Source organism: Labeo rohita, chromosome 21 (genome assembly GCF_022985175.1).
Source record: "Labeo rohita strain BAU-BD-2019 chromosome 21, IGBB_LRoh.1.0, whole genome shotgun sequence".
In the NCBI taxonomy this organism is placed as follows: Eukaryota; Metazoa; Chordata; class Actinopteri; order Cypriniformes; family Cyprinidae; genus Labeo; species Labeo rohita.
The window spans coordinates 17,978,559-18,122,737 of NC_066889.1; the positions used below are offsets into that span (position 1 = coordinate 17,978,559).

Below are 144,179 nucleotides of genomic sequence, written 5' to 3' on the forward strand. Positions count from 1 at the left end.
AGAACACACACGATTTTTTGTGTCTCTTCTGCAGACCAAGCCTGCATTTATTTCATGCAAAGTACAGCAAAGTACAGAAATATTTTTGCTATTTAAAATAAGAGTTTTCTATTTAAATATATTTTAAAATGTAATTTATTCCTGTGATTTCAAAGCTGATTTTTTAGCATCATTACTCCAGTCACATGGAGTACATGATGAGAACACATGGTGAGAAGAGAAAAAACATAAAAAATCTTACCGTTCAAAACTTTTGACTGGTAGTGTATATATATATATATAAAGTACAGTGCAAGATGTTTCTTACAACAATGACAAATTTATTGAATCATTTACTTGAGCTGCTCCAGCAAGTGTATTTACAAACAATGGCATTTGAAGATATAAAAACGTGTCATATCATAATGCAAGTCAGCGCTGTACCGTCAAGAGACGTCACAGCAAATGTCTAATATTCAGGCAACACAGCCAAGAAGCTAAGGGAAATGGTGGTTTAGATATCATGGTCTTCACAGCTGTATGAAGAAGCAGGTGTGGAAAGAATTAAGAAATGATGTCTAACACTGAAGAAATGTTCTCTGGGACAAAGACGACGAGAGAATACAGGAACACAACTGCCTTGTGGTGAAAAAAACCCAGGTTCAACCAAACGGGAGTTTCGCATATGGACAAAAACAGACACTGCAGAAATAAAGTCTCCTGAATTAAACCTACTAAAAATGTCCTTCTAGATTTGTTCCCATGACAATAAATGGACGACAGCTTTTATTTTCACAGTGCAAAAACATCATTGCAGACTTAAAAATGTTCCACAGGAAATGTAGATGGGTTTTTAAGCATATGATTTAGCAATTTAACATTCCTAGATGTCTTTATGAATATTGAACCGTTTAAATGTTACTCAAAATAACAAAAGTACACTACCAGTCAGAAGTTTTTGAACAGTAGGATTTTTAATCAGTCTTTTCTGCTCACCAAGCCTGCATTTATTTGATTTAAAAAGCAGAAAAAGCAGTAATATTGTGAAATATCTTTACAATTTAAAATAACTGCTTTGTATTGGAATATATTTTAAAATGTAATTTATTCGTGTGATTAAAGCTAGATTTTCAGCCTCATTACTTCAGTCTTCAGTGTCACACGATCCTTCAGAAATCATTCAATATGCCGATTTGCTGTTAAATATATATATATTTTTAATCATTATTATTATCAATATTTAAAACAGTTGAGTACTTTTTTTTCAGGATTCTGAACAGAAATATCCAAAGATCAGCATTTATCTGAAATAAAAAGCTTTTGTAACATTATACAATATACCATTCAAAAGCTTGGGGTCATTAAATTTTTTTTGAGCAGCAAATCAGAATCTTAAAATGATTTCTGAAGGATCATGTGACTGGAGTAATGATGTTAAAAATTCAGCTTAGAAATCACAGGAATAAATTACGTTTTAAAATATATTCACATAGAAAACAGTTATTTTAAATAGTAAAAATATTTCAAAATAGTACTGTTTTGCTGTACCTTGGATTAAATAAATGCAGGCTTGGTGAGCAGAAGAGACTTGTTTTAAAAACTTTAAAAATCTGTTCAAAAACTTTTGACTGGCAGTGTACGTTTAAAAAGGCTATTCTGTCTGCAGAAGAAATACTGTGATTTTCTGACTGGATTATTTCTTCTTTCTTTTGTACCAGTGGTTTCAAATCACTAGATGATATGATTTGCTAAACAACGTACGGATACATAGCATCCATAGGATCCATGTGCTCCTGTGTTACCATTTTAAAACAACCATAGTTCTACGCTATGTTTATGTTGCTAACCAAACTGTTGATAAGTAGATGTGAATGAAAAACACGAAAACCATTTGAGGAAGGGAAACCAGGGACCGGGGCAAATATTTACCCTGTTTTGTGTCTGTAAAGGCCATTACTATTGATCCCAGCAGGAGATCTCATCTTTCTCCATCTCTGGCCAAGTTCACCAGAGTAACGCTAGCCCGCGGCTAAACTGGACACCGCGCTCCTCCCGTGCTCCTGTCGATTTTTTAATTCCAGAAATAACCCACATGAGGCCTCGCAGTATGTGGTCTGCGTGCCAGGCACTTTGGACAACATCAAAGAGCCTATTAAATCACGTTAGGGTGTCAGCTGCCACCGGGGTGGAAGCAGCGCTCCGCTACTGTTTCAGCAGATCCCAGATGAGCGTTTAATGCGCGTTAAAAAGGTAAATAAATATAAACGGCACGGTTGAAATGCACTTCGACAAAAAGAAAGTCCATGTGAGAATTCATTGAGGAAAATAATTTCATTACTTCATGCTTAGAAAAAAGAAAGAATCCTTGAAAATGGTTTTCACATAATTAACAATTCAATTGGCAAGGTATGAGCTCATTTTGTTGACTGAATTAATGCTGTTCATTTCGATTACTCTAGGGTAAAAAGACAGGAAGCATTTACAAAATGAATGCAAACCATTTCCTCCCTCCTATCCATGATAACGGACCCCTTTAAAAGGTTAGTTTACCCAAAAATGAAAATTCTGTCATTAATTACTCACCCTCACGTCTTTCCAAACCTGTAAGACCTTCGCTCATTTTTGGAGCATAAATTAAGATACTTTTAATGGAATCCGAGAGCTTTCTGACCCTGCATAGACAGCAACGTAACTACCACGGTCAAGGTCCAGAAAGGTACTAAGAACATTGTTAAAATAATGTGACATCTGTGGTCCAAATGTAATTTTATGAATCTACGAGAACACTTTTTGTGTGCAAAAAAAACAAAAATAAAGCCTTTATTAGGGCTGCCCACTAATAGTCGAATTCAAGGGAAGTGCCGAAGTTAAGCAGTCCATTACAGAGAAGTCGTTAATGGCTGGTCTATGTGGTAATATAGTATCTTTACCCAGACTTTATTTAACAATTCTTGTCCTCTGCGTCACCCTAGCGGCATAATAAAGTTATTTTGGGGTATTTTTGTGCACAAAAAGTATTCTCGTAGCTTCGTAAAATTACAGTTGAACCATTGGGCAGGACATCCAAACTCTTACCTATCATTCATCGACCTCAAATATGGCTTTTCATCTGAAAGATGTATGTAGTAAAAACATGTTAACCAAGAAAAATGTGCGCTATTAAAGTACGTTCACTGCATGACAAATGAAGCCGCCAGTGCAGTCACCTGCACTTAAAATACTCCGTCATTTTTGCTCATACACATAAGAGTAATACGTCTTTCGAATCTGTAAGGACTACTTTATTTGTGTGCACAGAACAACAAAACGTTGCGCTTTTGTAAAATAATTAAAGTACAGTACGCGCTTTCTGACGCCTCGGTCTCTTGAGCGCAAAACGTCAAACCTCTGTGTATACTTAATACTTTTAAATGAACCAATTCAAATAGAAAACAAATATTGTCAGATTATGTAATCCATGTGAAACATGCAAGCGCATCTACTACTGTGGAGATGACTAGTCAGCGTCGCTGACTTCATCTCTTAAACCGGAAATAAAGAAAGCGCTAGTTAATGCAGTCTTCTTGCTGTTTTCCCTGACACATTCATAACTATTATATCTGCTGGAACGCTGTGGCAAGCTGTTTTTGCATGCGCTTAAGCGCTTATAATTAAGAAACGTGCGACTAATAGTCGACTAATGCTTAAAATGAACAACTGGTCGATCAGAAAAATCTTTACCCAGACTTTATTCAACAATTCTTGTCCTCTGTGTCACCCTAGCGGCATAATAAAGTTATTTTGGGGTATTTTTGTGCACAAAAAGTATTCTTGTAGCTTCGTAAAATTACAGTTGAACCATTGACGTCACGTGGAATATTTTGTGGAAGTTCTTGGTACCTTTGAGGACCTTGAACGTTGAAGAACCCTTGCTGTCTATGCAGGGTCAGGAAGATCTCGGATTTCATCAAAAATACCTTAATTTGTGTTCCAAAGACAATCTTACGGGTTTGGAATGACAACTATCCCTTTAAGGAGTGACGTGACCCCTGTTGGACATGATATGAAACATACTAACCAATTATCATAAGTTATTAGTCGAAATCAAGGTAAGTTGACTGCAGCTAGGCATTTTGTGTTCCTTTCTCCTGAATCCCGGCTGATGACTAGTACAACAAAGTGTCAAGAGCACTAAGACTGAACAATAAATAAGAAAAGGATGATTCACCAAACAAATTAGTATATTCACTCAAACGATCGATCAGTGAGGCTCCGTACTCCTAACAAAACATCGATTTTGGCAGCTACACTTGAGCGTTTCACTTCAAGGACACCACATCTGCGTTTCAGTCCCATGTACGCCTGTACACAATGTACAAAACGAGTGCTTATCTTTTTCTTGTATCTACGAAAACGCTTCAAAAATTGTCACCGTTCACCTGAGCACCTGAGTCCAGGTTGAGATATTAAAAAGCTCCCTGCTTTCCAAGGGACGCTATCAGGCAGCAATTTGCCTTGATATTTAGGAGAGTCAGCGGTTGAGTCCACAGTGACGACGTGGAGAGATCCCAAGACTTCTCTTTTCTGGACGGCGAAACTGAAAGCGGTCTTTGTGAAAAAGAGTCATTTTCTTCCTCTGCCCCCAATTACAAGTCCCTCTCCAACGTCACGTAGGGGCACCGAAAGGACACAGATCTATTTTTGTATTTAGTGGGTTTTTTTGTGTGTACAACAGAGGGAATTTTCTTTTGCTCGTTGAAAACCATCCAGTTATCACGCCAAAGGATGAGCATCTTCCTGGGCGTAGAGAAAATCTCAATGTTTCTTAAAAGTGCTCGATCACGAGTCCTCCTGTGTATTTCGGGTTTGTCACCGCACGTGTGCGGGATGCTATAAAGAGGAGAGGGTAGCCAAAAGAACCAGCGTTGAGGCCAGCAAAGGCCCAACAGTCTGAATGCGTCCGGCGCCGTTGACATCGCCCCGGGATGGTTCGGCAGATTCGTGACTTGTTCCGTCTAAACAGAGAAAGAAAGGAAGATTAAACATCTTGACTTTACTGATAGCTTTGAACACAGAAATGCTTTTGACGCACAATACGAACCATTATTATCTTCTATGGAGTTGATGCTTCCATCATTGTCCTTGACAACACGGTCGTGACTTTTATCACAGTTGTCTGTGGGAGAAACATAAAACAGGGTGTTGTCAGGGTCGTGACATAATTTTAGCTCGTGAACTTTTTCAGTGTTGATAAACGATGCAATTGTGAGTACGTTTTGTCAGAAGCCACGCCAGGATCTCTCCTGAGGGGCTTGTAAAACTTACTTGAAGGTCTGACGAAAACTTTCAGCCTCAAGCAGCTCCGTCTCCCATTTTCACTGACTGTGGAGGCTGTGGAAACATTTTAGATGGTCAGTATTAGGCTCAATCGATCCGTGCTGTACACTGTTTAATAAATCAAAGTCATTTTTTAGCTTTAGATATATACAGGGTTCAACAATAAGGATTTTACTGGCCTGGTCGAGCCAGTAGTGCAGATTTTAACGTGCGCTGCCAACATTTTCATCTAGATTTACATTTAGTCATTTAGCAAATGCTTTTATCCAAAGTGACTTACAAATAAGGTACAACAACAAGTAATTTATCATAAGTGACAACAATATTCATAGTGGACAATGCTTCAAGTCTGATGTAGAGTAGCCAACGATTTAGATTTGTATTTATTATAAGTGCCTTTGTTTAGGATTGGTTAATCTATTTTCCAAGGTGGTTTCTATATTAAATTCTATGTATATTATTTTTCTATAAATAAATAAATAAATATATATATATATATATATATACATTTTAAATAACATTACACATTATATATACACATTACATTTAAGAAGTTAAAAATATATATTATTATATTAAATCTATTAATAATATTAAAATGTATATACATTTAAAAAAAATCAGTGTTTAAATGTTTTACATTTTTATATTAAACATAAAACATACATTAAATATTCAATCAAATTATTATTATTATTATTATTATTATTATTATTAAGTATACATATATTTTTCACTTAAATGCAATTTTTCTTTTAAAAATTACATTTGTTTATTTTCTATGATGGGGCCAGTAGGGCTAAATTTATTTTTATTGTATATACATTACATTTAATTTTTTTAAATCAATGTTTAAATGTTTCACATTTTTATATTAAAAATAAAATATAAATAAAATATTTATATAATCAAATTATTTATTATTATTATTATTATTGTTAAATGTATTAATAGCTTTCACTTAATGGCAAGTTTTCTTAATTTTTTAAATTTATTTATTTATTTTCTATGGTGGTGGGGCCATATAATATTATAAATATATATAAATCTAATATATTAAAAATATTAACTATATTAAATGTTATATATATTTCAAAAGAATTAATGTTTAAATGTTTTACTTTTTATATCAAACAATAAAATATAAATAAAATATTTAAAAACATAAAATTATAAAATCAAATAAAACTTAATGGCAAGTTTTCTTTCAAAAAATTTAATTGAAAAAATTATAAAAAAAAAAAAAAATATATATATATATATATATATATATATATATATATATACACACACACACACACACACACATACATTTTAAACTATATATAATATAATAAATATATATGAATTTAATATATTAAATATATTAGTTATATTAAGTTATATATACATTTTAAAAAATCTATGTTTAAATGTTTTACATTTTCATATTAAACATAAAATAAAAATAAAATATTTATAAACTCAAATTATTATTATTATTGTTAAATGTATTTACATGTTTCACTTTATGGCATGTTTAAAAAAATGTAATACATTTTGTAATGTTATTCCAGCTAAGTTATGAATGCATGCACCACTTTTTTTACTTTTTTTCCCTAATTTAAATTTGATTGATACATCAAAAACCTCAATGTTAGGCAGCAACAGTTAGATAATGACCATCATATTTAGACAACCTTTCTAAAATGGTGACAACGCAACAGCTCGACTGCCTCAAGGCCATTTCAGGTTCAGTCTATCAGCACATCTTCACAAGCTACCTATTTTAGCCCATTGTGGCTTACTACATGCAAAGGCCTCATTTAAATGCCTCCACCAGCCTCAGAGGAATGCACAATCAGCATTCATTTTGCTTCTTACTGATAGACACGGGCGGTGCTACTTTGGCTATGCTGTTTCCCTTGTCATCTCAACCATGAGCCATGTTTCTCAATTTGTCCTCTCCATAAAGAAAAGCTTATTAGCACTATAAGAAGAACAGGTAGACAGCCTCGCTCTCCACTGTCCGTTCTTTATGCAGTACGTAATGCAATGTGGCGTAGTCAGGGAGCAATGCAAATGAGTGAGGGAGAAAGAAAGGCTTGGTATTTTACCTCCAGATCACACTGGACGTAAAGGTGACAAAGTAATGAGCAACGCAATGCACTTCAATAAATCTCCCCCTTCAAAGCAAGGAGTAATGAGCACGGACTGCACAAAATGCAATTTCCTTATAGCCAACACAATATGTTCTTGATAATTCAATTGGTGAGGCTCACTTTCACTGATACGGACATGTATTCCACTGTGGCTTTTCCCGACGGAAAGAAATAGGGGTTGGATGTCTTGTTTTTCTGGTTGGATGCTCGAAATTTGGATTATTTGACAATATACTTCAGCATAAATAAGCTAAGACTAATGCGAACAGCACACACGCTCCATTAGTGGCAGGATGATGAATTAGTTTTCTCTTGAAATTTGTTTACTGGCAGCAAATATTTATTGAACAGCCTTATCTTGACCACTGGACAGCAGATTTGTGCTAAACCTCTCCGAGCTCTTTTTCTAACCTCTGCTGGTTGTGACCTTTCCACAAGCCTCTTAGATGTTGATTGGTCACTACATACATCAACACCTGCTACTTAAAGCTGTACTGGCTGCTGGTAACATCAACAGCTGCAAATGACAGATCACAGGCCGAAAGAAACACCTGCCACTAAAAGCTCTGTAATCAGCTGTGATGATACAAATGACTTCTGTTGAGTCCATAGAGCATATCACCAATCCCTCTGAACTGCTGAACCTTACATTGAGTCCTCCCGGTTAAACCTCATGGGTTCACAGTCTTGGTTTTGTTGAGGAAATATATGGGTCAGTGAGTATATCAGTGGATATGATAAAGAAAAAAAGGATTTTGAAATGCATGTGCTCTTTTTATATTTCTGTTGGTATCTAATGGTGTCATTTTTGATAACATTTTTAGTTAAATGACTGTCACAAGTAGCAAGTAAAAAGTAGTAACTTATATCCCTACATCTTATCTTAATTTGTTTTTTTAAATATATATTTATATTTACTTTTAAAAAATATTTATCAAACTATAATATTATACATATTTATCAAAGTATACTTAAATCTAGTATTTTGTATTTTTATTGTATTATTTAGCAAGGTAAAATTAGTAAAACCTATTACTTTCATTGTTATAAATCATTATTATCATTATAAATGTTTTACATATTTTATTGTATTAGTAAAATAACAGATTACTTTTAAAATTGTAATAATTAAACAAACAAATATATGCACAAACATATATTACATATAATATAAACATATTATTCATGCACATTTAAAGTAGTTTTATTGTACTTTAACTATTAGATATACTTTCAAAATGATAACTAAATAAATATATAAATAAATAATTAAACACACACACACACACACACACATTACCTATATATAAGATAAATATATTACTTATTCACATTTAAAATAATTGTATTGCATTAGTAATATGTTAGATATACTTTTAAAATGATCAATAAATAAAGAAATAAATACATATAAATTACATAATACATATAAAACACACACACACATTACTTATATATAAGATAAATATATTATTCATGTGCATTTAAAGTAATGTAAAGAAATGTTTACTTTTTACTTGTAACATAACTTTTTTATATATTTTATTGTATTAGTAAAATATTAGATATTATGTTATTATACTTCTAAAATTGTGTGTGTATATATATAAGTGTATAATATATCATTATTATATATATTATATATTAGTAATATGTATGTATGTGTTTTTGTGTGTGTATATATGGGTATATATATAGAGAGAGAGAGAGTGAGAGAGATTATATATTTATTTATAAATGCATTAATATATACGTATATAACAATATTATATAATATCATTATATATAAGTATTATATATATTATATATAAATATATATATATATATATATTTATACACACACATATGTATGTATATACATTTTCGAGTTGTTGGGACTTATGACATTTTACAATTTGAACTACCTTTTCCTTGTTATAAAAAGTCAAAATATCTGATATTTCTTAAAAAACATGATATTGACAGCCATTATTAAGTCGTTGTATGCGTGAACTACATCGAAATATATCTTCTAATAAACTAAAAGATTCAAAAAAGTGTCTCGTCATTGACCCATATATCTGTTTAACACTTTAAACCACCATGAAGGTGTCAAGATGAAGCTATAACAGGATCAGCTGCCTGTAGAGGAAAGAAAAGGAAACAGGAGAAAGACATGTCGGAAGAAAAGAATTATAACTCTTTTCCCTATTAGCTGGCTGGCTCATCTCTGAGCTTGCAGACATTCCCATAATGCACCATGGCTCTTCTAGCCTTGACCCCCATGATTCCCTGCTGTGTGGGGTCTCCAGCTGCACTTAATCTGCTGTCTCTCTTCTCATCCCCACACCCTCATGACTGCGGGGAGAGCTTGGGTTAAATCAATGTGCTTATGTGCTGTCTACACTGACATACTAGGGGCTTGTGAACCCTTAATCATGTCCCCACAAGCATATTTCCTTTGATTTGGGTGAAATTGCTTTTGTCTCTTTCCTCAAGTCTGGTCTAGTTTGGAGCGGGATCCCAGTGTTGATTGGAAACACCACTTCACAAATCCGCTGTACATCACAACCTTATTGTCGGCTACTACCACAATAAATAACGGCTGAGCGTGAGCATGCAAACCGAGTGTTGTATAACGTAACATCAATATTGTCAGAGTCCAAAATTAACTTTTTGCCCAGAGACGTTAATAGGATGCCACCCCGGGGTAGGCATTTAGATATGTGGGGCAGGAAAGGGGACCGCGGATGAAAGATGTGCAGGAGTGAACACTGCGACTGATGACAACTACCCACCAAACTCACCACAAATTTTTTTTTTTAAAAACACACAATACTGCATTTCAGCTGCAACATCACACTTAAAGGGATAGTTCACCCAAAAATGAAAATTACTACCATCCGAGGTGTATATGACTTTATTCTTTCAGACAAATACAATTGGAGTTATATTAAAAAATGTCCTGGCTCTTCCAAGATTTATAATGGCAGTGAATGGCTGTTGAGATTTTGAAGCAAAATAAAGTGCATAAATCCATCATAAAAGTATTCCACATGGGTCCTGGGGGTTAATGAAGGCCTTCTGAAGTGAATCTTTGTGTTTGTGAAAAAATATCCATATTTAAAACTAACTTCCGCTAACAGTCGTACGCCAGAGAGAAGCAATGAACGCAGAAGCTCTGTGTAGAGAGCAAAAAAAACACTGGCCACGAATCAAAAGTACAAAAAGAGGATTTGTAAAGAAAAATGTTGGAGTATTTTAATATAAGCCGAGCTGTAAACAAAACTTGGTTCTCACAAGACTAGCAAATTCTCTCTCGTGAATGCACATAAGACAGCTAGTGAAAGCTAGAGACTATGGTTTATTAAGTTTTAAATATGGATGTTTTTCTTACATAAATGCTTCGTTTCACTTCAGAAGGCCTTTATTAACCTCCAGGAGCTGTGTGGAGTACTTTTATGATGGATGGATGCACTTTATTGGACTTCAAAATCTCAACACCCATTCACTGCCATTATAAAGCTTGGAAGAGCCAGGACATTTTTTAATATAACTCCAATTGTATTCGTCTGAAAGAAGAAAGTCATATACACCTAGAATAGCTTGAGGGTGAGTAAACCATGGGGTCATTTTCATTTTTTGGGTGAACTGTCCCTTTAAGAAATCTGACTATGTACAAAACTAAGCACAGATTATGTATGCCTCTTTTTATTACACAAAGAAAAATCACTTAAATTATGTCAAATCTCAACTATGTATTCTAAAGCTCTAGCAACACAATTTATATGCAAGTGTATAGTTTTATAAACTATATACTATTAAATAATACTGATAAAACAGAGAACAACTAAAAATAACAAAACAAAAATAAATTAAATATCAGCTTTTTTTGTTTTTGCAGCAGCATTATATACAGGATCAATTTCCAAAGTTCAAACTGCTACCTGTCATATAAATGTGTTACTCCAGCTTTCTTTTTCTTGACATTTAAAGGGACAGTTCACCCAAAAATGAAAATTATGTCTATTTACTCACCCTCAAGCTTGTTGGTAACCAAACAGTTGCTGGTCCCCATTGCCTTCCACAGTTTTTTTATTCTGTGTGGTTACAATATGCCTAAAAATATCATCTTTTATGATTCACAGAAGAAAGAAACTCCTGTTTGGAACAACTTGAGGGTGAGTAAATGATGAATACATTTTAATTCTGGAGTGGACTATCACTTTAAGAAAGAAATATTTCACATGTGTTTCCAATAAATGTGCTGCTTTCTTTTTCTTGACATTTAAAAGGACAATTCACCCAAAAATGAAAATTACAATATTATTTACTCACCCTCAAGTTTGCTGGTAACCAAACAGTTGCTGGCCCCCATTGACTTCCATAGTATTTTATTGTGTGTGGTTACAATATGCCTAAAATTATCATCTTTTATGATTCACTAAAGAAAGAAACTCATGTTTGGAACAACTTGAGGGTGAGTAAATGATGAATACATTTTAATTCTGGAGTGGACTATCACTTTAAGAAAGAAATATTTCACATGTGTTTCCAATAAATGTGCTGCTTTCTTTTTCTTGACATTTAAAGGGACAATTCACCCAAAAATGAAAATTATGTCATCATTTTTTTTTTTTTTTACTCCCAAGCTTGTTGGTAACCAAGCATTTACTGGTCCCCAGTGACTTCCATAGTATTTTATTCCAAATAATCTTAAAATGATAATTTTTTATGATTCACAGAAGTCATGTTTGGAACAACTTGAGGGTGATTAAATGATGAATAAATTCTGGAGTGGACTATCACTTTAAGAAAGCAATATTTCACATGTGTTTCCACATTAAGTTCTGCAGAAAAAAAGGTCAGTTACATAAGGTGAAAATCAAAACAAAAGCTTTCTTTAGTAAACGGTTTGTTCAAGGTCAGGCTGTTACTCTTACAGTTCGACTTCAACCAAGTATTAAGTTGCAGTTCCTTACAAAGTTACCCGTCATTGGCAAGCAACTCATTATTTACTCATCAAAGCCAATTTTTACTCGCAATTTGCGCTTGACGTGTGTTAATTTTGGATCTTAGGCACAGCACGAATGCTCAATGCCAGCAAGAAAAACACATCTCTAATTTCAAGGCTCTCGCCGAATTTCTTTTAACATAAACTGTGACAACATCAACGGCCTCGGCCGTATTAGGATGATTTCATGGGTGGCTTATGTGACAAACTCTCATTCTGTCAGTCATCAGAATTCCCTCGCTGTCAGCATGCGGCGTGTAACTGACCTCTCATTGGCAGACATTAAGACTAGACTACTACACCAGCTCTGCTTATTCAAAGACACTCTACACTGTCACGAGTCGGGCTGCTCATCCACGTCTCCTTTCCCACAAGGCCGACACTGGATCCTTGTGTAGTTCTCCACCCAAGCTGCAGACGGCCAGAGGCAATAAACCTCCCAGACACCACTACTCCAGCTATAGGTTGAGAGATCAGATGCGACGTAAGCGAGAAGTCTGATAAATGAGGGCAAGACGGATTGATGCGCTGTCTTTGAGATAAGACGCGCACTTATCTCTTTTCTTGCGCATTCTTGAGTGGGCTTTGTAATGCGGGGAATAATTTTGGCTCAGGTAGCGACTACACCACTTAGAAGTACAGAATTCTTATCAAAGCTACAAATCAGGTCTTGCTTTAAGCACAAAGCGGGAATGCTTCTGGTTTACCTTACAGCATTATGAAGATGGAGGGACTAGACTACAAATAGCAGTCGTGGGCTTTTGAAGCGGGCTCATATCAGACAGGCTGCGCTGCCGTCGGCCCCGCTCGCACAGGAGGGAGAGGCCGACTAAAAACCTTCCCTTGAAATTGGATTTCTATCCTCGGAGATTAAGATCAGACTTCCACATCGGCCATATTGGAAAAACATGCCGCCTTGAGCCGTTCAGGATTGTGAGTTCAACTGCAGTCATCAGAGCATGTTCACATTTGACCTGCGGGGCCGGGCCCTCTGATCCCCCCTGATCGCTTCCTGAGCGGGCCGGGCACGCTGACTGACAGCACAGAGACCGCGCTTGTCACCCCTCTGCTCTCCTGGAGCGACCCCTCACTCAGAATGATTAGCCGCCACACCAGCTAACAAAGACATTCTGTCTTACCAAATCATGACAGGCAGACATCAAACTAATGAAGAGAATGAATCAGGAAAACTTGCTTAAAATATTAAGTAGACTAAAAATTAATACATTTTTTTGCCTCTGGGTACATGATGTCTTTTAAAAGATCTATACAAATCTTCCATATATAGTATCAAATTGTGAAAAACAAAAAACAAAAAACATACAACTAAAAACAACAACTACTGTTTTTACAGCAAAATAATGATAAAACAAATTTTGTGAAATTATTTTCTACACAGTATCTCAAATTATAAAAAGTGAAAAAATAATAATTAAAAATGAAATAGCATATACTACTAAATGTATGAATTAAAACATTTACTAAAACATTTTTAGCCAATTTTATTTATACAATTATTTTATACAGTAACACAAAAAAATATAAATGGAAAATTTTAATTTTTAAATTACATTTTAAATGAAAAATTTGAACAGAATATGATGTATAGTCTAAACAAAATTAATTTCTTAAATGATTTTATACTTTATTCAGTACATCAAATCTAATTGCAAATATTAATGCAAAAATGTAAAAGTAAACAATCTAAATAAACTCACAATGTTCTTTTTAATTAGTTTTTGTCTACAGTATAATTTCATGATAATGGCAAAAATAATAGAAAATGAAATAGATAAATAAACCCTTTACTATATATATATATATATATATATATATATACTTTTACTTTTTCCACATATAAATGAAACATAGATTATAGATCAATTTTATTTATAAAATTATTTTATACAGTAACAGACAAAATATAATAATGGAAAAATAATAATAAAAAATTAAATAGTATATAATATTATTTTTAATCTAAACAAATTTTATTTATACAATTATTTTATACAGTAGTGTCATTGTGATTTTAAAATAGAAAATAAAATAAAAATAAATAATAAAATAAATCACAATGAAAATTTTTATCCATAAAGTGATTTTATAATATAAGCTGTTAAAAAATAGCAAAATTAATAACTTTAAATGAAATAGTATATAATACTAAATAATAAACAGAACCTTTTACTAAAACATACACAGCCAATTTTATTTATAAAATTATTTTATCCAGTAACACAAAAAATATAAAAATGGAAAAATAAAAAAAATTAAAAAATTAAATAGTGCATAATATTATACATAGTCTAAACAAATTTTATTTATAATATAATACAATAACAAAAAATATAAAAATTGAAAAATAATAATAAAAAATTAAATTGTATATATTATATATAATGTAAACATATTTATAAAATTATTTTATGTTATATAGTACATCAAATTTAATTGTAAATACTAATGCAAAAATGTAACAGTAAACAATATAAATGCATTAAAAATATATATTTTTAATAAAAATAATTCTATAATATAAGAATTATTTCTCTATATTAAAAGAAACATTTTAAAGAAACATAGACAGCTAATTTCATTTCTAAAATTATTTTAATACAGTAACAGGAAAAAATACAAAAATGAAAAAAAAAATATTAATAATTTTTCAGAAACACATAAAAATGAAAAAACAATAATTAAAAATCAGTATATAATATTATATATAGTCTAAACAAAATGATTTTATATTTTACACAGTACATCAAATTTAATTTTAATATAAATTGATTTAAAAAAATCTAAAATTATTTTATAGTATTAAGCTGTTAAAAAAATGAAATACTAAAGCATATAGAAAACTGATATTGCCATTTTTAATGGTATTATTATTTATAATTATTTAATTTAAATTAATTTATTCAAATAGCTCGGTATTAAAACACATTTAAATATTTCTAGCTAAATATTTCTGTTTCTAAAACGATCTGTGATATGATCACGGTTACTGAAAGCCACTGTCTGCTTGAGATAACAATCACTCTAAACAGCTATTCTTCAACTCCAGCCACCTGACGTGTTGTTTATTTTGTTCCCTTTACTTGTAATTCCGTACAAATGGAGAAACTTCCTCCTCCCTTGAGAGCGCCCGTAACAGTTGAATCATGACACTGAGTCACAGAGGAGTGAGACGTGTGCGCTCTGAATCCTTGTTTTCCAACATCGCATTAACTGTAAAACCCCTCATAGTATCTGACAGCTCCATCACTTTAGTCGAGATGTTTCCCATCCTATTATTCTTACTCAGAGGCCTTCGGGGAAAAAAGTCCATTTTACTATGTAGCAACGTCTCCGATAGACACCCACATTCATGCAAAACATCCATATCTCCTGCTGGGATCTAACCCCTAAAAGCTATGTACCGTGCATTCCTATCTGGCTTTTTTTTCTCAGTCTCCATGTACTTATCTCCCGTTTCTACCACTTCCCCCACCCATTCCTCGTTCTGCTATTCCTTCCTTTCACATCTCATAAAAACATGTCCATCGTTTTATGCGCCCATGAGATCTGTCAGATCATCAGGTCGGATTCCGCCAAATCAAACGCTCCACATCTCCTGCGTGCGCCTGCATAAATGAACCCGTCGCGGCCCTGAGCAGTCCGAGCAGTCGGACCACTCCTGTGCCTTATTTTGTCTTCCCACTCCCGCCCTGTAGGGATCTGACTCCAGTTGTAAAAACATGGGTTTAGATGCTTGTTTTTAAGAGCCCTCTCACGAGCAAACGAAAGCTGAGACTAGGAGTTTGTAACAAAGACTCTTTAGAGGAAGACCGAGATGTTTTTCCCTGAGCTTCATGTTTTCCTTGTAGCCTGTTTGCCAAGACTCCTGAAAAACAAAGTCATACTTGGCAACGACTTCCTTGCCTTAATGCTCGTAATCAGATACTCGTCTTAAAAGTATACCATTAAGAGTTGCGTTATCCTCCATGAGGACGCTAATACAACATCCTTTCCACCGAAAGCCAGTCTTGCAAATCTGTTTAACATGCACAACGTCTGGTTTTGGATACAGAAAGTATAAAACATCACTGAGATACAAATCACTTCTGCACACAAAAAAACGAAAGATGATACTCACAGATATAGTAATATTCTCTGCCTGGCCGAAATTCGAATCCCAGCGAGAACGGTGTGAAAAGCTGAAACTTCTCAGAGAACTTCAGAGGCCCGTTGGGCGAGAGAGGCCGGTTGCACTCCCAACGCTTGAAACCCTTCGCCGTGTGGTCGCAAGAGCTGTAGCCGTCGTAGTTGACCATGTAGAGGACGTAGCGCTCCGTTCTGTCCTCAGGGACCGTGTCCATGTAGTGGGGACAGTAGACGTCCAAATAATCGTTAATGCATACGTCGATGTGGTAGTCTCCTCGGTAGAACCTGCGAGGACAAGAAAGGCCGCAGTGAGTATATACGATATGAAATATTAGCCATTCAGTGACTCTCATTCGTATGTTTTACGAGCCATCGAGCCCCCACTTCACAGAAAGGCCACTTCTGGAGGAAGCCACTTATTTGAGAGCAATTACCACAAATGTGAAAGCACGTAAATCATCCAATCTAAGTCCGCTAGGGCTCGCTGAGGATCACGAGGAAAATTCATAATCCTGTCGTTGACGTGGATGCTTTAAATACGCCTGAAAGAATGAGTTTTCCATGGGCGAGAGATGACAGCTTGAAATATGGCACTCCGAGGAATGTTTCAGAAGAAAAAATGTGCATCTCTCGTGCCAAAACGGCCAACTATTCTAGATTTACGTCTTGTTTACTGTACATCGAGATGACCTCGAGAGGATCTAACCAAATATGAATGTCAACGGAATGTGCGTGACTTTATTTCGACAAGGAAACGTATACGCTCCCATAGGCTCCAGGGCTCTACAGTGAGACCATTCCTCGAGAACTACTGCGTGTGACTATGAAAAAATATTTAGGAGCACCAGCACTTTGCGCTGAAGGTTTCTATGTGTTTTTGCAACGTTGAGCGATATATCAGTGTAAATAAAAGATTCATTGTGCAGAGCTTTGGTGATTATAATGGAATTTTGTGAGATTGCAATGAACTAAGATGAGTGACCACTTTTAATGATTTTTAAGGGAGTTTGTAAATGAGATATTGATTTAATACAACAGTTAAATAAACAAGAAGTTAATATTAGGTGACTTACATTGTCTGACTATAACACTATTGCCTGATTTTGCTCTATTTCATCGTCAAAAATAGTCTGACACAAGTCACAACCTAGCAGCTGCACATCTCCATTCATGAACGTGCGTTTTTAAATGAATCTAGTGAGTCAATGGTTCAATTTGCCATTCATAAAGAGAGTCACTTGCTTTATTCCTGAATGAATCAGCCATTAGAACGAATCAAATGAATGATTCAATTGAATCAGTGACTTGCTGCCACCTACTGGTACCTTTTCAGTTATTTAAATCATTTAATATTTCTGTATATTAAAATTTTAGATTTAAAACATTAAACTCAACATGAATTTATGAATTTGATTGCACTCATGCCACCATTAGCCTGATTAAACTTATGAAAATACACCTACAAGCCACTTTTGTGTTCTTCTCTGCCACTCTATAGTACAAATTAATTTTGCTAATACTGATTTCATTTATTTGGTAACTTATTCTTATTGTACTTGTTCTTATTCTGTTGTTTTAATTAGAAATTTTAAAAAGCTTCATATATATATATATATATATATATATATATATATTCAATTTGACATAAAAGTTGACATACTTTTAATAAAGTTAGAAAAAGGTAAGAAGGTAAAAACAAAATTCCCCAGTAAATTACTCTAAGGAGTCAAATTGCACCTTGTAATGGGAAGGCTAATTTTTTTTTTTATCAGATTTTTTGATTACTGATTAGAAGATGCTCCTGAAATTTTGACTGTGCTGCTAAATTTTTTTAAGTGCTCCTAAAGAGAAAAGTACGCGTAGAGCCCTGGGCTCCATAAGAGTTTATTAGCAATGGATATGCTCAGGTCAGCCATGTTTACAGTCATGACTGCAGGCTGGTGACTCAGGATTGTGCAGGATTCAGTGGGAATTTTTTAGGGTGTTCGCTAGTGGACACCCAGGAGGAACCCTGGGGAGATCCAGATGAGCTTCCAGGCTAATGTGAGGTTAGCGTTGTGATCCTGCTGTGGACAGAAGCACAGCTGGGCACGCTGACACAAAGATTTCCACTCATTATGGACAATAAAAGACTATTGAGAGCAGATGGAGCTCGAGACCTATCAGATTATCATTATGTGGATTTCAAACGCACTGCTGGAATACTGAGTTTCCCTGTAGGTTTGGCCGGCTTGGCGGTGGTTTGCGAGCACGTGTATGTATGTGTGCGTATGGATGCTGCTCAAAATCTGCAAGCACTTTCGGGCTATTTTGAACAACTATTGTTTACTACTCTTGGGAGCGACATCATTTGAATGGAAAGCAAAATCTCAGCTGTGAAAAACATACTTCCTGAGCGATCACGCAGTCCAATGTTTCCAGCACAAAATCTGGCGTTTGACAGTGTGTAACATGTCTTTTTACTTTGTCATAGGGTACTGGCAAACACAAAGCTATTTCCTGATTAATTTTATTGGCTTCTTGTGTTTCCTGTCATCTTTTTAAGTGGAATGATTCAGTCTAGTGTTGACAGTTCTGCAGTTTTCCAGAGCATAGAATCATGGAAAACATTACAAAACAAGAAACACATATTTGAAGGTAATTGATTTAACTCTAGTGAATTAATTAGCTATAATAAACTAGCATTTATAAATACTGGTTGATTTTTATTTTACATATTCTAGCAAATATTCAGCATTTCAAATTATGCATGACCATTCGTTTTTGTGGTGTTGAGATATATTGTTTTTAACAAAAGTCTCTTAGAAAAATAACCATTTTACATTATTTTAAAAACGTCATTTATTCCTGTAATGGCAAATCTGAATTTTCAGCAGCCATTCCCTTGATCTTTTAATAATGTGTTTATTTGGTGCTCAAGACACTTATTTTTATCAGTGTTAAAAACAGTTGTGCTGCTTAATATTTCTGAAGAAACAGATTTTTTTCTGCATGATTTTTTGATGAACAGAAAGTTTGTTTGAAAAATAAATATGTTGTCATTTTTGATCAATTAAATGCATCCTTGCTGTATTCATTTCCCAAACTTTAAACTGTAGTGTCATTTTACATTATTTCAAGTATTACAAACAAATATGAATTGACTATAAACAATATAAACAGTATTTTTATGAATTAACATTATCTGCTATAACTTTTATTGGTAGTTGACGGCTCTATCAACGCAAAGGTCATGGGTTCATTTGAACTGATAAAAAAGCAAAACTTAATGCAATGTATACTACCAGTCAAAAGTTCATTTTTTAATACATTTTATTATTTTTATTATTTATTTATTTATTTTTTAAATCTCTTCTGCTCACCAAGCCTGCATTTATTTGATCCAAAATACAGCAAAAACAGTAATATTGACAGACAGATTTCTGTCTTCAGTGAAATACAAAAGATTTCAAAAGTTACAAAAGATTTCTATTTCAGATAAATGCTTTCTTCTGAAATAATAATATTTTTTTTTTATCAGCAAATCAGAATATTAGAATGATTTTTGAAGGATCATGTGACTGGAGTAATTATACTAAAAATCCAGTTATGAAATCACAGAAATAAATTACATTTTAAAATATATTCAAATAGAAAACAGTTATTTTAAATAGTACAAATATATCAAAATTGTACTGTTTTTGCTATACCTTCGATCAAATAAAACTTATTTAAAAAACATTTAAAATCTTACTGTTCAAAAACTTTTGACTGGTAGTGTAGGTTACTCTGTCTAAAAGCACCTGCCAAACACTAAAATACACTGTGAAATGTGGTTTGAGTCATTTCACCTGTCTGTCATGTGAAATATCTTTGCTAGAGGATACTAAATAACTATTTCCCCTGGGTCACAAAGTTTGAGGACCACACAACAACATATTAGCTCTCTGGACAACAACACCTAAAGGCAACAGAGTGCTTTTCTGTGTCTGTGTCAGAAAAAAATCAATGAGTGAGAGGATTGAGTCACATTGTGTCACTTTATAATATTCTTACGTGGCCTCTAAATCAAACGCCACCTCAGCAATTCATTTTCAGTGTGTATCAGATGAGCTCCAGTGGGTTATAAAGAGATTTGACCCCATTAAACCCAATAACAGACAAACAGCTCATCAATGTTGCGCTTTCTTTCATGCGCTTGAAGAGCGATGGGCCAGCTGGTCAATAAACCACACAATGCTGTGCCAATTCATCATTAGGATTAAAAAAGAAGCTCATTAGCTGTTTCTATCAAGCCTACTAACACAAACATGGCACATGGCTGCATCAGAACAAGTCCTACAACAAAAACCTCCCATAACGATAATCCTCCTATTGAGTCGATTCTTTCCATCGCTCTTTCTCTACGTGCTCAAACAGAGGGTTATGGGTGATGACCGGGGCAGACCTGAGTCTAAAGAAAGCCAGGACACCGGGAGGTAGCGGGCTCGTGGAGTTCATGATTAAACTCGGTTCATCCCAAGGTCAGACTCCTCAGACTTAACAATGGAATGAAAAATGAAGGAGGCTCTTCGCTCAAGAATTTCTAACGGAAGCCAATTAAATCAAAAGAACTCATGGCATTGGTTCTCCAGAACTGAAGAAATGGTAACAAGCTGACACAGACAAACCTCTGGATGAAACGGAATTACTGTTTAGAATGGGAGAACTCACCAACATTCCAAACATGTCTAACTTTGTTTTGGACCCCATTGACTTTCACTGTGTACAAAGACATTCTATCTTCTTTTGTGTTCAGAAGAAAGTCATACAGGTTGAGGGTGAGCAATTTGGGGGTGAGCTATCCTTCTAGGTCGCACCTCTTTACAACTTCCTGTAGAGGGCGCTCTTGAGGCAATGACTGACGTGACTCCCAGGGGTGTAGGTCAGCTAAGCCTCGAGCCCTCCAGGCCTTTCACAGTGGCACAGATGGAGGATCTCCTCCTCAGGTTACAACTCTCGGGCCAGCCGTGAAGCAGTTGTCCCATCATTCAGTGGGGAGGCAACGGTACATCTCCCAACGCCTCAGATATCACTCATTCACCCCTTCCAAAAGAATGTCTGCCCAGAAGCATTAACATCACAGACAAACAATGGCCTGCCAGGACTTCAAGCTGTGCTGGCTTGGCAAACGCCTCAAAAGACGGATGAAGGTGAAGGAGGGGAGGAAAAAAAATGCATATAAGAGCCGCTGCGAGTTTCCCATGGAAAACACTCCGTGTGAGATTTTCTTGAAGAGACAAGATATATGGCTTGCTACATTAAAAACATATTGGTGTTTGTGGGAGGCATGTCTATATTTCAAAAACACTGGCAAAGGATATTCAGCAATAGATTAGAGACGAAAGGATCAGGTTTAGGTAGATATATCCAGCACGGATGTGTGGAGAGAAGAAAGCAAGCAAACATGAGTGAGTGAGAACGGGACTATCGGTCTTGGGTGAGATTGTTGCTTGTCTAACATGTATGATATGTGGAAAGTATTCGTGGTGCCACAGGTTAATCGTCCCACTCTTGTGTCGTTGTGATTAGTGGAGTGCCGTATGGTATATGTCACTCACCAAACACGACTATCCCGCGGTTAAACCTATGGGCTGATAAACACAATTGTATATAAACAGTTGACCTTTAACTGCATTCACCCTTTTTTTATTGTGGGTATATTTCAGTAAAGTCAGATACTAAATACTGGGGAATCAAGTGACACTGGTTAAAAAAAGTAAACATAAATAATCAAAAATGTAAATTCTGTGATCACTCACCCTCATGTCATTCTAAACCTGCAGAACAGAAAGATCAGGCTGATCTGTTCCACAGAAATAAGTCATACAGGTTTAAACACAAGGGTGAGTAAACAAACACAGAACTTGCATTTCCGAGTGAACTGTTTCTTTAAAAATCAGTTTTGAGATTGACAACATCAATATTTTTATCCAACCCATGATTTTGTATTAACGCAGGCTTGGTGAAAGGTCACAAATAGGACAGCCTTCGGCTTCGTGAACTTCACTGATGAGTGCAAGCCGACGCACTACTTATAAATAACATACTTGTTTAGATTGAAAACCTCATTATCCTGAGTGGATCCTCTTTACTGCTGCAACTGAATATTGAGTAGATGCTTTACAGATCTCAAATAACTAGATTGACATGAGTGCTTGGCACCAAATATACTCTAGTGGGCTTAATGCAACACTGAGACCACGTGAGGTCAGAACTGGGATCAGAGGTCACGGATCGCCCATTATTAATGAAGGCCTCCATATTCAAAAGAGAACGAATGGAATGACAGCGCTGACCCTGGGGTCGTTCATCTAGTGAGTGTATAACATAAAATGTATACACGGAACAAACAAATGCGAAGGAGAACGTGAGGAAAAACAAACAAGCAACAGCTCAGCAGCACAAGCGAGAGAGAGCACGGACATCTAAGCAAACATGAACCTGCCTTTCACAGCAGGCTGGAGATCTGACCTCTCCCAGAGGGGCCATTGCGCGCCTCGAACCGCCCGGGTCGTTTTACAGTGCCTTGGGCAAAGCTGCTCTGCACCCAATCAAGACAACGTTGAATCAATTAAAAGTAGAGGAGCAGCAGTTAGCAAGCCACGGAGTCTGGCTTCAATCAGCAAGCCTTGCTAATTGTCCACAATGCTCTCCCGCTGATTTACGGGTGACTTAAAATAGTCGAGAGCACAACACGTTTTGTTTATGTCCTATTAAAGTCCTGTGTGGGAGTATTACCAGGGTGTTTTTCCAGAAAGTTGCTCTTTAATGTATCATCAGGGTGGCATAGCGCTGTGAGACTATACGGGATGAGAGAAAAGAGTGGGCGATGAAGGTATGGCGACTGTCTGGCTTTCCTGAAAAGACAACTAATCTCTCATAAGGAAGCATTGGATAATTAGGTTTAAGTTTTTCAGTTTCACCTGACCCAGATTTAAAAAACAAAAACAAAAAGAAACATTAAATTACATAAATGAATAAATGTTTCATTTATTCCTGTGATAGAAAAGCTTAATTTTCAGCAGCCATTACTGCAGTGTTTAGTGTCACACGATCCTTTAGAAATCATTCTAATATGCTGAATTTTGCTACTCAAAAAACATTTCCTATTATCATTTTTGAAAACTGTCGTGCTGAATAATATTTTGTTCAAAACAATTTTTTCATGATTCTTTGATGAATAGAACGTTTGAAAGAACGGCATTTATTTGAAATTAGAGCTGAAAAATGATTAGTCACGATTATTCGATTCAAAATAGTTATATTTATCCTTCTAAATAGTTATATATATAAATACACACATAAATGTATATATTAAGGAAAAATATGTTAGAATTATATGTAAAATATTCATATTTATTTGGGATGTGTGTATACTTTGTATATTTAATATGTGTATATAAATACACACACATACAGTATATATTTAGAAAATATTTACATGTATTTACAAGTATATATGTATATTCATATCATTGATATATATATAAACATTTTTAATATATATAACATAACATTTTTCTTAAATATGTACATGCATGTATGTGTATTTATATATACATAATAAATCTACACAGTACACACATATATATTATGCAAACAAAAACTTATTTTGGATGTGATTAATTGTGATTAATCGTTTGTCAGCAAGTGTTTGCATACAAATACATACAATACATAATTTTTATAAAAAATATACATATGTGTATTTATACATACTAAATATACACAGTACACACACATAGTATGTAAACAAACTTTTATTTTGAATCAATTAATCACGACTAATAGTTTTTCAGCTCCATTTTAAATGAATAAAACCCATTTTGTAACATTAAAAATGGCTTTACGGTCACCTTAATGTATCCTTGCTGAACTTTCCAATTTATTAAAAAAAAAAAACATTTTTAACAGTAGTCTATATACATACACACCTACATAACAGCCTAATGAAAATATATATTTAAATTTTTATATGATAAAATATATATTTTAAAATAACAACTATATTCAAATATAACATTCTCATTTAATTTGCAGCTTATTAATAAATAGTAGTTGTTAAAGGGATAATTCACCCAAAAATGAAAATTCTGTTAATAATTACTCTCCTTCATGTCATTTCAAACACAAATTATGAAATTTCTGATGAAATCTGAGGACTTTCTGACCCTGCATAGACAGCAGTGTAACTAAAATGTCTATGCAGGGTCAGAAAGCTGATTTCAGCAAAAAAAATCTTAATTTGTGTTCCGAAGATGAACAAAGGTCTTACAGTTTTGTAACAACATGAAGGTGAGTAATTAATGACAGAATCTTCACTTTTGGGTGAACTATTCGTTTAAAGCTAAGGTATGGGGTAGTTATAAGTACTAATAATCAGCCAATATGCTAATAATATGCATGCTAATAACCAACTAGATAATAGCCAGATTTGGTTCTTAAAATAAAGTGTTGTATAGAATATCTCAATCTAATATTTCCCTATAAAATTTGCTATTATTATTATTATTTTAAACTGGTTGATCAAAACAGCTAAGTAAGCAGCCTGGTGGAGACAGAAGCACATCAGCATCCCATGATGAGGACCACCAGCATCTAAAACACAACATACACTGACCAACTATGCTGTTTTTACATTAGGATTGGAGGGAGAGAGCATGAGGGTGGCCTAGGGGCTGGCATAGAAGCGTTTTTACCTTCAACAAACGCAGCAGCGCCAGAAAAAACAGCACATGTAACGTAATGTAACATCTAAACATAGAGCCCCCTCAGAGTGCCAAGCATGCCGCGCTCAGGCCCCCCACACCTGGTGCTCTCAATCTCCCCCATCCAGCCCGGTTCATCAGAACCCTCAGCGGCCCTGTCAGAGCCTCCTCCATCAGCCAACACACCCTGCAGGGCCGAAAGCCAACAAACAGCCACACACACACACAGAAATCTTTGAGTATAAGTGGAAAGCATGCAGCCATGATAATTTAGGAGAATGATTTAAAATCTTTAAACATGACTTCAAGAAAGAATGTAAATTTGAAATCCATTTAAAAGTAACATTTCCAGCTTCTAAAATCTATTTGTATAGTTCAGGCAGTGGTGTGTGATGGTGTTCTAAAATGAGGAGGCAACGTTTTAAATCAAATGTAAATTCATGTCCCAGTCACATTTTAAATTTTTTTTACATTATTGTAATCAATATTCTATTAAAGCCACGTATGAAACCCATCAAGCTTGTGTTTTTAAGCATTTTACATTTATAAAAATGTAAAAAGGCAGTAAACAGTATATTTTATTTGTGAACATTTGTTCAGCTATTCTTTCTAATAGTTAACTTTTAACTATTTTTGAATTTTTCAGATCATCATTCATTGAAGCTCAGTAAATATTGATCACAGATGCAGATTTACGTTAAATTTCACTCACAAAAAACAGATCATGTTTTCATGCCATTTTAAGTCTTTAGATGTAACAAAGTAGTTATATGTGTGAGTTTTTACTTATTTTTTAAATTAGTCCTCCCATTAGCGCCATTATATTTTTAATTCTGATTTGTGGATACAGGAAGTGGGATTTATCGCACAAACCAATCACAGCCAACCATAACCAGTCATATCCAATCATACTGAGATGGAGGCATTTGTTTTCTCTTTAGAAAAACGAGTGATTTATACACTTTTTAAATGTTATATTTTGTAACCTTGGTGTTGTTTTATTTTTATATAACGAATTTTTGTTCTCATCGAATATTTTAAGGAGACACCGCCTCCTTACTGCCACAGAAACGGCAGCCTGCAATAAAAAAAGTTAGCTGATAATGTATTGCCTGGGGGGAAAAAAATCGTATGCATGTGCCATATGTCACACCAATGGTATTGACTAGATATGGTCTCATTGCTTTGGACGAGAAACACCTCCAGACTTCATTTGAATTCGCCTCATACCGACCGGGAAGGATTAGCTCACTGATGCACCGCATATTGTGTTGTACGGACAGCATCGCCAAATAGCATTCTGGGAAGGAACCCTTCTGGAAAGTTCATTTTCTCTTCACTGAGGCAGTCTGGGTATGGGCAGCCCTAGCACATATAATCAGCAGGATTTATAATCTCCATCTGATGACAGGTGATTAAACTAAAAAAAGAACACCTTTCTATAAATCAGAGCGGGGTGTTCCTGCCCCGGCCTCAACCGAAGATGAAGGGACGGAACCGTAATACAGATGTTTCTTATCTCCGTGATCGAGCTAATAAACAGTGAGTCGAGTATATATTGCTCTGCGGCAAGACTTTCCGTGTCTGACTGAACTTATGTTTTTAGTGGAGGGAGAGCTTTCCGGGTGCTTCCTCTGCTATCTGCATTCAAGAGCAGAGGGCTCCAAGTTCAACAAGTTCCCGTGAGGAAAATATTTATTATGGGCTGTGGTTGTGTGATTGACATCATAACATAACATCCTGGATTATGAAGTGGAATATGATGGAATATGCAACTGCAGTATTCTTTGAAGTTATGAATTAGAGGCTGCCATGCAACGGTAACCAATCCATGGCGGAGATATTTTTTTTGAACAAAAACGAGTGATATTTGGCAATGGTAATAATGTCATGCTAAATTCCCTGAATGTATGTAGAGTTTGACTGGCTTTCTGAATGTTGAACGTAACTCAGCGTAGATGTCAAATTTAATGGAAATGGAGCTATGAAGGATGGAAGTACAGCCTGTTTGATGATTTTTACATTAATATAATAGAATAGAATAGAATAAATTATTAATATAATTACTGCTGGCATTAAAATAAAGTTTTTTTGTAAACATAATATATGCGTGTGTACTGTGTATATTTATTATGTTTATAAATATATTTATATATAATATTAATGATATGAATATAAATATATACATGTAAATACATGTAAATATTTTCAAAATATATACTGTATGTATGTGTCTTTATATATACATAACAAATATACACAGTACACACACATATATTATGCACACAAAAACTTTTTTTTGTATGTGATTAATCGTGATTAATTGTTGCCCAGCACTAATAATATAATACAGAAAATAAAATAAAATAAAATATAATTAAAATGTAAAAAAATATAAAAATAACAAAATAATAAAAGCTGTGAGTTAAAAAAGTAAAAGGTGAATAAAATATAAATAATAAGAAATAATTCAATAAAATATTTGTAAAGAGTAAATGAAAACATACTCTAATGGCAGAAAAAATAACGCGCAACACAATTAAATCATAATAGTATTAATCTTAAACTTAGTACAAAGCAAATATCTTCCAGATAATATTTAATTATTTAACATTTTAATATTAATATTTTGGCTGTACTACAATGTACAAAGTAGTGCTGTCAAGCGATTAATCACGATGAATCCTGATTAATTGTGATTAATCGCATCCAAAATAAAAGTTTGTGTTTGCATTATGTGTGTAATGTGTATATTTATTATGTATATATAAATACACACATACAAGTATATAGTTTAGAAAAATTTTATATTTATATTATGGCTCTCAAGTGATTACGATTAATCACATTCAAAATAAAAGTTTTCGTTTATATTATATGTGTGTGTACTGTGTATATTTATTATGTATATATAAATACTCAAACACACATAGACATATATTAAGGAAAAATATGTTAGATTTATATAGAAAATATTCATATTTATATTTATATATAATCTAAATTATATACAAGTATAAATACATATACATATAAATATTTGTTTTCTCTCTCTATATATATACATGTGTATATGTGTGTATTTGTACATACATAATAAATATATACAGTGCACACACATTTAATACGTAAACAAACTTTTATTTTGGATGCGATTAATCGCGATTAATCATTTGACACCACTAGTGCGAAGTCAAAATGCGGATATATATGAACCTTTTGGGCTAAAAAATAAAATATGCATGCAAACGTATGTAATTTAACACAAGCGACTATAGCTCACAGCCTCGTTTGCGTTCCCATCAAATTAAATATGGCGTCAACCCTGACTAATGTCCTCCGTCAATATCATAATCCATATTTGTGTCTTCGGTGGCCTGTCTGGGCCTGCTAAAGTGATTAGCATCCCAGCCCAGCGCCGGATTTAATCTGTGGTCTCATATACGTATCCATGGTATGTGGTAGTTACCTTGCTATTGTTAGACAGCTAAGGCCACCACTGTTGTCGCTTTAACAGATTGATGGAGTGGCCTTGGCCCACAGACAGGAGAAGAGAGCCACAGAGGGAGGCCAAGAGAGGAGGTGGTAAGGCTAACACTTAGTGTGGTGTATTAATACACAACCTCTGTGAATGACAGGCATGTTCCCCACATGGAAACGGGACAGATGACTGTGTTACGGCTTTATCCCGTGTGATAAAGACATATTCTGCTACAATAAATAAAGCAGGTTTTACAATAGTGGGCATGATCACATGCGATGGGGGAGCTGTTTATAATGCGTTTCTAAGAAAAGCATGGGCATCTGCTTTTGTGTTGGTTCAGTGTCAGCACGAGCTATTTAGCGATGTATGAAGAGATAGCAACTCGGCCTCGCTTTACAAACCGCAGCATCCAGAGGGCTGCTGGGAGCATGAAAACGGTGCGAACAGGCATCAGTCAACAGACGTTACTGAGTTTTTTTAGTGCGCACTTAACGCGCATACAGCGGTTCTCAACAGGCTGTTCGGCGAGTGTCTATCAACACAGGAACTCAACACGCAGATCTTTGTTTAGCCGACTCGGAGAGCAATTTTCGCTGGTGTGATATGTTGGTTTTTAGCTTTTAAGCTAGCGTGCTGAACAACATTTGATGAATACGCAAGGTGTTGTAATGGAAACATCCTTGTTTGCTCCGCAGGCTTTAGGTTTCTACTAAATCAAGTCTGAGTTTTTCTTTCAACAGGTATAGAGAGCAGTCTGTTGGGCAATTTCTGCAGACCTTGAGTTAACTAGACAAAGGCTCTCCCAGTTTATTTACCCTTCAGAGGAATTACTTTCAGCCCCAGAAGGAGAAGCGATCACTCACAGTCAGCATATTGAAGGGAGGGTGAAGTTTACAGATGGGTGGTAAGTGGGATTTACCTTTATGTGTGTGTGCGAGTGTTTAACTTGGAGCACGGTACGCACAAAGCCAGGTATGGGTTGCATTCTGAGCGAGTGTGAATGGTACATGGGCTTATTTGAGAAACAGGTCTTGGCAAGCCGCCCTGTGCAGTATTGATGGACTCAGTGAAAGATCTTAAGCAGTGCTGTCACAGGCAGACCAATGATGTAGCTTTTTTTCTGCTGCAGGTAAAACAGAGCTAATCCTCTTTTCTCTCCAAACTAATTGAAAGCAGGTCAGCATTAACAAGAGATCTGACACTATACTACACCTTCTGATGGAGGACAGATCACAGGATTTATAAATAGAAAAAGGAGAGGGCAAAGAGGGACACAAAGCATGGGAAAATGAGGGGGATTCTACAGAATCAGTGACTTTTGTGTTCCTCATCTATATTTAACACTGTAACAATGAATAGCTGACACAAGCCTTGTGAAAACATGTTAAAGTAGATGCGTTTCTAAATGTGTATGTGTGTGTGTCACATTTTCCCCTTTTTTTCAGAAGGGGATGTTGCAGAAAGCTTAGTGAATTTGTATAGTGAACAACTGGCAAATGAAAAGTGGATATTTATGGAAAATCATTATTAAACTCTTATTATGAAGATCTTTTACATTACATACATTAATAAATATAAAGAAAAAAAATATAAATAAATATACACTAAATAAAATATAATAATACATATAAAATGCAATAAATGAACAATAATATATTGCTAAAATACATTATAAATCTGTAATATATATAACATCTAATAACCTAGATATATACATTTTATCAAAATTAAAAAGTCACCATAAATAAAGTAGAATGATATATAAAACTATACAATGAATTAACAATAATATACACTACCAGTCAAAAGTTTTTGAACAGTAAGATTTTTAAAGACGTTTTTTTCTGCTCACCAAGCCTGCATTTATTTGATCCAAAGTACAGCAAAACAGTAAAATTCTGAAATATTTTTACTATTTATTTAACTGTTTTCTATTTGAAAATATTTTAAAATGTAATTTATTTCTGTGATCAAAGCTAAATTTTAAGCATCATTACTCCAGTCTTCAGTGTCACATGATCCTTCAAAAATTCTAACATGCTGATTTTCTGATCAAGAAACTAAATTTATTATTATTATTATTATAAATATTTAAAACAGAGTACTTTTTTTCAGAATTCTTTGATAATAGATCAAAAGATCAGCATTTATCTAAAATAAAAAGCTTCTGTAACATTATACACTACATTATTTTGGGGAAAGAAATTATAGAAATTAATTATTTTATTTAGCAATGATGCTTTAAATTGATAAAGACATTTATAATGGTACAAAAAATTCTATTTCAGATAAATGCTATTCTTCTAAACTTTCTATTCATCAAAGAAACCTGAAAAAAATTTTACTCAGCTGTTTTCAATATAATATAATAATAGTAAATAAAGTACAATAACGTGTTATAATAAAGTAGCTATAATAAATAGTATAATAAAGTGTTTTTGAGCAGCAAATCAGAATATTAGAATGGTTTCTGAAGGATCATGTGACTTGACTGGAGTAATGATGCTGAAAATTCAGCTTTGAAATCACAGGAATAAATTACATTTTAAAATATATTCAAATAGAAAGCAGTTATTTTAAATCGCAAAAATATTTCAAAATGTTACTGTTTTTGCTGTAGATCAAATAAATGCAAGCTTGGTGAACAGAAGAGACTTCATTAAAAACATCTTACTGTTCAAAAACCTTTGGTAGTGTATTATTAAAATATATACCTATAAACATCTATATATAATAACATAAAAATAATATAGATAGGTAGACAGCAATAAATACAAATATGTATATTTATTTACTAGAGTTTATTTATATTTTCAAATATTTACGCCTTATATGGCACAGACTTAAATGTTTTATTTAAAATAGTATATATTTAATATTACATATTCTTAAAACTTTATTTTGATATTTAATAGTATGCAACATATTTAAACACATTATCTTCTAGAATGTTAAAAATCATACTTTTTTTTTTTTAATCACCTTATCAAACTAAAAAAGACACCTGTTTAATAGAATCTCTAAACATTTAAAAATCTCTAGTAAGAACCTACGATCTAGCATGCTAAGAGCGATACCCAAACATTCATTAAGCTTTCTCACCCACACGGGGGGAAAGCGCACAAAGACACACGCATTCGCACACTCGTGCAGTTCCTCCTGCATTGAGCGCAGAGTCCCAGCATTCCTGTGTGCCTGCTGGCTCTTGTCCCTCTACACTTGTCACACTGAAATTCACCCACTCGAATGTTTTAAAGTCTTCTGAAGAGTCTCTCGCAGGCCTGTTAGCACGGGGGAAGTGTCAGGTGACAAAGCCAGGCTTAAGGACTCACAGGGGGCCTCCTGGCCCTCTCCACTTCACTCTGTCCTCCACACAATGGCTAATTGGAGAGATCTACGGGGTTCAAAGATCCAGGGTTTAATCAGTATTTAGCACCATCTGGCTGCACAAACTCCTCCTCCTCCTCCACATCCCCGAATTTAAGACTTCCTGCTCAGGTTCTGGACCTTCAGGCCTTTCAAAATAAAGCTTGGCAACAAGACCAAGACGCAGCTGTAAAACCTGAGTGTTTTATTTATTCCTAAAGTGCATTTGGGGGGAAACTTAGTCTTAAGTCTCAAGTTTTTAAATGTCGAACAGATGTAAAAGGACATAAAAAGTTCTACTCCCTAGTTTTATTTTCAAGCTACAGTAAATTCCCATACCGTAGGATCCAGTTACGTACGCCAGTGACCAGACCCCATACAGAGTCAGTACCGCCAAGTCTTTCTAAAGATGCTGTCAGTGTCTAATGAGCATCGGTGTGCTGTGTGGAGGCTTAGATGTGGGTTGCCAGGTCTTTCTTATTTCAGTCAAGCCCGCTGAGCCATTTAACACCATTTCAACCAAACATGTCAACATGTCAAGCAGACAAACACACCTCTTACTGAGGGCAAACGCAGCACGTTTAGCTATTTTCCTCAAATCCGAATGCAAACAGATGGAATAAAAAAGAACTTCAGTGAATTCCAGGCCTTGAAAATGCCAACATGTGTTCAAAATGACAGCAGCATGAAAGAAACACCCTAGCACGCATAGAACGAGCTTATACACTATACTTGTCACTCAACAGGTAGAGATAAATGGCTCTTTCTAAATGGAGATTAAAAGGCTTAAAAAACTGTTTACACTGCAAAGCCAACCAAGAACAACGTACCACCACTAATGCTAGGTAAAAATGGGCGAGAACAGCACATGTGATGCTCCAAACTGCATTAAAGTAGGAGAGAATGCCACAGACTCCTAGCTTTAAAGGAAATCCCTGTGCATGTTGTTAGGCATTGTTTAGAGTAAACATAATCATCTCCATTTCACAGCACTATCATCTTCCTCATCTAAGAGGATTTGAAATACGAGACTGGGAAGTCGGCTCAGGCACCTCTAGGCTGCCAATGTTTTTCACTGCCTCACAAATGAGTGTCAGGCAGCTTTCCAAACACAAACACATTCCCCAGCACGTCCCTGCCTCCATTCACGCCTAATAAGCCGTGTTCCACACATACGCTCGTAAGTTAACAGCAATCGATGCCATGGAAAAGTCTTAACCGAGCCTGACCCAGGCCAGAGGGATGAGCTCAACCAGTGTGAGCAGAGAGATAGAAAGCGGGCGTTTTATCAATGGCCTACGCTGAGGCCTCGTGGGTCCAGACCCCAGACGGAGAAGAGGAAGCCTCTTTTCGCTCACGGGTGTGGCAGAACAATACAGCACTGTTCCAGGTGTGAATGTTTCCTAAACCAACTGATCTGATGCCCTGTCGCTGCAGGCAAAAAAACAGAAAACAAGGAAGCGAAGTGTGCCAATGACGCCGCTGCTGCAAGTTTGAGGATGATATGTCAGTGTGATTCAGCGTGCACGCTTGTGACATGCACGCCACAGAATTTCCCGTAATTTAAACTCGAGGAGTGACCTCGAATGGACGTCTGGAGATGAATGAAGATATGCGAGGGTGCGAGAGGTCAAAAGAATGAATAAGCACAATAGTATTCATTATCTGCATGAATCATACACTGGCGGTTTCGCCGTGGCATACTGTGAAAATCAAATGCCGCAGAGCTCGGGAACAGTTTGCAAAAAATTAAAATCACTTACTCAACCTCATGTCGTTCCAAACCCAAATGGTTTTTTAAACTGGACTACCACAGGAGACGTTTAGCAAACTGTCTGGTGATGTAGCATGTTTAATTGTTTGAACTAAATGCAAGCACAAAAGGACAAATAGAAGTGGATGTGCTGTGAACGTCGAAGACTGACACAGAAGAGAAGAAATTGTTAAATAAAGTTGTTATTTTTTGTATTCTCGTAGCTTCATAAAATTCAGGTTGAATCATCGATGTCACATGGACTATTTTAACGATGTCCTTACAACCTTTCTGGGCTTTGAATGTGTTGCGTTGCTGTCTGTACGGGGTCAGAAAGGTCTCGGATTTCATTAAAAATATCTTAATTTGTGTTTCGAAGATGAACAACGGTCTTACGTGTTTGAAACGATATGAGGGCGAGTAATTAATGATTTGGGTGAACTATCCCTTTAAGATCTGCCTCCATCCAGTCAACAACTGATGAATTGAACCAAGTCCCCAACAGAAAATAGCTACACCAGAGATTGTCTTACTATTGGGAGTTGAGAGAGTCTGTATTACTTAATATTTGGGAAAGCGTAACAGTCAACTTGGATCACGTGTGCCTTGATAACCAATCACATTATAGCTCTGATGTCACTGAATTCCAGTCAGAGTTGTGCAACAATCAATACCATACGAATAAATGAAAAGTGCTATAAGCTGAATCCCACTTGTTGCAAAAAGTCTGTGGCTTCTCTTATAAGTGACATTTGTTTTAGGTATAAACTCTAAAAATAGTTTAATCCAAATCAATTGTTTAATGAAAACATGTTAAAGAGTAGCCGATAGGCTGATGATTCATTAAATTATAAGCTGTTTCCTCAAAAAAAGCTGAAGACTCTCCTCCATTGACATCCATTAAAAAACAGCATATGGTTTCCTTTCCTGCACCGCAGCGTTAGCATTAGCGTTAGCCGACTTTTTTGGCGTCATCTTTTTTCCATTGTAAAAGGGATAGTTCTGGTCCTTGATTCTAACTGGTTGAGCAACGTTCAGAACTGTTGTAAATTACTCTACAAACATACACCTTTGTTTACATTTGTGTGTTGCTCGGCAACTACTGTTGCAACCACAACCGTTTCGGAGGAACTTCATTGTTTGGCGGGAGAATAATGTTTTTGTTAATATTATACACTTTATTTGCTCCGTTTTATTTTGTGAAACCTTACTACATATATAGAATAACCATTATAAAAGCAATAAGCCTTGTGAAGCCGTGGTTTACAGTGAATTTATAACAGCTAAGAGGGTTTTAGGAACTTCGCGTCGTGCATAATAACGGCCCTTAGCTGTTATAAATTTACTGTAAACCACGGCTTCTTGGGACTTGTTGTTTTATTATAAACCGGATTGTTCCGGTCCTTGATTCTGATTGGTTGAGCCACTTTCAAAGCTGTTGTAAATTACTCTACAAACACACACCTTTGTTTACGTCTGTGTGTTGCTCGGCAACCACTTTGGTGCAACCACAACCGTTTCTGAGGAACAATAATATTTTTAATAATATCATTACACTTTATTTGCTCTGTTTTATTGTGAAACCTTAGGCCCTGTTTACACTAATGCGTTTTCATTTTAAAACGGCATTTAAAAAAGAAAATGATCCTCATCTACACTGGCGTTTTTACTGCGTAGATAGATGGTAGCAGATAGAAAGAACAGCTTGGGCAAAAACACACATTTGAAACAACAAGAAAACCATATATTTTTTTCTGAATAAATTATTCCATTCAAAATCAACAGCAGCTAGGGCCCCAAACACCCACTCCTCCTTGAGAGGACTTCAAGTCGTCCATGACAGGTGGACACAAACAGATATTGTCAATGACACATGAAAAGGAGATACGCATATCTGCGTTTTAGCTAGCATACCCTCGTTAGCGGACCTGCAAATGTGTTGCAGCCTCCGCAACGTTGAAGACTGACCCCTGCGTTTATCTTTGGAATGTGGGAATTTAATCTGCGGACCAGGAGAGGACCCTCCGCGTTGACAGTTTGTCTCTTCAGATGGACACCTCAGGCTGGTGGGAATGCAGGAGGCTCCAATGAGCCCTGATTATGGTTCGGCTCAAAGTCTCATCTCTCCACACCTTCAACCCTGACCTAAGCGGGCAAGAACTCCTCATGGCCCCTGCACAGGCCCGAGGGAGGGCAGCTGGCCCAACAGTTGCTCTAATGCTGGCCCTTAGGGATCCATCTTTAAAATCTGCAGCTCAATTTAAGTAAAAGTTACCTGATATTTAATGTGGGGGGAAAAGACCTATTAAAGTGAGCAGTGAGGGTAAAATAGCAAAGCGTATGAATTCACAAACCACAAAATAGCAAATAAGCTCCAATTTCTACAAGTCACAAACCCAAATAAAACAACGATGTGCTTTCAAAGGGAGAGGACTGCATTTTTATAAGGCATTCCGCAGAGCTATAAAAATATATTGAATGAATCAATCCCGCATGAAACAAACAAGCGCAAATAGAAAACAACTTCAGACAGCGCCGTTAAACGAAAGACAAGCCAGACCTTTGCTTTCTGACAGATGGAGCATCAATCCCGAAGGACGGAGTTTGCGCTTCTTTCTTCAACCTCTATAATCCTGAAACAAAACAGTTGACTATTGACACAACGCACAGACCCTCTTTCGGCTATCGGTTATCTCCTGAGAGGTGAGGACTGATGGACAGAGACTGTACGCCATGTAGCCATGATTCTTATTCACAAACTGTCTAAAAATCCTATCCAGAGGGGAGTTCAGTGGACCTATTTGATGAATGAGTCCTGAAAGACTTGTTTTTTTTTCTCCCACACACTCCCACATTTACCCTCCCACTGTTTCTCCCTCTCTTCCTTTCTCACCAGTACCTCGCTAATGACCGCACCGCTTGCCGGCACACGGTGGCTACCCATCAATAACTCCCACATCACGCAGGTTCAGAGAGGGGAGCCAGATGAGCCTCCGGCAGGCGCACATCTGCTTTCCACGTCTCTGTGGCCGGTTGGTGTTCCAGACGCACGGCATTCTTTCAGAGAGAGCGTGGCATGGCTAATGCATGTTGTTGGGCTTGGGCTTGTTAGCGTGCAGCCATGGGCTGCTTATTTATTACAGGGCTTCCACATGTTTTTTACGGAACGGAGTTAACACAGCGCAGATGTTGTCTAACAGCAAACATGTTTTAGTGTTGTTTTGCAAAACAGGGGAAACTTCTACCTGCTAGGGACAAGATGGGCTAATCCATTATGAATGACAGGGCATAAATGGTGGCGCACTGCTAAAAATCATATTATAGATCTAAATGTTATTAACGCTGTCCACTAAAAATGCCTTCAAACAAGATGAATTTAGCATATTTGTGCAAGGTATTAAAAAGAAAATTCTGTATATATATTAAGTTTACTTCTAACCCAACTGGTAAATTGCTGTTTCTTTATTTTAAGCATAAAGCCTTGCTATTTTTTTTTAAAGCTTCAATAGATAGATAGATCGATAGATAATCTGCCAATGTGTTGAAAAATAAACATTTCAGGATGCATTTTTTTCTTGAGCTTCCAAAATTAATTAAATACATTAAATCTAATTTATTAAATTTATATAATTTAATAAATTAATATGGCTTTAAAATGTTGAGATATTTTTACTGGACAACAAGTCAAAATTACTGATTATTGTAACAATAAGGTTGCTATTTAATGCATTAACAGTGCATTTTACAGTATTTATTACATTTAGTTAAATTTACTTTATAATAACATAACATTTTGTTAATTGTTGGTTTCTAATCCATTACTCTGTTGATATATTTTTATGTAGAAATATGCATAAAATAACATTTTCCGAGATTAATAAATGCTGTAAAAATATTGTTCGTAAAAACATAGGTATTGCCTTAATGTTAACACAAAAACCCTTATTAAAAGTTTTTTTTTTTATTGCAGTCTGACACGATCACTGTTGGGGAGTAACTACTTACATGTAACAGCGTTACGCAATTTAATTGTAACTGTAAATTGTAAAATAAAATAAACACTAATCTAATCTGTAATCTGCTACAGCTACTGAGAAAAAAAATGTGTAATTATATCACAGTTACTAATGAAAATGTTAAAAATTACAAAGAGGGCTACATCTGAATACTTCTTGTAATAATATTTACTATTTCTTGTTATGATTTTAAATCTGTATTTAACCTCAGAACGAATCTCAAAATAAAAAGTGGTGCTAAAGTCAGATTATGTGGTGGCTGTGCTTTAAAATTAAATTATTATAGAAATTAAGAAATTAAGGATTTTGTAAGTCACTTTGTATAAAAATGCCTGCTAAATGACTAAATGTAAATTTAGAAAATTAATCAAAATGTAATCAGTTACATTAAGAAAGTAACTGAAATAGTTACTATACTTTTCTATACCATATTTTAAATATAGTAAATTGTAATCTGTAACCTTTTACATTTCCAAAGTAACCTTCCCAACACTGGTAACAATACATACAAAATATGCAAAGCTTTATCCTTGTGCTTCAAGGGTGAATATTATTTAAGCAATTACATAACAGTGTATATTAGGCATGAAAGAATGTGCTTTCTCTTACCTGAACAGGAAATTCCACGAGTCGGAGAAACATAGAGAGACAAAAAGAAAAATGAAGGCAAAAAGTTAGTTTATCAGGGTATGCATTTTGCATTAGATTTCCATTTTAATTTCTAGCACGGGAAAATGCAGCAGTTAAATAGCTCTGCTATTTCACTGAAATTATGCAGCAAGCTTATTTATGAATTCCACTGATATAAAAACGTGGGCGTCCGTATATCAGTCATTTGCTTTTTAAAAAAAAAATAAAATAAAAGAGCATAACAGCAAATACCCAATAAAACACTGACCCACAAATTAACGACACGGCTGTGTACGCTCTTGTAACTGCAACGGCCCATTACAGTCGGAGCACCATTGAGAATGGCGTTAAATTGTAGGGAGCCGGGAATACACGCAGGAACCAACTTCTCGCTCTACCTCAACGCGTGGGTGAAAATCCCTTTCCTGTCTCGCACAAAGGATCACCCTGTGACCTTATGGCACTTCATCCAGAGTGGATAGTTATGACTCTGTGTCCATTACCTAAATGGAGAGCACTTGAGCAGTATTGATCACGGGCCTCTTTTCACTCATCACACCATCCTGACATTGCACGATTCTATGTAATAATCCGCCAGGTCAAGACTAATAAATCGGAATCATAAATGTTCTATGACAAGGATAACAAGCCAGTCTAGGACAATGGATGATGGACCTTTAGAGTCTCCCCTGAATTGTCTCTGCACACATGACGATTAAATGCTAAACGCTAACACAGCTGAGGGATGCCACAATCTACTGATGACCAGAGTATATGAGCGGAGCAAAGTGCATTCTGTAATCACTCCACTCCAGCAACATTTCAATCCGTTTTTTCACTTTTAACTAATTTGCTCTCTCTCTCTGTACAGGAATATTTTTATGTAAAAAAAAAAGATTCAATATTGATTGTTTTAAATATATATAAGGCACAGTGCATCCCAAATGATCTAAAGTAAAAAAAAAAAACTCTTAACTAATGCTGTAAAATATACATAAGCGTCAGATGGTACTACATTACTATAATATTGAATGTTAAAATTAACTGATTTGTATATAAACGCTTAAATTACACTCAAACACTCAATTACACTTTTTATAATAATAAAGTTACAGTAACATAATTATTCGTCTCCAGTTCGTTTTTTTAAATATAAACATTTAAATGGTGGCTATTTAAACATAAATTAAACATTGAAGATGTATATATTTAGCTGACTAATGAGTTTATGGCCACCGAACATGTTTTCTGAGGTAAATATGATGCTACGTGACATTGTTTACAAACTATATTGACGTGTTTGCGCGGTTAAAACACGGATTGAGTGATTGAACTGGATTGAACATGCTGAAACTGGTATTAAAGCGGAAGAGACGATCAGTTCATGTCCGGTTCACGGTGCTTCTCTTGAAATTAGATGCTACAGCGATCCGTCACTCCACATTAAACAGCGCCAAAACGGCATTTATTGTTTGAATACTGTAATAAAATGACAGAATTTGAAATCTGAGACTTTGTTTCCTATCAAAAGCAACAAAGCACAAAAGTTTTTGCGATTTATTAAATGGGATGTGCCCTAGAATGTTCCATTCATAAATGAAAACAGGCTAGACTAATCGATTCTTGGGATTTAAGAATCAATATCGTTTTGTAAAAATGATAATGGATTATATATAGAGAAGAATTTATATAGAAATTTATGCGAATTTAGTTTTGTATTTGGATAAGTCTTTTTAACAAATATTTTCATGTATTACTGTTACTATTAAATATTACAAATATTTCAAACATTCTCCAAAACATCCTATATGTTATAATATAGTAAATTTTGAAGCAGTTAATATCCCCTCTATCTCTCTCTCTCAAGTATATGTGAAGTAATATTCTAAAATTGGATTGTTTTGATAATGTATCATTCCCATGTTCTGCAGATGACCAAATAGGTTGTTTTCAGTGATTCATGTTATCCCACCAAGTGCAGTTTTCCAAGACGAGCCCTACAGATATGCAGACTAAGGTGGTGGAGATAATAATACAGTCACGTGTGTACGGTGAGGAGGTGTAACGAGTTACAGTGCTGTTAGACAAGTAGCTCAAAGGCAATTTTCTACTGCAAGAGAGATCTACAGCACTAATAAATCACACACCGCAGAATCTGCACCCACACCGATGTGTGTGAGTGAGGAAATCAAAACGTTTGTAAAAACCCACCGGTTTCACTTGTTAAAAAAAACCTCCTTCCCACCCTCCCTTTTTTCTCCTTACTGTGTGGAACATCCTCCGTCCTTATTTGCCCTCATTCTGCCCAGAGTTCTAAAACGAAAAATCTGAACGCTGGTGAAATTCGCTGGCAACGTTCAAGGTTTTTAAAGCAAATCTCTGTGATATACGGCTTTATTTGTGAGCATTGCACAGATCTAAGATAATAAGGAAGCATCTGATCCAGGTGCTTCATGATAATAGGAGGGGGAAGCATAAGAAAAGAGTCGTATTCCTCCACCGTTATGAGCAGATAACCATACACAGCGCTTTCATCAAAAGCACATGAGAATACAGGGCTTTTTTTCTCATCCAGACAACAATAGTTAAGCTACACAATGCATTTAAATCATCTTTATAGGATTATTATGGCCGTCTGAGTTGGAGAATGAGAGTAGGAGCGCAGACACACACTCCGGCACAAACAAAACACAAAGCCACGGTGCTGATCCTATCGCGGCATGGCTCCCGCAGGCCTTTGCTGGAACTTAAATGACACCACATGACTCAGACAGCCAGCGAGCGTCCTGGTTCATCCAGTTTTTTTGTGCATGGGGCTGAGGAGGGTTGAGCAAACAGCGCCAGGCTCCGCCTCTCACCTAAGGCAATGCTGGCAAAGGCCTCAGCCATCTGATCTTGATGCCATCAAGCTGTAAATTAAAACTCAAGAGGGCTTTCAGAAGCTGATACAGCACGTAAATTAGATCAAGAGACATAAATGGACAGGAATGCTGATAATGCCTGCGATATCCAAAGTTCTCACACTGCGGACAAAAGCGCAAAATAAACCTAAAAAGAGTCCTGGAATTTGTTAAAGCAACTAGCGGTGTGTTGTACATACTAATTATCTACCCACAAGGCTGGCATGAGAACAACTGTCTGTTCAAAAGGATCAAGAGAAGAATAAGTAGTCTGAACCACAACCATGTACCTGATCCTTTCCCTTTTTTTCTGATTGAGAGAAAAGACTCCGTCTTTCTTCCCTCGACAGAATCGCGAGCGGAGAGGCGGTGTGTCTGACATTCACACCGCCAGCGCTGGAGGACGGGACTCTCAATTGTCATGTTATGATGAGTGACATTTGAGACCCGGTAGATTTCAATAGAGGAAAGGTCAAAGTGTCAGACAGCCCCGTTTCCTGTGACATCACTTCTCAGGCGATAATGAGAGCCGGATGGCTCGGTATGACACTGCATCAGGTTCAATTAGAAACTACTGAACTACTAAGAATCCTCTGTTGCATAAAAACAGTGCTTGCTTTGCCAGCAAGGCAGGTGATTGTGATAACCCACATGTTTTACTTCAACACAAACCCAGCCAGGTGTTTCGGATTATACAGTATGCCTGCCATCCGTAGGGTTTCAGTACCCACAGGTGTGCGAGACGGTTTAAAAACAGCTGAATTCACTTTTTAAGGCATATAAGCAGATAGTTTGCCTGGAAATGAAAATTCTGACATCATACACTCGCCCTCGGGTTGTTCCAAACCTGTATGACTTTCTTCCATGAATCACAAAAGAAGGTATTTTGAAACTTGTCTTAATGTTTTTCTGTCCTTACAATGAAAACAAGAGGGTCAATGTTGTTTTACACCCTATTTACTTTGATTCTTAACTAGCATCTGTGGTTCCATGAAGAACCTTCAACGTCCATTGAAATAGGGCCCTATAAAATCCATTTTATTTTTCCAAAATTCTGTTTTAGTATTTTTTTAATTCCATTTTAGTTTTTCTGGATTCCATTTTTTTCCTGCTTTAATTTTTCTAGACTGTTTTAATACTTAAAAAATAATAATCATACAATTTAACAGCAATTTAACAACAAAAATTACATTTTTTCCCCCTCAAATTTTTATTTTCACCAAATTCTGTTTTCCATTAAAATTCTGGATTCCATTTTAATGATTTCATTAATTTATAATAATCAAAAGCATCTCTAAATAATTGATTTCATTTAAAAAATATATTTTTTTATTGTATTTATTTATTTCAGAAAGGCTGTGTTGTCTAATTAGATTTTTCTGGTAAATAAATTCTGTTTAATTTTTTTCTGATAAATATTACTTACAGAATTATGTTTTAAAAGCAATATAAAAGTTTATAAAAGTAATATATTTCTGTGACTATTTTTAAACTTTTATTTTGATGGGTTGCTGTGAAGACCTTTAAGTTTCTGTTTGTATTTGATATGATGATAGTTTTACCCAAGTGAAATGGTAAAATGTTCATGAAGTGACTCTCAGGGCAGTTCTAGAGATTATGTTTGTGTTCATGTTCTCATATATTGAGACAACAAAGACTGAAAACACTGTAAGCGTCACGTACGCTCCAGTACGTGTATGGTGAATAAAACTGGGTGTCTGCGCCATTTATTCACACAGAAACACACAGAACATGCAAGATTCATATTTAAATGGTATTTTTGCAGCCTAACATTCACAGACACTAGTCCATATCACATTTTGATTTAAGTGTGCTGACATACTTTTGATTTATTCATTCAAAAATTCGGTGACATTCCGCGTTATTCAGTAAATTCCATTTTTATGACCGGATACCGAGATTCTGTCCACATTTTCTGCATCACAAAATTCCCTAGGTCACAAAGGTCCCCTACCATGGAAACCATAAAATGTCCTTTACAGTGGAAAAAGGTTCTTTGGATTAATAAAATGTTCTTTAAAATAAAATTTTAAAAATGGTTCTTTTAAGAACTGTTCACTGAAAACGATTCTTTGGGGAACAGAATGTTTTTTTGGTTGCGAAAACAGTAAAAAGATTCTTCAAAATCATCTTTTGTGTTCCACCTACACGTTCTGAACTACAAGGGGGTGAGTAAATGACAGATTCATGACATCATTTTTGGATGAACTAACCCTTTAATACTTTAAATATCAAGAAAACGCATTATGGCGACATCACTCAGCAAGCCACGAGCCATTTCATTGGCTCTAAGGGAGAGATAGATGACCCTTATTTCTGTGTGGGAGGGAGACGGGGTCCTATAGGGTTGAGCTCTGCATCGAACTCCACCTGCGCCGATGATGAGGTGAGGGTTGAGTTACCGTGACCAGCTTATGCAGACTTCCTCTAAACGCTTTCAGTTCTGACAGATTTAAAGCCGAGGACGGACACACCTCATTCATCTGACCATACACGCACACAGACACGCCATATCTGTACGCATAAAAGAGAAAGAAATGTTTATTTTATTTACAGCTTGTGGAAAAATAGGACCGTCTGAGTGCGAGGCGCAGGAGGTTATCGCCAGGCCAGCGTTAAGAGAAAGCACATGTTTGGCCTCGCTTTAGAGGCTAATGTCAGTGGGATTGAAAGGCTGGGAAAACTCCAGACTGATTCCAGCACCATCCAGCCAATGGCAGACCAGCGAGACATTAATAACCGGCATGCAATACTTTTAATGCCCCATCAAATTTTATTAAGCACAGTAGCCATCAAACGCAAAATAGATGCTTTTTTCGGTAGGTTACATGCTGTATAAAATATTATAAAATGTTTTTTTTTGGTGGAGCCCCAATCCTGAGGTCATTCCGGAGCTTTATTTCCAGAAACGGCCAGGAGAGCACATCACCACGGAGACGTCTGCCCTGATGATCCTCACAGCTTCAAAGAGCTCAGTCCCACACATATAAAACCACAGAGGCGCAGACATATGAAAGGCGTCTGTGTGGATGTGAGCGCGTGTGCGCGTCTGCGTAGGTCAGTATTGGCGCGTTTCTCTGTGTGTGTGTGCGTGTGTGTGAAATCCTATCAATGTCACAAAGGTCACGCTCGCTCAAGATAACCCGGGGAGATTGGTGTGAGGTGCCAGGGTTTTTTCTTCTCTTTATTTTGTGATTAGGTGTCACAAGGATTTCTTTGGTGTCACAATGAGGCCTTTCATGTTGTGGGCACCTCAAGGTTTAATAGGCGATTCACTACATTCGGCATGAAATGTAAAGAAAGAAACCGGCCGGCTCACAATACCCGGCGAGACCACAATTGCATGCGCACCAACCCCTTTTTTTTAAAGCGTGAGGAATTCTATCCTTTTTGTTGTAAAATGTTTGTGTAATTCCCACAGGAAATCTGGGATCGAATGCTCGCGCACAATGAACACAGAGACGTCCATTTAGCGTGTCACTCAGCTTGTGGTAAAGCTTATTCGGCTGAGTAATGTTTAAGGGGAACTTTTAAAGGTTAAAGTCGGCGGCCAGGATCAGTAAAACGAATGGAACGGCCTAACGAAATAGTCTGTCAAAACAGTGCCTCGCCACAGTTCAACAAATATGTTACCATGTTTACGGTGACCATGACAACAGCTCTGCGAATAGACGTGTTCGGTGATCATGCTTATTTTGTGATTCATGCTCACCCTGAAGTCCCTTTTTCCACTGTGCGTCTAAGAATATTCCCTTGTGCGCTTGAAAGAAACTGTGCATTTAAGAGGATCCACAGACTGACTGACAGTATTTCTATATATGAGGTCATGCACCACTATTCAACACTCAAAAGTTTGAATATTAAGGTCTGGTGTGAGAAGGAATCTAACTGGCTGTTGACCCAGGTGTTTATATTTTTACATTAACAATGTAACCAATATTCGAATAAAAATTTACAGATAATTTACACACCCTCTTGTCATCCAAGATGTTCGTGTCTTTATTTCTTAAGTCGTAAAGAAATTATGTTTCTTGAGGGACAACATTCCATAATTTCTCTCCGTATAGTGGACTTCAATGGTGCCCCCAAAATGCAGTTTAAATGCGCTTCAAATGGCTCTAAACGATCCCGGCCGAGGAAAAAGCATCTTATCTAGCGAAACGATTGGTCATTTTCTAAACAAATTGACAATTTATACACTTTTTAACCTCAAATGCTCATCTTGTCTCGTCTCTGCGATGTGCATTCGTAGTCTGTGTAATCTGGATCAATACAGTTAGGGTATGTCCAAAAACTCCCGTCTCGTTTTCTTCTTCAACGTCAAAATCATCCTACATCGCTGTTTTCACTTTGTAAACACTGGGTACAAATTGTCAGTTTGTTTCGAAAATGACCGATCATTTTGGTAGACCCTTCTTCCTCGGCTGGGATCGCTTAGAGCCATTTGAAGCTGCATTTAAACTGCATTTAAACAGCATTTTGGAAGTTCAAACTTGGGGGCACCATTGAACTCCACTATATGGAGATGAGTCCTGAAATTTTTTCCTTAGGAAACATAATTTCTTGTCGACTGAAGAAAGAAAGACACAAACATCTTGGATGTCATTTTACTTCTTATTTTGATGTAACAAAGTGGTTATATTACTTTTATATTACTTACTTTTTTTAAATTAGTTTTCCTATTAACGTCATTATATTGTTTATTCGCAGAATGTGCACAAACACACACGAGGCGGGATTTTTTGCATGAACCAATCACTGCCGATCACAACCAGTCATATCCAATCACATCGTGATGGAGGCATTGCCTCTTCTCACGTGACTTTCTCCAATTCATTCTCAATTACCCCCCACCAAACCCACGGTACACTTTCATAAGTCTGTTAAAACTCAATGGGCTCAGGGGAGGCAAGAAAGACAGTAACTTTACCTGCTGGTGTCACTGTTGGACAGTGTTTCTTTAGAAAAACGAAGGATTTATATGTTTTTAAAGACATACTGTAATATTAAAATTTGTAAATAAAAAAAAAAAGCATGAATTACATAAAAAATTAAATGTCAACAACATTTTGAAAAAGTTGCCCTCTACGTCTGTCCTTCAATCATCAATTTTTAGTTGCAGGACGTTGACTTAAGTAAAGTAGACAACACTGAAACATATGCGGCCAAGAGAGCGACATACATAAAAGAGATTCTGCAAACAGATCTGAGAGCAGGGCTCTTTAGCAGAGACAGTTTTATAACCTGATTCACTCAGCAGAATACAGCGCCATAAAAGAAGCTCTCTGTCCATGCAACGTCATGGCACGATGACAGGCCGTGTTAATCACCGCCGTTATATGCACATCCAGCAGACAATCTGCAGCCACAACTGAAGCCTGGACTGCATAGCTCAATCAGCCTGAGCCCAGCAGACCAGAGCCTGTAAACCGCTCTTATTCCCAGAAAATTCTGCTGAGGGAAGGAGGTAATATCTTCTCTCGTCATAGCTGCAATGGTCTAGGTCTGGTTCTGATCAGAGATAAATGTCTTGGTGAGTGGACTGTGCTGCGCTAGACAGCTCTTTGTGGTTTTAGGGCCTGTATGGGGTCAGTATGGATCATTTTGTTGATAGAGGCCTGATGTGGGTAAATTACAGTGTCAAAAGTATAACTCGAAACGGTCACACCGGGTGCACTCTAAGTACTTGCATGCCGCACAGTGATTTTGAGTACAAGTCGTCACCAGCAATGGTCTTTTTAGGCACAATTAGTTAGGTATACATGACTGCGCAAATACTCTCGGAGCTCCATTCTGTGTCATTCAGAATTGAATTGCAGCAGCAAACAGGATACAGAATTGCTATTTCTATTTATTTTTTTCGTAGAAGGCAAGAAGAATTCCTTTGGTTTACAAGCAATAAATATAATGGTAATTTATAACTAGAAAAACAGTTTGAATGCTAGCTTTACTTGTTTGAATGGTTTAAAGAAAGACTAAAGGCTTGAAGTTTGAAGGCTTATAGGTCTTACAGAAAGAAAGAAAAATAGATAGAATCAAGACAGAATAAACAATAGAACAACAGAACGATTAGGTATACGATTAGATATGGATACAACGAATGATAGAAAGAGCAGCAGAAAGATAAAAAGTCATTAACAAATGATGGATAGAAAACACAATAGACTAATAGAAGGATAGACAGAGATAGAACAATAGATGGAATGATAGAATGAGAGAGAACGATAGATAAAACAAAAGATAGAATGATAGATAGATAGATAGATAGATAGATAGATAGATAGATAGATAGATAGATAGATAGATAGATAGATAGATAGATACACGGATAGAGAGATTGATAGAGCAACAGAACTATAGACAGAATGAAAAAACAAATGATAGATAGATAGATAGATAGATAGATAGATAGATAGACATAGAAGGATAGATAGATAGACAGAACCATAGACAATAACAAAATAAACGATAAAACAAATGACAGATAGAATGATAAATAGAACAACAGAACGATAGAACAACAGATGATAGATAGATAGATAGATACAGATAGATAGAGAGAGAGAGATGATAGATAGATAGATAGATAGATAGATAGATAGATAGATAGATAGATAGATAGATAGACAATAACAAAAACAATAAAACAAGTGACACAGAATGATAGACAGAACAATAGAACGATCGATAGAATAGATAGATAGACAGACAGAACTATAGACAATAACAAAAAACGATAAAACAAATGACAGATACAATGATAGACGGAGCAATAGAACGATAGAACAATAGGTAGATAGATAGATAGATAGATAGATAGATAGATAGATAGATAGATAGATAGATAGATAGATAGATAGATAGATAGATAAAGCGACAGAACTATAGACAGAACGATAAAACAGACGATAGATAGATTACATGTTTTTAATTTCTTTGAAGTACAATTTGTTAAAATTCTTCAGACCTGAATTTTGCCCAAAACTTTCATGTTTTACCCAGACTGAAACTTCAAATCTTTTGCCTTGTTAGTCAAAACTGTGGATCGGCAGATAAACTTAACAAATAGATGGGACAGAAAGATTTAAGATGCTGACTGTGAATTTCAAAGAGACAGCTTTAAAAGCGAGGCTGCCAACTATCACGTGTCTACACCTGCAGATAACCTTCGACTCAGCTTTCATGGGGCGTTTGATTCACGGTGGCCTCCTCGCTGTCTAGGGTGAGAAGGAGCGCACCACGAAGAGAGGAAAAGTCCCTGTGATGGTGCTGATAGTCACACTCTCGGTGTGTAGTTTCCTCCATCTGTGAGAAACAGCCTGCGCTGCTTGCTCAGCGGGAAAAGACACACACACACAAACACAGAAGGGTGGAGCCACCGTTCTGGCCTGAGATTCCAATCACTCCGACTCACATTCGCGTTTATTTGTCCCTATCAGACAAAGCAAACGGCACGCCGCGATATTTATTTACGCAACTAATGGAAGAAAACTCCTACATTACCAGGTGCTGACATCAATCCTAACTCAAATTTGTATCGTATGACATTATCGAGAACATAAACCAAACAATAGACTTCTGCGAGTCATGTGAGAGTTCGGCTCCCGCTTAGATCCTGCTGATGTGCTGAAACCTCCTACTTGTGCCAATGAGAGAGGTGTCAGACACAATTAGACACCTTGCTCTGCGCGCCGCGTGGACCAACGCGCTACTTGTCTCTTCTCATTTACAAAGATTTTGTTCAACAGTTCTTTCATCTTCTTCCACAGACCATCTATTTCAATTGGAAATGAATGCGCTCAGACATAACCAAACAGAATTTAGCAAGAAATAGTCCTCAGTTAGAAGCTAAACAAGGCAGGCACGATTACGGTCTCAGCCACTGAACCAAAACTCTCCAGAGAGGTTGCAGCTTTTCTGCTAGCTACAAACTTCTGGTACGTTAAACAGCCTGTAAGTGCTGTTTTATAACTAGGCAAGTTAAACCAAATTCTCAAGCAAACTGGATCAGCTGAAACTTGGCCTGTCAGCTTTATACTTTTAACTTATTGCTTTTTTTATTCCATGTTAGTACCAAAATAATCTTCAAGGCAAGAACAGAACAACTAAAAATACAATTTCAAACATTAATACAAGCTTTTTTCAAACTAATATTTAAAAGAAATTCTAAAACCTTTTAAAAGTTTTTAAAACTTTCTAAAAAAGCCTAACATTTCTTGTGATTAATTACAGAAAAAAAGCTTTCAGCTTTATACATTCATTTTGTGTGTGTTATTTTTTAATTCCATGTCAGCACCAAAACATTCATGTTAAAAACTGGATAGCTAAAAAATACAGTGACAAACATTAAAACAAGCTCTTACAACACTTTTTTAATAATAATTTTTCAATGTAATTATTGATAGAAATTCTTAATTTTTTAAAACATCCATTAAATATCTAAAAAAAAGCCTTACATTTCTTGTAAATAATTATATAAAAAGAAAAAGCTGTCAACTTAATGCATTCATTTTGTGTGATTTTTATTTTTTTTTTAATTTCATGTCAGCACCAAAAATTTTCATGTTAAGAACAGGACAGCTAAAATACAGTGACAAACATTAAAAACAGTAAAAACTCTTACAGCACACACACACACACACACACACATATATATATATATATATAATAAAGTAATAGCTGATATAAATTCTAAAACCTTTTTCCTAAGATGTTTTAAAACATCAATTAAATAACTTTCTAGGGGTAAAAAAAATGTCATGTGACAAAATTTAAAAAATTAAGTATCCTTTTTAATTTTTATTTTAAAAAAATAATATATATATATATATATATATATATATATATAATAAATTTTACCCCCATTTTCATTTGAATATTTTGATTTTTTTTTTATGTAATCAAAAATGTATATGCAATTACGTATATGTATTGTTTCCCATTCGGAAACCAATAGTGCAAGACCTCACGCTCTTTAATCAAATCTAGTTTTCTTAGGTGCTATTTATACCTAATGTTACAGTTCACAGGTTGCTCATCTGACGGGCCCAACATATGATTCGCATACCAGCACAGATACCAGAGCTATGCATATTTTCTCTGAAAACACCGTCCTCACGCCCTGTAAAAACGCCCCAGGGCTTAACGCAGGAATGTGCCCGACCAGTTTCTCTTTCTCTCTCCCTTCACTAGAATGGGAGTCTTTTTTGGCAAACAGACCAATTCAATTAGCACCTGAAAGAAAGTGGGCTCCTCAGTGTAATTATATCATCGGTTTAATTGGAGAATTCTGGGAAGCCTTCTGTTGAACGCAGCCTTCTTCAGCCACGGCCCCGCTCTCTGCGCTGCAGTTCATTTCCACTAGTTTGTTTTGAACACAGAAAACCACTGAGGTTGTTGCTGTGATTACACATTTGATTTGGAATTAAAATGACTCACAGTGTTGGCTCGAACTTGATGTACTTATGCCCATCAATCTTGGTGTGGACAACATTTCCAGGTATTATTCAGCTGGTTTTCCCCCACCCTAACAGACACTCTTGTCATTAAAAGCCGCCATTCATTTCTAAATAGTCCTATTTAAATTTGGTTTACTTCTAGAATTGGATTCCATAGATTTTTATGCAAAAGCATCCCTGATTATAATCCGTTCTGCCAAATACCATATTTACTACAGTTATTTTCACTACTTTAAAACTGAAGTAACTTTAGTAGCCAACACTGGCATTAAGTCAAGAAAAAACTTTTTTTTTTTTTAACCAAATGTAGATTAATATCCCAGTGGCATTTTCTTGATTAAATACCAATGACTTACACTATCAGAAAAAGAAAAAGAAAAAAAAAAAACAATTCTATTTTATATTTCTACATTAACAATGTAATCAGTATTCTATTTATTAAAGCCAAGTATGAACTCATCAATGTTTTGTTTTAAGCATGAGTTATTATTTCCAAAATAATAACTCAAGGCAGTAACAGTTTAAACAATATATTTTATACGTTCAGCAATACTTTTTAATAGTTAGCTATTTTTTAATTTTTCAGATCATCAGTCATTAAAGCTCACTAAAAACTGATTACTCACTAAAAATATGTTTTTCAGACCATTTTAAGTCTTATTTTGCCGTAACAAAGAGGTTTTATCTAGGTGTGTGATTTGACTTGCTTTTTTAAATTAGTCCCATTAACGCTATTATATTGTTCATTTAGACACGGAATAAAGAAAGGCGGGATTTATCACATGAACCAATCACAGCTGAACAGAACCAGTCATATCCAATCATATCGTAATGGAGGCATTGCCTCCTCTCATGTGACTTTCCCCCATTCATTCTCAGTGACCCCCCACCAAACTCACCGCACACTTTAGGGGGTCGCTGGTGTTGCTGTTGGACGGTTTTAATTTAGAAAAACAAGTGATTTATACATGTTATATTTTGTAATATTTGCATTTGAATTTTGAGAGGACATTGCCTTCCTTGCCTCGTCGGATAATTGAACAGATACTTTATATGGATTTTAGGGTAGTACATCTAGTACTTAGGCTAAAAGATTTGATTTCTTTAGGTATACTTTTTGTTTTGCCCTCAGTGAGTCCTGAACAGTAAACTTATTTATTCTTGATACAGCAAATCTCTGTGCCATCATGGGTTATTTGAGGGCAGCCGCAACCCAACAGAGCTGAATAATGACCTTAATGACTGAACACAAACACACATGGACACACTCGCAAACGAACAAAAACACCATTTTGCAATCGGACCAAATGTGCAATTGGCAAATTTGCAGAGGACATTTAGAGGGCCTAATCTGAGCAAATCCAAACATCTCTTTTTTCCTTCTGCGAATCATAATTTAGCAGATGTTTGAGAACTGGAAAAAACTTGGAGGTGACTTTGATCTTTACAGCAGGACTTACTTCTAAAGCGTGAGAGTCTGTGAAACGGCGTAAGTGATTACCCTTGGCTGTCTTTTCAAACACTTATCAAACACTTTTATTTGAGAGATAAAACATCCTAAATGCATCATAAACATCTCAGAGTGGTGATTAGCTCGGGCTGGAACCCCGTTGGCTGGAGGTGCTAATGGAGCGAAGTCAAGAGAGTGACGGGAAGCCGCAGCCATGCGGTTGTGACCTTTCCGGCTTTGCCATCAAACTACGTGCCATGAGGTCAGTATAAACCGTTTTATTTGGTCTCACAATCACAATTTTCATTGTCTCACTGAGAAACCCAGAAACAATTAAACCCACTGAACTCCCACACCGCCTTCAACAAACCTTCATTTAACGTAATTCTGGTCTACAACAAAAGGGCTGTGAAAAATGAGACGTTTTCATTTTTCTTCAATGCGACGTGATAACATTATGAACTGACATTCTGTACGAATTATCACGTTTCAGCATCATTAAATAACGTTCACACCACAAGTGAAAAACCCAGCGTCCAGGATGTCAGATTAAAAGGGTGCAAATGTGGCAGGACATGCCGGTCCAGATAAGCACGACCGCGACGGGGTCTGTCTTCAACGGCACGTCTTCATCCCACGCGCTCCAAATGAAATTAGCGTGTCTGTCTGAGCGAAAGCGGAGATTCGCATTAAAATCGCACAGTGCTACACAATCATCTGAAAAGCATCTGGACTGAGTGATTTGCTCAATAGGCTTCACCGCACCGGCTCCATATGGCGAATTCAATGGCCACCGTGCGATATCGCACCCGGGCAGGGAGTGGGGAGATAGGCAAAATAATCAAACGCAGAAAAGAGAAAACACAAAGTCATTATAAGACATCAGGGATGAGACAGAGGCAGACGGGGATTCATTCCCCAGTGGGAAGGCTAAAATTGAGAGTGGCTGTGTGCTCGTATCCTAACACCCATATAACACATATTCCTTGCTTTCAAAGGCTGGTATGCATATCGGGATTATTGCTACAAGGGACTTGCCGACAAAAGATATTATCAGTTCGACAGGGTCGCCAGAGGGGATGGAAATGACATCAGAGTTAAGGCGGACAATAAAAAGGGGTGAGAACTCGGTAGAGCCCGGGCTACAGCCCAGCGTAAGCCGTTTCATCCCCAGCGTATCTGATATCAGCCCTTAAGACAGAGTCCGCGGACGTGGCAGACAACTGGCGACGGAGAGAGGGGAGCGACTGCAAGGCGGCCTCTGCGTCCCGTAACCTTCTCGGATCAAACTTTAGGTGTCCCGAAGTGTGTATGAATTATATGACGGCTAATATGAGAACATAACTTATGAATCACTCGCTGTTGGCAGGGACCAGCACCAGCCCAACTATTAAATCGACGGTGGTGCTCGTTCTCTCCACTTATGAAATACAGTGGCATGCTTTTAAGGGTGATCGATCTTTAAGTGAACTTACTGTGCAAATCACCTGAACCTAAAGTCAACTTGAGGATAATAAGAATGAATATGCTCTGCATTCAAGCCACCCCAAATTACTCTACTACGCTGATCTGCCTGAAGATACTCAACCCTTCAAAACCTTATTGGTTTCCCCAGATCTGCAGAGCCCCCGCTGATGATTCAATTGGTGGGTTTTGGTAACCACTCCCCTCCAATGCTTTGTTCCATGCCCTAGTTTTCAATAGTAAACAGGCACATTATAACATACTCATAGTAGCATGTTATAAATCATGGCTATAAATTAAAAAGAGGTAAAATATTACAACACAACCTTTTTAGCTTAAAAAATGTAGTAATGATAACTTAAATGGATGCGTATGTCATGATAGAAAAAATAATTGAATTATATTTTTAAAAGGTGCTTTCAGAAACAAGCTATATGGAAAATCTCTGGCTGGCAATAGCGGTAGCACTTGAACATCCCATGTGCATTGCGTGTCTAGACCTGACCAACTGAACTCCCACATCTATCCACACCAATAGTCACAAGATACTGAGACTTTTTTTCTAAATCAAATTTTCATCTGGCCAAAACACGAAACAACAAAATCTGATTTTAAATTAAAATTCTGTTCTTAGTCATACAATATTAATCTGTTTGTGAATGGATTCAATGCATTATAAATTTTGTCATGCTTTCATTAAATGTGCAACAATACTTGACATAAAACCTTCATTAAAAAAATCTATATATAAATACATCAATAACATTGCATTTACGTAGAGTAATTAACGTAATCCTATAAATTACTGCAAATTACTACGTGCAGGTTTGAGAACATTAGAAGGTGATGATTTGAAGGATTGTCTTTGTGTCTTTTCAGGAAAGCAGAAATGCCCAGAGGGCCGTAGGTACAGCCATAAAAATGGTTTATTTGTTTCCTGAGCACATTTAGTGCTTATGTTTCCATCGGAAGCCTTTATGGCATCGCAATAATATTTATGTCCAAGACAGATGGTTTCCTTTGAGTTACAATGGGATCGTATTTCTATTCATGTCTTGTGGTTGCACAAAATTCCTCCTGACAAATTTATCGTTTTTTTGAAAAAGATTTCTAATGAAGCCAGTGCATGCACGGTTATTAATTCACTGGATGAATGGCTGTGGAACATACAGTTTGAAATTTATTGTATATGAGGAAAAATCATTTTGAACTACTTCTGTTGGGAAGCAGACATATAGATTTTTTTTTTTTTTTTTTCAAATTTAGGGTATTTAGACATTGGAGAATTATATGCTTAAAAACCAAGGTGTTTTAAACTTATCATGTAACTTACCGAAAGTTTAATTTTCATGTATGTAGCCATAAAAGCAGTTATTCAAATTCATTATAAATAGCACAACAGCTCTAAACCAACAAAAGCCTATCCTAATCCTAAAAAGAAAAGACTTATCTGTGCATTTACTCATGTTTTTAATCACATTTGGGATTATTCCCCCTGCTTCATGCTTCAAAATGTTGGCAAACCAAAAAAGGCAGCAAAGCTGACATAGGGAAAAAAACAGCTTCTTTTTGATCACTGACCACATCCTTAGATTCCTTAGATATACTGCAATACTACTAAAGCAGAAATGCATGTTAATTATTCAGCCTAATAAAATGTGACACTTCCAGTTTTCACCTTTCCCAGTTTCAGTGTTTTGCTTTACATCATTTGTTCTAGTCCGAGTAGTCAAATTAAGAGGACCAGTAATGATTAGTTTCAGTTAACTAGTATGATGATTCAAAGAAAGCTTGAGGGGAAGAAACCTTCATTTCCTGCAGTCACTCTGAATGGTCGCGGGGCCGCTTTGAAACAGGATGATACTGGTTAGCGGCTCATTGTCTATTAGACAAAGTAGGGCTGTTCGCCCATTAGCACCTCTTTGTACTGACTGCTCAAGGTGTGACACACAACTTGTCACAGGAGCAGAGTGAGCACGCCTGCAGTTTCACTGAATCACATGAGAGTTCAAAGGAGTCAAAACAATGGCACACGCCCATATGCATATTCAAAATGCCATTTTGACTGCATTACGAATCAAATGAACAAGCAGTGCATCACCACTTATGACAAAACAGTCACGTTTTTGCTCACACCAAATGACCGGCACGTATCTTCCTTGCGTTCGCTTAGCCAGAAGGTCACTTTTGGAATAGGAAGTGCTTGATTGACTAGCGGCTGACACTTCTGTCCTGCTTCTTTGTGATGACCTGTTACTCCAGCTGCCCTCTCATCCCCTGCAATGTTTGCTGCCCCACGCACGCGATCCCACTCCCGGCTGCCAGCAGTGCGCTTGTCCGCCTTGCCGCTTCGCTGCACCCTCTCATCGCATTACTTCTGCTATTCTAACTTTTCCATCAATTATGCACAAGAATAACTGAGGCCTGGCCACAGCAGATACATAAAAGCGGAGTGGATGCCTCCATGACTCCACCGTCTGCCAGCATGTTCCCCCTACCAGTGATACTAGTGCCAGAGCACCAGCGTACAGTCGCACGAGTCAGGTTTACGACGTCTGTGGTGTAAATCAAATGTGTAAATTTAGAGTTAACGCTTTAGGACTAGGTTGCTTGCTCGGAATGGGATCGACATATTAGAGCGAAACTGATAGCGGATAATAAACTGTTCTTTCTTTTGCACTGATTGACTGGAAGATATAAATCAAGCACAGTTTGGAAGGAAATCAGTTGTAACGTTTTAAAAAACAGGGCTTGGGAAGGGCTACAAAAGAAGGAAACCTATTCCTAGGTCTGCTGCTGTTTCGTTCAAAACACAAAATGGAAGCAAGACTGAAAATGGCCGCGTGTACACTCCTACATCTGCTAGAAAAATATCAGTAGACTACTCATACTGACACGAAAGGACGGGCGACTAACTCATAGATAATGATAAATGTAATGAAAGTGTCATTAAATGACTAAAACAGTGAGAAAATGATTTAATGGTTTTATTCAATCTAATAATCTGTGGTGAAATCACTATGAATGAGAATTAATTCTATCAACTGCAATATAGCAAAACACTGACCTCAGGATTCCAATGATGGTCACATTGACCTCATTTTCTCAACATTGCGTGTGAAGGTTTGTTGGCCAGACTTTTGACTCTGAGATCGCAAACAGCGTTTAATATTTTATGGGTCCCAACGCTCGAAGCGTACTCAAATTTGTAACAAGGAAATGCTTTACCACTTACCACAGACTGATCGTCTACTATAAAATGCTCCGCAATCTCAAACCAAGACTGTGACGAGAACATCTAAGTCCCAAAAAGTTTTGAACATTTGTTTTTTTATTGAAAGAGGGACATTTCTGAATATGAATTGGTGAATGTGAACAGCTTAATGAAAGTGTCTCCATAAGTTAACTATTAAATTAGAGTTTGCTCTTTTGTGCTTTTATTTTCATTCATAAAAGGTTTGGTAAATTGAAAACGTCACATTGTGTTTTTCTCAATATTTAATTAACAATCTGTTGATTTCGTTGGAGCACCACCGTAGTCATAATTGCAATATGTTCATAATAACGGAGCCAAAGCCGTTTAATGGCAAAAAATGTTTTTGAAAAGACGCATGTCCTTCACCGCAACACAGAAATATTCATCATCCAATTTTTTTAATACTTTAAATGAGTGAAATATTTCTCGGTAGGCAGCTTCAAAAGATCCTTGTAGGTTCTTTTTTCTGGATGAGAAAGAAAGATGCAATTCTTCAGCCAAAAGTCCCTCATTTGTGCAGGTGAAAGCAGTTTTAAGGTTACGGACCAAGTTCAAATCTGTGAGACAAGTTTTTCAAGCCTTGGTTTCTTGTTCTTTCTTGTTTTCCTTTCAGGCTAACTCTTGCCAAGTCAGTCCATTTTTATTAGCTTAGCCTGTCGAACAAATGCTTCCTTCATTATTTCTCATTGCGATTAAATGTGCCGTAATGAAGGGCACAAAGAGCATACCGCTCGCGAAAGAATACGCAAAGCAGTCATTACCGCATGCTACATTTTCCTTCAATTCTTATCAAGGAGGCTTAGTAAACTTTAGGGTCCTTTCAGGAGCTTTATCAGGTCATTAAGGTCTGAAGCTGATTAATATGAATGGTTGTTGAGGTCGTGGCTCTCCGAGGGAGACACACAAGGGTGAAGGGGTTCAGAGGAAGTGTTTTGTATCTTTACACAATGGGCCGATGACCTCCTAAGCCCTTTAGTGCCTCTCTGTTAATACCTTCAGCCGAGCCTTCAAAGACGCCAGCGAAGACATTTCACCACTCACAGTTTAAAAGCTCACCGTGTATGAGGAGCTTACCTCAAGCAAACACAGAGCCCCGAAATGCATCAGTTATCATCTAAAAGTTCAGAGAGGACGAGCGAACGCTGTGATGACTCAAGCGTGATTTCGTAAAATGAAAAGAGAAAAGAAAGGAGACACTCCCCGAATTCTCTCTGAGATGCAATCATGACAGTTTATTAGCGGAACGCAAGAGCTGAGCTCTGAAGGAAGGGGGCCAGGCATCTCTCGGCGTGTTAGGGGTCATCAAACAGCAGGATGTTCTAGTTACCCCGCAGGGGAACTTTCTCTCTGCTGGAATGAGTCTTCCGATACCCCAAATCTTTTGAGAGCGCCAGTGCACCGCCACACAGGCCTGGAGGGTTAATCGGGATGGGGTGCGATTGTGAGACTCAAACTGAGAGGCCTGTGGTTCCCATCTGTAACTCTTTCCATTCTTTAGTCGGCCTGTATTTCCTTCGACAAGCCATGTTGTATGCACTTCCTGCGTGTAAGAGCCTAAATACTTTAAACTCTGGCAAAGATCCACTAAGGCAGGGAACAATGGCACCCTTTCACGTGGGCTGGGAGAAGACCGAGGTCTTCAGACCAGTCAATATTTGGACATGATTTTTTCTCCCCATTTAAAATCCAAGCGGAACCGAGCAGCAGGAGGCCAGAAGTGCCAGCGAGGGAAAAGGAGGGTAAACACGGAGAACAATACAAACTGAACCCCTCACAATACCACCGAGCAGCTATCACAATATCAACTGGCCACAAACCGCAAACCATGGGCTTTGTTTTTAAAGTGGGGATTAAAACTGAGCCGGCACAAAAAGGAAACCATTTGAGGTCATATTGCGCAAGAGGTGAAAAAGAGATGGCTTTACAGGAGATCTATGACATTTCCCATTTTTGTACTGGAGAAATGAGCGACAGAGAAAGCGTTTAAGTGTGAAATGTTACAAAAAAGCTAAAGTGTAAAGAGGCCGTGCTGGTATTCACTACACCACCTGACAGAAAGGGCTTCAAAAACTGTAGGAAAAGTGCCACATCTGTTATTGGGAGATTTGAGAGGCATTATCAGTGATTAAAACGGGACTCCGTCAGAATGCTGAAATCCCTCTCCCCAGCTGTTAGGTCCATTCGACAGACCTCTTTGATGGACAGCGGTATCGGCTTCCATGGCACCACATACACAAACAGCCAGAAGATTAAGGTAGGAATTCAATACTGATTCCTAACTGATCCTGCCTATCAACAACAAATAAACAGGTTTCATTTTCAACACAAGGCCTATTTTAGTTCAAATGGAAATACCAGGAAATGGCACAAAAAAATATTGACAAATGAATATATTTGCAATGTAGATCGCATATCTGGATTACCCAAACACTACATTCTCAGAAACACAGGAACAATAAGCTCTCTATCTCAAGCCAATCCAGCAATGCCTGCGAAAGAACACGTCTCGAACTAAGAAATGACTAATCTGAGAACGAGCTGGGAAACTTCAGAGGAAATCTGCCAACTTGAATTGAATTTGTAATTGCAAACGGCGTGGACCGCATTGGAGTGGGGGGGAAAAAAGAGCCTCCGAAACCCAGTGAAGCTTGTAAGACCACCATATGTAGAGCAAGACCGAGGCTTACATATGAATGGGAGCGCTGCAAATCTCAGGCCAAAAACTAAAGGAGCCATTCCCCCCTAAATCCTCTAAAGAATCTCTATAGACTCCGCCGTACTCACTCATGTGAAAATACTAGCAATCACTCAGTATGTTCGCCGACGCTCTAAAGTGCAACTCCTACGCTTGCGAAATATCGATTAAGAGATAAGCTTGTCTGCGTGCTTTGAGAAAAAAAATAGCTGTGATTCTGTTATTATAGTGCATTGTTTGTCACTAAATGCCAATGAGCTATTAAGAACTTCAATTAAAGCTCTAATGTAGGCAATCTTTCTGACAAATTAATATTTCATGGCACGGCTATCTAAATCTTTGAGTTGAGGACTTTTGCACAGCTGTCTCTAATGTTCGTAATTTAGCCATGTTAATGAGCGACATTAAAAAGGGTAGATGCGGCAACACAATGAACCGACCAAGCATCTTAAAAACTACCAAAGATGTGATCTAAATGGAAAAAGTCCAACATGAGATCGACGTACAGACACATTCTGATCCGAAGGTTGCTTGTTTTGTGGGTTATGAGTGACATTCAAGGCCCCAAGGTCTTGCCAGAGAGTGCTGCTACATTATACAGCACAGCTAGATTTGAATTAGGCCATTGGGTGAGTGTATGAATGTGAATGAGAGATACTCATTTGAACTAACTCATTTATTTGCTAGAGGGGCCTCATTTTGCCCAGACAAAACCTAGGCAGGGAGCCTCCAACACACACACATGCAGATTTTCACGATCACACAAACACACATTTCTGCCGAGCTATAGAAACCGTGCTCGCCCTCGGATTCACCCTAACCGGAGCTCAATGCTGTCCGATGATGGTTAACCGCAGCCTTGTGCTGTTATCACTGAACGTGTGACCCCTCTCTCATGAGCATGCACCCAACTGGGCATCAGCCACTCCTGAAATGCCTCTCTGGGTTGACCCATTGTGTAAAGCCAGCATGGGGCTGGGGTGCAGGGCAGAGAGAAAGCCCCATGGCAACTGAAGAGGAACAACCGAGAATGGGGATGAGCTGGAATCACAGCGGCAAAGAGAAGGGGACAGTGAGCCTAATGTAATTTCAATATAAATATAGGCTACCTCTCTCTTAAGCTCTTAAGCAAATTATTTTTTTCACATGAATAATAAGAAATTAAGTTATGAATATTGGCTTATTCAAAATGCTCATTGACATTTAACACACCCCAACTATTAACAGCCATCAAATCAACTTATTCAAGTACTCACATTCAGCCAGAAAAGTACTTATTTCCACTCCTGATGCTATTTTTCATTACCACCCTTCACTGCACAGGAAGGTTATATTACCTTATTAGAAAACCTTTGTTGAAATCCATTACTGGCCCATTTTCTGCCACACATTTTATAAATGCTTCCAAAGAAATGCGAAGTGATAAAATTTTGCCCTTTTAGAATTATGATAACAAGCAAAATCACATTTAAAGAGGTAAATTGGATTTTAAAGAACAACTGACCAATGAGCCATGATATTTATTTCTAATGATGTTTCTAGAGGGCAATGTCTAGGACAAGCCTGTGGCACAGGGTAATGACTTTTTACTTTGAAAGAGCAGCTTGCTTGTCAATCTTCCTAAAGCAGAAAGAAGGAAAGAAACCCCTCTCATATTTTTCGGAATGAGGTTACAAAATCGCAATAAAAAGGTAGGAATATATAGCGAGCTACATTAGGAAGCACTTTTTGACAACTACTAAACTAAAGCTTATTAGCACGTTTAGTGTAAACCCTACAACAAACAAATTTAAAACAATTCGCGCTTCATTTATTTTCGCAAATCCTAGCGCTGTTTTTTGCCATGCTACTGTATGTACTAACTTCACAGACTTCAGAGTTTTTAGTTTACTGTAAAAATAACGCTGTCGAGTGTCTATCACGCGTTATGTGACATTTTGTTAGTAGTTTCGCCCTTACAGTGTGTATGTTGTGACTGTTGTATTATCTGTGAAAGTTATTCAAACGATCCTGACGGCTTGACTAACCTGTTCGGTTCGCAGCCGCGTTATATTTCGCTCGATATTTTGCGGACTGTGGCGCTTCTACATGACAGAAATGAGACGGCGTTGTAGTATATTTACTGCGCAAGTAACTAACTCACCTTGGGTTTGTTCGGTTCCAGTAGACAGCGTAGCGATCCGCCACAACCTTAGACGCTGGTTCCAGGCCCAACACAGACATCCACAGGCTGATCAACACAAAATAAAACATCTCCACCTGCGGCATTTCTGAAAGTTTCAATCGCAGCCCCCGTCGATACAGCGATCCGGTGATGAAGAACTGCGGGACCGGTCAGGGTTTCCTTGAATATCCCACGCTTGGAATTTCTTAGCTTCAAATGATGTTTCTTTTATTGCAAATAAATCAAAACAGAGCTGTACGACCGCAGTGTAAGGAATGACAGAGTCCCAAGAAGAGTCACAGTTACATGTAAATAATTTTTAGAAGAAACACCAAGAAGCCGGTTAATGCGCTCGCTGTCTGTCAATAGTCCAGTCTGATAAGCACATCGTTTCTTGCGATTTATCGACTTTTTTTCCACGAGGAAAAAAAACAATTAAGCAAATTTCAGGTCCTTTGAATGTTCACTTCTCATTCCAAAACGCGTCACCGTAGTTAGTTTGAGTGAATGAAAACAGCGTCCACTGGCACCTCATTCTCCAACATGTGAATGAAGACCTGCGCTGTTTGTGTGGTCGGACCTTGGCGTTTATAAACTGAATTAATGTAGACGCTGTCCTGAAGCGCTGTCTTCAGAGGAGGGTTAGGAAACCAAACTATCTTTCTGGACAGAAAGGAAAAGGTTTCGGCGTATTCGAGATTCACTGGTACGATATAGTCCACAACAGTAACCTTCCAGGCAGCTGAGTTGGTCAGGGTGCATGAGCCATGCTGTCTCAGAAAGAGAGAGAGAGACGGTACAGTTCCAGCGCTCGCTCTCTTTCTCATTGGTTTGCATTTTGAATGATGGGCGTCTCGGTTACAAAAACTACATCCCGCCTCCAAAGGTGGTAGAGCTGCTTTTTTACGGGGGTGTAATTCTCAAGAATATATTCATAGGGTAATATCACTTCAAAGGGTTCCTACTTCTTTTTTTGCCGGCTAGACAATAATATTTAGGAAACAACATTAGATTTATTTTACTGCATACATTTAACTAGTTGATTACATTTTTATATGAAAAAGAAAAGTGTATTATTTAACGTTGTGATATGAACAACCAGTCAGTAATGATACTAATTGAAGTATACAGAAATACAGGTAAGAAGGACGTTTCATGTTTTTAAGTGCCTTCCAAAATTAGTGTGCATCTGGTGAGACATCTACGATATTATAAGGACCAGGGCTGAGGGCTGGACTGGGACAAAAAAAAAAAAAAAAAAAAAATCAGCACTGGCATTTTGGTCTAAGCAGGACCAAAATATATATATAGCCAAAATATATATATATATATATATATATATATATATATATATATATATATATATATATATTGTGATACCTACTGATGAAACAAAAGGTGGGAATGAAAGAGTACATGAACAAGAGTATATGCTCTATCGCAGGCTGAAATGACATTAAACAAAGAACAAAACAATTCTGTAGCCATTTGAAATTAAAGGCAACCACTGTGTTTTGATCACAATCTAAACAAATAGGCATGAGCAGTTACAGAAAATGCATAATCATCCTCTGCCAGTATGTGGCGCGTTTAAGAACATTGGTTTCCGCTGTAAACAAATCAGCGCTGGGCTTATAAATTCTATTTTGATACGCATTATGTGGAGGTAAGATGAAAAGAAAATGCCAAACTTCTTAAGACAGTGAGTTCCTTTCAGATATATATTAATATAAACCTCCATCACCAATTCACTATTTAGGATTGTCGTAGAGCAGCAGTGGTTAAGCTGGTGACACTAACCGGTCCTAACCCAACCCTTCCCTGGTGAAAAAAACAGCATATGCTGGTAGGTATGTTTTGATGCTGGAATGCTGGTTAGGTAGGTTTTGATGCTGGTTTAAGCTGGTCCTTTGCTGGTTCATGCTGGTCCTTGACCAGCAAAAACCAGTAAAGGACCAGCTTAAACCAGCATCAAAACATACCTACCAGCATATGCTGTTTTTTTCACCAGGGTTACAAAAATTAACCATGGTTTAACTACAAATAAAACCAAAAAACCAAGGTTACTATAGTTAAACCATGGTAACCACAAATTAACCATGGTCTTGTTACACTAACCTTAGTTTAACCATGGTATTTGTAGTAAAACTATGGTTATACTAATCAATGCGCCAAAAAACATGGTTTGGCTACTACTTTTATACTATAGTAAAACCATGGTTAATTTTCATAAGGGTAACCATGATTTTACTACAAATAAAACCAAAAAAAACATGGTTACTATAGTTAAACCATGGTAACCACAAATTAACCATGGTCTTGTTACACTAACCTTAGTTTAACCATGGTATTTGTAGTAAAACTATGGTTATACTAATCAATGCGCCAAAAAACATGGTTTGGCTACTACTTTTATACTATAGTAAAACCATGGTTAATTTTCGTAAGGGTAACCATGGTTTTACTACAAATAAAACCAAAAAACCATGGTTACTATAGTTAAAACATGGTAACCACAAATTAACCATGGTCTTGTTACAATAACCATAGTTTAACCATGGTATTTGTAGTGAAACTATGGTTATACAAATGGTAATCAATGCGCCAAAAACCAGTTACAACACTTTTTTTCTATAATAAAACCATGGTTAATTTTCGTAAGATAAAAAACTGACTGCTAATTGTTATATGTCATATGTAAATTTAGTACAATCTTTGACAGATTCACTGAACTAATTACAGTGATTCAGTCACTCAGACTCGTGAATCATTTTGAGCGATTCATTAAAAGAACCGACTCATAAGAGTTAATCCCTCGTGAATCTGGCTACGCCGGTTTCACTTGTTCGACTATTTGTGGAATCAGTGAAGATGGATTCAGCAATTTTGGCATTTTTCGTGTTACACGGTAATTTTAACCTCATCCCGTTTAATTAGGGCAGCATGTTCTTAACAGGAGTAAAATCTAATTTCTAAATTCTAATCTAATTTGCAGTTTAGAAACAGAAAACGCTTCTTGAAAAATAATGTAGCTAAATGTATATACAATGTAACATTTTTAGAAAATTCCGCGAACGCCCACTGACCGCTTACACTTATAATATTTAAAGCTAACTTTTAAACATGTTCATTTGTTTGTCATTATCGGTTTCATACGGCCTACAATTTATAAAAATAAAGTGAAATGTAAACACTTTTGCTAAATCACCACACGAGAAAGCTTTAAACGAACACAAGCGTCTGATCATAAATTCATCGCAATGTAATGTTCAAAACGTGTGGTAGTTTATGTGGGTGGTTTGTGTGTTTTGCTTTTTGATATATCGACGCACATTTTCTCAAAACCACAACAGTTCCCACTCGCTCTCATCTGAAGCAAGTACATGGTTCAGCTGCACAGTTGACATTGCCCGTTCCCTCTATAGACCTTAAAGCCCTAATACGCCCCATAGTGGAGCGACTGAAAACCGCCCAGGAGAACACGTGGGCATGTGCTCAGCATGTCAAGGCTGCAGGATGGTCTATTGTGTTAGCCTACTTCAAACCAGCCCCCAGCTTTCTCTGTCCTTTTCATATGTGCGCTTATCTAGAATAAACAGCACAGAATTATCATTTAGATTTATTTGTCATTTCTAATGTAAGAGATCTCATGGACTTAGCGCTTTGGAATATATCAGGTCAGACCCATCAGTCCTAGAAGACTAATACACTATTATTTGCTTCATCTCAGACAAAGAAAGCCTTTTAATTAGGGTCAGACATCCAGCTACGATCTCATCACCGCATCCTCCTGCTCATTTCCCCCATTTCTGCATTAGATCTACACGCAAGCGTTTTACCGATTTAAACGATTGCAATAATATTACATGGTTCTTTGATTTTATTTTTTGTGCAATAAAAGATGTTTTCATCTAACTGCAAGTGTTTACTTTCTTCCCCAAAGCCTCATTCCAGTAGTGTGGAATAAACCGAAATTATATAATGTAATAACTGTCTATTGTTAAGTCCAAAGGCCCTTACTAGATTTCATATACACTGATCATCTTATCTGAGGTGATTTATGAACCATGAAGTCATTTTTTTGATCAGTTTTACAGTTTTACAACATGATGGATGAGAACAATAACATTTTACACCCATGTTTATTTTTGTGTTCCTTTAATGGATTGTATGTAGAACTATTTAACAATGCAGTGTAATGAAATCTACCATAACAAATGTCAATTTCCCAGTTTGTCTTTGCTAAAGGAATCTTTTCCTCCTCTTGTCCCCTCGTATGTTCGCATCATATGCTCCAATGCCTCTGCCGCACAAAATCCTGGAAGAATAAATGTTTATATTTCCCATAGTCACGCTGTTTATTTCTGTTTTTTAGAGCCTGGTCCTGAGCAGTTGAAACTGATGTAACAGACTCCAGCTGGACTGTCTGATCAATTTCTTCCATGCAGAACAGCCCGAAAAAGTTTTTAAACGCTTACGGTAAGTCACACTTCAAAGCGTATGAATTTTACTGCATTAAATGAAGAAAAAATGCTATTTTAGCAGCTTTATGAGCAATTAAATTGTGAGTGCAAATATTAATTTAAATAATAATGCTAAATGTTTAATATTAACCATTATACGTTTATTAGAACTCGTGTGGCATCTTGTAAATGGTCCCTAAAATAAAACATGAACTGAATCATCCAATTATTCCAAAATGAGAAGAAAAAAATCATTTTTTTAGCCACGCAGGCAGTATATAATGAGATGATTAAGACCTTAACTAATAATGAGAGGTTATTTTCAGATTCATGGAAATAATTCTGCCCTGTCTGGGGTGAGACTGAATCCGTCTGAGTGTTAAGCTTGTTTAAAGAAGTGATTTATTTGAGTAACGTGCAAATGCGGTGAACCATCTGACCTTCTTATCTCCACATGACCTGTGATTCAAACACACATCATGCTTCTAATACCCGTCAACTGGACGGACGGCTCTGAGCGCGTTTTCAGGCATGTCCCTGCTGCAAGGTACCAAATCCTTGTGACCTACAGAACCTTCCCTGTTCAAGCTCAACGTCTGAAACAAGCGCTGCTGACATGGGAATTCCAGCTATTCGAAAACGGGAAGTTCTCACCGTAGTTTTACATTACTGTGGAGACTAAGCGCATGTCTCTGATCACAGGCGTGACAGGCATAGGAGGAGAAGAGGAAGCTCTCGCCGCTCGCCGGATAGAGGCTCGGAAACAAGACTCAGATTCATTCATTCAGCCGCAATCAGCTCACTTATCAGTTTCAGCTGACTTCTTTCGTGTAATCTCTTTCCCCCCGAACAAATTTTCAGATGACAGTCTAACAGATAAAGAAGTGCATGTCAGGAGGTATTATAGGAATTTCTTTCAGCATATACTACATAAGTCCTCAGGGATTTTCTGATGCAGAGTAGACTGGGCAGGAAAATATAAAAGAAAAGCTTGATGTAACTGAGAGCAAATCCAACCAACCGAGGGAAAATAAACCGAAATAAGATTTAAGAGTAATATTCGAGCATTTAAAATGTATTTCTAAAAATATATAAATGTACAAAAATATAAGGGACATGCAACATTAAAACACAGTCAGCCAATAATTAATATAATTAAACTGTATTAATCTTAAAGTTACATTTACAATTACAATTTTGTGTCATTTGAAATATAAACAGTATATAATGTACAGTAATAAACAGTTTTTTGTATAAACTGTGATACATTTTTACAGGATTCGATGAACATTTATCAAAAAAGTATTTTCAGTTTCATATTTGATCAAATTATTGTATCCTTGCTGCATAAAAGTATAATTTATTTTAAAGAAAACTTACACAGACACACACTAAACTTCCGCATTGTAGTGTATCGTGGTTTTCACAAAACTATTAAGCAGCACAACTGTTTTTAACAGTATAATAATAAATTCTCAAAACATTAAATTAGTAATTGTGTATATATGGCAGTGTATATGTGAATGATTACATTCATTTATTAGTTTAGTTTGAAGAAAAGAAAACATATTCATCATATTTATTAGAAATCATATTTATTTTGAAATTTGCTAAAGATTGCATTTGATTAGATTATATAAAAATAAAACAAAAAAGGGGGAAATGACCTTGCATGAACAAATTTTAAAATAAATAATATGAATACATTAAATTATATTAATATTAAAATTACATATACAATTACAATTTTGTGCAAATTTTGTGTGGCAAAATTAAAAATATGGCGACATAATAAGCCAATCATTAATATTCTTAAATGACATTAATATTAAAATTACATCTAGATCTACAATTTTGTGTAATTTGAAATATAAATACCTTAAATTTCATGTTTGATAAAATTATTGCATCCTTGCTGCATGCAAGTGTAATTTATTTTATTATACTTTAGAAAACTCACAAACACACACACACACACTAAATTTTTGCATTGTAGTGTATCATGGTTTTCACAAAACTATTAAGCAGCACAACTGTTTTATTTATTTTTTTATTTATTTAACATTATTATAATAATCAATTCTCAAAAGTGATTTATATGAAAGATTACATTTATTTATTAGTTTGATTTGAAGAAACAAAAAAGTGCACATTTATTTTGAAATTTGCTAAAAGATTACATTTGATTAGATCATGCAAAAATAAATAAATAAATAAATAAACAAATAAATAAAATAATACAAATAATAAAAATAGGGGAAATGACCTTGCATTTTTGTGGCTTAATACTTTCGTATAAACTGTAATAAAAAGCAATTATTGGAAAAAGACATTTTCTGTAACATCATAAATATCTTAAATTTCATATTTGATAAAATTATTGCATCCTTGCTGCATAAAAGTATAATTTCTTTTGAGAAAACTCTCTCTCTCTCTCTCTCTCTCTCTCTCTCTCTCTCTCTCTCTCTCACACACACACACACACACACACACACACACCTACCCTAAATTTTTGCATTGTAGTGTATCATGAATTTTCAACATTATTGTAATAAATTCTCAAAACATTAAAGATTATTGATCATTCTAATCTTTTGGAGTTATGTAATTGTGTATGTGTGAGAGATTACATTTATTAGTTTAGTTTGAAGAAAAGAAAAAAGTATTTATTTTGAAATGGTTAAAGATTACATTTGATTAGATCATGTAAAAAATAAAATAAAATAAAATAAATTATTAAAATTAAAAACGAGAAATTACCTCGTATGAAAAAATAATAGAATAATAAAATAGTCAAATTAAATTAAATCAAATATAAAAAAAAAAAGAAAAAAAACTCATAATACTGACCAATAACCAATATGATACACTTTGCAGGCCTACAAAAATGTCTTGAGTTTTCATCAGATTTTTAAGATTTTTATATTGAGATTTTAAAGGGCTATTCCCATTAACACAGCTGTGTATAAACGCTGTCCCATGTAAAAGAACTTGACACACTCACTCAGCACTCTTTAAGTGTTTCTGCTGAAAAAAGCCACTTGTTGAGGACATGTCTTTAGGGACAAATGAAAATCCAATCTATGGAGATGTGGAAGTATAAGCAGATGTAGCGGTGTTCTAAGACCTTGTGTGTGAGAGAGACAACAAGCTCCTTATCGAATCAAACCAGCTGGGATTTCCCTAACGCAGGCAGAGATCTGCACATTACAGGCTCTGTGCTTGTAGAAGTGGGAATACACCGAAAGAAAAAAAAAAGGAATGTCTGGCTTCATTTCCGAGAGATACCTGACCCTCCGGTGGGATCCGCAGAGCGTGAATGAAACAGGCAGATGTATTTCAATAAAGTCAGAGAGCCAGAGGTGGCCTTTTACTCAGACTGCTCAAGTCATTCTTCGCATGTCCTGCTGATGATGACTGACACATCGAATGGGAAAGGGTCACTACTGAGAGGAATTCTGAGAAGATAAAAGGTAATAGCAGTGGAGTCCTGCTTGCATTGTTTAGTGAAAAGAAGCATAGGTGAATCTAAACTGAGAGAAGATGTCACTCAAGTCATAGTAACTTGGCTTTTTCTTTTTTAGTTGTAAAATGAGGAAAGACATTACCCATATGCCCATACCTTCATGCAGTTACAATGAATAAGCTTCAAAAAGGATGCAAAAGTGCCATAAAAATATTATCAAATAATCAGAAAACTAGTTTATGCAATTCCAGGTCTTCTGAAATCATACAGTAGATTTGTGTAATGATAAGAGTTATTTACTGTATTTATGAATTAGTCATTCTAACCGGTTTTGTGAACTGGATAAACTGGATAGTTTACTAAATTTAAAGACTGAGTCAAAAGAATGATTAATTCACAAATCAGGCGTTGCTACTTCTCAGTGTTATTTTAGGAGTATTTATATACTATTAGAATATTTAATAAAGCTACATTATGTATCTTTTTGCACTCTAGCGGTTAATAAAAAAACTGCACGCTTCTTGCAGAAGAACACTGTGGACAGCATAAAACAAAAACTCTTTTTTGAAGATTTTTTTTAATTTGTACTTTAACATTTTGAACACAAAAAAAAAAACTTACTGAAGCTTTAATGTTTTGAACTGGTTTTATTTATATATTGTCAGTTTTTATAGTAGTTATAGTTACTACTAACTAGTTATAGTTATAGTTAGTTTAGTTATATATATATATATACACACTACCAGTCAAAAGTTTTTAAACAGTAAGAATGTTTATGTTTTTTAAAGAAGTCTCTTCTGCTCACCAAGACTGCATTTATTTGGTCCAAAGTAAAGCAAAAACAGTAAAATTTTGAGTATTTTTATTATTTAAAATAACTGCTTTCTATTTGAATATATTTTAAAATGTAATTTATTACTGTGATTTCAAAGCTGAAATTTAAACATCGTTACTCCAGTCACTATGATCCTTCAGAAATCATTATAATATTCTGATTTTCTGCTCAAAAAACCTTTATCATTTATCTTTAGCATTTATCTGAAAATAGAAAAATTCTTTTGCAAAAAAAAAATGTCTTTTGAATGGTATAGTGTATAATGTTACAAAAGCTTTTTTTTTTTCCAGATAAATGCTGATCTTTGGATCTTTCTATTCATCAAAGAATTCTGAAAAAATGCACTCAACTGTTTTAAATATTAATAATAAATATTTCTTGAACAGCAAATCAGTATATTAGAATGATTTCTGAAGGATCATGTGACACTGAAGACTGGAAGTAGTAGTTAAAAAACATACATATTTATATTTATTTAAAAAAATAAATTACTTTAATCATAATGATAAAATATAATTTATTATATTTGTTATTTTTTCAAATATACAAATATATTGACAAAAATAAAATAAAAAATAATAGAAAATAAATAAAAGTAAAATAAATAAACATTTAAATGTAAAATACATTTTACAATAACATTAAGCTAAAAATATAAAAGATAAATAAAAAATAAATACTTTTTTGCAAATTAAAGATCACTGGAGTGCATTTTAAAACATACAATTTCAGTAATCATACATATTCACTATTAACCAAATATAATTTAATTGTTCGTGCAAGGAGATTACATACAAAGTAAATACAAAGATGTGAATAGACGCAAATTCTTGCTGGGTGACACAAATGGCACAAATTGGGCAATGTGAATAAGTGTTCTGCTCAAGTTGAAAAATTTAAGCAGAAAATTTGCATGATACTTTGTCACACAAGCCAATCAACAAAAAAACTTATTGACATGTCTGGTTGTTTCAGAAAATGGAGGAAATCATTACACAATATAGAGCGATAACTCAATAAGAATATTCGATTTGCGTTTGATGTGCACACAGCATAAGTCTTCCCTCAATAAACTCCTAATTTGCTGCTTAATATTAGTTAGTAAAGTAGTTGTTGAGTTTAGGTATTGGGTTGGGTTAAAGGATTAGTCCACTTCCAGAACAAAAATTTACGGATAACTTACTCACCCCCTTGTCATCCAAGATGTTTATGTCTTTCTTTCTTCAGTCGTAAAGAAACTTCTACTTCTGCAGCGATGTAGGCCAATTTTGAAGTTAGAGGAGAAAATGAGATGGGGGTTTTTAGACCTACACTGTAAAAAACAATTTGTTGAGTCAACTTAAAATCATTTGTAACCTGGCTGCCTTAAAATTTTAAGTTCAGTCAACTCAAAAACAGTTTATTCAACTTGAAATGTTAAATTATACTAAGTGACAACTTAGATATTTGAGTTAAATCAACTTAAAATTTTAAGGCAGCTGGGTTACTTACCCATCTGTTAAGTTTAGCAAACACAAATATCTAAGTTGTTACTTAGTACAACTTAACATTTCAAGTTGAATAAACTTATTTTAGTTGACTGAACATAAAAAAATTTAAGGCAGCAGGGTAACAAATTATTTTAAGCTGACTCAACAAATTGTGTTTTTTTATTTTTTACAGTGTACCCTAACTGTCATAAACTGTCTAGACCAAGACGAGCATTTCAGAGTTAAAAAGTATATCAATTGTAATTTCTTTTTAGAAAATCACTGATTGTTTTGCTAGATAGTCCTTTGAAGCTGCATTTAAACTGCATTTTGGAAGTTCAAACTCACCATTGAAGTTCATTATATGAAGAGAAATCCTGAAATGTTTTCTTTAAAAAACAATTTCTTTACGACTGAAGAAAGAAAGACATGAACATCTTGGATGACAAGGGGGTGAGTACATTATCTGTACATTTTTGTTGGTTCTGGAAGTGAACAGAATAAGGCATAAATATGTGCTTAATAAGTATTGCTAAACAGCCAATATACTAGTAATATGCATGCTAATAGCTACTAGTAAATAGTCAGAACTAGTTCTTAAAATAAAGTTTTTCCCAGTTTTTATTGATTTTAGGTTTAGTTAACAATAACTCTGCTTCTTTTATCACCTTTCAGGATGTCAGTGCATTTTCAGTGAAATAATTCTTTCATTCTGTTTCTTAAACAAATCAATCGTATGGCATCAAAAGACTTGGAATGTAACGGAATGTAACATATGCGTCATATAAACCGCTTTCACTGAGCTTTTTCATATCAGTCCTTATTCACTTTCATTATATTTCAATAAACTGCATACTCCTCAAACCTTCACCATTAGAGTTCCATTGTGGGTTTGGAGCAACACGAGGGTGACTAAATACTGAAAGAATTCCTTCCCGAATGAGGATCAGACTCTGTATTTGAAAAATATCCCTCCTCCTCACACGCTGACAAGCTTCAGAATCAAGCAGTGCCTTTTTAGCCTGTCCTCTGTATTAAAGTAACTCCCCATCCCTATCGGCACTGCACCAAGGCGCCCCGTAACATTTGAGCGAAGATATTATGGCGTGCAGAACAGTAAGCAGCTGGTGTCTCTGTGTAGTCATGTCACGGGTGAACGCCTGCGACCTTTTTATCCAATGCGGTAGAAAAGCAGCGCAAGGTGACCACGGCTCGTCCAGCGAGCATCAAACACGACGGAGCCGCAAATTACCGGTGGCACAGAACCAGCCCCTGTCATGCCATGAAAGCTGCTGTCATTTCTTTCTGACTTCTCTCATCTCATTACTAATCTACGAGCTAAACACTGCTGACACGGAGAAATGATTTATTGGTTGCTTGATGCGTTTAATAGCTTCCTTATTAAGATTTACGACATCTGTCAGGCCTATGATTCATTAGTTTGAACTGCTCTTCTAAGCACAACTCGGACTAACTCGGAGTGTCTGTCGAGACTTTTTTTTGGGGAGTCGGGCTAAAACTTCACATTTACTTTACATGCTCGGATATCACAGGGTGCGTTTCTCTCTCTTTGTTCCAGTGCGGTTTCAGCCATATTGCTGGCAGCGAGCGAGCGGACGGCGGGGCTCATGTTCCGGAGGGTCTTTATGGAGTCAGGGGTCAGTGCCAGACTCCTGATGCGTGGCATAATAATGAGCTGCCTCTTCACTCACCCTGTCAGGATGCATTAGAGCTGGAACGCTTCACACTCTTTACTGCACTCTCGGCCTCACTCTCTCTCTCCGTTCGGTTAACTCCGCTCGGTTAGCATCTACAGGGTCCCGTTTTATCTAGCCAAAGCCAGTCAGCTGGCTTGGTCCCATATTGGTTTGTATCAAAGATTAATTGGCTGTTAAATCTGTGAATTATGACTAATCCCTGCTGTATGATCTATGCTGCATTTCTCCCTAATCCCAGAAATGTACTAGTAATCCACAGTGTAGTAAACATGGGGAGGTGAATTAATCGTCCAGGCCTGAAGTTGAGGGTGGCCTGGGGAGCCTGCACAGTGTCAGGTCGCTACCATTCCGTGCAAGGGTCGTTTTACAGAGTTTCACTCTCTCACAATAAGAACAGAGCAGCGTTATGGTCGTAAACCAATGCATAACTAAGAGACAGCTATTATTATAAACTGAAATACAACAATTAATGCAGTACTTTTACACAAGTAAATGTGAAATTGAAATGGTGCACAACAATAGCAGTTACAAATAAATAAATAAATTACTGAAATCATATAACAAAATTATTAAATATAAGTTATTATATTTGTTCTTTTTTCCAAATATACAACTACTAATAAAATAAAATAACTACTGCATAAATAAAAGACAGCTAAATACACAAATGTGAAAGTGAAATGGAACAAAACAATAAAAAAAAATTAAATCAATCAAAAATTATAAAATATAATTCATTATACATTTTTCAAATATACAACTAATAAATAAAAACTACTGCATAAATAAAACTAAATACATTTTTATAAACTGAAATACAACAATTAATGCTTTACTTTTATGCAAGTAAATATGAAAGTAAAATGGAAAACAATAGTAGTTAAAAACAAAAAAATAAATACCTTAAATCATATAACAAAATGGTAAAATATAACACACACACACACACACACACACATATACAGTATATATAATTTTCTTCCAAATATACAACTAATAATAAAAATACTGCATAAATAAGGAAACATTACACAAGGAAATATGAAAGTGAAATGGAACAAAACAACAGCAATTACTTACTTTACAAAAATAAATTACTTAAATTTATAACAAAATCATAAAATATAATTTATATTTTTCTCAAATTTACAGCTTACAATAAAATAAAATTTAAATCAACAAAAGTATAAAATATAATATTTGTTAATATATACATTTATTATAGTTATTCTTTTTTTCAAATATACAAATAAAATAAAATAATGCTACGGTATAAATATGAAGTGAAATGGAACAAAACAAAAATAAAACACAAAAAATAAAGCAATAAAAAATAAATAATTACTTAAATCACATAACAAAATTATAAAATATAATTTATTATATATTTTTTTCCAAATACACAATGATACAATAAATAAAATAAAAATAAAAAACTACCGTATATATAAGAGACAACTAAATAAATTAATAAATTACTTCATAAACTAAAATACAACAATTAATGTATTACATTTACACAAATAAATGTGAAAGTGAAATGGAAAACCATAATAGTAAAAAAAATGTAAACATATAACAAAATTCTAAACTTATATATTTTACTTTATTAAATGTATAATTCTCTCTCTCTCTCTCTCTATATATATATATATATATATTTTTTTTTTTAAATATGCAACCAATAATAAAATACAATAAAATGCATTACTTAATTACACAAGTAAATATAAAAGTGAAATGGAACAAAACAATAATAGTTTTAAAAAAACACAAAAAATTACTTAATTTATATAATAAAATCATAAAATATAATTTATATTTTTCTCAAATATACAACTAATAATAAATAAAATAAAATTTAAATAATATAACAAAAGACAGAAATACTTTTATTCATCATGAATGCAATAAATTGATCAAATGTGACAGTAAAATGTTTATAATTTTATAAGATTTATATTTCAAATAAATCCTGTTACGATCTTTCTATTGATCATAGAATCCTGAAAAAATGTCACATTTTCCACCGAAATTAAGCAGTGAATATTACGTCTTCAACATTGATAATAATAAATATTTTTCCTGTGCACCAAAATCAGCATATTAAAGTCATTTCTGAAGGATCATTTGACACTAAAGACTGAAATAGTGGCAGCTGAAAAATCAGCTTTGCCATCACAGGAATAAATTACATTTTAAAATACATTAAAATAGAAAACAGCTGTCATAATATTTCACAATATTACAGTTTTTACTATATTTTGATCAAATAAATGCAGCTTTGTTGAGCATATATAGCATATATACATATATATGACTGCATTAGTCAAAGACAAAAAAGAAAAAAAACAGTTCACAGGCAGGAAGGCGATGGTAATTGAGCGCTGACCTAATGCATCAAACACGCTCAGCTCAGCGGGGAGAAAAATCACTGTAGGTTGCACAGGTGACAGTTTAACTCACCCAAAGCAAACAAAGCCTCCCACTACTATACCATGTGCGCACCAAATACACTCGCTTCTATACATATTGCACATATGATCTAAAACAAACACATATATACTTCCACAAACACACCTTGAGCTCACTTTCATACTGTAAACCAGTTTACGAGCACCGGCCGCACAGCAGTGGAGTTTTAGTAGCGGTGAAATGGTCATTCTCCATCTGTGCTCCCAAGAGACCTTCCCACAGAGCTGGAAAGAAGGTGTTTTTTTAAGTGCAGTGCTTTTCTTCAAGCGGTAACTGCAGAAATGTGCTCTGTGGGATTATAGAGACATTCTAATGAGACCAGGGGGCCGACACTGGATCACATCAAGGGCCCCTCTCGCTTCACAATGCAGTTTTTTTTGTGGGAACAACTGCGGACGGGAAAACGGCTCTGATATGGAAGTCAAGCGTGTTGAAAGTGGCGACTAAAAGGTAGAGGAAGAGAAAGGGTTACTGTGATTAGTGCAGGAGATGAGATTTATGGTCTCCAGAGACCTGTCCGTAATGATATGTGAGAGGAAGAGCGCCTCATTACAATGCTACACACCGCCAGTCTGGTCATGGGCCACCATCTTTCACAAATCCAATAACAGCTCAGAAGAGAAGGCAACACGTTTTACTGGCTGCATGCGAACATGAGTGGAAGAATAAAAATTGTGAATTGCACTGCACAAAAAAATGATTACAGGAGCTGAATTCAAAAGAAATCTCCTGCGAATGAAAGCTGGGTACGATTAAAGGAAAATAAGCATGCATTAAACAAACAGATGTTATCAGAGATGCAGGAGCGGCCCTTTGAATAGCTCCCGTTTCGGAGCCAAATGCAACATTCGACTTTAATATTAGATCTAAAAAGTGAGTGAGAAGGTAATCTAGATCTAATCGAACTAAACAGATCTCTAAAACAGGGTGTGATTCTGTTTTATGGAGGACCAAAAACTGTAAATGAAAAAAGAATTAAATTTACCAACGCATCACAAAAGAAACTATGAAAACACTGCATAATATTATGCAGCACAAAACAACAAGTAGTTAAAGGGCTAGTTCACCCAGAAATTAATATTCTGTCATGAATTACCCTCATGTTGTTCCAAACCCGTAAGATCTTCGTTTAGACCATCTTTAGAACACAAATTAGGATATTTTTGATGAAATCTGAAATCTTTCTGACGGTCCATAGACAGCAACGCAACTGACACGTCCAAGGCCAAAAAGGTAGTAAAGACATCATTAAAACAGTCCACGTGACATCAGTGGTTCAGCCGAAATGTTATGAAGCTACGAGAGTTTTGTGTGTGAAGAAAACAAAAATAATGACTTATTCAACAATTTCTGCTCTTCCGTGTCCGTCTTCGACGCGTGTTCACGTCAGTGCGACATGGACTATTTTATCAATATCCTCACTACCTTTCTGGGTCTTAAATGTCGTAGTACCATTGCTATGCAGGGTCAGAAAGCTGATTTCATTAAAATTTTCGTAATTTGTGTTCTGAACATGAACAAAGGTCTTAGGGGTTTGGAACGACATGAGGGTGAGTAATTAATGACTGAATTTTCATTTTTGGGTGAATTATCCCTTTAAGTCAGGGGTCACCAAACTTGTTCCTGAAGGACCGGTGTCCTGCAGAGTTTACCTCTTTAACTTTCCTCAACACACCTGCCTGGATGTTTCAAGTATACCTAGTAAGACCTTGATTAGCTGGTTCATGTGTGTTTGATTAGGGTTGGAGCTAAACTCTGCAGGGACACCGGCCCTCCAGGACTGGGTCTGGTGACCCCTGCTTTAAGTTTACATACATTCATTTTACATTATACAAAAATGTCCTAAGGTCATAAATTTCCCCAAAGACATTTTTCATAATAATGGAAGCTTTTTAATAAATGTCAATCAACAGACAATACAGTAATTAGATAACTCTTTCCAAAAGTACACAGTGAGGGGAAAAAATATTTGATCCCCGGTTGATTTTCTAGGTTTGCCCACTGACAAAGAAATGATCAGTCTATAATTTTAATGGTAGGTTTAATAACAGAATAACAACAAAAAATCCAGAAAAATGCATTTCATTTGTGAAGCCCTATATCATCAAAACAAAGGTGATTCATCTATTAGGTGCTATTTGGGAATTCAGACTATTATTATAAACAAAGGAAATAATATCTTTCTATTATGGAAAAATTATTTAAATATGAAAAATATTTTTTTTTCAAGCTATTACGAAATACCTAGGTACAGCACCTTGTAAAAGTATTCATACCTCTTCATTTTTTTCACATTTTGTTGTGTTGCAGCTTTAAATGTTTTTTCCCACATCAATCTACACTCCATATACCATAATGATAAAGCACAAAACAGGTTTGCAGGTTTTAACAACTTTGCTAATTTATTAGAAATGAAAAACAGAAATGATTCAATTGCATAAGTGTTCATACCCTTTTCTGGGACTCTTGAAAATGAGTTCAGGAGCATTCAAACTGCTTGTAGATGTTACTACACTTTGGGTGGAGTTAAACTGTGGCAAATTTATTTGAATGAGTATGATTTGGAAAGGCACACGCCTCTCAATAAATGGTCTAACAGCTGAAAATGCTTGTCAGACCTGAGGTCAAAAGAACTAACTGTAGAGCTCAGAAACAGCCTTGCGTCAAGGCAAGGGTTCAGAAAAAAATTCTGCTGCATTGAAGGTTCACAGAAGCATGTAGCCTCCTTTATACATAATGGAAGAAGTTTGGAACAACTAGGAGTCTTCCTAGAGCTGGCCTTCTGTCCAAATAAGCAATTAATGGAGAAGAGTCTTGGTTATACTGGTGACCAAGAAGCTGATGGTCACTCTAGTTGAGCTCCATGATCATTTATGCAGATGCGAGAAACTTACAGAAGGACAAACCTTACTGCAACACTCTACCGATCTGAGCTTTATGGCAGTGTGGAAAAACTGAACTCTCTGATCTGATGAACCTCAACTCAAGCGTCATGTTTGAAGGAAACCAGGCACTGCTCATCACCTAAAGTGTACCATTCAAAAAGTAAAGTATGCTGGTAGCAGCCTCATACTGTGGGGCTGTTTTTCAGCATCAGGGACTGAAGGACTCAGAGTGAAAGAAAACCTCAACACAGTTAAATATAGAGACAGCCTTAATGAAAACCTAGTCCAGAGCATTCAGAATCTCGGACTGGGCAGAAGGTTCACCTTCCAACAGGATAATTACCCTAAATACACAGCAACACTGGCTTATAGACAACTCCGTGAATGTCCTTGAGTGGCTCAGCCAGAGTCAGGGCTTGAACACAATCAAACATTTCCAGAGAAACCTGGAAAAGTCTACCAGCCCCCGTCCAAGCTGACAGAGTTTGAGAGGTGAAGAGGTGAGGAGAAGAATGGCCAATAATTGCCAAATGCAGATGTGCAAATCTTGTTGCATCATACCCAAAATGACTTGAGGCTGTGCATCAACTAAGTTGCATCAACTAAGTACTGAGTTAAGGGTATGAATACTTATGCAATGTACTCATTTCAGTTTGATTTTTAATACGTTTCGAAGTTGTCAAAAATCTGTTTTGTGCTTTGTCATTATGGTGTATGGAGTGTAGATTGACGTGGGGAAAAAAAGTAATTTAAAGCAGTGTAACATAGGATAAAGGGGTATGAATACTTTTGCAAAGCACTGAAAATTAAATTAATTTGGTCCTCCATACCCTTTTTTCTTTTTGGAATATGTGTGTGCAAGGAGTAAATCTTTTAAGCAGCTGTGATGAATCATCACTAAGAGGAAATCACTGGAAATAGTCACAAATTTTGAATAAGAATCGCATTCAATAGACTCTGGCGATGCACAGTTTATGACTGCACTCAATCTACCCCATTTACTCTTTATGAATATGCTGTTCTTTCCCATCGCAAATGTGATCCAATGAATAAATTACAGCAAATTATGTAGATTGTTTGGCCCAACAAGCTGACAAAAGGCTTACAATTCCAACTGGCAATTGTATAAATTTGCCAAATATTAACAAAGCAATTACAAATGTGCACGGAATGGCTCTCTCGTACTAAAAGAATGCCAGAAAAAGGGTGAAGAGAGGTCACGGCGAAGTCAATTATGTTTTATTGTGTCAGAGTTGTTATTATTAACATCGAAGGTTATCTCTTCTCTGTGTTATCGTGGTTTTGTTAAAAGCCCTGATGGCAAGCAGGGCACACACAGCAAACATGCAAAGACAAATATCTATCATCCTGAATAACAATGAATGGCCGAGCCTCGTGGACGAACAACAGTGTCTGGTAATTGATTGTTAAAGATGAACAACCGGTCTGATAGCTAAAAAGCATGCATTTGTGTTTCATAAAGACGACTGAGACATCTTATGAAGCAATTTCACAGTTCAGATGTCTCGCCGCCAGTCAGTGTGAAAGAAACCCCTTGCCCTTTACCATGTGGCTGATCATTCAGAAATGACCCAGTACTATTTGCCCGCTTGGCACAGCGATGACCCCGGTGGCATTTACCCCCCATCCCAGCGAGAGCAGCGGCTGCCATTTAGCACCACCATAATGACCGTGGTATTTACCCAGGGTTGTAGGATTTTATAATGGCTGCAAGCTGTTTATTGGGCAAGATGGATAAGAGACTGGCTGCAGCCCGTCGTGATGTCACGGCCTCCCCAGAGAAGAGAGACAATTATTTGTTAAGGGGACGTTGGAGTCGAGCTGAGCGTGTCAGGGCGAAAAAAACCTCCCTGGCACCCAGGCTTTGAGTGATGGACAGTTTCCCTTGCCTCCCTGGAGGTCCCTGATGGATGTGGATTGGTTTAATGAGCCTTTACAGACGAATCGGATTCATGGCCGCATATTTTATTCACACATCCGGCGCTTTCGCTGATTCATTCGTCACAATCCACAGCGCACCTTGGCGTGGACGCGTGTGAGCAGAAAAAGAAATAACGCAGCAGATAATGCATGGAAAATACATTTGAGTTCATAGAATTTTCTCATCTTCACTTTGAGCTTTAGTGTCAGGGACGCACAGTCTCCATTCAACCGGGCTTCTCTGAAGTACTCCGTCCCAGATTGGCAGATGAAACATCTCAATGATTACAATAATACGCGTCTTAGTCTGCAACAATGAGATTGGGCCTTGAGTAAAGACACTCTCCGCGATCAATATCGCCCCTCTGTTAAAAATGATTGTATTGATCTTGGCCACCGCAAGCTGTTTTACACATTGAGCCTGAACAAATCTTCAAGCTGCAAGTATTGAAGATCCAGGCTGAATATTGAAAACTTTTTGCACTTATTTCCAGCGTGCGGCACACAATGGGGCTCCCGTTGTTTTTGTCCCTGTAAAAGAGGAGACTTTATTTGACATTTATTTGAAGTGTGGCGCTCAGCCAAGTCGGTGGATATAACTGATATATCACGAGCAGACAGGGGTTATAAAGCCATCCATTGAGTGACATGCTTGTTAAACATCCATTACTCGTCTGCTCAGGAGAATAACATTTAATTTACCTACAGCTCGGTGGAGATGCAGCTATGGAGAGACTTCCAACACCTTTGTTAGTCAGCTGAACCATGCTGAACGTGTGTATAATGCTTTAAAGCACACATAGCAGGCTAAAAGAAAGTACGTAGAAGTTAGTTTGGTTAATTGGATAGTAATAGGGAGTTTAACACGTTTTAGGATCTTCGAGTCGATCCGTGTGTGTGCGTTTAAGTCGTTACTGCGACAGCCGGCGAAGAGAGACCATTCTCCAGACTGACACATGAAACAAGGTGCAAAACAAAGAGGCTGGCTCTCTCTTTCTTTTGTAATTAGAGTGTGAGAGAGCAGTGAGCAGAAACAACATGTCACAGGTATGCTTCATTTAGCAGGCTGTCCTCTAATTAACAGGCCATCGCGGCACTCCAGCCAAATCTCACCGCGAGGCAATTAAACATTCCGTCTGATATTCTCCAGAGTTTAATCCTGAGCTCTGCTTGTTACTTGTTGATTTCACACAGTGACCTAATCAGTTCAGGTATTTATGCTGCATGACAGCAATGCGTCACCAATAACCTCTCTGTTTGCCTCTCTGTAAAAACAAGTCAGAGGTTTTGAAAAGTGAAACTAATGTTTCTTAAAGGGATAGTTCACCAAAAAAAGAAAAACCTGTCATTCATTACTCACTCCCATGTCGTTCCAAACCCGTAAGATCTTCGTTCATCTTTAGAACACAAATTGAGATGTTTTTGATGAAATCCAAGAGCTTTCTGACCCTGCATAGACAGCAGTGCAACTGACACGTTCAAGGCACAAAAAGGTAGTAAGGACATTGTTAAAATAGTCCTTGTTGTCCAATGCTAACACCAAAATGTTATGAAGCTATGAAAAGACAAAAAATGCGACTTTATTCAACATTTTCTTCTCTTCTGCTTGCAAACAAGGTGCAGTGTATCCAGTTGTACATCAGAACGCCGGCTAATGTTTCTGAATGCACATTGAAGACTGACATGGAAGAGCAGAAATGGTTGAATAAAGTCTGTATTTTTGTTTTCTTCATGCACAAAAAGTACTCATAGCTTCATAAAGTTAAGATTGAACCACTGATGTCACATGGACTATTTTAACAAAGTCTTTACTACCTTTCTGGTTCTTGAATGTGTCAGTTGCGTCGCTGTCTGTGCAGGGTCAGAAAGCTCTTGGATTTCATCAAAAATATCTTAATTTATGTTCCAAAGGTCTTATGGGTTTGGAACGACACAAGGGTTAGTAATTAATGACATTCTCAACAAATCATGACAAATTTTCATTTTTGGGTGAACTATCCCTTTAATATATTGAAGAAAATACTAAACCTGTTAATCTTTACAGATTTACACAACATCACAGTTAATTTCAAAATTATTGCACTACTTTGACTTGAAAACATGAAAAAACGGGTCATTTATAAAGAAATAGTCCACAAATATTAAAGGTTTCCTTTGTTTAATCAAAACAAAACATCTATTCTTGGGAATATTGTTTTGAAAACTAATAAATGTAAATAAATCAGAATGATAATATCACAATTTCAACGATTGTTTAAAAAAATGACCTATTTCTGTCAATCCTTCACTGAGCAATGAATTTAGCTCTTTATTTTATTTTTACAGTACATCCTGTTAATTTTATTTTTATGCATGTACCGACATTAATATTCTGGCCAATGCTGAGCTGATAATTATTTTGAAATTAAGGTTGATTTATGCTAAATGGCTAAATATAATACTATTATGTCTTAATAAAAACTAAAATAAATTATTTTAAAAGCTACACATCACAACAATGTAAAATTTGAAACTTTTTTTTTTTTTTTTTTTTAACATTGAATTTAACAATGCAAACAATTAGCAAACAATTAATATGCATCCATAGTTATAATTAATAAATTTTGGATTAGTTTTAGTTAGGAAATTTTCCTGTTCAGTCTAGTATGCTATTTTATACATACTTAAATTACAAAACAAGCATATTAAAGGATCAGTTTACTTCCATAATAAAAGTTTCTTGATAATTTACTCACCCTCATCCAAGATGTTCATGTCTTTCTTTCTTCAGCTGAAAAAAAATTAAGGTTTTTGAGGAAAACCTTCCAGGATTTTTCTCCTTATAGTGGACTTCAGTGGGGATCAGCGGGTTAAAAGTCCAAATTGCAGTTTCAGTGCAGCTTCAAAGCACTCTACACGATCCCAGCTGAGGAATAACGGTCTTATCTAGCAAAACGATCAGTCATATTCTAAAAAAAATAACATTTATATACTTTTTAACCACAAATACTCGTCTTGTACTAGCTCAGCGATTACATAATGATGGAAAAGTCGTGGTTAGTTCTTTGTCTGTGTACTTTGGTTCACAAAAGTAGGGTACGAAAAACTCCATCTCGTTTTCATTAAAAGGTCGTTTGACTTTCTTTGCACTTTGTAAAAACTGGGTTGTTACTTCTGTCTATGTAATGCATGACCTTTACAATGTGACTGCATAATGCATGAGGTTGAGCTAGTGTGAGACAAGCATTTGTGGTTAAAAAGTAAATATGTTTTTATTTTTTTTAGAAAATGACCGATCGTTTGGCTAGATAAGACCCTTATTCCTAGGCTGGGATCGTGTAAAGCTGCATTGAAATTGCACTTTGGACCTTCACCCCGTTGAAGTCCACTATATGGAGAAAAATCCAGGAAGGTTTCCCTCAAAAACATTAATTTATTTTCGACTGAGGAAAAAAAACACATAAACATCTTGGATGACATGGGGGTGAGTAAATTATCAGGAAATGTTTATTCTGGAAGTGAACTCATTTTTTAATTTAGGCAGGTTAGAGTTCAAAAGATAATGCATAACATGGCCCAAAATACAAAAATCAAGAAAAATATTTGAACGATATATCATAGAAAATAAGACAATTTAATTTGATTGTAATCACGATCTGTTCCCATGGGCAAAATTATCAGAACGTCCCGCTGACCGTATATATGTGTGTGCATGACTAAGCAGTGGCATTAGCTCACATCTGACCCGAATCTCATGTTCAGGATGTGATGGCTGGAGCCAAGCTGTTATTTCATAATCTCTGTGTGAAGCAACTACAGATCTCTCAAACAGAAAAAGGGTTTCTTATCCTAAAATGTCCTCTTTTTCTCCAGTCATAGGCTTCAGACTGTACAAATAGCACATTGATTAGATTTGCATGATCTTTAATTTAATGATAAGGTCTAATGACCTGCATCGCTATTACCAGACATCATTTGGAAGTGAAGTATGCCAGTCAATGACTACATCTGCCCCGGTCACTCTGTTCAGTCAAATGAAATCCATTCCCGCGAGACATTTCATCTCGCACAGAAGCGGCGATATAAATAAAGCTGTCACGTTGGAGAGAAATTCAGGAGAATATTCTCAGTGAGAAAACACGCGTCTCCCTAATCTGCGAACAGTCCGAGTTCGTTCGTCTGAGCCGCCTGCTCTTTGCCCTCCTGTCTGACCTGAGTAGATACTCTGACTGATAACATTCACGCCGAGGAGGGTCTGATTAAACAAACTCACCTCATTCGCTCGCCAACCTGAGGTGTGGGGGGACAAGGGTCACAGCTGAATCCACAGATTAGTTCACTGCTCTCCGTTAGGTAAATCTGATCATTCTTAACCCCCGAAAAGGGAGGCAATTCATCATAGGCGCCTATAAATCACACAAGCTTGACCCACTGAACACATTCCACAGCCTCAGGACCCCAAACCTGTTTATCTTACCACTCAAACAATCTATAATACTCCAGGAGGGCAAATTCAAGGCAGCCTGCTGGGTAGGGAGTCATTTTGTGTGTAGTAAAACAATTATTGTAGCACAAATTGCTGGGACAAAAAAGGAAGAGATCCATAAACGGGGCTGTAAATGAGTAAGAATGTCCACACCCCCCTTCCTCCACCGAAGGGCAATAGAGGCGAGCGGTCACTGTGGGTTTTCTCAAAGTGTGGCTAATTTAGATAAGCTAAGCTAACATACTTCAGGCAGTGCTGCTTTACTGCCGCAGACAGCGGAAGAATGTAAACAGAGAGCTAGTGCCGAGGCCCCGTTCAAAGCCGAGACCCGCCGACTCTGAGCACCTGCGTGACTGCAGGAGACGCTCTGTTCATGCTAAGCATTTAATGACTGACTTTAATTGGACTATCTATACTGACCACAGACGGGCTGACAGAGAGCTGGGTTACTATCCATGATCTTATTTTATTAGCTGGCTTCAGAGTGACACACAACTTCCTGTAGAATAGGGGGAAAAAAACAAAGGATGAGTAAAAGAGGGAGGAGGGGAAATGACAGTCATGATTTTTTCTAAGAAAATAAAATGGATGAAGGTTAAATTTGTAAGAATTTGAAATTAATTTATTTTTTTTTAAAAAATCTTGAAAAAGAATTTAACTTGATTATTATTTTACCCCCCAAAAAAGTTTAAAATAAACAGATTATGAATTACAGGCTAAATGAAATATGAGGTTACAATTGCAAGATATGAAGTCGGAATTATGAGAAACACTTACTAGTAAAAATTTCGATTTTAGGAATTTAAGTTGCATTTACTAGACAAACTTAGAACTGTGAGAAATAAAATAGCAATTACAAGAAAAGGTCACAAATATGAGAAACAGTTGCAATTACGAGGAATAAAGCCATGATTGTAAGTTGCAAATACTAAAAAAAGCAAACAAAAAAGCATCATTTACACGACAACAATGTAGTCAAAAACTGAAAAGCTTTTCCACTGTGTTTTTAAAAAGTTTCAAACTGCAAAAACGCTGTATTACTTATGCCAGGCCAGTCGTTGGCGCGCTCTTCGTTCGCGCTTGCATTTAAAATCAACGCGTACTGTGTATGTCTATATACCTAACATGTACTACGCATGCGCATGATGTCACCGTTTTCAAAAATTCCCATATTGGGTGTTTACACAGAAATGATAACGGTGGCGTTTTCAAAAACTTGCACTTTGAAACCTGTTTTCAAAGTTATGCATTTTCAGTCCCCAAAAAGCGGTTGTGTAAATGAACAGGCAAAATGCACAAAAAGTTTCCAGTTTTTGGCTGAAAACATTGTCGTGTAAATGGCAATTACAATTACAAGTAAAAGTCGCAATTGCAAAATACAGTCACAATTACAATAAAATCGCAATAACAAAAAAATCAAGTTGCAATTATGAGAAAAAGTCCCAACTGTAACTCTTGTCACTGTTTTCAGGGTTACAACCTAATTGTAAGAAATAAAATAGAAATTAAGAGATATGGATTCACAACTGAGAGATACAGAGTTGCAATTACAAAATACCCATATCTAGCAATATTGCTATTTTTCATATATATTCATAAAAATATATATTCTTATATACTTGAAAAAAATAGTAATTAATATTTTACCCAAACAATAGTTTAAAATAAATAGATTTAATTATAGAGCATATAAAGTTAATTATAGAATAAAGGTGCAATTATGAAATATGAGGTTGCAATTGCAAGTTATGAAGTCGCAATTATGAGAAACAAAGTCCTGATTATGAGACAAAGTTGCAATTACTAGAAAATTTTTTTTGAGAATTTAAGTTGCACTTACTAGACAGAGTTATAACTGTGAGAAATGTCAACAGAGCTCTCACAAAAGCTATAGAGAAGAAATAATTGTATTACTTTAGAAAGGCTATATGAAGATTTCCAAGACATTAGAAGTTGGCTTAGCTTAAAATGTGTTGTACCAGAAAACCTTTGAGGGTGTTGAAGAAAAAGCTTGTTGAGGAAAAACCTGCAATATACAGGCAAAGACTTTCAAGATGACCCCACGAAAGGTGGAAAAACATTTCAATGCAGAGTATAAAAAGAACACTAGACAAGTTGGGGCATCTTGCCAAATGCCACTCTTGACCAAGTAGAACATAAAACGCTGACTTCAATATGCTAAAAGTCATTTAGACAGACCTGTGGAGTTCTGGAAGAATGTTTTATGGAGTGATGTGATCGAACCGAAACTTTTTGGACCTATGGATCAGCAGTATGTCTGGTGCAAAAAAGGCAAAACCTATAAGTAGAAAATCTCCATCATCAAACAATGAGGTGGACCAGTCCTATTACAGGGGTGTTTTACAGTTGCAGGAAGTAGAACTCATAACTGTTTATGGACATCATAAATTCGTTGAAGTATCAGTACATTTTGGAAAGAATTGTGATGCCTTTGGTACAATGACTGAAGCTAATGATCTGTTGACCTTCCTGCAGGACAAACATCCCAAAGTAAACATCCAAATCTACTTGTGTTTGGTTCAGGGATCAGTCATAGTATGTTCTTGAGTGGTCTGTTCAGTCTCCACATTTATTTCTCATAAAAAATTTGAATTTGAAGAAATCAGTGGCAAAGTGAAAACTAAAGATTATCAGTGATCTGAAAGCTTTTTCAGGCAATGAATGGGCCAAGATTGCAGTAGAGAGGTGACAGAAGCTTCTAAGCACTTCCAAGCAGGGTTTATTGGTAGTTTTAAAGAATAAAAGATTTTACACAAAATTTGACTTTTGAGGGGTTGAATAATTTTGAACATGAACGTTTAGAGATTTTTTTTTTTTTCATTATTCATCAACTTACATTCTCAGAATTACTCAAATGTGTATTAACAAACTTTCTCTAACAGTGTACAGATGCTTTTGTTGAATTGTTTTCACAAACTTTATTCTCTGCAGCAAAATGTCTTGCAGGACAAAGGGGGTTAAATAATTTTGATTGCAACTGTATCTAGCAATATTGCTATTTTTTACATACATTCTTGCAAAAATCCTTTATTAATATTTTACCCAAAAATAAAACACGGCATTGCTGTATGACATTCTTTCTTTTTTGACACAGAAGATATTTTAAAGAATGTTGGTAACTAAAAAAGAACTTTCAGTTACCATTTACTAGCATTGTGTAGACAAATAATACAATGTAATCAATGGGAACCAAAACCTTTTGGTTACCAACATTCTTCAAAATGTTTCACTGTCACACATACAGGTTTGGGTAAGTACATACTGCCTGACTTTTAATTTCTGTGAGGACTATTTCTTTGAGAATCAAATTCCAAATTTTAACTAGCTTATTTATAAAGTTGACTTATCTAATACAACAACTTCATTGCTTAGTACTTAAAAAATGTGTTTACCTTATTTTTCCAATAAGAGTGGGTGCAGCCATTTGTAAATTTAATGTGTCTGGTTTCCGGTGTCATCTGCTTCAAGCTATTTCTAGCTTTTCTGCTGCATGTTATTGCAAACTAGTCTTTCTTGCCATATTATTTTAATGTATTATCTTAATTATGAACACACTGGTTTGTAGTGCAAACAGTTTTACCATTTACTGCACTTTGTTATTCTTCTCATTATTTCCCTACAGTGGCTAATGAATCGAAAGTCTCACACATTCACAGAACAGCTTACTTCCGCATTAAAAAATAAGGTGAATACAGCTATAAACACTTTTAAGTAGCAGGGACTTTGAATCATATTTCAAATGTGCGTGAGGTTTTTTTTTTTGTTCTGTGGATTCCTCTTAAGTTTTCTTATTATGAAACTTTCTTAAGAAGTCTTTTTGGGAATACATAATATTTTTAACTTTTCAAGTTAGAAAGTAAGTAGAAAACAGACGTTCTCCTACAAAGAATTTTATTACAAATGCTTTGTGAATCCAGCCCTTTGTGAAAGGGTCCAGTCCCTCCCTTCTCTGTCATCCTCAGTGTAATTTACATTTATAGTTTGCTGTATGTGTTTTCAAGTAAGTCTGTTCTCGCATTATTTAAGCTGTAGTTGAATCACAGTTTTAAATAGACGTTTTCAGCATTTCCTCCTCTGCAGAATGGAAATAAACATGGCAAAATCTGTGTATTAAGGAATTATTGGTAGCTAAAACGTTATCTAATTAGCAAAATATTAAATAAACAAATAGGCAAGGGCTTGTGATTAATGGGTGTTTTAAACCCGCAGAGCCTTTTGTGGGTGGCAGGCCCGGATTCCGTTTGAGTCTGGTGAGTGGGAGAGTTAAAGGTGGGGCAGGAAAGGAAAAGCAGGATCCAGGGATTGTAAAGGAATCCTGCTTCGTTTCAGCCTGTCCTGTTTGTATACAGCTCTGTCCAGGATGTCCTGTGTCACTGTGTACGGTGTTAATGCTAATGTGCCTGCAATGCATGGGAAAAGGTTACAAACTGCAGACACATGACATCATACATACCATGGTGTTTTGACAGCAACTAACACAGAACAGAGCGTCCCCTTGTGGAGAACAGAGACTGTGAAGATCAAGCTTTTTTTGTTTATTGTTTTTTTTTTGCCTATACTGAACAGCTGGGTAAAACTAGAAAAAAAATCCCAGTTTTGAGAATTTAAGTTGCACTTACTAAACAAAGAAAAAAAACTAAACTTACAAGAAAAATTGTTGCAATTATGAACAATAAAGCCATGATCATGAGATAAAGTTGCAATTACTAAGAAAATAAAAAATTAAGTTGTAATTACAATTACAAGAAAAAATTGACAAATGTGAGAAATAGTTGCAATTATGAGAAATAAAGGCATGATTATGAGATAAAGATAAAGTTGCAATTACTAAAAAAAAATGTAAAAATTAGTTGCAATTACAAATACAAGGAAAATTCACAATTGTGAGAAATAATGTTGCATTTATCTGAAAAAGTTGCAATTGCAAAAGTCGCAATAATGAGAAATAAAGTTCCAATTACAAGAAAAAGGCACAAATGTGAGAAATAGCTACAATTACGAGCAATAAAGCCATGATCATGAGATAAAGTTGTAATTACAAAAAATAAAATAAAATTAAGTTGCAATTACAATTACGAGAAAAAGTCACAATTGTGAGAAATAAAGTTGCAATTACGAGAAAGTTGGAATAATGAGAAATAAAGCTCCAATTACAAGAAAAAAGTCACAAATGTGAGAAATAGTTGCAACTACAAGCAATAAAGGCATAATTATAAGATAAAGTTGCAATTACTTAAATAAATAAATAAACATTAAGTTGCAATTACAATTAAAAGAAAAAGACAATAATAAGAAATAAAACTGCAGTTACAAGAAAAAAAGTCACAACTGTGAGAAACAGCTGCAATTACGAGCAATAAAGCCATTGATCATGAGACAAAGTTGCAATTACTAAAATAAAAAAATTAAAAATTAAATTGTAATTATACAATAAGAAAAAGTCACAAATGTGAAAAATAGTTGCAATTACAAGCAATAAAAGCACGATTATGAGATAAAGTTCCAATTACAAATAAAATAAGTTGCAATTACAATTACAAGAAAAAGTCACAATTATGAACAATAAAGCCACAATTGCGAAATATAAAATCACAATTACAAAAAGTCACAATAAAGAGAAATAAAATTGCAATTGCATGAAAAAGTCACAAATGTAAGAAATAGCTGCAATTACAAGCAATAAAGCCATGATCATGAGATAAAGTTGCAATTAATAAAATTAAAAATAAAAATTCAATTGTAAAATACAATTATGAGAAAAATTCACAAATGTGAGAAATAGCTGCAATTACAAGCAATAAAAGCATGATTATGAGATAAAGAAATTATCATAAAACAACTATAGTAATTACGAAAAAATGTCAGATTGTGAAAAAGTTATGAGAAAGTCACAATTACGAAATATAAAGTCACAATTACAAGAAAGTCACAATAACAAGAAATAAAGTAGATATTGTGAGAAAAATTACTGCCTAATTAAAAATATAAGGTGGCAATTGATAGAGTCAGGGAGATAGAGTCAGGGTTGCCAGGTTTACACAACATAACCTGCCCAATTGCTACTCAAAACTTGTCCAATCGTGTTTCGGAGGGGGTAAAATGCAGATTTTTTGGTGGGGTTGCCCTGGTAAAATTCGCATTCCAGGGGCTAGATATCATGTTTTTGGGGTCGCTTCAACCCACAGACATGAAAAACAACCTGGGACAACAGTGTTGAAGTAGCCCAATTCCGTGGGAAAACCGCAGAGTTGGCAACACTGGATAGAGTCAGAATTACAAAATATATATCTAGCAATTTTGAAAATTTTCACATTCCTTTCCACAAACAAACACACTTTCACTTACAGACTCTGCATGTAAATTTCAGAGCAGGTTTCTAAATTTGCAAAACGTGTGCACTGAAGTGATAAAAGCAGACATAATTATCTTCTCTGAACAAAGTGACAATAAAACCGCACATTCCTCATTGTTGGAGCCCTATGGTGAAACCAAACGGGGGTCTTATTAGCAGCAACCCTCTCACTAACAGCTCTTAATACTCAAAGAGACAGCATGGCCCCTTGAATCACAGGGCCAAAGGTCTGGACCTCCATCTCTTTAGCAATGTGTAGAGACACTGTCTTTATGAGCTCCCAGTGATTTAGCCCCAGCCAAGCTTTCCTTCCTCCAAAGACTTCTTTTAATCCTCTGCTCTAGTTCAGTTTATCCAACCCTGACACCCCACTCCTCTCACCCTGACAGGGAATGACGCTGCCGTCTGCGTCCAGGGTTGAGACCACCGCTTGGCGTTTCGGCTTGAGCGATCACCATTAAACTCATTTCGGAGTAGACAGCAGACGTGCAGGTGGAGCCGCGTACAGGAGGACTTTGTGTTACGAGATGGAAGACGTGGAAGGGGGGTGCCAACAAGAACAGAGGCACTGCCAAAAAACATCTGTAAGCATATGCTAAAATGGTGACGATTTCGGGGTGAATTAGTCATATTAAGCCCACGTACATATATTAAAAAGTTCCCTGTTGTTAGAAAAACACAGAGGGGTTAGAGACCAAGAGGGAGCGGTAGAGAAAGAGAGAGACTGTTCAGCAAATAATAAATGCTTGGTTTTGTATAATTGACGTCAACATTCTTTAAGCATTTTGTTTTTGTCTCCACAGCTTGAGAGTAATGCATTAATGTTGTTTAAAATGCAGAGTGCTAATGTTATTAAGGACGGGTGAATACAGAATGCTTATGTTCACTCAGATAGGCAAATGCAATTAAAATGTTTAAGTGGGAATGTAACACAGGCAAGTGGTTTAAAGACAAAATTCCTTTATCTTTCATTTCATATCATAATCAAAGTTCTTCTTGTCATATATGCTTCTATTTTCTAAATTTGGATATACAAGTGCTCTGCATCACAATTTTCCCACATGGGGGGGATTGGGGTGCTGACCCTATCTGTGATGCCAATATGAGGCAATTATATGTTAAATTTGCCTATTTAGAGCAAAATTTATAGCGAATAGAAGCAACATCAAATTAACACAGGAATCAGTAAACAGTATATTGCATGCTTAGATGTTGAATTGTGTTCTAATTTTTTTCAGAATATCTGCAATACCATGGGGGAGAGAACACTAGAATGACACACAGAAATACAGAACGACAGATAGAGTGACAGGACAACAGACAGACCACTATATAAAAAGACTGAACAATAGAATGACAGATAGAATGGTACAATTAAAAGAATGCTTGATAGCTAGACAGATAGATGAATGATAGACAGAATGATAGAACGACAGACAGAATGATAGAACGATAACATGACAGAACGATAGAACGATAGATAGATAGATAGACAGACAGATAGATAGAATCATAGAACGTCAGACAGATTGATAGAACGATAAACGACAGAACGATAGATAGAATGACAGACCGATAGACAGAATGATAGAAAGAACAACACAACAAACAATAGAGCGATAGAACAATAGATAGACAGATAGATAGACAGACAGAATGATAGAACGATAAATGACAGAACGATAGATAGATAGAATGACAGACCGATAGACAGAATGATATAAAGAACAACAGAATAAACAATAGAATGATAGATAGAACGATAGATAGATAGAACGATAGATAGATAGATAGATAGATAGATAGATAGATAGATAGATAGACAGAATGATAGAACGATAATACGACAGAACGATAGATAGATAGAATGACAGAATGATAGACAGAATTATAGAAAGAACAACACAACAATAGAACGATAGAACGATAGATAGAATGATAGATAGATAGATAGATAGATAGATAGATAGATGGATAGAACGATAGAACGATAGACAGAATGATAGAAAGAACAACACAAACAATAGAATGATAGATAGATAGATAGACAGAATGACAGACAGAATGATAGAATGATAACACGATAGATAGAATGATAGAAAGAACAAAACAACAAACGATAGATAGATAGATAGATAGATAGATAGATAGAACGATAGACAGAATGATAGAAAGAACAACACAAACAATAGAATGATAGATAGATAGATAGATAGATAGATAGATAGATAGATAGATAGATAGATAGATAGATAGACAGAATGATAGAATGATAACACGACAGAACGATAGATAGAATGATAGAAAGAACAAAACAACAAACAATAGAAGGATAGATAGATAGATAGACAGAACGATAGACAGAATGATAGAAGGAACAACACAAACAATAGAATGATAGATAGATAGATAGATAGATAGATAGATAGATAGATAGATAGATAGATAGATAGATAGATAACATGACAGAGCAACAGACAGAAAGATTTCATAGTAGGCCACTGAATTTCCCAAAAATAGCGTATAACCCTGAAAGAGTCCAACACATTAGTAGAGGTTAGCAAGCCTTTGCCTCATCACAGCCTACATTAAAAGCTCCTCATAAATTTCCTGCCAAGACGTTTAATGCTGTAAAAGCACCTGAAAGATGCAGCTGTGTAAGCTGAAGTGCGGTGGAGTGGTAACAGAAAAAAGAATCGTTCTGTCAGCCTTTAAAGCAGAGCTTACCATTAAAGATCACCAGCAGTGGATCAAAGCATGGGTCAGAGCCTCTGAAACCAGACCAAGCTCCACAATCCACAGTGGCCCACTTAGGTCTGCCAAGCCTCAGTATGCAATAGCATGATAAAAGAGCACACTGGAACGGTCTGGTGGCAAGTACACTCGCACTGAATTAACACAGAAACAGAGCAGACGTATGAAAGATTAAAACGAAATATCCAGATCTGAAGGATATTGCCACTTAGAGGCATTAAAAGTTTATGAATAGAGAGCATATGTGGTAGAATCATAGACTAACATCTTCGAATGTGAGACAGACCCTATTGGTTGACACGCACCTACTTTTCTGAGGGAACACCAGTGGTGACTGCCAACTCAGTAGTTCACATAGTCTAGCGTTTTTATTTATCATGCAAAGGTTCAAATCCTGAACTAATACATTTATTAATCAACATATCTACCTATTTAACAAATGCACATATTTTTTACCAAATAAATAGATATTTTTTTATGTGTATATATGATTAACTGAATTAATGAATAAATACATCTATTTATAATACATTAGCAATTAATTATTAGCAACTGTATTATTTATTCATTATTTTTTTTTACATTTTGACCATAAAGTCACCATGTAATAATAATTATTGTTATTATTATTATTATTAATGATACTTAAAAAGCAGAGTGATAATGAATCAAAAAAAAAGTTAATTATTATTATTATTATTTATTATTATATATGAGTGAATGAATGAAAAACACATTTATTTATAATACATTTATTATTAGCAAATTTATTATTTATTCATTCATTTTTAGTTTTGACTAAAAACCATCCATTTATAATAATAATAACAATAAATAATAATAATAATAATAATTATTATTATTATTAAATACAAAAAAGCAGAGTAACTAACTAAATAAAAAAATTATGAATTGTCCCTAAAATTAAGTTACTTGTGCCATTTTTATTTATTTACGAATGTATTTATTTATTTATATAAATAAAGTCACCATCCATTTATAAATAATAATAATAATAATAATAATAATAATTGTTCTTCATGACACATACAAAAAACTAGTGCTAAATAATAAATAAATAAAAATGAATTGTCATTAAAATAAAAGTTAATTAAGTCACCATCCATTTATAACAACAACAATAATAATAATTGTTGTTTATGATACATACAAAAAAGCAGACTGCTAAATAAATAAATAAATAATGTAATGTAAGTAAGTAAGTCAGGAAGTTAGCTTAAATCCATGAGGGCGGGAAACAAATTCCAAGGAGGCATCTGAACGTTTGAATGGGAATGACCCATTGGTTGATATTTGTGATGATAAGCAGACAGACATGGCCTGTTGAGGGCGTTATTTCTCAGGGGGATGAAACTAAGCTAAATATTCACATGATGTAAATGTCAGGGCGAGTCCAGAGGTTAAAGGTCACCATGGTCCAAAGACTACAGAACAGGTCAGTGGGTTAACATGTCAGCAGCTTCACAGGGGTTGTAGATCATCTCAAAACCAGGTCTCATTAGCATCCAGGGAATACTAAATTCGACACAATCTATTGTCGTACTGAAATAAAGAATAACGGATTAAAACCACATTGGAATGAGCCATTTTAAAATTGGGACAGGGTGCTACTAGGTCTGTTAGTGAAAGAAAAAACACATACATGCCAAAGACACGCCAAAATACTGTGGGAATGGGTGCTGGAAACTCAAAGGGAGGCAACAGGATGAATGCAAAAACAAAAGAGGAAGCTCTCAAAGGGGCTCCACTAATGCACCCAGCACATTAACTACCGGTGGATCCACCATGAAATCGCAGCAGTCCGTCATTTTTCTACAAAAGCGGGACTTCGGTAGAGCTTCCAAACACTCGAGTCCTCCCCCTCATCCTTCACTCTTCACTCTGCTCTTTCTCTATCACCCCCAGTCTAATCCAAACATCTCCCCATCGCCTGGCGGCCAAGAGTCTGAGGAAAGAGTCATTTTTTTCCTCACGCTCCTCTTTTGAGTTACTCTTAAAAGCTCAGGCGCTGCTCTTTGTACTGCTGAGCATCACCAATGTACTCCTTCCCAAGGTTCCCTCACTCTTATCCCAGGCTTCGGTTAAGGATTCGGGGACATTCACATAAGCAGGCCGTGTAATTCTGGATTTGCTGGAAGGAAATTCACCGTAATCAATTCAGAGGGATGAAGCTGATGGACAGTGCTATCCACTGCTGGAGTTGGGTGTACCATAGAATCATCTGAGGAGAGCTGTGGTTGGATCGTTTGCTCTTTTTTGAGGGCTCAAATGCCGACGCACAAAAAATGTCAGGTGCTCAGTGGGAAGATAAAGAGCTTGAGCAGAGAGAAATTCATGTTTAAATGTGTACTTTTCAGTGATGACTGAAAATTACAAATATAGGGCCCTTTTTAGTCAATGAAATCATTCTTGTACGGCAAAATATGAGAGAGCATATGGTGCCTTTATATAATTATCAACGATAATTTGTATTTATTTATTTCTTGTATATAATTGGGCTAATCAGCTTTCTTCAAAAATCATTAACTGAACATGAAAATAGTGTGTTTTTTGTTTGTTTTGTTTTGTATAAAAATTTATTTTAACATTATTTTTGATTTAAATAAAAATTAAAAATATTTGTAAAAATTAAATGAATAAATTAAATATTAAACTACTAATTAATAAGAAAGATTTGAACCTCTGGTTTTCTTGTACATGAGGCAAAAACTGTTTTGCGTAATGGACACTAATTTAAAGTACTAAGCAGTTTAAAAAAAAAAGTACACAATGACCCCAAAATGTGTCATAGGTTTGTTTTGAAAGGAGACAGAATGAAACATGTAAATGCAGTAATACGATGTAACTAACCATATAATCATGCATGGCTAATAATTTTGCTAATTGTTGGGCACATTAAAATCATGATAATATTAAGAAAACTAAATGTTTAATATTAAGAATATTTTTTGTTTCGTGCAATAAAACTGGCAGTGCTGTGTTGGGCATGTAAAATCTCAAAAATAAGCAAAATTAACTGAGAAACACTATTCAGTGGCAGGTTTTAGAGTTTACAACAATGTTTCAGATCTGCATGACAGAATATACGCCTGCTTTCTGCTTTTCAGCATCTCTCTCTCTTTTTCTCACTCCGTCTTGCTCTCAGGTGCTGTGTGATGGAGAGTCCTCTCGTTGAGTGTTTACTCTCATTTGAAACACTAACAGGGAATGAATGTGTCCCATTTGCACAGTGTCAGGACTGATGCGGTCATGGCGCCTGCACCCACGACACATGATAGAGCACCTGCCGTCCGTATCTATCTCGCACGCACGGCGCATGCACTCCCTCAGTGTCACTTAGTTAATGAATATGAGCCATAACCGCAAAAACACCCTCTCAACCAAGCGCCTGTGTGTGGGTTTCTTTGCCCGTGACCTCACACTAACAGGCAGACCGCATAACACATCGAGCAAATAATAAAACCAGGGCCCCACTCGCTGCATATGTGATTCAATTATAAACAAATATACAGATGCCGCATCACCAAATGATCATTATGAATTCCGATGACCCCATCTATGCTGGTGCACCGGCTTGTTAATGTGTTTACCTCGGTTATAACGAATGAGAGTTCATCTCTACCTCGTCCGTCTTCCCAGGAGGATCATGGGAAGAGTGATGGGTGTGTGCTGGGGAGCAGCAGGGGTGTGCGCTTACCTGCGCAATGGGTCAGATTTGAGGTCAACTCTGCCTTTGAAATAGAAAATGGCAAATTAAAGGGAAAGTTCATCCAAAAATTAAAACAGTCATTATTTTTGCATCTTTGTGTTATGATACACAACAGTTCAGAGGGAGAAAAGGCTGTAAACTACTAAAAGAACATAAAACAATGCTATAAAAGTAGTCCATAAGACTTGTGCACCGCAAGACCTCCGTACAGGGGTGGGCAATTTACAGTTGAAGTCAAAAGTTTACATACACCTTGCAGAATCTGCAAAAATGAATGATTCACAGCTGTTTTTTGTTTAGTGATAACTGTTCATGAGTTAAACTGTCCGCTGTTCTACAGAAAAATCCTTCAGGTCCCACAAATTCTTTGGTTTTTCAGCATTTTTGTGTATTTGAACCCTTTCCAACAGTGACTGCTTAATGTTGAGATTCATCTTTTCACACTAACGATAACTGAGGGACTCATATGCAACTATTACAGAAGGTTCAAACGCTCACTGATGCATTAATAGCAGGGTGAAAACTTTTGAACAGAATGGAAATGTGAACATTTTTCTTACGTTGCCTTAATATCATATTTTTTTATTTATTACTGCCCTTCAGAGGCTACAGAAGATACTAACATGTTTTCCAGAGGGCAAAATAAGTTACATTTAGCCTGATCTTCAAATTTCAAAAGTTTTCACACCCCTCTTAGTGCATCGTGTTTCTTTCTGATGCATCAGTGAGTGTCTGAACCTTCTGTAATAGTTGCATATGAGTCCCTCAGTTGTCCTCAGTGTGGAAAGATGGATCTCAAAACCATACAGTCATTGTTGGAAAGGGTTCAAATACACAAAAATGCTGAAAAATCAAAGAATTTGTGGGACTCGAGGGACTTTTCTGAAGAACAGCAGGCAGTTTAACTGTTCAGGGCACACAAGGGACTCATAAACAACTATCACTAAACAAAAAAACACAGCTGTGGATTATTCAGGTACCAATACACTATTAATAATCAAGGGGATGTAAACTTTTGAACCGTGTTATTTTTATAAATTCAGCTATTATTTTCTCTTGTGGACTATATGTAAACACCTTTTATGTGAAATATCTTATTCAGGTCAGTACTAAATAAACAATAACATGCATTTTGTATGATCCCTCTTATTTTGGTAAAAGAATTAATGATTCTGAAAGGAGGGTGTAAATTTTTGACCTCAACTGTATATTACAATATAACAAAGTTATTTTAAACTTTAATATTATTTCAAAATATTATTGTTTTTACTGTATTTTTAATCAAATAAATACAGCCTTGGTGAGCATAAAAGACTACAAAACATTAAACATAAAAATTGTGTAGTTTTATAGCATAAATAATATCATGATAAAAATGAATGATTAATATAATAATTCGCCATAATGAAGAGCTCAAATTAAAAGCTCATTTGAAAAAGATCTAAAATTCGCCTCATATTTAGACCAGATGGTTCAAGGTGAACAGCTTCATATAAAAGCTTCTCCATTTTTGCTCTCTCTCCCTCTTCGTTTCTCATTCGGTCTGCTTTGTCTCATTTCACCCTCTCTCTCTCTCTCTGCTCTGTTAATCACTGTGAGCAGGAGACAATCAAACACAGCACAGGAAACCAGGCAGCCTGTTATTACTGGCAGCTAATGCCACACCAGTGTTTTAATATTTATTCACTAAGCCCCTCGTAGCACATAAATCATAAACTGAGGTGCAGTACCAACTTTTATTCTCCATTTCATAGACTCTAAAAGCCTTTGACTGTTTCAGGAGGTAAATACTTTAAATGGAGCTTTCGGGCTGATGCTATCTGCTCTGCCAGGAAAATCTGGTCAGCAAATCAAGAGTAAGTGAAGAAATGAGCAGCCTCTGAGGAAAAGCAAATGTTTTGGCTTACTTACAACATTTCAAAATGACACAAAATAGAGATCTGAGAGTCTGAACAGCTTATTTCAAATGCTTAGAAGCGGTAATAGATTTCTGTACGCTTTCACGAAACGGAATATCCTCTCGCTATTACAAAATGGCAGGGTATGATCCGTAATAGACTCAGTGTATTGAACTAATGTAAGTTCAGCCCACTTTACTGCAAGTATTGCATGTCCTTGGGTGCCGATTTACATGTAAGCCATTTCAGAAGAATGAGGTGTGGTGAGAGGGTGAAATTTAGCCTGCTGTGTGAGAATAACAGCTCACATCTCTCTTCCCATCTCCTAATAATGCAGTGACTGTGAGAACATGCCTAAAGGCGTAATTCACATTCATTCCTTTGGGAAACACAAAAACAGAAATTTTGAAGACTGTGTGGGTCACTCTTTTCCTGTGCTGGGTAACTGACTGACGCATTCAATCTTAAAAAGAAAAAAATTAACCATAAAAGTATCATACATGTGGTCTATATGACTTTTGCGCTATATAGTCTTTTGAAGCCATACAGCAGATTTGTGTAAGGATAAGGAAATTATCAACTGATAACCCATTCTAGTTGGCTGTTAACTACTGTGACTGAACCACTGAGTCAGTCAGTTAAACTCAATAACTAGGGACCTATGATTTCCTTGATGTGGAAAATGATGCAGAAAAAAATCAAGGAATCCAGTCATAAAAACAGAATTTACTGTATAACGCGGAATGTCATGCAATTTGCTAAATTTTTAAATTGATAAACCAAAAGAAGTTCAGTACACTTAAAGGGACAGTTTATCCAAAAATTTTAATTCTGTCATTAATTACTCAATCTCACGTCATTCCATTTTTGGGTGAACTATCCCTTTAAATCAAAACACGATATGGACTACTGATTATCAAACCACAAAGAAATATTTTTTACTAGAAAAATTATTTACCAGAGTTTATTTAGCAGAAAAATACACATTTTTATAAAAATAAATATTTTTTTAAATAAAACGAGTTAATTATAGACGCTTTTGATTATTAAAATTTAATGAAACCATTAAAATGGAATCCAAAAAATAAGGGAAAACTGACTTTGAGATAAAAAATAAATTAATTAATAATTTGACCTTTAAATGTAATTTTTGTTACATTTTTAATCAACTGCTTTTAAATTCATGATTTCAATTAAGCAGACAAGCTTTTTGATTAATAAAATGTAATTTAACCATTAAAACAGACTTTAGAAAATGTTAATTAGGAACAGAATTTGGAAAAAATAAAACTGAATTTGGCAAAAAATAAAACTGAATTTATAAGGCCCTAAATAACTGGATCAGTTTTAAACAAATCATTCAAACCATTTTTGTGAATCTATCAAATTTAAAATATGAAAAACTCAAAGAAAGATTCACACACACTGAAAAAACTGGTGTATAAACAATTTTCACTCAGAAAATTTCCATTTGATTATACAGAAACGACAAGTAATACACCAAATTAAACGTAAAATTGTGAAGTACAAAGAATGATACCGTACTTTCCTGTAAAACACACTCCAATAATATTTGATTTATTTACAACTTTAAAGAATCATTTTCTTAAATCTTGCTCTTATAAATTACCCTAACCATGAGAGAACCATGAGGGGAAAAAAAAGAATAAAATCAGAAAATAATTACATATATATAAAAAGATAACATTTTTCACCGAAAAAAAGCTACAATACACAAACAATTTTCACACACTGTCAATAGTACATTTTACAAATAATTATAAAGAAACAGCAAGTTTTCTTTAGAATAAAAAAAATGATAAGTTAACCATTAAAACAGAGTGTAGAAAAATTAAAATGGAATAAGAATTTCAAACAAAATACCATGGAATTTATTTTGGAAGTTTTTATAGGGCCCTAAATAGTCCAATTTGTGAACAAATCATTTAGACCATTTTTGTGAATGATCAAATTATACATTTAAAATATTCATCTCAAAGAAAGATTCAAACACAATGGGGGGGAAAAAAATGGCAATTTTTTCTCAGAAATTGCTAGTAAAATTCCATTTGATTACATAAAAACAAGAAGTAATACTCCAAAATAAATGTGAAATTGTGAAGTAGAATGAATGAACTTTCCTGTTAAACCTACTCTAATAATCTTTTTTATTTACAACTTCAAAGAATAATTTTCTTAAATCTTACTCTTATGATTTCAGAAAACAAATCGGAAAATAAATGCATTTATATAAAAAGTTAACATTTTTTAATCAAAAAACCTACAATACACTGGAAAAATAAAAATACAAAAATTATTTTCACTCACTATCACTAGTAAATTTACAACTAATTCTAAAGAAACAGCAAGTAACACATCAAATTAAATATACAATTTTGAAGTTAAAAGACTAAAACTGTGTTTTCTTGTAAGACGTGCTGCAATAATGTGTTACTTTCAAACCTAGAATTTATCATTTTTGCTTTTACTTTAAGGATGCTGAATTCACATTGGTTTACTATGTACAGTAAGCTTTGCTTTACCAATCTTTCCAATAATAAACTCTCTTATGAATATTAGCAGTTTGGTTTGTATTGAATATCCATGAGGTAAAGTTTTTGCAATGAACCACAGCAACAACGCCAACAAACATCTAAAATTGGACTGTTTCTGCATTTCATTGGGGTTTTTCTTTACTAGTATTAGATCTGTGATACCAATACTTCACATTTTGCACTGCAAGTAAGAGAAGCAACAACCTAAGACTGTGGTAAGTCTCACCGGTAGGTTGGTTGCAACATTAACACACGTGTAAATAATGAATGATGTTTTGCATCGCCCTGTGCAATATTCCCAGTGTTGATAAGTGTTAACAGAGGCCACATATGTGTGGCAGATGGGTGCTGTAAATCATTTATAACTTGTAATGTTTGGTTTTGTTACATCAGCTTGAGCCTCCTTTATCAAAGCGCCGGGCATAACCTCAGTGTATGCGGATCAATGCTTCAGCAGCGTGTGAGAGGGTGTGAACATATTTGATGTAGTGAAAGAGGACAGCCAACAGAGATGCATTACCTCAAATCTCAGGCCACACTATTTCACCCTGTTATTCAGCGAGGGAAATGGACACATACACAGAATTCACCTAAAACCCATCTGGGCCAGATGGAGTGTGATGAGAAGCAAGGCGGAAATAAGAAAATTAGATGTCTCTATTATACCTTGGCAAGATGTAATCCTCTTAAACCTGGGAATAACAGCCACAGAGAAATGAGGTAAACACTCAAAACCACAGTTCAGTACCTGTACATGAAAGAAGGACAATGCAGCCATGGAGCGCCATCCTTACACACACAATCAGACCCATTACATGAACAGAGCGCTGGGCTTTTGTGTGGAAAAAACAGACATGTTGCGTTATTGTGCTCAGTATAATTGACATGTTCAGTTTGAGGTCTAAGAGACCACAAGGCTATTTAATAGGTTTAAAAATATACTTAACATTTACTTTTTCTAATCTTACGAGAGCTTATTGCCCTAACCAAAACTATTACATTCAGTCTTGAGGTCTCAGACATCCCAGATATTAAACAATAAAAGCACTACATTTTGGGTACTGGGTAGGTTTAGGTGTAGTGCAGATGGTACATTATTTTAAAATGTCACGGAGCATTAAGTTACAACTGCGGTGACATGTACAAAACTAAAGTCACATAAAATGTTCGTTAATCTGTTCCAGGAGAAAATACGAACACTATTTTAGCACCACTCAGTGGACATTTAACATCGAATATGTCACAAAATGCACATATTTAGCGTCTTGCGAAAAAAGTAAGGTAAGAAAGGTACGTTTTCGCCATGAGATCAGGTTGCAAAAAGCAGTTGCACATATATAAATGTTTTCCTTTAAACAGTCCAAATGTTCAAATGTACTAGCTTCATTTTTATTATATGCAGCTTATTCAACACAAATTGTTTTCCTGAATGTAGATTTTCAAATCTAAATCAATGATGTTCTTCAAAACTACATATGCTTTGAATCAACCTGCAGCCAAGAGAGCTGGCACTGCTATGAGCAATTGTTCTGTATAAATGCATTTTTGATTAAAAAAGCGAGGTTTGGAGGACAGGCCGCGGAAGGCCAGATGTGCGTCATAGATCTCATATGAACTCACATCCCGCTACACATGGGCACACATGTACAAGGACGAATGCTCTGACAGGCAGCCAAAGTTTTGGAGAGATGAGGGGGAGGGAGAGGACAACAGAGAAAAGGAAAATGCATGAGATAGTCCATGTCAATAAAAAGACCAGAAAACGGATCACTCATGGGTGGTCAAGGCATACACATACAAGTCACAGGCACCATAAGGTACAAAGACATGCCATTCAGATACACTGACAGCGCTACTTTGATCCAAACACACGGAAGATGAAGGATACGTGGGTCAATGACAAATAAGAGAGGCCGACAAAGAAAAAGAAAGATCTTTTCAGATATGTAGCTACAAAAAGCGCCACATTCTTAGAAATGTAATCTTAACATTCGTGTTGGTTTCATATGCTTTTGATAAAACGTTTATACCAAGAAAAAAAAAAACATTTAATGACTCTAAAAATGTCATGCATGTATGAACTGCATTTTAAAAATTTTAATACATTAATAGATTTCATTGATCCACATTGCATTCAATTTTTAAATTCATTCCTGTAAATGTTTTTAAAAATCATTCTGCTTTTGTAGAATTTCACTGTGCCTGAAATCCACTTCCAGTGTTGAAACAAAAGATGTTATTTAAGTCTGCTTTACGATTTACCACTCTTTCTGCTATAGGTTCACTATATAAGTAAGGTTAGCTCACCCAAAAATGAAAATTCTGTTATTAATTACTCACCCTCAGGTTGTTTCAAACCCGTAAGACCTTTGTTCATCTTCAGAACTTAAATTAAGAAATTTTTGATGAAATCCAAGAGCTATCTGACCCTCTATAGACAGCAAGGGTACTGGAAAACAACAATAACGACTTCATTCAACAATTCTTATCACAACGCATAATGATACTCTCCAAAATGGTGGTAGACTAACACAGTTTTTTTATGCACAAAAAGTATTCTCGTGGCTTCGTAAAATTACGATTTAACCACTGATGTCACATGGACTATTTTGTCAATGTTCTTGATACCCTTGTGGGCCTTGAATATGGTAGTACCCTTGCTGATATAGAGGGTCACACTGTAAAACCTGACAAGTTAGGTTAATTCAAACCATTTGAGGAAACCGACTGCCTTAAAACATTAAGATTTGAAACCAATACATATGAGTACTGCAGACTTTAGAATATAAGTGCTCATGACTCAATATTTATATGTTGCTTTAGTCAATAAATTAAAGTACAGGTAACTTAAAGATTTTAAGTTCAACTAAACAAACCTGTTTGAGTTCAATTAATAAAATCTAATTGAGTTCAAACAACTTTATAGCTACTCAAATGGTTTAAAGAAACCGATTGTCTTAAATGGTTTACGTTGAGTGAACTCACATCAATAAAGTTACATAATATTGAAACAATGTTATCAAACATACAATTTTCCATGGAATAAATCAAAATTCCTTTAATACCTAATCACTTCAGAAACAAAAAATAAAAGAATCAACAACTGCTGTTTTAACATGCTAAAAACTGTGCAAATTCATTTGCACTCTTAACAGTACCAGCAACATGGTGGATTTCATAATACTAATTCAAAAGTTTTTAAGTGCCAGCAATTTTGGCCTAGCCTTCATCAAGTTTCAACAGTACCTTTTGTATGAATTATTTTTTTTTTTTTTTTTAAATTAGAAACCCACCTACTGTTTTTTTTTTATCTCTTTCGAATATTAATTTGTTGTTAGCCATAGACATTAACTAGATTAAATTAATTCATTTAACTTAAATCACTGAAGTTAAAATAACATTTAAATTATAACTAAGCAATTCATAACTTATTCAGATTGAGTTGTGGCTTCATATAATCAGTTATTGAGTTCACTTCACTTTTTTAAGTTAAAGTAACTTTTTAAAAAAATATATAAGTTAGATGAACTTATTTTATTTAGTGAATAGCACTGTTAGGTTTTACAGTGCAGAGAGCTCATGGATTTCATCAAAAATATCTAAATTTGTTTGTTTAAGACGAACAAAGGTCTTACGGGTTTAGAACAACACAAGGATGAGTAAGTATTGACAAAATATTAATTTTAGGGTGAACTAACACTTTAAAATTTCACGCAAAAAAGAAAATTAGCAGAAAAAGATATGCACAGATCAAGCACTGTTTACAAATGAAAAAAGTCTTATTTATTACAAACACACAAACATTTTGCTACACAAGATTTTAATTGCTGGAGTTATATGGATTGCTTGTGGATAATTGTGATGATTTTATCAGCTGTTTGAACTCTTATTCTGACGGCACCCATTCACTTGGTGAGCAAGTGATTCAATGTTAAATTTCTCCAAATCTGTTCGGATAAAAAAAATGAACTCATCCACTTTTTGGATGCCTTAGGGGGAGTAAATTACTTGCAAATTTTCATTTTTGGTTGAACTATGCCTAACCTCTGTAATGATTGTCTGTGTGTGAGTGTTCACCCAAAAATAAAAATAAACCCATAATTTACTCACCCTCAAGCCATAGGTGTATATGACTTTCATCCTTCAGACTAATACAATCAGAGTTTCTAGCATACAACAGTTAGAGGAAGCTAAAGATTACGGTTCATAAAGTTTTAAATATGGATATTTTTTTGCATCGATTCACTTTAGAAGGTCTTTTTTAACCTCCGGAGCTGCGTAGAGTACTTTTTATGATAAATTTATGCACTTTTTTTTGCTTCAAAATCTCAACAGCCATTCACTGCCATTATAAAGCTTGGAAGAGCCAGGAAATTTATAAATATAACTCCGACTGTATTTATCTGAAAGAAGAAAGTCATGTACACCTAGGATGGCTTGAGGCTGAGTAAATCATGGGGTAATTTCCATTTTTGGGTGAACTATCCCTTTCACGCCAACGGCAAAAAAGCATACACTATGCAGACAAACAGCTGAAGGTTATTACATAGGACAGTTTTACGTCAAAAGAGCAAAAGCCCTTGAAAGCTTTTCAAATTCAGCTCTTCAAAGTCTAAAGCAGGAACTCCACTAGTTCTAAGAGCTAGTCAGGGAACAAATATAATCCAAGTGAAATCATTAAAACACACTGTGCCTGGTCAATGTTGTGTCTAAAGAATCTCCCAGCTACAGACCTCCCATTTACAGAGCACACTGACACAATATGCCGTATCGATCTGGTCCCTCTCATATCTCCCTTCTCTCCTGTCTGCACGAAACTCTTTAATGAAATAATGCTTTGGAAAGGGTTGAAGGACAGCCAAGCTCTAACTGTGACAATGTCTCTGCAACACGTGCCGTTGAAAGAAAAATTCAGTATATACTCGCATCAGTTAAAAGAAAGAGAGAAATGGAGAGCGCGTTCTTGTGGGCAGCCCAGCATAATTCATAAAATCTGTTTGATAGTTTGCTGTCGGAAGATTGAAGACAATGCATTAGAGAAGTCACAGTAGGTACATCAGCGCTCAATCTTATTGCAGTGAGAGTCACCATCACACTCTGTGTGATCTTCCCTCCATTACGACACTGGCAGAGATGACAAACATTATGAGGACAATGGTTAGTCATTTGAACTATTGTGCTCATCCTTTCTCTGTGAATGGTGCTGTCACTATTCTTCGTGAAACCAAAACTGAGTGGTTGGGCTTCAGGCAATCTGGCTACATCTTTTTGTGCCCTATAATAGGACTCTGAAACCGTTCCCATGCCAACAAAAATACTCTAAAAGCTACTGTGGGGATTGAGCGGCATTGCAGAGATAGACAAATGTTGAACTACCTTGGCTCTATGTTAGGGAAACCATCCACCTAATACGGACTCACTTGAAGGTATGAAAAAAATAGAGAAGGCTGACTAGAAAAAGTAAAATATTGAACTGGGCTTTTAGTATTTACCGCACCATTTCATAGGGCCGATTTCTCTGCACAATGTCCCCATGCGTATTTTCATCAGTGTTCGCAGCAATAAAACCTCAAAAGTCACATGTTCGTTTTTGTTCGAGACAATGCAATGGTTTTCAATTAGTGTCTGAAAAGACTCACAATAGTAGGTCAAGGGAGCCGAGACATGGCTAGAATACAAACTGATATAAAGAGAATTGAGACAGTATGCTGACTTGAATAACACTGCGTCTGATTCACAACCAGGAGCAAGGGCAGCCTTTTCTTTGACTTGCATAGGGGACTAAAAATGAAGCTATCGAGGTTAATGTCTGAGGAGCAAAACTCCTTTATTAAAGACTTCAATTAAGACTTAGGTCCTGTCCAAACAAACACAGGTATTTTAAAAGACTGCAGCTTTTTCTATGCAGTTTGGCTTTTTATTCACATGCGAACAAAGTATCAGGTCGCTGAAACCAAACCTGTCCCAGCCTTCTGATTGGCCAACATGGCTTTATGGTTACGGTTATATCACCACATGTTGGTTTGGCATGCTCCTGACAGAACTTCATAGCATGTTTTTTCGTTTTCACATGGATGAGATTTGTTTAAACGAAGAAGGGGAAACTCCATTTATAAAAATGCCCATGAACATGTGGACTAGGCCTTAATTTCAAGATGCAGTCAAAGACTTAGCACCCCAAAAGAGTTTTGGAATCTGAAAAGACAGGTAAACTATGTTTATATACAAACACAGCCAGTAAAATATCATCATCTGAAGTGTGTAGGACTCTGACTAACGCTTAAAAACAAAATGAGTTTAATCATTCAAACGTAAAAAATGAAATACAATTTTTAATAGACACATTAATAAACATTTAAACTGTTTAATGCTGCTTTAAAAAAAACTGTTTAAAACTGCTTTTTTCCACCACAGAATTCTTTTTCTCAGAAATGTAAGATATAAACTCGCAGTTGGAAGTCATGAAGTCAGAATTGAGTTTATATTTCGCAATTCTGACTTTAAAGGGGTCATCAGATGCAAAACTCACTTTTACATGTTATTTGAACATAAATGTGTGTTGACGGTGTGTGTACACAACCACCCTATAATGATAAAACCAAGGCCGCTCCCACGATGGTTGACTGACATCTTACCTTAGACCCGCCCTAAATGAGCTGAGTGAGCTGTAAACAGTCCGACTCTAACTGCCATTGTGTTGACTCCAGTGCAGGGGAAGACAAAATGTCTCAGATTGAACGACTGAGGTGTTTTGTTATTGGATGTAAAAATGAACATAGCAGTCGTCATTACTCCCGACTGAAGATGCAGATTAACGTTACTTTCATTTTTAAAAGGAAATACGCCCAACGATCACCATTTATGCATCTATGTTCACGCAAATCATTCATGATCCAGCTTTACCTACAGCAGAAGTGAATATAAGGGTAAAAAGGCTGTTTTTTACACTACCACAGAGAAATTTTAACCCAAGTATGTTACTGACTCCTCATTAAGACCCTAAAGAATCGTATCAACTTTTGAAAAATAGGCATCCGATTGACCCCTTTAAAAGACACAATTGCGAGTTATTAAGCCAGAATTGTTAAGTATAAACTCCCAACACATCTGTCTTTTTTTCCACTCCAAATTGGACTTCATAACTCTGAAAAAAAAAACTCTGAATTGCGAGACAATACATAAATTCGCATTTGTGAGAAAAAAGTTTTCAATCTTGCAATTCTGACTTTATAACGCAATTGCGAGTTGTTATCTCACAATTCAGAGTTTATATAACTCACACTTGTGAGTTTATGTCACAAAAAAGTCAGAATAATGAGTTTTTATCTTGCAATTCTGACTTCTCACAATTGTGAGATTATTATGAGTTCATATCTTACTATTCGGAGAAAAAAGTCAGACAAGTGATATGTTTACTACAGTCAATTCCACTCACTTAAACTGTAGGGCTCCAAAGTCACAAAAATACACAAAACTATATGCAGTTGCTTTAAAAACGAACGTTTCAAGTTCAATATATATAATAAACAAGTAGCAAAAAAACTGCATTTACGGAAGGCACTTGTAATGTGATATAGCCACAAGAATTACATAATATAGCCTTTGTATCAACACCAAACTAGCATGATAAATTCAAGTACTTACCTTGTCTGTGTAAAGTAACAGTTCATATTCGCTGACATAATGAAATAATGCAGAAACACTGTAACTTTCACATGATGTCTGTGCAAGAACACAGCAAACAAGCAAAAGGTGCACAGCAAGCTAATGTTGATGTACAGGCGTCACTCACCTCCTGATACATCCGAGACTAAAAGCCTTTTTTATTTTCTCTGAATGACGAATCAAATTATTTTAGATGTCCCATGAGTTTTACTACAGCTAAAGCTTTTGTAATTTGAAAGTCTATTTTTTCATTATTTAATTTTACTACTTTGTAAATACCTTTTGGCTGTGTGTGGAATTTATTTAGCCTTGCCATAGATGCAGATCAAAGTTAAATATAAATATGAAATTGAATAGGCCTATAAAAATTACTATTTGTTTTTATTTTGCATAATTTCCAATCAAGTTGTAGTTTTGTCTAATTATGCAAAAACTTGTAAAATAGTGTTTTTAGAATATGTAACATAGATATGACAAAAGAGTGTGAATTTTGAGCAAAATCTGTTTGATATTGAATGTGAACAGATTAAATAAACAGTATGTAATTGTGAAACACCAACCATAATAACGCTGTGTTCCTCCCAGATTTGGTCTTGCTGGCATTTTCCACACATTCTGAGCAGATCAGCCTGTAAAACTGACAGCTAGTCATTAGTATCAAATTTCAAATAAAAAATGCGTCATTCTGTTTGCAGGTCAGACCTGGGCTGTGATGAGAATTATGAACAATCTGTTTGGCATCCAGATTTAGTGATGCTGCCTGGCAATTAAAGAAATGAACTAGAGACAGCGTCAACAAACCAGCTGATAAAACAGCAGTCTCTTTCTAGTACAACCCCACCAGATCCAGATTCATGACAAATTCAGATAGTTTTATAAGCTATTGGTGGATAGTATTTACAGTACATGAGCTGGTGTAGCTGTACTACTCCTGCAAGCAATTAATCGTTGAATATTTCCTGTTTGGAGGCTGTGTTTTCCTCCAGCCATTTCACAGCCCATGCAGGGCCCTTAATGGAGTCTGCCATATTTACTATCATTGTGTTTCTCTCTGCAGTCGAGCAATCATTCGCTCGCTCGTATCCCCCAAGGCCTCATATGGAGCTAATCCAATCTCCTCCACCGCAGCTGTGAGAGGGAGTGGACCAGCAGATGATGGCGAAGCCACTGAGCATCCACCAGACTAACACCTGCGCTCACCATGCCACAGTGCACACCGGATCCTTGCGCAATCACAGCGGCATTACAGCACAGAGAACCGCTCCAACGACATCGCTGGTGACACACACATAATTACAAAGGGGTTGATTCATGGAACGGAGTGACTCTTGTGCAACCCAAAGAAACGTGTTTAGCCATAATGGGAAGAACAAAAGACTGTGGGATTGAGTATCAGATAGTATGAGATATTGATATCTCTGGGCTTCTCGAGAGATTCCTCAATGAGCCTGCAGCAACCAATTGAACGAACATGAAAATTCATGAAAAATGAGTGCTGCTGGTGAACAGATGCGGGCTATAAAACCGTGTCGTAAGACTCCTGTGGCCCTCTTTAGAGTTGATATGTTGACCGTCTGCAGTTTTCTGGAAGAGCTCATAAGATGTTGCTGCTCAATGACTCTTTGACTCAGCTCCATTGAGACTTAAAGAGGGAAAGTTGGGATGACATTATTTGTCATTGTGCCTCAGAATTTGTCAGCTTGTTAGGGAGACAGATGACCTATTAAGGGGACATGCTCAAATGAGTCATATAGCACTAATTTAAACAGAAAACAAACGTGAGAGATGTGTCTTCTAGACACATGGTTCTTGTCTTGGTTTCAGTGCAGACTTTTAAACCATTTTGCTTTTCAAAACAATATACAGTCACAGGGGAGACACTAGAGCTAAAAAGTTATAAAAGTTTTACTTTTTTTACATTGTACCACCACAACCCCCTAGTTTAAATTAAAAGTTTTAGCAAAATTCACAAAGAATAATGAGAGCTTTGTGAGTGCCTGTGTGTAACTTTCACTTGAAGTGATTTAGAGTATTTGAGAGCCTAATTTCTTTTGTTGCTTTTACAGTTTCACAGAGACAACTTGCTATTGCATACTGTTTATTTATTGTTACAATAGATGTATAACATAATACATAATAAATACTGTTTAATTGTAGTGTCGATGATTTCAGACTTTAACTCCAATAAACCTGGGTTTGAAATTAGACTTGAACTCCTCTTCCAAAAGTGAAAATTACCCTATGATTTACTCACCCTCAAGCCATCCTAGGTATATATGACTTTCTTCACTCAGACAAATACAATGGGAGTTACATTAATAAATGTCCTGGCTCTTCCAAGCTTTATAATGGCAGTGTTGAGATTTTGAAGCCCAAAAGAAGAGCATCCATCCATCATAAAAAGTACTCCACACAGCTCCGAGGGGTTAATAAAGGCCTTCTGAAGTGAAGCGATGTGTAAGAAAAATAACCATATTTGAAACCATATTAGGGCTTTCGATTTTTGATTTTATCCACCGATTTTGCCACGATTTTATTTTTTAGAAAGCAAGAAATCGCAATTTTTAATAGAAACATTACTAAATGTTAGAATTACACAGTTTGACAATTGCCAATGATAACAGTAAAGAGAAAAGAAAGATCCAACTGTCCATGTTTACATAGAAAAAACAATGGAAAAGCAACACAATCGAATAAAAAAAACTGTGAAGAACTACTACTGTACAGTATGTCTGAAATTTTGTTTTTGCATCATGATGACAGGCTGAAAGCTGCTGTTCTGTTTTATAGATTTATAGTTTATAATAGTCTACTGGTGTTATACCTTCAGTCATTTTGAATTTGAATTAGATATAATATGTATAATACATGTTTGTACAAGATGTAGTTGTAGTTCATGCCTAATTTCTGCAAAGATATTTAATAAGTGATTTGTGCCACATTTACATCATGCTGACAACTTCATGTTTGGTTCACTTAGAATAGACTTTTCTTTAATTAAATGGTTAAGAAAGAAAAATATATGAATCATGTCGTAGTTACAATTTCAGGATATAAAAAAAAAAAAAAAATCAAGAATCGGTCAAACATTCTGAAAAAAAGAGATTTTATTTCTTGCCATATTGCCCAGCCCTATTTAAAACTAATAAATGCTACTAATAAAAACAAATAAATGAAAAATATTAGCTTCCGCTAATTTAGAAAGCTTTAAATATGGACAAACGCATCAATTCACTTCAGAAGGGCTTTATTAACCCCCCCGGGGCCGTGTGGAGAGTTTTTTGTGATGGAACGCACTTTATTGGACTTCCAAAAATCAACAACCATTCACTGCCATAATAAAGCTTGGAAGAGGCAGGACATTTTTTAATATAACTCAGATTATATTCATCTGAAAGAAGAAAATCATAGCCCTAGGATGGCTTGAAGGCGAGTAAATCATGGGGTCATTTTAATTTTTGGGTAAACTATCACTTTAAATGGAAAGTTCACCCAAAAATGAACATTCTGCCATCATTTACCTTCATGTCATTCCAAATCTAAATGAATTCCAAAATGACACTAATGGGGTCAGTGAGGTCCAAACTATCTTCTTTTGTCTTCCACAAAAGAATAAAAGTTTTGGAATGAAATGGCATTTAACAGGCTATAATTTTGCACTACAAAACCTCATTTCCATAGTACCTGACTCAGATCTATCTGAGGTAAGATTTCACCAAGCATCACAAACGCCAATTTCTATTCTTGTATTTTAATGTAGAGTTACTATTTTTGAAACCACACTCTACACAAACTTCTCAGCTGTTTGGGAAATAATCTCAGTAATGACCTTCTCGCTGATATTTCTTTCTGACAGTTATTTTTCTCCTGGCACATTGTTTTTATGTGCTGCCAGGGTACCCAGGTGTGCCGTCTGAAGAGCCCAGCTGTGAGTGCTCAAGCTTCAGTGTTTTTAATCAGAGAAAAACCTCCCACTGTCACAGTCTGTCACAGCCCACAGGAACTTCAGCAAGGCGTGCAAGAGAAGCGCTCTCCTCGGCATGCACCGCTGCCGCAGACTGGGATATGAACGCTGAGCCTCTCGCAAAAAAAACTTTCTAGGCTCCTGCCCACTTCGGTGAAAGTTTTTAGGTGACATTCTGCATCTCGGGACAAACTGTAGTGGTTTGAATTGCATGTTCTGTACCGCTAGAATTTGTTTTGTAAACGATGCCAGTCAATCCTGATGTACACTTCATCGGCCGTGTGCCACAGAGGGTTCTGTACCACGGCTCTTAATAATGAAGCCAGTGACCGGAACAATGACGGTTCTGTGTGGTCTCCCACTCAGCCTTTTAAACTCATATGCCCCTACAGCATATCTGTCCTCTTTCCCATTCTCTCTCGCTCTATCTCTCCCCTGCCCTCCTCCTCCGTGTGCTCAGCATTCATAGAGCTCAGTGGTGCGAAACTGGAAATCCATTTGAAATTCAGCCTCCGCACTCCATGTTGTGTTGGAATGACCCATTATTTCACACTAGGGCAAACTGTGCGAATTCATAAATATAAATAAGCAGCTTCACACCCCTGCCTCTCAAAGCAGCACGCCGCACACAAAGCAGGCCTGATGAATTCAATCACCGAGAGAAAAATACTAGGGCAATTATACGGAGAGGGCGGGTGATGGGCTTGGGGCGACTGTAACTCACTTCACCCGCCAGACCTGTGGGGTGAAAGTTAGAACCGGATATTTTATTCAGATTTATGCATCCTGAAATCGTATCAGGTGTGGGTTTCTTCTTATCAGCGAGAGTTTGAAGTCGATTAGGTGGGCATTATGTCTCCTGGTGTTAAGCTTTATCTTTGTTACAGCTTGGAGGAATACACTCAGCAAAAGCATGAAATGCCACATAACTCATTGTGGTTTTAAAATAGCTGCTTTTTGAGCACTACAAGGTACCTGTAACAATTAGTCAGAAGTGAGTGCGACGTCAAATCGTTCATTCCATCAGGCGTTCCGACGAGCCCAAAATTCATCACTCTCCCTGATGCCAGCAGTATGGTCATTTGATTTGTCACTCAGGGCATTTGAATAAACTACAACCAGTAATTACGTAGGGGAAAATCCATTAGTGAAATATGCCAATCTAATTATGCGCAGGGATGGCAAATTAGCGGGTTGTCCTGGAAGCAGATTGCTGCGTGCGGAGACGCAGCTTGACTCATCATATTGCACATTAAATCTGAAGTGATGTAACTTACAAAGGTCAAGCTGTTTTGCCTGATAACACTCATATTCTGCACATCAATTATGGTGCTCAGTGGCCAAAACAATTATGAGTCTTTTTTGCTTTCAGCCCTTCCTCGGTTAATGTGCGTGTGGGTGTGTGTTCCGCAGTGGCCGAGCACGGATCACACAATGCGTTAAAACAGTGTAAAGCACCAACACTGTTAAGTACTGCTTAGTTCAGAGTTAAGCACACCCACAGCTGAATGCTGTACCGATTCGGTACTTCACAATGACATTTGAATATTGTTACTAATGTGCTAATGCAGTGTTTACCAATTTTTCTTTGTCACATGAACCCCCACAGTATCCTCAGTTAGGCTGAAGTGTCCCTTCATTGACACCAAACAAGGAATGTGTCAACAGAAAAACAGTATGTGGTCAGTAGATCTTTGAAAGAAATTCCTACTTTTATTCAGCAAGGATGCATTCATTTGATTTAAAGTGACTGTGAAGACATTTAGAATGTTAAAAAAGATTTCCATTTTCATTACCCTTCTGAACTTTCTATTCATCAAAGGATGAAAAAGAGAAAAAATTGTCTTTTCTTGTGATCTCAACTTAACTTTCTCTCAAACAGAAAAGCTTGAACAAGCACAAATGAGAGAAGCAATTTTTATACTCTTGTTATAAAAAAATCATGAAAAAAAAGTTCAAAAAAGTTGTCATTATGACAAAACAAGTCAGGATAAAATAATACTGCATGGTCTATTAGGGCTTCTAAATTGTGTTTATCTTCTCTGCTGGCATATGTTTACAGCTCATTTTAAATTGGCCTTTGTTTTCATAATTTTCAAGGCCCGTTGTGGTGAAACCCAAGTTTTTAACATTGTTTACATGTCTGTCTGGGGTTTTTAATATGCTTACAGACACACCATGTCCAAATTCATCAGTCAACACCATTGCTGAGCATTTTCTTCTTAAAACCGCAGTGTGCTAAAGTCTTAAAAATGCAGTTTGAAACAGCCCGTTTCCTACCATCACAAATATACAGTTGAGGTCAAAAGTTTACATACACCTTGCAGAATCTGCAAAATGTCAATTATTTTACCAAAATAAGAGGGATCATACAAAATGCATGTTATTTTTTTATTCAGTACTGACCTTTAGTACTGTCTTTTCTCATAAAAGACATTTACATATAGTACACAAGAGAAAATAATAGTCAAATATGTAAAAATTACCCCGTTCAAAAGTTTACATAAACTTGACTCTTAATACTATGTTCTTACCTGAATCCACATCCACAGCTGTTTTTTTTTTTTTTGCTTAGTCATAGAGTCCCTTGTTTGTCCTGAATAGCTAATCTGCCTGCTGTTCTTCAGAAAAATTCTTTAGGTCTTACAAATTTTTTGGTTTTTTTTTAGCATTTTTGTGTATTTGAACCCTTTCCAACAATGGCTGTATGATTTTGAGATGCATCTTTTCACACTGAGGACAACTGAGGGACTCATTTGCAACTATTACAGAAGGTTCAAATTCTCACTGATGCACCAGAAAGAAAAAAACAATGCATTAAGAGCCAGGGGGTGAAAACTATTTGAATTTGAAGATCAGGGTAAATTTAACTTATTTTGTCTTCTGGGAAACATGTAAGTATCTCCTGAAGTACAGTACTAAATGAAAAAATATGATATTTAGGCAAAATAAAAAAAATGTACACATCTATGTTCAAAAGTTTACACCCCTGCTACTTAATGCACAAAAATGCTGAAAAAACAAAGAATTTGTGGGACCAGACGAATGTTTCTGAAGAACAGCAGGCAGTTTAACTGTTCAGGACAAACAAGGGACTCAAGAAAAACCATCACTAAACAAAAAAAACACAGCTGTGGATCATAGGTAGCAACACAGTATTAAAAATCAAGCGTATGTAAACTTTTAAAACAAGATCATTTTTATAAATTCAACTATTATTTTCTCGTGTACTATATGCAAAGGTCTTTTATCTGAAAAATCTTATTCCAGTCAGTACTAAATAAAAAATAACATGCATTTTGTATGATCCCTCTTATTTTGGTAAAATAATTAACATTTTGCAGATTCTGCAAGGTGTATGTAAACATTTGACCTAAAATGTATAGCCAATCCCATCAATCTGCGTTAAGGGGCTTTTTATATCATCAGCAAAGTGATTCTACCTAAAAATGTTGATCTTTAGAAGGTAGCTGCCTTAGTTATATATTAATGTATTAATGTTGATTATCAAAAATTAGTTTTAAAGGATAAAATTAGTGACTAGCAACAGCAACAACAAGGAGAGAACTGCAGCAGAATCAGTAAAACATACAGAGTATTTGTGCTTCAAAATGATTGAAGAAATGAAACACGACAGAAACGTCTGCTTCTTTTACATCAGCAGAGAGGCCAAGTAAATGCCTCAGACCTCTTCGTGAACCAATCGGCACAGCCGTCCAGCCAGACCAAAGCATGCGTTTCGGCAGAGCAGCATGGAAGAGGGCCGGGTCAATGGGAAATTGATTTTCTGTGCTGTATCTACAGAAATGCCAACTCTCTTCAAAGAGTCACTCTGTGGAGGAGTGGGTTTGTATTGTCTGTTCATCACAGAAAGCCTCAGGAGAAGCCATAGAGGTGATAGATGGCAGTACAGAAAGGAAAGAAAACCAGGCACTAGAGCCATGCAATAAAACATTAAAAACCCAGCGTCCTGGGCTCTCACTTTTTTTTATTATTGAGCCTTACATTTACATTCATCTGTGTTGATGAATTCCCTGTGCTGACTTTCAGCGTTGGTGGGTAACTAACTAAACTTAACTACATTTTTCAGTTAAATGACAGCTATTTTAATAACTGTCTAGCTTTTCCAGACGAGCAGCGGTTTGCGCAACACAATCAGCATTTAATGTCTGAGCTGGGAGAATAATCAAGTTCTTACCTCTTTCTCATCTGTATCGTAGAAAACTCTGATTGATTCTAATGAATCAGTTCCCCCTGAACAGTCCTCTCACGTAAGTAGCTCTGAAAGTCAAAACCATTTCTAATAAATTGATTCATTCAGATGATTCATTTTAATAAACAGATGCACAAAAATGCTTCACCAATTCCCATTCCTATACTATATACCATGATTTGGACTCTTATAGGGTGTTTTATTGTAGTGTATATACATGTACCATCTTATAGTAAGACCTAAAACTGAAATTTGCTGAAAATTTACTCCAAGTAAATTAATCCAAGTAGGCGATATACCGGTATACATGATTCACCGGCAGAACTAGTCTCACGTGACGTTGCTGTGCTACGTGGTCACAAAAACGTATTGTTTGCAGGAGTTTTTAAGCATTGAGGTTTTATAAACAAGCGATTTTAAGCCACTGAAACACAAGCAGCAGCAAAAGAGAATTCATTTCGCTACAAGCGTTCAATGTCTGACGAAATTCAATGTCCTAGAAATGCGATCTTGGAACTGCAGTCCTGAAAGTGCAGCCTCCGGCTGTGCAGGAACATACTGTTGAACCAAACGCGTAACAGTATATTGGATCCGGGCAGCTCTTAAAGGGACAGCAGTCTGTTATTCCCGCTGTCTGTCAATCATGTTAAAGGAGAAGTCCACTTCCAGAACAAAAATTTACAGATAATGTACTCACCTCCTTGTCATCCAAGATGTTCATGTCTTTCTTTCTTCAGTCGTGAAGAAATTATTTTTTTGAGGAAAACATTTCAGCATTTTTCTCCATATAGTGGACTTCTATGGTGCTCCGAGTTTGAACTTCCAAAATGTAGTTTAAATGCGACTTCAACTGATTCCAGCCGAGGAAGAAGGGTCTTATCTAGCGAAACGATCGGTTGTTTTCATAAAAATGATACAATTCATATACTTTATAATGCCAAACGCTCGTCTTGTCTTACTCTGCTTGAACTCTGTTTTTATCCGGTTCATGACAGTTAGGGTATGTCGAAAAACTCCCATCTCATGTTCTCCCACAACTTCAGAATCATCCTTTATCGCTGTTTTACCATTTTTGTTAAAAGTGCTTGATCTTATTTGCATGTTCACTTTGCAACTGGGTTGCACTTTTGAATTTGAAGATCAAGGTAAATTTGACTTATTTTCTCTTCTGGGAAACATGTAAGTATCTGTAGTTTCTGAAGGGCAGTACTAAATGAAAAAAAAAATATGATATTTAGGCAAAATAAGAAAAATGTACACATCTTCATGCTGTTCAAAAGTTTTCATCCCCCGGCTCTTAATGCATTGTTTTTCCTTCTGGAGCATCAGTGAGTGTTTGAACCTTCTGTAATAGTTGCATATGAGTCTCTAAATTGTCCTCAGTGTGAAAAGATGGATCTCAAAATCATACGGTCATTTCTGAAGAACAGCAGGCAGTTTAACTGTTCACGACAAACAAGGGACTCATGAACAACTATCACTAAACAAAAAACACAGCTGGGGATGATTCAGGTAACAACACAGTAGGTCATTTTTGTAAATTCAACTATTATTTTGTCTTGTGGACTATATGGAAATGTCTTTTATCTGAGAGGTCAGTACTAAACTAACATGCATTTTGTATGATCCCTCTTATTTAGGTAAAATAATTAACATTTTGCATATTCTGCAATGTGTATGTAAACATCTTCTTCAACTGTATAGCCACTTTTTTAATGATAAAGCACATCATCCCCATACAAAGCTTAAATGTAGCTACTTCTTTTTATAAAGTAAAGACTAGCTTGGCAAGGTATTTACTCAACACTGGTAAGTTGGAGCATAGTTTGGCTAAACTCAACTCTTGGACATCACGTTGGACAGTACGGTGTACGAGTCTGCTCTCTGAATAAAGCTTTGTCAGGACCGCCTGCGGCTCTTCATCGATTTATCAGCGAGCTGTATGAGAGCACACAGCGCTCTCCAAGGAGCAAGACAGATCAGAAATGACTTGAAAAGAGTTTAAAGGATGTAGAGAAATGTTTCTGAGACTGAATACCAATTCCCATAATCAAGAGCTGTCTTTTCTTTGTTTTATAATGAGCATTGATTGAATGTGGCGGGGAAAAAAGGAAGGGTAAAAAAATAGAAGAAAAATCATTTTTCAATTTTCTCTGTGTGACGGAATGTAATTAGACTGTGTGCGAGAAAGACAATACTATAATATTCATCAGGAATGATTAATTTGAAATATGAAGCATGATTCATTTGAAGTCGTTCCCGATTAACGGCCCCTCCGTGGATGGGATTTATATACAAATTTGTGCTGTTTCTGACAGACAAATGGACGAAGAAAGAAAACATATGCTGAATTTGTTATTGTAATTACATATAAGAGATGCCACAGGCATTTGTAGATCAGAAAAATGCCTCGGGCTTTACCGCACAACCACAACTGGCCAGTAAAAGCATGTTCTTCTCTCTAACAGCACAGGCTGCTCAAAGCTCCTTGACATATTTCTGCATTCTCCTGTCCGGCTGCTGAATATGATGGTCTTTGAATCAAGAGCTCTGAACCAAATTCAAATTGCGGCCACCTTTCATCCCGGGGGGCATCCGCTGTGGGTGACATCCTGTGAAGAAATGTTTCCAGCTGCTCATGAATTCATTATAGTCTCTCAAACACCTCCTCCAGGTGCTGCAGAGATACCGGCGCTCGTTGACATTCTGAAGCCGGTGTGCGCCATCTATCTGGTAGACCTTCCAGCAGCTTGCCAAGGGACTTCTTACGATACTGAGGATGGGTAAGAAGCGCTCGGTATGGTTCACTCACCTTGTTATAACCTGACCAGGGGCCATGGGTTCCTCCTGGGAGCAGTTGTGAGCCCCTGTCACATGCACTATGAAAACTATAAATGCAGAAGGCCGGATGTGTTGCCGAGAGAGGGCTTGCTGAATGGTAGATGGATTATTAGAGAGCACAGTCAAGGTCACACAGCAGACGTGTTCAGTGAGAATGAGACAAGGGGTCTATGGAGGACTGTACATGGAGGACTCGTGTCGATACTGTACAGGGATGAGATGTTGACATGTTGCACACGTCGAGAAGGAAAAGACTGCATAGCATAAAGAATGGTAATGCACACACATGGATGATTTTTGCCAGAAGCACCATACTCACTTGTACCTGATTTTCACTTGAGTCAAAACCAAGTGTATTTCTGATCAACTCCTGCTAGTAAGAAGTTAAAATTATTTAACATTAAAAAAATGCACAGTAGTTAATATAAAGAAATTCTTCTTCTTCTCCACCCACACTAAGATGTGTATTGAGCGACGTTATAAAGAAATGCATTAATAAATAAATAAATTAATTAATTAATTAATGAGTAAAATATCTTTGATAAGTTGTTGCTGGATAAATAAATAAATAAATAAATAAATAAATAAATAGTTTTAATAAGATACACAATTGTTGTGGGCAAAAATAAATAAATGAATGAGTAAAATATATCTGATAAGTTGTGCAATTATTACTGGTTAAATAAATAAATGTTTTTTATAAGATGCACAATTGTGGGCAAAAATAAATAAATTAATAAGTAAAATATATTTGATAAGTTGTGCAACTGTTGCTGGATAACTAACTAACTAAATAAATAAATAAATGTTTTTAATAAGATGCACAATCATTGTGGGCAAAAATAAATAAATTAATAAGTAAAATATATTTGATAAGTTGTGCAGTTGTTGCTGAATAACTAACTAACTAAATAAATAAATAAATGTTTTAATAAGATGCACAATCGTTGTGGGCAAAAATAAATAAATTAATGAGTAAAATATGTTTGATAAGTTGTGCAATTGTTGCTGGATAACTAACTAACTAAATAAATAAATAAATCAATAAATAAATAAATGTTTTTGATTAGATGCACAATTATTGTGGGCAAAAATAAATAAATGAATAAGTAAAATCTATTTTATAAGTGACACAATTGTTGTTGGTATAAATAAATAAATATTTTTGATAAAAGGCACAATTATTGTTGGTAAAAATAAATATAAATAAATGTTATTGATAAGTTTCACAATTGTTGGTAAAATATATAAAATTGTCTTGATAAAATGGACAATTGTTTTTTATAAAATAAATTAAATATCTGATGAGATGCACAAATGCTAATAGTACTAAATAAATTTAAGATGCACAATTGTTTTTGTAAAAAAAAAAAAAAAATTGAATAAAAAATAAATAGGTAAAATAGAGTTTGTAGAGCTTGATAAATAAATTCTCAAAGTTAGTTTATTCATTCATTCATTCATTCAAATGTCCCATTTTCTTGGTTAAATATCCGAAAAAGGTAGTTACATTTTTTTGTACATTTTTACATTAACAATGTAATCAATATTCTATTTATTAAAGCAAAGTAGACACATTTATTTCAAAATAATAACTCAAGACAGCAACAACAGAATAAATTATACAATATATTTTAGTGTGAACTTATGTTCAGCTATTCTTTTTAATAGTTAACTTTCAACTATTTTTAAATTTTCGAGTCATCAATCAGATTAAGCCTAAGTGTGTGAGTTGATTACTTACTTTTTTAAATTAATCTTCCCATTAACTATTATATCGTTCATTCAGACCGAGCTGAAAACATTGAACATGCACAATCACGAGAGGCGGGATTTATCGCATGAACCAATCACATCCAATCATATCGCGATGGAGGCATCGCCTCCTCTCACATGACTTCCCCCATTCATTCTCAATTACCCCCCACCAAACTCACCGCAGGCTTTAGGAAGTCTGTTAAAACTCAATGGGCTCAGGGGAAGCGAGACATGAACTCATGCTGTAACTTTACCTACTGGTATCTCTGCTGGACAATGTTTCTTTAGAAAAACGAGTGATTTATACACTTTTTAGTGTTATATTTTGTTATACTGGTGCTGTTTTATTTTTGTACTACAAATTTTTTTCTCATCCAGTATTGCTGCCTCCCTTGCGTCCTCAGAGGACCTACTAAAAGCTACTAAGGTGTTTAAAAAATTCCTTTTGATCATGTCTTATCTCACCTAGAGCGTTAAGTGAGCCAGGAGCGGCATTGGTGCATGACGGCACCGATCTCTGCCTCTCACCTACGTCAGCCGTACTCAACCCCAGACACACTCATTCCTTTTTTTATCGGTGGATTATATGGACATATTGCTCCATTATATGATACAATTCAAATCCTTCTAATACATATGAATTTTTCATTTTACCGTGATTTATGAGTACTCGCAATGAAAACATATTAGAGCATTTTGACTGGCACCAGCATTTTATTTTTATTACGCTGTCAAAATGTCTGATGACTCAAATGTCTGATGAGGTTCCTATCTGGAGGATATGCATTCATATAACAGATCATTTCCTTCGAACATTTAATGTCCATTATTTGTATTACTTTCAGCAGAACATTAATTGTACCTTTCAGCTCACAAAGACTTGTTGGTCAACATTATGACAAGCGCATGGTTAACTGTCAGCTTGGATATGGGTATAATCATGGATCATGGAAATCATGGAATAAAGGTAATTTTCTATCGCATTTTCCTTTGACGTTTATGAGTATTTCTTCTACTTCGATAACTTTTATGTCCCGGGGGTTGATTTTCATTAAAATGAACAGATTTAAGCTTTTTTCTTTGGGTTATATGAAGATTAAATTATTTACAATTTTTACAAGAATCTTTTTACCATGCTACTTTCATTCATTTTTGCTACTTTTCATCGCCTTTTTGTTCAGTTTGCCTTTTTTATGATTATTACACAAATTACCACAGTCCTTCAACTGTGGTGTAATTTCACAGCTAACATGCTTTATTTTTAATGTTAAATTTAATCCACTGATATTATGTGGACTAAAGCTTTTATTAATATTTAAAATCTTATATTTTTATATATTTTTTATTTAATTTGTATATTATTTATTTGTATTTTTTTTTTTACATTTAATTTTAGTAAATCAGTTTCAGTAACTTTGTTGTGTTCAAAATCATCTAGTCATTTTTATTTCTAGTAAATTTATATATAGCATTTTTATTTCTAGTAAATTTCTTTAGATTTTTTTTATTTGTATATATTTTTTTACTTTTAATTTTAGCAAATGTTTCATTAAATTTGTTGTATTCAAAATTATATAAAGTCATTTTTATTTAAATCTTTTTTTATAAATATTACTTTAATTTTATTTGTATATTTTTTACTTTTTTACTTTAAGTAAGTTTCAGTAAATTTGTTGTATTCAAAATTATATATGCATTTGTTTTTATTTATATTACAATTATTAATAGTAATTTTTATTTCAAGTAAATCTTTTTTATATTTTTTATGTATATTTTTCACATTTTTTTTTACTTTTAATTTCAGTAAAAGAATCAGGAACTTTGTTGTATTCAAAATTATATCTACAGTAATTTTGTATTTGTAGAAAAATTCTATATAGTATTTTTTTATTTCTATTAAATCTTCCTTATATATTTAAATTTTATATGTATATTTTTATTTTGTTTTACTTTTTTACTTTTAATTTTAGTAAACATTTACATAGTCATTTTTATTTTTAGTAAAATTATACATAGAATTTTTTCTATTTCTAGTAAATATGTTTTGTATATATTTTTTTTTATTTTATATATTTTTCATATTTCTTTTTATTTTCAGTAAAAGTATCAGAATTATATGTACAGCCATTTTAATTTATAGTAAAATTACATATAGTATTTTCTGTGTCTAGTAAATCTTTTTTGTTTTTCTTTTCTTTTTTACATTTATTTTTAGTAAATACTTTTCTTGTACTTAAAATTATACACAGTCATTTTTATTTTTAGTAAAATTATATATAGTATTTTTTATTTATAGTAAATCTTTCTGTATATTTTTTTATTTTATTCTTATATTTTTTCATTTACTTTATTTTATTTTTTTACGTTTAAAAGTTTTAGTAACTTTATTGTATCTAAAATTATATGTACAGTCATTTATATGTATTCTAGTAAATCTTTTTATATATTTTTACATTTTATTTATTTTGTTGTTGTTGTTGTTGTTTTTTTTTATTTCAATTTTAATAAAAGTTTCAGTAACTTTGATATATACAGTCATTGTTTTCTAGTAAAATTATATATACTATTTTTTATTTCTAGATTTTTTTATTTTAGCTTTAGTAAACTAAATTAGTTTAAGTTTTTTTGTGTTTTTAATATTATGATTTTACATTTTAGTTTTACTTAATTATAATAACCCTGTAGTAAATTTATACTTACAAAACAAACTTCGATATTCACTTGATATTTACCGTATGAACAGAACAGAATGAACAGAATACATTTATTATGCATCATTTCCAAACAAGCTGTAATTTTTTTCTCAAATTACACAAAAATTATTTATGGTGCATAAAACAAATTAGCTATAGCAAGACAAAAGAATTAGCCATTTTATTTATAATAATGTCATTTCCACCACTGAGAAAATATTCATAATGGCCAAAAGCTGAAGCAACACCCTACCATTATATACTGTCATCAGTCAGCGCGTAGATTGATAACCCAGTTTTGCTGCTTTCCTCACTCCAAAATACATTCAGCTATGTCATTTCCTCTGGCTATTTGCCTCTAGACTCTCAGCAACAAACAGAAGAAACGGGTATGAATGAGCTCAGTGTCTCTGTGGGTGCCGGCAGAAGGAAGCAACACAGACGAGGTGGACGGCCAACAGCAGGGTGGAGCCGCTTTGGAGCCCCTCTAGACTCTGCGTTTTCGGGTGCGGTGCTGCACTCATGAGGTGTTTCTGGACAGTGACAACAGTCTGGAGCTCACGCGGGAAAATATCCATAAGCAATCATTTATATGAAGCCCGTTGCCAGGCTGCAATGTCGTCTCGGGGCAGAGAGTGCCAGTGGTAGGTTATGGTTTTTTAGCGGCGGTGCCCTGGCTCCCAGAGTTAAATTACCCCTTCCGGATATTAACAATTGCTTTTTTCTCCTACATTTTACAAGGGTTATGTTCTCAGGTTTCTTGAGCTTTAATAAATATCTTTCTCAAGGTTAGTGCGTTTTGTATTTTATTCATGCTGCTCCAACCTGTGACCTCTGTATTCAACGTCTCTCCATGGACCAATGAAAAACTGAACTCTGTTTTCAAATAGATTTGAGGCAAAGAAGAAGACCATTAAAGAAAGTTATATTCCTGAAAGATTTAGAAAGTTAGGAAGTTCATTTCAGGACCATTATAAGCACTTTAGTTCAGTAGTCTGGGTGAAAAGTCATTTGTTTAACATATGAATAGGGAGCGATGGAGCACATATCTCTGCGTGGCGATAAGAAAACACCCAGTAGGGTTTCCAGTGCTACGAGCAACCTCAGGTCTTAGGGCCGACGTCTCCCTCTGAATGAAGGCCATTTTTCATCACAACATAGAGCTTTGACATTAAATCGAATCCTAGTTGACATAAGACAGAAGAATGATTAAATATTCTCAATTAAGTTCTGTCATTTTTAAAGGGATAGTTGACCCAAAAATCTAAATTCTGTCATCATTTATTTACCCTCGTGTCAAACCTGTATGATTTATTTAGTTATTTTAATGTGGATAAATTAAAGGAGAACTCCAATTCCAGAACAACAATTTACAAATAATTTACTCATCCCCTTGTCATCCAAGATGTTCATGTCTTTCTGTCTTCGGTTGTAAAGAAATTATGTTTTTTGAGGAAAGCATTTCAGGATTTTTCTGCATAATGGACTTCATTGGGGCCCCGAATTTGAACTTTCAAAATGTAGTTTAAATGCAGCTTCAAAGGGCTCTAAATGATCCCAGCCGAGGAAGAAGGGTCTTATCTAGTGAAACAATCAGTCATTGTTTTCGAAATATAAAAATTTGTATACTTTTTAAGCACAAAAGCTTGTGTAGCACAGGCTCTGGGATGTGCGTCCACGGGTCGCTCACGGGTCCCATCACTACTACGAATCACATCTTCGAATCACCACAAGTTCATCGTCTGTGTACTCCGGCTCAAAAAGGTAGAGTATGTCGGAAAACTCCATGTTATCTTCTCCTACAACTTCAGAATCGTCCGACATCATTGTACCTTTTTGTTTCTAAACTGTTTGCCTAGGTGCATTTTCTTAGTCTTTGCGCGTTCACTTTGTAAACACTGAGTCTGTGGGATCATTTAGAGCCTTTTGAAGCTGCATTTAAACTACGTTTTGGAAGTTCAAAATCGGGGCACCATATCAGTCCATTATATGGAGAAAAATCCTGAAATGCTTTCCTCAAAAACCATAATTTTCTTAACGACTGAAGACAGAAAGACATGAACATCTTGGATGACAAGGGGATGAGTAAATTATTTGTGAATTGTTGTTCTGGAAGTGGAGTTCTCCTTTAACCCTTTTGCTGTGTTGAAAATACTTTCCTAATTTGATGTATTCATTTGGTTTATTTAAAAAATTCTTGTAAATATTTAATTATGCTATATTATCACCAAATCTTGGATTCAACCTTTTTGTCAACTTGTTTTCTTTAAATTAGCACAGCTTTTGTATTTCATTTGGAACTGACTGATCAAAGGTCTCATTGATTTGACTTTTTTGTGGATCATATTGGCAATATTCACTCAAAAACAGAGCTTCACTGATGCGAATAACGGCGTTATAAACAGCGTCACTAACGGCATTACTTTTTTTCAGTAACATGTAATCAAATGAATTACTGTTTCCCTCCCCTCGTTACAACGCTATTACCATTACTGACTATAAAATGTGGTGTTACTATGGTTCTCTCTCAGCCATAGGACCTGCAAAGCTGCGCATCGCATTGCGTTCTTCTTTTGAGGTAAATTCTGGCTTATTTCTCTTAGTGCGTCTTCTTCCATAAACAAAATGTTTATTAAACACTTGAAAAGCAGAGTCGTTTGTGGACGTGATTACATTAGAGATGAGAAATGAGAATGATTTTAGATGGGAAGAACTAGAGCTTGTGTTGGTATCATACCGATTACTTTGTCAGAGAATATTTGTTTTTGACGTGACTTACTTCATTTAAAAATACATACATTTCTCATGTCTGTGAGGCAGGTATTCACTGAGATTCAGGTTGTTTTATTTACATATCTGTGAAGAGAGGTGACAGAGCCCGTGACGGCAGAGAGCGCACCCAAAGGTCCAAACTGCAGTTTTAATGGAGCTTCAAAGGGCTCTACCCGACTCCAGCCGAGGAATAAGGGACTTATCTAGTGAAACGGTTGGTTATTAAAAAATATATATATAAATTTTAATTACAAATTGTGTCTTCTGAACCTGCATTGAAACTGCTATTTGGACCTTCAACCCATTAGCTCCCACTGAAGTCCACTATATGGAGAAAAATGTTTTAATGTTTTTCTCAAAAAGACATCTTTGATGACATGGGGTAAGTAAATTATCAGGAACCTTTCAGTCTGGAAGTGAATAAGTAATGTATAACAAGTCATATGGACCACTTTTATTATCCTTTTATGGTGATTTTTTGTCATTTGGGGCTTGGCACACTCTAAAAAATCTGTAAAAATAGGTCACAATGTCCTTTTGCAGGTGTTTTACCAGTATTCTGAATTTTATACTGCGTTGCCTTGTGTTTTAGAGTTAATGGAAATGTCTGTAAAATTAATGAAAAATGTCCAATGTGATGAACTGCCAGTACTTTTTGTTATTTTACAGATTTATTTTTTCACAGTGTTGCCACAAGTTCCATTCACTTTTATTTAAAGAAAATAAGAAGTGGCCAGCACACTACATGATGCTGGGAAAATAATGACAGAATTTTCCCTTTTGGTAAACTATTCCTGGCTAAGCCACCTTTCTTCTTCCACAAGGCTTGTTTGTCTTGCTGGCTAGCTGTCTTCATGTCACAAAAGCATCCACCAAGCAGCCAGGCTGAGATGCCCATCCTTTATCAAACTGACAGGACAAGATAGAACTCAGCTCCAAAAGTTTGGCATAGGAGGGAAGCACTAACCCAGAACCCTTCAGACTGATATACAGACCTTATATCCAGTTTCTGCACTCCCATCACAAGCATCTGATTGCTTCCATTTTCTATGAGGTCACAGAAATCCACAGAAGACTGCAAGTCCTCATTATATTCTCTGTTTCTTCTTAAAACTCTCCACGTGGGGTCTAATCGTATTACCCAGCTCCTTATTACCGGTGGTATTAGACAGAACATCAGTTCTGATGTAGGGCTTAGAGCTTAGCTCTGTTTCTCAGCATTAGTGCTGAATAACAGGGGGTCTCCTCCTCTACACATTATGGTTGATATGCTTGTCAGTTACTTGCCGTTTTTTGTATTACACTTCATGTAACCCAGTAGGGCTCCAGTCCTTAAGCCACAGTTGTTTCTTTGTGTCTTACACAACCTTTCTGCAGTTCTAACACACCTATTCTTGTGCCACTTTAGAACAGTAAACAGGAGCTGTAAACAGTCAGCGATTAAATAAGAGTAAGAAACTAATTACAAGCAATAAGACACAAATGCTACAAAAGAAAACACTACATATTCTTCATTGTGTAAATCAAATAGATATTGGTCACTGACGTATAAGGATTTTCATCAGGACAATTTTAAATATAGAAAATAATAATATCTGTTGTAATTGTTCAAACATTAAGAATGTTGTGTACACATAAATTCATATTAAATTTTAAAATTGAGTGATTTTGGCGTTTTTTCATCTTAATGAATTGGCCAGAGCCTTTAAAAATGTCATGTGGTGTGACCATGATTTATATTGAAATTAATTCATTTCCTTAGCATGCTTAACATTTTGTTAGATGGCAGTGAAATCTGGTAAAATAGATTCAAAAAGTTATTAATAAATAAATAATGCATTGCTAATAAATGCATAATTACCTAACTAAAATTATATGCTCTAAAATGCATTTTTCTTATATTGTACAAAGATTAAACATAAACCGTCTGAAATGACCCAAATTGCATAAAACTCTGTTCTAAATTATACTAAAATGACATTTTAAGTATATAAACCATCAATTTAATATAAACTGACAAATATGGAGCAAATATCTATAATTAAAACACTCTGCAGTGGTCGCACCACATGATATTTCAAATTCAGTCAAAATTAACAAGCACAGAACTGGCCACCTAACAAAATAAGCTAGCTTTCAAAAGGTCACTATGTAATTTATAATAAAAATACTTAAGAAATAACTTTATATTCATCATTTTTTGAGGTCATACCACATGATATCCAAATGTGGTAACTACATACCAAGCGTTAAAAACGTTCTTATTTTCAAACTTTGAAAGAGAGTTACAAACCTGCTTAATGTTTCCATGGGTCATTGGAAAATTGCTCTATGATGCAAAGTCCTATCTTTAAATGGATTTCAACATGAAAGTCCCAAAATGGTAGTTTCTTGATGGTCGCACCCCATGATATTTCATAATATGGAAATCATCAGACAATCGGACAGAAAATGTAGGGATAACGGCACTAACCCATATATAAATATATATATATATATATATATATTTCTTCTAATTAAAGTTACAAAAGTGATTTAGTCAACTCTCTGTTTAATTACCATGAATGACAGACAGCAGGAAAATTAAACTGCTGTCACTTTAAGAGCTGCCCAGATCCAATATACTGTTACACGTTTGTTTGTTTTTTCTCAGACCTAAATTAATGTGTTTTGACACACACAAGTGTTTGTATGTAACCGTTCAAGCCTATAAAGTGGCAAAAATAAGTTTTCGTGACCACGTAGCACAGCAACATCACGTGACTGTGTAAGCCCGATAGAGATGATAATAAAAAACCTCCACCAGTTGACAAATATCTACTTGTTAATCATGTCTACCACTATATCACCCACCCCTAATGTATTATATTATATATAATATTAAGTCGACTTTAACCAATGCTATATTTAAGAAACTAAACTTCAAATAAACCTATAAACTAAATGTTTCATTGCTTCATGTCACCATTTCAGGTAAAACATTTGCAGAAAGAAGCTAATTTAACACACAGTCATTTAAAAATAAATCTCATTAGGAATATCTAGCCTTAAGTAAAACAATTTCTAGTTATATGCCGTAAAAAGCAACAGGAGGAGAAAAAAAAAAAAAAAAAAAAACGACCAGCTACGGGGAACCTGACAGAGAGCTGACAGCAGCAAGCCAAGAGACTAGATGCTTCAGCACAAATCCAAAGGCACAATGGACTGGCAATTTAATGAAATAATGAAAAATTAATAGAAGTCGCTTCAGGTTATCATGCCTGAGCTCTAGCTGCTGTACGATGAGGTGAGTTTCCAGAACGGCTGATGGAGTCTGCACCTGACTACAGGGGGAAAAGCGAGACGATAAGCAAAATTAAACTAATAGAGCCGCTCTGCTGTGAGCAGAAACCTGCTGCTGTTTTCTTACCGCTGCATTAATTAGTCTGACCTTCTACTCATTACTGCCAGTGTGTTTCAGCTAAAGCAGCATTAAAGAGCCCCTCAGCAAGTGCGCATAATAGAACTTGCCACCTACTTGCAAACGGGGGAAGGGCATTTTAACCAAAACAACATGTTAAGGCATATTTAATAGTACGGACATAAGACGAAAACATAATTCTGTTAACATAAAATGGTCTTTACAGAAAATTTAGCTACAGAATCTTATTGGTAGGAGGTCCTCATAATTAAGCTGCTCACCAGATGTTCACAGAGCAGATCAGCCAGAACATAACAGTTAGTATGAGTGCATACAGACAACTATAATTGACCAATGAACCCATCATTGAGCTTACATAAGCTCTTCAGTGAAATCTCTGGTGAATTAAAGATGATCTCAAACATGACATCATAACCAATGAACGCTTGATAAGAGGGATCAGCTCAATTAAAAGAGAAATGTATTTTTTGCTGAACTGAAGCCAAAGACATTGCCAAAGCCAGTGTGATCTCATTAGTAAACAGAGGTATTTGTATGCATAGCCTGGTTTTACAACACATACACTTTCATAAACCTTATCAACTGTTTCATAAACCTTATCAAATGTTTGTTAGAATTAATGTTGATTTTTACCGTATACTGTAACTACATCTATGATCTTCTGCTATATTTACTATTGTTAATTTTAAACTAACATAGCACTACAATATCAAAGATTAAAAAAAGAATATACTATTTTAAAAAGACGTCTGTGAGATTTTTTAAAATGTTTTTTTAAAAAGTCTATTTTGTCAAGGCTGCATTTATGCATTTATTTAATCCAAAAAAACATTAAACTATTAAATAAATCAAACAAATAAAATATATATATATATTTTTAAAATGTAATTTTTTCCTGTAATGGCAAAGTTGATTTTTTTTACAGTCTTCAGTGTCAAATGATACTTAAAAAATCATCAATCATTATCAATATTCATGACAGTTGTGCTGCTTAATATTTTTGTAATAAAAGTGATTGTTTTTCAGGATTCTTTGATGAATACAAAATTCAAAAGAACAGAATTTATTTGAAACTGAATTTTTCTGAAACTTTTTTGGTCAGTCACTTTTGATCAAATTAAAATCCTTGCTCAATTATTTTCTTTTTTTTTTTTTTTTAAATCTTATTTACCCCACACTTTTAAAAAGTACATACATAAATATGTGCTGTTCTGAAGTGAGGAAGCAAAGTTTTTTTTTTAATCAAATGTAAATTCATGTCCCAGTCACATTTTCTTGGTTAGAAAGAAAAAGAAAAATATACATAATTTATATTTTACATTAACAATGTAATCATCATCCAGTTGTTTTTAAGCATTTCACATTTATTCCAAAATAATAACTAATAACTTATGTTCTGCTATTCTTTTTAATAGCTAACTTTCAACTATTTTTGAATATTACAGATCATCAGTCATCAAAGCTTGGTTAATATAGGTCACTGAGATTTACTTTAAGTTTCACCAAGCTAATTACTCACTAAAAACTGACAGATCATGTTTTAATGCCATTATTAGTTTTATTTTGATGTAATAATTATATCTAAGTGTGTAAATTGTTTACTGACTTACTTACTTTTTTTTAATTAGTCTTCCCATTAACGCCATTATATTGTTCATTCAGACTGATTCATGAAGGATTTATCGCATGAACCAATCCCAGCCACACATAACCACTTATAATCAATCATATCACAATGGAGGTATTGCCTCCTCCCATGTGACATTCCCCCATTCCTTCGACACGGAGACACGGACTCCCACTGTAACTTTACCTGCTGGTGTTGCTCTTGGACAGTTTTACTTTAGAAATTAGTGATTTATACACGTTTTATATTGGTGTTGTTTTATTTTTGTTTTACAATTTTTTTCTCACCCAATATTTTGAGGAAACGCCCCTGATATGCATTTAGAGACTTTTTTTAAAGTTATGCATATGTAAATACTTTTAGACGCTGTCAATATAAAACGGTATGTTTCAGAGTATATGAAAATGTATGTGTTAAGGTATATATTCTACCTATAAATACTAATGAGATCAGGCTGTTTTTTGCAACTTTTATTAATAAGGCAATGGAAAGATGACCGAACGATAGAGGGAGATTCAGGAAATGACACAACACACAAGCACCACAGTGCAACGCACACACCACCCACCCAGCCACATCTCAGATGAGACATTGTTTTCAAAGATTACTATTGATTATTGCAGGGTGAAACCAGCAGTTTGTCAGGCTGATTTAATAAAGATGTGAGCGTTCAGCGCTCTCTAAACACTCTTGAAGTGTAAAATATTATGTTTGAGTTCAATCAGATTTTTATCAAACATAAACTACAGCAGGATTGACGCATTTCCTGTTTATATTGAAAGCCACAAATTAGCAGACGGAAAAGCAGGACCCCGACGGCATAAAAAACAGCACAAAAGATCTGTCGAAACGTATTATAACTTCAGAGCATGCACGCTTTATGATGTGTTTTCATATCACACAAACCTGGTGAGGCAGGATGTCTCTGCACTCAGAGTATCAGAACCCGAGTTCACTAATGTCAACAAACCTCGACCGTCAACACAGCGGGGATGCAGGAGTCAGCCAGCGAACAGGCCAAACATCATATTACCATACCATAAAGATTAGCCAAAAAGCAGACGGATGTGTTTTCTGTATCCCAGCCTTTGTCATAACAGCGCCCACATGGAGAGATTCAATCACGTCTCATTTTGTTAATGTGAGAGCAGCCGAAGCTGGGCCTGATTACCTCTCCAAACAAATCACCTGAACTCTGCATCCACGACAGCAGACTTGTGCACGAATTCACTTACATACTACACCTCGTAAACCTTTCATAGTATATTAGGAGGTAGTCATAACTGTGGCAATCATCGCCCCGGAGGACGTTAACCGCTCCAACTGGAACGAAATGTCTAACGCTTCTGATAACACAAAGTAATTTGACTGGCATTTTGGAGTGTGTCCATAGCTGTTCATTACACGGCAGGCAAATGACTTCAAATACACTTAATCTTCAGCACATTTATGTTCTCTATAATACAGTTTAAATGGAGTGATATACACTCAGTAGCACTCTACGGATGGGATTAGTTTTCTATAATATGTTTTAGTTATAATTATTAACAGGACATCTAATATTAAGGTAAGGATCATACTTGATGTGATCAGACTCTTTTTATTGATTATATTTCAAAATTCAGTACCTGAACCACAAACTTATTTTATCAAGACGGTTTGCTAAATTCATCAATAAATGGTAAGTTCACCCAAAAATTAAAAATGTGTCATTAATTATTCTTGTAGCTTCATAAAATTACAGTTCTGATGTCACATGGACTATTTTAATGATGTTCTTAGTACCTTTCTAGGCCTTGAACGTGTCACTTGCATTGCTGTCTTTTCAAGGTCAGAAAGCTCTTGGATTTCATCCAAAGTATCTTAATTTGTGTTCTGAAGATAAACAAAGATCTTACGGGTTTGGATCGAGTAATTAATGACAGAATTTTAATTTTTAGGTGAACTATCCCTTTAAGGAGCACCAGGAAGCACAACAAATGTAGCTTTAGTTATGTTATTCACTGTCAAAATATATCAAGACATGCTCTGCCATATACCACACAAACTCAATTATTCAAATCCAGACAAGTTTTCCATGTGTAAATTTATTGTGCATTTTTTATAATTTTTATTTCAGTTTTAGTTGTTTTAGTACCTTATTTGCTTTTTTTTGTCTTTATTACATTAACATTTTAATGGATGTAGATTTGATTTTAGTTTCTGGCTTTTTTCTCAGAATTGCATGATGCAAACTTGCAATTCTGACTTTTTTGTCAGAATTTAGAGTTTATCCCCCAGTTTTACAGACAAGGCCTAAGCCTAGTCCTAAACTAAAATGCAAGTCTGAGCTGTTTTAACTGAAAGAAACTTGCACTGACTGATCTTAAAATATATCAGTGCCTTTGTTTTTTTTCTTAGCACGTTTATAAAAATTATTTAATGTCCTAATTAAACTATGGCCTAATCCTGGCTTAGTCTAAGCCCTGTCTGTGAAACCAGGCCTATTTCTCGCAAGAACTGCAGAATTGCAAGATACAAAGTTGTACTTGTGAGAACTTTATTCTGACTTTATTTTGAGTTTATATCATGCAATTTAAAAAAAAAAAAAAAAGTCAGAATTGTGAGTATGTCTCGCAATTCTGACTTTATAACTTGCAACTGCGAGTTCATATCTCACAATTCTGAGAAAAAAGTCAAAAGTTGCAATAACTTTTTTTTATGTGGAAATGGGCTTCCATATGATTCAGACAGGACTTGAGAAAAAAAAAGTAAGTCTGTGATTATCTGTGATCTATTCATATAGAGTGGACATAATGTGCACACTGTATGTGCATTGTGAAGATATAATGATGCACAGCAGGGAGAATATAATAGAGATATCCTTAAAATAATTTATTCATGCCTAATTCTCATGAAATATTGCCTATCTGTAGGGAAAATTTATAGACAAGTGATTAAGATATAAATCTGTTGAACATGGACATTTTAAATGCCATTGCATAATAAGACAAGGACTTGACACAACCAGCCTGAGAAATGAGCCTCCTCATTAGCAAAATAAGAGAGCTGACATGATGAAGTGTTATATTAAAATAATGGTTTTATTGTTCCATTTTTACAACTGGACTGACATTTATCAAAAGGTCGCAGACAAAAGTGAAATACTGAGACGTTCAAGGACAGCCAGAGGACGGGGAGAATTCAATAATTGGGCATTAAATGCTTGAAATGTTTTAGTCTCGCCAACAGACCGCAACTGTACAACTATAACAAATGTCACACAAAGCCTCATATTTTGTCTCCTACGGCCTCTCCGTCGCTCACATGCCAATGCTGGATGACGCCGACGGGCTGTTTGTCATGAAAATCTGTAATGACCAGAGACAGTCAACAGCACTTACGGACCCACAGGCATCCTAACAAGTCTGTGCATTGTTATCATCTGTTTGCCGAACTGACCCAAAGTGCGGCTCTGTCAAAAGATAAACCCTAATTACTTTGCCTATCACTCTTCTTCTGTTTGTCCACATTCTCCTGGGCTTTTCTATTCAATCTAATTGAACAAAAGCACCACATGTAAAGGCCATAAACATGTCCTCCGAGAACATGCTCAGGCCTAATGGTGAGCTAAACGGCTCCCTTGTAGCTCATTAAGTGCTTAACAGCCAAAACCAGAATATAATGAGAATAAAGGATGCCTTCAATCTAAATCGAGGGCGCTTTTAATGCCGAGATGCATCTCTGCTGCAACTCACGGCCCAGTTCAGTTGGATGGCCGAACAATTGCGGTTATGTGAGCTCTAATGGTCCATCCTGAGAAACTACTGTGTAATTCTTGTTGTAAAGCGAGGCCAGCCAGATGGTGATGATTTTACGTGTTCATTAAATTAATAATTCCTGTTCAGGGAAATTTCAAGTAACTACATTCTAACCAAGCTAAAAGTTACTAAATGAATGTCTAACTTCTTTCAATCAGCATAGCATCAGTATTCCTGGAAAACCAGCTTGCCCAGGCAACAAGACCAACTAGATCAACTTAAACCAGTTTAGGCTGCTTTAAGGATTAGTTCACTTCCAGAATAAAATGTTCCTGATAATTTACTTACCCCCATGTCATCTAAGATGTTCATGTCTTTCTGTCTTCAGTCGAAAAGAAATTAAAGGTTTTGAGGAAAACATTACAGGATTTTTCTCCATATCCCTGGTGAAAAAAACAGAATATGCTGGTAGGTATGTTTTGATGCTAGGATGCTGGTTAGGTATGTTTGATGCTGGTTTAAGCTGGTCCTTAGCTGGTTTATGTTGGTCCTTTGCTGGTTTATGCTGGTCAGGGACTAGGGATAGTGGACTTCAAAGGGGATCAATGGGTTGAAGGTCCAAATTGCAGTTTCAGTGCAGCTTCAATGGGCTCTACACAATCCCAGCCAATGAATAAGGGTCTTATCTAGCGAAACGATTGGTCATTTTATTAAACCCAAACCCAAATTAAACTACCAGTATGCAATGTCGTAGTTATGTTGTCAGTTAAGTCATGAAGTTACAAAAAAAGGAGATTAAAGCTGCCTTAAAACTGTGTAAGTATAATTTGTTATGAATCACATTTAAAGCAGTGTCAGATCCATATCAAGTTCAGCACCTGCAGCTTTTAAAATAACAGCAGCCAAAATATTCTGATAATCAGCTGCTGTTACGTCTGCTAATTGAAGAACACCATTAAAAAGAGGAAATCAATAACTTAAGTAGTTTTAAACGTTATCTTTATTTAATTTTACAATTTAGTGTTTGATATCTTTATTACATTAGGCTATATTTTCTTGCTACACTCTTAAAAATAAAGGTGCTTTAAAAGGTTCTTCACAGCAATGCCATAGAAGAACATTTTTGGGTCCACAAAGAACCATTCAGTCAAAGGTTCTTTAAGGAACCATCTTTTTCTTATCTTTTTATAATCTGAAGAACCTTCTTTCGCCACAAAGAACCTTTTGTGAAACAATAAGGTTCTTCAGATTTTAAAGGTTCTTTATGGAACCATTAAAAAAAATGGTTCTTCTATGGCATCGTGAATCACCTTTATTTTTAAGAGTTTAAGGGCACAGGCAGCTACTGTATGACATTTATAATAATGGGCTTATGTGAAGATTGTTTTAAGTTCACTTAAACTAGAAGTTATTTAAGTGTAATAAATGTTGAATTGATAGCTCTCAATTATACAGTAATGTTGAAGGGCTATAGTCAATGGCTCAGTATTAGAAACAAAATTCATAGAGACATCAGTTGGTATCAGTGATACTTGATTAGTCGTAAAAAAAAAAAAAAGATGGCATTAAACAAATATTAAAAATATACTTTATGTTGTTTCTACATTATTTTGCAAATTGAATGTGAAATTATTACAATATAAAAGTATAATTAAAAACTTTAAAGATTAGTTCATTATCGATTGACACCACTAAAATAAACATTTCTATACTTTTTCAAAGAGTTACCAAATTCTCAATTCTGAAAAAATTAAGAACATTATTGGAACTCGGTTGTACTTGCGTTTCTGCTTTAATCCAATTTAATAGAATTTGCCTTGAAAAGAAATTCTATATATTATGATGATATCAGAACATTTTTAATGCTCTTCATAATTCACAGAATCATCCAACCACACTGCACAGAACAAGGTGCCACCGGTATTTCCTTCCGGAGGGAGTTAGAGTGACCATACTGGAACGAGCTAGTTGGTGATAAGCTTTCATTAATGCTGAGCAGTTCAGCGGGGTTTGTCAAGCAGGGGATAAAAAGCGATCAGATGCAATTAGGCATCAGGAGAGCTCCGGTAATTGTATCATTTTTATCGTCAGCATGCTTTATTGCCCCACGTCTCTGAAAAGCAAGAGTCTGCAAATTACTGCATTAGAGCTGGTACTCATCTCATGGCCTGCATACTGCTTGCTTATTAAAGTACCGTCAGTGCAGCCACTCAGCAGGCAGACTTGATGAATCACCAGCTAATCACCTCTCTTTGCCCCGCTCCTTCATCTCCATACAGACTCCATCTCCTTCCCTAAACAATCCAGCTGTTTCTATCTTTCACCCTCAAGCATCCTGTTCTCCACACGATACCGTGCAGCATCAGGCGGCAAACAGCTCTACAACATACGATAAACCGCTGTTTCTCCACAGTGACAGCTAAGGAGGTCTATAATGACCACCAATGGCTGTTGCTTTGAAAAATGAAATCTCATTTTTAATATTTCAACAAGCAAAATATACCTATGGCTTTTAAGTGTTTTGTTGAAAAACAAGCCAATATTTAAGCAAATTTACAGTAAATCATGAAGGCTGTTATTGCTCTCTTGTGTGCCATCACAGTCCAATCCAGCAGGTAGGAAAAATGTGCAATTTCTTCCTCTTCTAGTGTTTTAATGGCAATTTGCAAATCAACATAAAAAGTTTTTGCCATCTATTGGACTTAAGTGTCAAAACACTGGATGGTTTCTGCAAATTTACTGCGAAATTGTTTAAATACTGGGTTGTTGTTTTTCAAAAAGCTTTAAGAAAATTGCTAGCCCCATTTACTTCCTTGCTGATTGTCTTGGGTGCATTATTAAAGTCACAATGAAATGTAAAAAGCGAATATTTCCTTCCATATTGTGATGTATATCTGAATGCAACAGATTAACAAAAAAGAAAAAAGCAGAGTGGGACTAGCAGGTTTTAGCCATTGGTCGTTGACTGGATGTTAAGATGTGAATGCATGTTTAAGAGAATACTGTCATTTCCACTTTCATTTACAAAACATTTTAATTTCATGCCAACTTTCAGTGGTAAAGTAAGCCACTATGTACTAGTATTGTATTAAAGGAGAAGTCCACTTCCAGAACAACAATTTACAGATAATGTACTCACCCTCTTTTCATCCAAGTTGTTCATGTCTTTTTTCTTTAGTCGTAAAGAAATTATGTTTTTTGAGGAAAACATTTCAGGATTTTTCTCCATATAATGGACTGCTATGATGCCCTGAGTTTGAACTTCCAAAATGTAGTTTAAATGTGCCTTCAGCAATCACAAATGCAGTTGTAAACGATCCCAGCCGAGGAAGAAGGGTCTTATCTATCGAAACAATTGGTTATTTTCATTAAAAAAATACTATTTAAATACTTTTTAATCTCAAACGCTCATCTTGTCTTGCTCTGCCTGAACTCTGTCTATTCTGGCTCAAGACAGTATGTCAAAAAACTCTGATCGTATTTTCTCCCTCAACTTCAAAATTGTCCTATATCGCTGTTTTACCTTTTTTGTTGATCTTCTTTGCATGTTCACTTTGCAAAGACTGGGTCAGAACTTCTGCAGCGATGAAGGATGATTTTGAAATGATTTTTGAAGTTGAGGGAAAAAATCCAAGAAGATACTTTGTAAATTTTCTATCATAAATATAAAAAAAACTTAATTTTTGATTAGCAATATGCATTGCCAAGAATTTGGACAACTCAAAAGACAATTTTCTAAAATTTTTTGCACCCTCAGATTCCAGTTTTTCAAATTGTTGTATCTCTGCCAAATATTTTCCTATCCTAACAAGCCATACATCAATGGAAAGCTAATTTATTTAGCAATTTTGAAATTGACACTTATGACTGGTTTTGTGGTCCAGGGTTACAAATAATATATTTCTGTCAAGTCAAGTCACCTTTATTTATATACCGCCTTTAACAATACAGAATTGTGACAAGGCGGCTGTACAGTATTAAATAGGAAACAGTACATCAACAATGCCAAAGGCAACATTAAACACTCACATTATAGGTAAAGGTAGTTAATCAAAAACAATAAAATAAAATGCAATATTGTCTTAAGAGAAAGTGTCCCCAACTAAGCAAGCCAGAGGCGACAGCGGCAAGGAACCAAAACTCCATCGGTGACAAATGGAGAAAAAAACCTTGGGAGAAACCAGGCTCAGTCGGGGGGGCCAGTTCTCCTCTGGCCAAAAGTTCCCGTGGTCTTGTGCCGACAGCCGTCTAGGTGATGTGGTCTTTAATGTGGATCCGTCTCTGGGGCTCATCTAGTTGATGTGGACTCCGCTGACATTCAGGGCTGTAGAGGTCGTCTCTAGGTGCTGATCCACCGTCTGGGCTGGGTTCGGACTGGATCCGGGGGACTGCAGTGACCATCTGATCTGGATACGGACTGGATCTGGTGGTTAATGTGACCTCGGAATAAGAGAGAAACAGACTAATATTAGCGTAGATGCCATTCTTCTGACGATGCACCGAGTACATCGGGTGTTATGGGAAGTGTTCCGGTTCCGGTTGACCTAATTAGTGCAGCCTAACAATCCTTTAACGGATTTGAATTATAAGAATGTGGATTTGTTATGTGTAAGCAAGGTTAAAGAGATGGGTCTTTAATCTAGATTTAAACTGACAGAGTGTGTCTGCGTCCCGAACATTGTAGGGTAGATTTTGGGTGCTAAATAAGAAAAAGATCTGCCGCCCGCGGTTGATTTTGATATTCTCGGTATTATCAAATTGCCAGAGTTTTGAGAACGCAGCGGACGTGAGGGACTATAATGCGATAAGAGCTCACTCAGGTACTGGGGAGCTAAACCATTCAGGGCTTTATAAGTAATTAGCAAGATTTTAAAATCTATACGATGTTTAATAGGGAGCCAGTGCAGTGTAGACAGAACCGGGCTAATATGATCATACTTTTTGGTTCTAGTAAGAACTCTAGCTGCTGCATTTTGGACCAGCTGGAGTTTGTTTATTAAGCGAGCAGAACAACCACCCAATAAAGCATTACAATAATCTAACCGTGAGGTCATAAACGCATGAATTAATGTTTAATGTTCTGTCACAGTTTCTTCAAGCTAAACCGAACTTTTATTTTGACAAGTTGCTGTGAAGACCTTTAAGGTTTCTTAAGACGAGTTTTTATCAGAAGGAACGGTAAAATGTTCATGAAGTGACTCTCAGAACAGTTTTAGAGATTATGTTTGTGTTCATGTACTCATTCAGTGAGGTGGCAGAGGCAGAAAACACTGCGAGCATCACGCGCGCTTCAGTATGTGAGTAGTATGGCGAAAAACTCCATTTCACGTTCTCCTACAACTTCAGAATCGCGTTTGACTTACATGCACTTCCTTAGTATTTGCACGTGCGCTTTGTAAACACTGGGTCTGTGGTTCCGCCTATGTTCCGCGTGACCTTTCAATTGATTTAATAGTACGTAATGTCCTGGATGCGCATCCCAGAGCCTGTGCTACACAAGCTTTTGTGCTTAAAAAGTAAACAAAATGACAGATCGTTTTGCTAGATAAGACCCTTCTTCCTTGGCTGGGATCATTTAGAGCCCTTTGAAGCTGCATTTAAACTACATTTTGGAAGTTCAAAATTGGGGCACCAGTGAAGTCCATTATATGGAGAAAAATCCTGAAATGTTTTCCTCAAAAACATAATTTCTTCACGACTGAAGACAGAAAGAAATTAACATCTTGGATGATAAGGGGGTGAGTAAATTTTATGTAAACTGTTGTTCTGAAAGTGGAATTCTCCTTTAACAGCACTTCAAAAATAATCCATTACTAGTTGAAAAAAGATCTACTGCTTGCAAGGAATAAAGACATTCAGAAGACAAGACTATTTTTAATGGCTGTCAATGGAGAAGAATGCTTGTTTGGAACCGACATCTGGTGTAGTTCCAACATCTGCCAGCAGGAGCAAACGGAGGCAGTGCTAACCAGCCAAATCTTGATCTCTGGTGACAGCAACTTATTCTGAGTACAATGTTGAGTTCCATTGTATCTTGTGACATATAATAGTTCTAATCCAGTCCTAAGGGATCAACCAAATGGTGTCCCCACAAGGGGGCGAGTGCACGAGAAACCCAGTCTGAACGGTGACTCATAACTTTATGAAAATAGGCAGCGGGGAGACCTGGGGAGAGGAAATGAGATTTCCTCAGTCTGTCACCGGATAGACAGGGTCGCTGAGAGGAGAGCGGGGTTATGTTTTATGAGGCTTTCTTTTTCTCCAGCTTTCATCGCTCATGTGTCCCTGTTGAAAGAGTTCATAAGAGCTGCGGCTTCTGAGTCTAATGTCCCATACACTGCCCTCCGCTTCCAGTAATCCTTGGGTCATCTGTTCAAATCCAACCGAATGCAGAATCAATCTTGGGTTTGTTTAACGTCTTTTTGAGCGATATAAACAACGGTTCTGAAAGTCCCCTCCTTCTCTCACTGTTTTGTTTGTGCTGGCACAATTCAGTG

The 144,179-nt window shown here is 35.7% G+C and overlaps 1 protein-coding gene across 1 annotated transcript; it reads right to left on the bottom strand.

Moving 5' to 3' along the window:
• Positions 1–305: 305 nt before the first annotated feature.
• On the bottom strand, positions 306–62,749 carry efna5a (ephrin-A5a). Its single transcript, XM_051092963.1, has 5 exons — positions 61,941–62,749; positions 16,568–16,860; positions 5,284–5,349; positions 5,060–5,134; positions 306–4,973 (listed from the first exon to the last, which is right to left on the bottom strand). Exons 1-5 carry the CDS (start codon positions 62,063–62,065, stop codon positions 4,849–4,851), a joined length of 684 nt encoding a protein of 227 aa, XP_050948920.1. The 5' UTR covers positions 62,066–62,749; the 3' UTR covers positions 306–4,848.
• Positions 62,750–144,179: the final 81,430 nt, after the last annotated feature.

Coding starts and splice junctions, on each gene's coding strand:
- efna5a (XM_051092963.1), bottom strand. CDS start 62,065: ATGCCGCAGGTGGAGATGTTTTATTTTGTGTTGATCAGCCTGTGGATG. Junction 5,350..16,567: donor CAGAGAATATTACTATATCT/GTGAGTATCATC, acceptor ATGTTTCCACAG/CCTCCACAGTCAGTGAAAAT. Junction 4,974..5,059: donor CTCCATAGAAGATAATAATG/GTTCGTATTGTG, acceptor TTCTCTGTTTAG/ACGGAACAAGTCACGAATCT.